This window comes from Kogia breviceps, chromosome 9 (genome assembly GCF_026419965.1).
Source record: "Kogia breviceps isolate mKogBre1 chromosome 9, mKogBre1 haplotype 1, whole genome shotgun sequence".
Taxonomy (NCBI): Eukaryota; Metazoa; Chordata; class Mammalia; order Artiodactyla; family Physeteridae; genus Kogia; species Kogia breviceps.
The window spans coordinates 91551480-91694392 of record NC_081318.1 but is presented as its reverse complement, the minus strand read 5'-3'; positions in this window follow the sequence as shown (position 1 = coordinate 91694392).

Here is a 142913-nt window from a genome sequence, read left to right as displayed (position 1 = left end):
AGACAGGACAGAAGGATATGGCTGAGATATGGGGTGAATCTGGAGCCCATGGGCATGCACTCTCCAAGCTCCAGGATAGGAATGAGGCCTCTGGGGTCCCAGGCCACCCCACACCCTCCCAAACAGGATCTTGGCAACATTCTTTGTCAGAGATGAGGCAACCTAACACTTGTCATGCCACGATATTGTGACCTATGTGGGCCCCATGCGCTGGGAACCACACCCACACTCTTCAGGTCCATGCTACAGGATGCTTCGTGCCTCAGGAGTAGAGACCACACAGCAAGCAGTTCCCTCCCCAACCAGCAGGAGGAGGGGAGGAGGGCAGTGGCACCAGGGGAATCTCACTCAGACAACAACACCCAGGGGTGCCAGCAGGGATAGTGATGATGCAGATGAGGCACAGACCAAGAGATGGGACCAGAGGACGCAAAAGGCAGCTGGTCAGGTCCTGGCCCAACTGCAACACAGATACCTTTGTCCCTCATACACCCCTTCCTCATATACCCCCTCCTTAAATGCAGATTCTTCAGATGCAAACAGGCAGAGCTTCAGACTGAAAGTCAGCTCTTCTAAAATGACCCACCAGCAAACACTGCAGGATTCTACTCCAGTGGGGACCCCTGGAGTTGACAACTCAGGGACTGAAGTGGACATCAGGGCCAGGGCCAGTGTGAGGGGATGGGGAGTGAGACTTTCATGGTTGTGGAATTTTGGTTTTGCAAGGTGAAAGTTCTAGGCATGGTGTTGATGGCTCCACGAGAAAGTGAATAGATCGGATGCCACAGAAACGTGCACTTAAAATGGTGACGATGGTAAAGGGTATGTGACATGTGTTTTATTTCACTGAAAATAAATTCATAAAATAATGTCTTTTTAAATGAGATTCCATTTCGACTGCCGTTCATCACAAATGTCGGAGGCCCAAACACAGTCCCCTACCTTAGGGACCATCACGGTACCCTCACATGACACATGGGAGACCATTCTCAGGGTGGCCTAGTCTGTGCTCACCTGACCTCTGTCCAGGGGGACCCAGGCAGTGGTGACCCCCATAGAATAGACATATGATATGCTATGATATTAAAATGACACCACCAAACGTTGTCACTCACCAGAACAGCAACCCACTCAAACATGCATGACCTCATATGAATGTGACAAGGTTAAGGGAAGAAAAGGAACCACCGGTTAATCAGGGCAACACCCTTAATGCAGAGGTTGGAAATCTCAAAGGGGTAAAGACACACTGCAGGTAAAGAACACATATGCGGTCTCCTCATACATGTGATCCTGACCCATGCAGATGTGGTGAGACCCACAGAGTCCGCACACCCTATACCTGGGGTTACACATCCACACTCACCACGGTGACCCCACCTCCCCAGACCCTGCACCTAAAGTAACGCACTCTCTCTCAACACATGACCCCACCTCCCCAGACCCTGCACCTAAAGTCACACGTTCTCTTGCAACAGGTGACCCCTCCTACTCAGACCTCTCCACCTGGGTCACATGTCCACAGTCCCAGGGTGAAATGCCCTCCCCAGACTCCCCCAACTGGGGTCACACGTGCACATACTCCAGGGTGACCTCACCTCCCCAGACCCTGCACCTGGGGTCACACATCCCCTTGGTCAGGGCACCGTGGCTCTGCTCTTTGCTCCCTAATGTGGAAACAAGCTGGATTCCTTGGACCTCCTGGGATGGGAAAAAGTGTAAGGTGCGTCTCCTCTCCCCACACTTGTCCCAGAGAAGTCCTCCTCTTTTCACTTTGGTTCTGTGTGATTTTACCTCTTTTTAAAGCTTTCATGCTAGAGTTGAACACATTACTTGGTTCTGGCAGGCGCAGTCCTTTCTTGTCTCCCTTACTTGTTGAGAAAACTCACAGGACAGCAGGGCTGAAAGCCGAGAGGCAGCTCTGGACGCTGCTGAGTAGGGATGGGAGACTGGAAGGAGAGTTCAGCAGCAGTCTCAGCTGTTGCCCATCGGCCTTTTGCCCGATCTGCGTGCCCTGCAATCAATTCACCAGCTAAACCTGCCTCCCTACGCACAATGCACGTGCTGGTAAATTGGAATAATCGACAGGTAGCCCTCCTGAGGATTCTCCACGGGCCCCAAGGAAGGTGAACCTTGCAGGAATAAATACTAAGGCCCCGACCATAGCACTGACCCTTGGGAGGACCAGGTCACCACACTCAGAAGAGAGGCTGTTACCTAGACAAGCCCACCTCAGCTCCAGACCCCAGACATCTAAGCACTGACTTTCATATGCAGGCACAGAGCTTCCCAGTACTGAGGCCAGGCTGGCTCTCTTCCCACCTCTCCATACTCCTAGCGTACACAGAACATGGTCTGTTCTAAATCTTCTTATTATAGACAACACATGGTCAGCTCTAAAGATAAACTGTAGATAGGACATGGAGAGGTCTAAATTTATCGTGTAGACAGAACTTGATCATGTTTAAACTAGCTCAGGGCTGATCTCATAGGAGGTACAGATCACACATATGAGTCTCTCATCTTTGGACACCCACATCAGGAAACTGAACAATATCATTGTCATTAAACATTTCAACAGGCAAAATGGAAATATTACCAGTGTCTCTGGCCACTTTATGGTCAGGATCCACGTGTGATCCAAGATCTTCTTAGAGTGCAGCCCAGTCTGCTGCCAGGCCAGACAAGAAGTGGCCTGATTCCAGCCTCCCAGGCTTCCAGAAGGAGGAGGCCACACTGGAAGCCCAGGCAGGACAGTAGTTCAGGGTCTGGGCTGGGAGATCCGGTCTGTCCATTCCACTGGCCGATTCCGGGCGGGGTGCTCAGGGCAGCTGAGAGCCTGCACTCATGTCCTGCTTCCCTGCAGCATGTGTGTGTGCATGTGTGTGTGTGTGTGTGTGTGTGTGTGTGTGTGTGTGTAGAGGAGACAGTGGCTGACCGCTCCCATGTCTCCCATCCCAGGCACCGCGCTATCTTCGAGGGGAGACATGGGGAGAGATAGGGGCACAGAAGCCATTGAAGAGGAGTACCCACTGCGGAGCTCCTTGCACACTGGCTCGCTCCACCCGGGGACCGGCCTACCCATCGTGGGTCGCATGCCACCCCCCACCCCCAAAGGCAGGGCACCTGCTCTTTCAACAGCACAGCGTCTCACATGAAGGAGACTCAGTGGGGACTGTCACCCACTCCTCCACTCCTGATGTTCATTTTGGGGAGAATGAACACCCTTGACTGGGCGATGGGAGCCTGTGAGGAAAGAGGTGGTGGCCCCATCCAAGTCGAGGTGAGCCTGAGAGATGGGAACACAGGAGCCAAGTGCAGGGCCTGGAGGCCAGGCCAACAGGATGAGCACCTCCAGCCTTGGTCTGGCTCTCCAACTGTGACATTGTAGCGTTAAGGGACCTGGGGCAGGTGACTGAATGTAATGGGGTCTAAACTGGACCCTGAATGGGGCTTAAAGAACGTGTGAAGGATGTTACTGAGACAGTGACAGTCATTGGAAGACAGACCCTGTGTCAGGACATCCTTCTCCATCCATCTAACTCCCTGAGATCTCTGCACTTTATGTGGCTATGCAGGATTGTTAGAGCAGGTGCGTGCAGACATATCTGGGGCACAATTCAGTCTGCAACCAACTTGCAAGTGGTTCCAGAAAACACACAGGTGTGCACACAGGTAGACACAGCACACACACAAACATATGCACGTGCACAGCACAAATATATTCACACACTAGCATATGAACACACATGCACGCATATGCCTATGCATACACTAACGTGTGCAAGTGCACATACCTATGCACATGCACAGCATATGTATGCAAACAGGCACATGCACACACGTAGAACACACACATGGAATAAAGTGAGTTCTTAAAGCATTAATTCCTGAAAGCAAGTGAAGCTGACATATATTTTTCCCTTTTTCTTAGCTTTGATGTTTTTCACAATAAAAACTTTAAGAAAAGAGTTAATGGCAAATGACTTTTTTTTTTTGGACAGGTGCTGCAGACTCCTCAGAGGCAATGACCCAGGACTGAGGCCCCCGAGCGTCCTTCTGAGTGTCGTGGCCCCGGTGCCCCTCTCACAGGAGTTGCTGTCAGACTTGATGGTTGAAGCAGCCATGGTATCGAGATTTCACTGGTAGAAACTATTCCTTTTTTTCCCTGGGAGAAACAGGGCTCCTTCTACTTTGTTGGGGAGACTCCCTTTTTACTAAACAAAAATGATAAGCTGAAAGTACATATTAAGGATTAGGTTATATACATGTAAAGAATAATCATAAAGATCAAGAAACAGAACATGATGAGTGGACACCCAGGAGTGCCTTTCCCTCGTCACAGCCTCCTCCCCACCATGAGGTAGCTGTTCTCCTGATTTTGTGCCAGTGACTTGTCCTCAGAGTTTTCACCCAGAGATGCATCTCTGCACAACGCAGCCCAGCTTTGCCTAGTTCCAAGTTGGTAAGTGCGTGTACCATGCATGCTGCTTTATTGCTCTTGATGGCTCAGCATTGTGTCCATGGGATCCTTTCATCTTGTGAATAGCGGTTTTTTTTGTTTGTTTTTTTTTTTTTTTTTTTTTTTTTTTGTGATACGCGGGCCTCTCACTGTTGTGGCCTCTCCTGTTGCGGAGCACAGGCTCCGGATGCGCAGGCTCAGCGGCCATGGCTCACGGACCCAGCCGCTCGGCGGCATGTGGGATCTTCCCGGACCGGGGCACGAACCCGTGTCCCCTGCATCGGCAGGCGGATTCTCAACCACTGCGCCACCAGGGAAGCCCAATAGCGTTTTTTTAAAAATATAATTTTTATAGTTTTACGAACTTCAAACAAAATGTACTCCATTGCTGTGGAATATTCCTTCATAGGAGCGTGCATGGTTCATTTCTGCATCTGCTTGTGATGGCCTTCAGGTTCCTTCAGGTTTGGCTCGTGTGGCTGCGGAGCCCATGTCCGTGTGTCCTGGTGCAGGGCCGTTGGGTTTGTGTTCAGCTGGGAGGAGCCCTGCGGGTCTGTGTGCAGGGACTTCACTCTCTGAGGCCCGATTGTTTCAGAAGTGGTTGCATCCCCCCGCTGCGTACCAGGCTTTCCATTGCCCCACAGCCTGCTGATATTTGATACTATGTCTTTCACGTCTGCCATTTTGGTAGGTGTCTGCACAGTATTTTTCTTTTGCTTTTAATCCCTCGGTGGTTAGTGAAGTTGTGCATCTAGTGGTATTCATGGACTATTTCCTGTTGGTTTTAAAAAGTTTTAAAACTTGTGGTCCAAAACACATAACATAAAATTTAGTATCTTAACCATTTTTAAGTGCACATTTCAGGGTGAAGAAGTAATTGGCACTGTTGTGCAAATCTGACCGTCATCGTCCTCCAGAACTTTCTCATCTTGCAACATTGAAACAGTCCCCATTAAACACTCACTCCCCATTCTCCCTCCCTCAGCCCCTGGCACTCAACATCCTACATTCTGTCTCTATGTTCCTGACTGCTCTAAGGGCCTTGTGTGAATGGATCCAGCCTGTGTGTTGTTTTGTGTCTAGCTTACATCACTGAGCATAATGCCCTCAAGGCTCATCCCTGCTGAAGGCTGTGTCAGAATTGCCTTCCTTTTTAGGCTGAATAACATTCTCTTGTATTGATGGACCGTGTTTTTCTTCTCCATTCATCCATTAGTGGACACATGTAATATCTACATTCATTTCTCATGTCATAATAATTGTGGAATAACGTCAGAAAGTCCTTTGAATCTAAAGTCATTTGCCATCAACTTTTTTCTTAAACTTTTTATTGTGAAAAACATCAAAGCTAAGAAAAAGGGAAAATACATGTCAGCTTCACTTGTGTTCAGGAATTAATTCTTTACGGATTCACTTTTTTCCCTCTGTTTGTGCTACGTGTGTGCATGTGCCTGTTTGCCTACATATGCTGTGCATGTCCATAGGTATGTACACTTGCACACGTTAGTGTCTGTATGGGTATATGCGTGCATGTGTGTTCATATGCTAGTGTGTGAATATATTTGTGCTGTGCACATGCATATGTTTATGTGGGAGCTGTGCCTGCCTCTGTGCACAACTGTGTGTTTTCTGAAACCATTTGCAAGTTGGTTGCAGACTGAATTGTGCTCCAAGATATGTCTGCACACATCTGCTCTAACGTTCCTGCTTTTCCACGTAAAGATCAGAGATCTCAGGGATTTAAATGGATGGAGCAGGATGTCCTGACACAGGATCTGTCTTCCAATGACTGTCACTGTCTCAGTAACATCCTTCACAGCTTCTTTAAACCCCATTCAGGGTCCATCTTAGGCCTCCATTACATTCAGTCACCTGCCCCGGGTCCCCTATAAGCTACAAAGTCACAGTTGGAGAGCCCGGCCAGGGCTGGGGGTGCCCCTCCTGTTGGCCTGGCCTCCAGGCCCTGCACGTGGCTCCTGTGTTCCCATGTGTCAGCCAGGCCCCGACTTGGATGGGGCGCCACATCTTTCATCACAGGGTCCCATCGCCCAGTTAAGGGGGTTCGTTCTCCTCAAACTCAGTATCAGGAGTAGGGGGGGGTGACAGTCCCCACTGAGGCTACTTCATGTGAGACCCTGTGCTGTTGAAAAGGCAGGCACCCTGCCCTCGGGGGTGGAGGCTGAGGGGTGACATTCGGCCCACGAAGGCTCTCGGGTCCCCGAGTGGGGTGTGCCAGTGTGCAATTGTTTCCGCAGTGGGTTCTCCTCTCCAATGGCTTCTGTGCCCCTACCTCTCCCTATGTCTCCCTTCGAAGACAGTGTGGTGCCCGGGATGGGAACCATGGGAGCCGTCAGCCACCGCCCCCTCTACACACACACACACACACGCACATGCTTCAGGGAGGCAGGATCTGAGTGCAGGGCTCTCAGCGGCCCTGAGCGCCCCGGCCGGAATCGGCCAGTGGAATGGACAGACCGGATCTCCCGGCCTGCACCATGCAGAACTGTCCTGCCTGGGTCTCCTGTGCGGCCGTCTCCTTCTGGAAGCCTGGGAGGCTGGAATCAGGCCACTTCTTGTCTGGCCTGGCAGCAGACTGGGCTGCACTCTGAGAAGTTCTTAGATCACACGTGGATCCTGACCATCAGGTGGCCAGAGACACTGGTAACATTTCTGTTTTGCCTGTTGAAATGTTTAATGACAACGATATTGTTCAGTTCCCTGATGTGGGTGTCCAAAGATGAGAGACCCATATGTGTGATCTGTACCTCCTATGAGATCAGCCCTGAGCTAGTTTAAACATGATCAAGTTCTGTCTACACGATAAATTAAGACCTCTCCATGTCCTATCTACAGTTTATCTTTAGAGCTGACCATGTGTTGTCTATAATAAGAAGATTTAGAACAGACCATGTTCTGTGTACGCTAGGAGTATGGAGAGGTGGGAAGAGAGCCAGCCTGGCCTCAGTACTGGGAAGCTCTGTGCCTGCATATGAAAGTCAGTGCTTAGATGTCTGGGGTCTGGAGCTGAGGTGGGCTTGTCTAGGTAACAGCCTCTCTTCTGAGTGTGGTGACCTGGTCCTCCCAAGGGTCAGTGCTATGGTTGGGGCCTTAGTATTTATTCCTGCAAGGTTCACCTTCCTTGGGGCCCGTGGAGAATCCTCAGGAGGGCTACCTGTCGATTATTCCAATTTACCAGCACGTGCATTGTGCGTAGGGAGGTAGGTTTAGCTGGTGAATTGATTGCAGGGCACGCAGATCGGGCAAAAGGCCGATGGGCAACAGCTGAGACTGCTGCTGAACTCTCCTTCCAGTCTCCCATCCCTACTCAGCAGCGTCCAGAGCTGCCTCTCGGCTTTCAGCCCTGCTGTCCTGTGAGTTTTCTCAACAAGTAAGGGAGACAAGAAAGGACTGCACCTGCCAGAACCAAGTAATGTGTTCAACTCTAGCATGAAAGCTTTAAAAAGAGGTAAAATCACACAGAACCAAAGTGAAAAGAGGAGGACTTCTCTGGGACAAGTGTGGGGAGAGGAGACGCACCTTACACTTTTTCCCATTCCAGGAGGTCCCAGGAACCCAGCTTGTTTCCACATTAGGGAAGCAAGCAGCAGAACTATGGTGTCCTGACCAAGGGGACGTGTGACCCCAGGTGCAGGGTCTGGGGAGGTGAGGTCACCCTGGAGAATGTGCACGTGTGACCCCAGTTGGGGGAGTCTGGGGAGGGCAGCTCACCCTGGGACTGTGGACATGTGACCCAGGTGCGGGGGTCTGGCGAGGAGGGGTCACCTGTTGCAAGAGAACGTGTGACTTTAGGTGCAGGGTCTGGGGAGGTGGGTTCACCGTGGTGAGTGTAGATGTGTGACCCAGGTATAGGGCGCGGGGACTGTGTGGGTCTCACCACACCTGCATGCGTCAGGATCACATGTATGGGGAGACCCCTATGTGCTCTTTGCCTGCAGTGTGTCTATTCCCTTTTGAGATTTCCAACCTCTGCATTAAGGGTGTTGCCCTGATCAACCGGTGGATCCTTTTCTTCCCTTAATCTTGTCACATTTATATGAGGTCATGTATGTTTGAGTGGGTTGCTGCTCTTTGTTCTGGTGAGTGACAACGTTTGGTGGTGTCATATTAATATCATAGCATATCATATGTCTAATCTATGGGGGTCACCACTGCCTGGACAGAGGTCAGGTGAGCACAGACTAGGCCACCCTGAGAATGGTCTCCCATGTGTCATGTGAGGGTACCGTGATGGTCCCTAAGGTAGGGGACTGTGTTTGGGCCTCCGACATTTGTGATGAACGGCAGTCGAAATGGAATCTCATTTAAAAAGACATTATTTTATGAATTTATTTTCAGTGAAATAAAACACATGTCACATACCCTTTACCATCGTCACCATTTTAAGTGCACGTTTCTGTGGCATCCGATCTATTCACTTTCTCTTGGAGCCATCAACACCATGCCTAGAACTTTCACCTTGCAAAACCAAAATTCCACAACCATGAAAGTCTCACTCCCCATCCCCTCACACTGGCCCTGGCCCCGATGTCCACTTCAGTCCCTGAGTTGTCAACTCCAGGGGTCCCCACTGGAGTAGAATCCTGCAGTGTTTGCTGATGGGTCATTTTAGAAGAGCTGACTTTCAGTCTGAAGCTCTGCCTGTTTGCATCTGAAGAATCTGCATTTAAGGAGGGGGTATATGAGGAAGGGGTGTATGAGGGACAAAGGTATCTGTGTTGCAGTTGGGCCAGGACCTGACCAGCTGCCTTTTGCGTCCTCTGGTCCCATCTCTTGGTCTGTGCCTCATCTGCATCATCACTATCCCTGCTGGCACCCCTGGGTGTTGTTGTCTGAGTGAGATTCCCCTGGTGCCACTGCCCTCCTCCCCTCCTCCTGCTGGTTGGGGAGGGAACTGCTTGCTGTGTGGTCTCTACTCCTGAGGCACGAAGGATCCTGTAGCATGGACCCGAAGAGTGTGGGTGTGGTTCCCAGAGCATGGGGCCCACATAGGACACAACATCGTGGCATGACAAGTGTTAGGTTGCCTCATCTCTGACAAAGAATGTTGCCAAGATCCTGTTTGGGAGGGTGTGGGGTGGCCTGGGACCCCAGAGGCCTCATTCCTATCCTGGAGCTTGGAGAGTGCATGCCCATGGGCTCCAGATTCACCCCATATCTCAGCCATATCCTTCTGTCCTGTCTTTGAACTCAGGAAAGTGACCTCTACTGATCATTGTCCACAACATAGGCCTGGTCCTGTTGGTATTAAGATTCTTTAATTTAGGCGTCCTGGGATAGCAGCCCTTTTTAGGCCTGAGAAGGAACAGCTCAAGAGTGTACAACAATTTCAGATGAAACTAATATTCAGTGAGTATCTCTAACTCCGCGGTTGTTGACTTCTATTAGTCATTATTCTCCTGGTTTTAGCTCTGATGTGGGGATTACAGAGGAGTCAACATTTAAATCTTCATAATCTGTGTATTTGTAGCTTCAGTATCATTACTGACCCATAGTTTTTATGGTTTGGGAAGAGTTATTGATTTCACGTATCATGTAAAGGATTCACAATGATGATAGGGCAATTCAGATTACAATAATGGCTGGTAAATTGTTCACATTTTCTCTACCTGTGCATCTATTGTATGTATATGAGTTAGTTTAGTTTTCAATATTAGTGAAATAATATAGAGGACTAGAGAACTTCTTTTAAAAGTCACTATTAATGTGTGATGATGAAAATGTAAATGTTCTTCCATAATCGGTGATGTTGTATCTTGAGGGCCTAGATGAAATTGATATGCCTTCGTGATATACAGTATTTTAGCCTATAATTTAACTTTGAAAAATTTACATCACTTATTACTTTTATCTCATTTATTGAGAAAGACATAATTGTTATGGTGTTGGCTTGAAAGTGGTTGAAAAGGACTTGAGACCTTCCTTATTTTACATTTACTTAGGTAGGATCTTGAAACATAGGATATGGTGGAGGACATTTGTGTAACCATTCTAGGTTAGGTAGGAGTAGCAGTTTCCAGGGCTAAGACTTCTTGTTTAGACGCAAATGCTTTTCAAAGTGTGAAGATTATTATTAGCATTACTGCTGCTACTGAGATGAATGAGCCTAAAGACAAAATTTTTCATGTGGTGTGTGCCTCAGGGTACTCAGACTAACATAGTGACGTCCCTGAGAGGCCAAGGAAGTGCTGTGGGAAGTCATATTTACTACTACAGATATACTTGTGAAGTGAATTTTTGCTCATATTGAGTTAACTGTGTAACGTGAGAATAGTGGGGATCAGTGTAGGAAGCCTCTTATAATAGTGAAGGCTGCTCCCATGGGCACTACGTCATGTAAGTGTGCTGCTACATAGTATGTATCCTGGAGGACAGTGTCCGGGAATGAGTTGGCTAAGATGATTACTGTCAAACCTCTTACTGTAAAAAGAAATACTAAAGCCTAAAACTCATAATATAGTGGGAGGTCATATAATATTACCTCTGTGAACAGTTGCTAACCAGGGACTTCCCTGATGGTGCAGTGGTTAAGAATTCGCCTGCCAATTCAGTGGACACAGGTTCGAGCCCTCGTCTGGGAAGATTCCACATGCCGTGGAGCAAAAGGCCCAAACTCCACAACTACTGAGCCTGCCCTCTAGAGCCTGCAAGGCACAACTACTGAAGCCCATGTGCCTAGAGGCCGTGCTCTGCAACAAGAGAAGCCATTGCAATGAAAAAGGCCCTGCACTACAATGAAGAGTAGCTGCCACTCACTGCAACCAGAGAAAGCCCACTCCTGTAGGGATAGCTTTTGCAAAATATGCTCCTGAGTGGACAGCTATCCCTATGGTAAATATGTGATGGGCCCACAAGAGAAATCCTAAAAAGTCAGTGGGCATGACTCATACTATTCCCAAATAGTTGAAAGGTACTTTTTGTCCTAAATAGTATGTAATGATATGTGAGTTTATAACAAGCCCTGGTAGGCCATGAATAGAGATTTCAGGGTGACCAAGAAATCAAAATAGGTGTTGATATAGGATTCAGTCTCCTCCTTCAATGTCACGAAAGCAGTGTTGAGATTTCTGTCTCTTAACAGTATGGCAGTTCTGGCTGCTCGGACTGAGAGTGGTAATTATAGTAATATGGCTATAGTTGGGGAAGATTAAACACATAATGGTGTTTGGTATTGGGATATGACTGCTCGTTTTGTATGAAAGACAATAGTTATAAAAATAATAGCACCAAGTAGTGAAGAGACGCCTACTAAATGTAATGAGGAAATGCTTATGTCGACAGAGGCTCCTGCGTGGGCCAGATTGCAGGCTAGAGCTGAATACACGGTCCACTGGTACCAGAACCAGCTTCTAATATTGGTGACATGAGTAGGGGTAAGAATGATGGGGGAAGTAGTCAAAAGTTTACATGATTTATTCGGGGAAATGGTACCTCAGGTGTCTGAGTTATTAGCGGCCCAAGTGAGTTTTCAAACCCTGCAATACAATGGGTACAACAATAAAGAAAATTATTACAAGTGCAGAGACTGTTATGACCACCTTATAGATGTGGGCATCTCCAAGTAGCACTCCAGGTTAGCATAGCTCGTCCTGGATTAATATACACAAGGTGCTGCCTGCTACTCCAGCTCAAGCACCAAATATAAAATCGATATCTTTGTGATTTGTTGAAAATAATCAGCAGTGTATGAACAGAGGTAAAGTGACTGAGCTAGCATTCGACTGAAACTCTAAAGACAGAGATTGAGCCCTCTTTCTCGCAACCCCTGTGGTGAATCAACAAATCGAATTGTAACTTCAGAGAAGCAGCTTCAATTCTGCCGGTGATTTTCCTGCCTTTTTTTCCCTTTATTTCTTTCTCAAATGAAGGAGAAGTAGACTGAAGTCAGTTGACTAGAGGATTTGCCTGTTAGCTAAAGTTTCCTGGGGTTAAAACTCATCAATCTCGTAAAGATTTGGCTTAATTACAATGCGTGCTTTACATTCCATTGATGTAGGATGAAGTCCTGCAATCCCTATTTTTAGGAATTAAGTAAATTTTATTTGTTTAGGGTTTTGAAAGCTCTTGGTCAGAACTAACCTAAATTCCTAGTCCAGCACTGGTAGAATGGGTGTTATGTGTAGTAATTGTCTGGGTTTTATGATTGGTAATGATAGGAAGGTTATTTCTTTGTATGTGCAAATTGCTTTGTGTTTGTGTTGTTTAAGGAAGGGAATACAGTTAGTGATGTGGAGTATGTTAGCTGCGAGAAGAAATATATGCTGAGGACTGCTATGATGGCTATTAATGTTGGTAGAATGATGTTGTCATTTTTGTTATCTCTTGGATAAGTATTCATTTGTGTAAAAACCCTGATAGTGATGGGCGATGTCCTAAGGATACTATATGGGTGAGGAGAAGAATTGTGATGAGAGGTGTTTTACCTGATCTGTGTGATAATGATACTCTTGTAGTACATGATCTTTGCATAAATAAGAAGAAGATAGTGTTGTTATGACATAAATTAGTATGTTTAGGATTGTTATAATCTGAGTATACATTATAATAGCTGTTATTCATCCTATATGGGCAATTGGTGAGGAGAGTGTAATTTTTTCAGGTGAGTATGGTTAAGTCTGCCTCAGCCTCCAGCTACGACTTATAATATCACTATGATTAATAGTATTTTTAGGTTGATGGATGGTGACATGTGATATAAAACTGATAAGGGTGCAATTTTATCATGTTGTTAGCATCAGGTCTGCTGTTCATGGGACACCTTGTGTGACGCCAGGCACTCAGAATTGAAATGGGGAAAGTCCTACTTTTGTGACAAAGGCGATTGTCATGAGGGTGGATGCTGCTGGATTAAAGATTATTGTTATTCATTGTGTTCCTTGACCAGAGTATATTAGATTAATGATAATAGCCGTTATAAGTAGTATTGATGTGGTGGATTGTTTTAGGAAATATTTGTTGGATGCTTCTGTAGCTTATGGGTTCGTGTTTTTTATTAGAATGGGGATACCATTAACCAGTGTGAGCTTCTTATACAATTATATTTCCTGAGATAATGGTCAGTAGAATGAGAGTAAAGACAATGAGTGTTTATTAGTACAGGAAGGATATATGACAACATTTTGGGGGTATGGGCCTGAAGCTTACTTAGAGAACCTTAGTATATAGCATGTGGTGTAATGTGGTAGCATGGAGAATGTAAAATTCTTAGGAAGAATTCAATTCCAGGAATAAGAGCATTGAAACCTCTATGATTTACTCTATCAAAGTAACTCTTTTGTCAGATATATTTCTTAAGTTTGTGGTGGGTTGCTTGGTACGATGACAGGTAGTGAAACTTCCATATACATTGGGCTAATGTTAGTAGTAAAAAAATTTATAAGAGATGTATACATTGATCATGTCAAAATTGTGGGTAGGATGTTTAAATTCATAGAAAGGAGATTGTTAGATGTGTTTTAATGATGACTTGGGCTGTATATAATTCTGGCACCTAGGGATAGTTGAATGCTCCTAAAAATGGATTGTTGTGGAAATGTTTATTATAAGGAAATTGACATATTCTCTAGGAAGGACGGGGTGAATGGGCCTGCTAGATTTTCGACATTGAAGACAATTACAGGTTTTGATTCTAATTCTGTTAAATCAAGTGAGGCTTCATTGGATTTTTGCTACAGCGGAGATAATCAAATTCTGGGTAGTGGTCAGGAGAAAATTAGTCATAGGTGTTCTTGTGTAATAATTATGGTTGAAAGTGTAAATGATCCATTTATCAGTAAGACTGAGAATAGAATAACTGCTACATTACTTCCTATGAGATTGTCTATACTACTGTCCCTAGAGCTCCAGTGTGTGAGTATTTTGAATGTGAAGCTCATCCAGAACTGAGGATGGAATAAATGGCTAGGTGTGATATGGCTAATATAAATAATATGCCTACATTTATATTAATTAGTGGATAAGATATGGGAAGAGGAATTCATGTTGTGAGAGCCAGGGTTAAGGCTAGCATTGGGGCAATAATATATAAATTGCTGATGTTGATGGACATAGTGGTTCTTTAATAAATAATTTGAATGCCTCAACAATGGGTTGTAATAATTCATGGGGGCTGATGATTGTTGACCCTTTCTGGATTTGTATATAGCTTAGGATTTTCCATTTAGTTAATATGAGGAATGCTATGGTGAATTAAATTGGGTAATTTGTGAAAAACTGTTGATTATAAACATATTCTTAGGAAGAGGACTTGAACCAGTACAGATAAAGGTTTCAGTTTTACATAATTACCGGGCTCTGCCACTGTAACAAACCCTTTTCTACAGTAGGGTATGTATAAATTAATTGAATGTAGATTATATCATCATTTAGTTTCAAGACATTTTGTACAGTAAGCTGTATTGCTCTTGTCCTTTCAAACTGGAAGAAATCTGCAATAGACAGAAACCAACCAGGATAACTCCAGTCTGAACTCAGATCACATGAGATATTAATTGTTGAACAAATAGACAATTAATAGCATTTATACCATTGAAATGTTATGATCCAGCATCAAGGTCGTAAACCATATTGCCTATATGAACTCCAGAATACCATTAGACTGTTATCCTTAGTAAAACTTGTTCCGTTTATCAGTGTTTGAGAAGAACAGGTGATAAAGAATTTTGTCTAGCTGGTCTAAATTGTAATCACTCAGAGGTGGTTTTATTCTCCAAAAATAAATGGCGCACGGGCTCAAGGCACACCAGCTTCAGTAGTTGTGGTGCACAGGCTCACTAGTTGTGGCTCACTGGCTTAATTGCTCCATGGCACGTGGGATCTTCCCGGGCCAGGGATCGAACCCGTGTTCCCTGAATTGGCAGGTGAATTCTTAACCACTGCATCACCAGGGAAGTCCCAGAATCGCAGCCTCCCTTTTAATATACCTTAAGCGCAAAGAATACATGGAAAACTGTTACAGAAAATAAGAGAATAAAATATTGGAAGGAGTATAACAGAAGCATGTAGTACACAGTTCATATAGACACATTCCAAGCAGTTACAAAGTATATTAAAAAGGAGGCTGCAATTTTCAAAGAATAAGATAAATTATACCCACAAACTCCCAATCTTTCCTGGAACGTTGCAATCTGAAACCCTATTGTAGGAAGCAGAACATTCCAGGAGACATTCTGCAAATGAAGGACTCTAAACCCTGTGGGTGGATAAGGAATTCTGGAAGGAAGGTATCCTCACCCAAGGAGAGCAGGTTCCTATACTTTTCTCATATCGCGTCCCTGTAAAATTCCTATTGATCTTGGTCCAGGCATTCCCAGTCCTCTTGAGAGAAATCTATGGGCACATCCTGGAATGTCAGCAGTCCCTGAAATTAAAAATACACATGGCATGTGGCCACGGGAAGAGTTCATAATGTGACTCAAGAAGAAAACAGCAAATTAAGAGAACTGGTATTAATTTAGAAGAGTGTCTTCAATTATCCACTAATATCTATCTATCTATCTATCTATCTATCTATCTATCTATCTATCTATCTATCTATATTTTTTTACAAAGTAACTTCCTCTAATTCTAAGTACAAAAAAGAGTATGACATGTGATCCACAAAAGCAGTATAGAGACTATACTTATCTGGAAAAGAAATGATAAAATGATGGTTTCAACACAGGCATATGAATTTTTGAGTGTTTTATTTATATCAAACTGGATAAAATGTGTGTATTTCTGACAGAAAAGACATGTCGAGGTAGAAATGAACCTTTCAACTATTCATGGGTCCACAAGTACACTGGAGAGATTGTAAAATAGCAGATTCTGATTCAGTAGGTCCGGTGGGCCTGAGTTCTATTTTTTTAGCAAGCTCATTTTTAACTAGTGGTGCCACAGTCTCTGATTCATTAACGACAATTGTGAATAGCAGAGACATAATAAGGAAAGGTAAAAATTCATAGTTAACTTTTAACTTCGTGTTTTATGGAGTTCACACGTTTAATACGATAGTAAGCACAGCAGCAACAATCATTTGTGAACATTTACTGTAGACCGTGGATCTTTCCGACATTTTGTGTAGGATTCCAGGAAAAAGGTCTGCGCTGCGGCCACAGTGGGCGGGGCTCCCAGGCCGGGCCGCCCCTCCAGGACCCCCGACGGGACCCTGAGCTCCTGGCAGCTCCTCCCCCGGCACCCCCTCCCTCCCGGAAGGCCTCGGGGCAGAGCGGCCCCACCCGCTGCGCCCAGAACGGAGCCTGCGTTTCCGCAGAGCTGGAACTCCCCGCTCGGGGTCTCTTCCCTCCGCCGTCACGGAGCTGCCACGGGGCCCGTGGGGAGGGCGGCCTCACTGAGGCTGCCGGCTGCGGAGGGGCCCCGGCGGCCGAAGCCGCGACAGACTTCGGGACGGCGGGCCGGGTACGTGAGTCCGGTGCCCGGGCGGCAGGGCAAGAGCAGCTTCTGAGGGGCAGGGGTTCGCTGTCACCCGCCGCTGCTGTGCAGAACGAGCGGCGCCGGGGTCTGGTCCCAGGGAACTTCGGCCCCTCCTCTCGGCCCTGCCCTCGGCCTGGCTCGCGGGGCCTAGGGCCGTGGAGAGGGGGCGGCCTGAGCGGTCTGAGGGGACACGGGCAAGGGAGGCGCAGGGTCCGGCCGCAGCGTCAGCACCCCTCCTCCCGACGGCGGGGAAAGCGCCCGAAAGTTCCTCCCGAGGCTCGCAGGCCTCTTATTCAGCCGAGCCCCTCTGCGCCCCTTCCTCCCTGAGCTAAAGTACCGGGGGGAGGGGACAGGGCGGGGGGGCTGGCGCAGGTGTTGGGGGACGTGAAAAGGTGATTGTCAGCTAAGGAAAACCAGCTCTCCCAAGGTGAGGAATGCAGGGCTTTCCTTTTCATAGGCAGATGCCAGAGTTGGGCTCACCGAATTCCTTCCTTTGATATGCACCTCAGCTCTCTGGGGCCTGCATTCTGGATTTGCATATCCTGAGTGCCTCAGGACCTGTTAGCTCACATTGCAGGCCTGCAGGTGCTGATGGCTGTGACATCTTTTGTTTACTGAGATGGCAAGAAATATTCCATTTCTCACAGGCTTTAGGGGCAGACAGTGAAAAAGAGTCGGAGAATCTCACTTGGCATGTACTTTGGTTTACGTATAGATAATATTTATACTTAACTGTGCTAATAGAGGCTCTCGAGTACAATCAACTTGTACTACTGCCCTCTATGTATTAATGTCATCAATATCATAAGATAAATGCCTATAGAATTGAGTTAATCCAGTTAAATAGGATAATGATTTTAAAAGGAAACATAATAGAAATATAACAACAAAACCTTTACCACTAAAGGCTGGGTCTGGAACAGCCTAAATAAATGTTCCATTGTTAAAATATTGAAAGAGTATTCAATAGAAATATCAACAAAAGTGACAAATAATAAGGGCAGCAGAATGTTGAAATGTTCTATCTTTATCATTAAAGTGGCAGAAAATCATTTATTAGTAGGCACTGGGGCAGAAGATGCCTGATTTTATATCTTTGTCATATTTGTGCAGTTGTTTGAACAAGTAACTGAAAGACAAAATGGAAAAACAAGGAGATTTGTGCCTGAGATCATGGTGATGTGAAACCAGGGATGGCCCCCTTGTGCCAGGTGAGTTAAGTTTACATCACAGGTAGCCCTCAGAGCTCCTGAGAAACAAGGACTGGAATTTTTCTGCTGGGTGCCCCTTAGGTTCTGTGACTTGATTGATTGTGAGTCATGTTTCATCACAGGAAGAGGGTGGGAATAGAGTGATTTGGGGAGCAGCTGACAACATTTATCACAGCTCATGGCCTGAATGAATTTTAAGGAAAGAGGAAAACAAATGATTCTTATGGAATCAGAGAATGTGAGGGCTGGACAATCCCAGGAAATGAGGAACACCCATCCCATTTTCCAGATGAGAAAGCAGAGCCCTAGCAAGGTTAAATCCCTAAGCCAAGTTGCACCCTTCTCTCCTCCCCACTACATGGTTCATGTAAGCAGGACTCTTCCTGTCTTGATCACTGCTGAACCCCAAAAAGGGCCATGCCTCTAGCAGCTGCTCCAAAAATTTTGATTGCCTGTATGAACAATGCTATTTCTTTCTTTCTCATTCTTATTCAGGATTGTGCCAAGTACTCCCCAGGTTGCAATGTAATTCGATAAATGTAAATATGAATTGAGTTTTGTTGTGATGAGGACTTAGGCTTTGAAGGTAACAGACTTGGTTCAGATCCTGGTTCTGCCACTCAATAGCTGTTTGGCTTTGGGAAAATTACTAAACCTCTCTGAGATTATTTCCTCCTTTGTAAAAGTGGAGATAAAACTATCTGAGCCAGCAGAGTACCTGCATGAGACATGTGCACTAAATATTGGTCTTTCTCACTCTCCCATACCATCTCTCTGTTCTTCCCAGAGAAGTTGTACAGAAGGATATAGTACTTTAAAAAAAAAAATATATATATATATATATATATTTATTTATTTATTGCTGCTTTGGGTCTTTGTTGTTATGCGTGGGCTTTCTCTAGTTGCAACAAGCGGGGGCTACTCTTTGTTGCAGTGCGTGGGCTTCTCATTGCAGTGGCTTCTCTTGCTGCGCTTGTTGTGGAGCATCGGCTCTAGGCGTGTGGGCCTCAGTAGTTGTGGCCTCCAGGCTCAGTAGTTGTGGCGCATGGGCTTAGCTGCTCCGCGGCCTGTGGGATCTTCCCTGACCAGGGCTCTAACCCATGTCCCCTGCCTTGGCAGGCAGATTCTTAACCACTGTGCCACCAGGGGAGTCCGATACAGTACTTTATAGAGAGGGGATTTAATTTAATTCAGATAGTGTCCATTTTTCTTGTAGAAAAGATTATTCCACTGTAGAAACTTTAATACACAATACCACTACAAATGCAGTATTCTATGGGTTAGATATTATCAGTAAATTTTATAAGGAATTGGGCAAATGCCAAAGCACTAGCCACTGTTGAGTAAGAGGATTCAAATCTGGGGTGCCCCCACCCCAATTTCAAGAGCAGCGTGTGTTTTTCAAATCCATGTTTCATCTGGTCTTTGTTTCTCATCCATCCCCTGGGTTTGCCTTTTTCAAGAAGGCTCAGATCCTCCTCTTTCACAGCCTCGCGGCTCGCTGTGCCCCAGCTCCCGTCCTGGAACCTCTGCATGCCTGGGTGTGCCTGCTCTCTCTGTGCATCACCAGCTTTGCCAGGGAGCTGCTGCGTCCTGCACTGCTTGCTGTACCTCAGGGTACCTAGACCCTTCTGGTACATGAAGTACACCCTCATACCATGTGTGTACGCCCATCCCCTTACCTTATATCCTGCCTCTAAGCCAGGCTTGGGGATTAGTACAGTGTGCATTCAGCTATGTTAGGTGCTGGGATCAAAGTGAAGTTCCCAACTTTTGAAGTTGCAGGCTTGAGGGGCACACAGTGATTTAAAGTCGCGTCACCTGACTTAAAGGCGGGGGGCTGCTTGATTTAAAGCCAGGGCAGCTGACATAAAGCCTGCGTCCCTCAGCTGCAGGATGAGACCAAATTTGGCGGTGCACGGGTTCGCTCCAAGCCAGCACTGCTGTTCAGGAAGAGCTTCCAGTAGCGCCTTAGTGCAGGGGGACTTGGTCCGTTGTCTTGCCCCTGCCCTCAGAGGGAGGCCACCTGCTCTTCTGGAGGAGAATCAGGGAGGGGGAAGTGCAGAGTCCCGGCTGAAGTTGCGGCACCCCTTGTCTGATGGCAGGGAAAGGGGGGAGGGGCTTTGTGGTGTCCTGGGGCTGGACTCACCAGGTCGACTCAGCCTCTCAACCTCCTAACCTCACCCTACACACCGCACAAGAGTTTCCAATAATATGTAATTGTGCTTTAGGTTCTCGGTCTTCAAACTCATACCCAGGCTCCCAGGTCCATTGATCAGCCAATTCCTCTGTGCTCTTCCTTCTATTAGATACAGTCCCAGAGGGAGCGGTCGGGGGATGGGACTGGAGGGACCCCGGCAGCACTGGCCTCAGCTGAGTGCATAGATCCGGGACCTGTGCTCTCACACATGTGCGAGGACCCTTAAGGCGGAATCGAGGGGGCCAGTTAGAGGCAGTCCTTTCTGCCTCAAGTGAGTATGTATCACCATCGGGTGGGGAGCCCGCTGAGCCCTGAGAAGTACTGTTAGGAGGATGTGTTCCTCCCCCGGCTTCAAGGACATGGGTGGGCTTCACGGCTCCAGTTCCCCTCCAGGCTTCCAGGTCCGACTGCACCCCAGCGGCCTTGCAGAGCTGCCTTCCTGTCCCAGAACATGCCAGGCTCCAGGAAGAATCCAGACTGCAGAGATGGTGCCTGAGCGCTCCAGCTTAAGAAGTGCTGTCCCTGGGGACCCAACAGTGGAGGCAGGAAGGGTGAAGGGAGTAGGGGGGTGGGGTAGGGAGGGGTGGCTGCCCTGGGAGACGTTGAGAGAGAAATATCGTCCCCCACACCCCCTGCCCCCTGCAACTGACCCACTGATGCCATAGGACCTCAGGGCCCTTTAGTCAGAGATGCCTCTGCTTCTTTACTCCTGTGTTCAAAACTATGCAAAACCAACTCTTCATCCTCTTGCTGCCTTGCCAGGACTTTTAAAGCACTGTTCTTTTGAAGCACTCGTTCCCTAAACTGCAGTTTGGAGCTGCCCCAGCTATTTAAAAGTGTTTTCCTTAAACCGAGACTAAATCCTACTCTTTTGGAAAAACGACCTTCACTTCAGAGGAGATCGTCTTTTCTGCCCATTCCTTCCTTCTACTGCCCTCTTAAAAACCCCTGTGCTTAAAGAGCTTGGTGATTTATTTTTTGCTTGATGTCAAAAAGAAACCTTCCCCATGCACCCCAAAAATCTTTCCTGGAACATAGGTGTTTCAAAACCATGACAGTGTTTTGCAGTTAGTATACACTCGGTAGACTGCCTAGCAATCCCTCCAAGAGGCAGAGGTGAGCAACACCTTTACTTATTTGATTGGATGCCCTTCAAATTGAGGAAGGTCCCATTCTTATGACCCAGCAGATAAGACAGAGCCCTGGATGGCTGTGGCTGTGATTAGATAACTTCTGGTGATTTTATTTCCCTTACTGAGCTGCTGCTTCTAGGTTAAATTCATTTTGTTACCTGTCCGTTTTTAAAGAAAGACTGACAAAGTCACTGTAATAGGTCAGGAGTTTGAGCTCAGGGTTGGTCAAAGGTACTCACAGGGAGGAAGGTGGATAAAAATAGGTGGGTAAAATAGGAGGGTTGGCAAGTACAGCCAGGACACCTGTGTTCACCTTGCATACTAATAAAGGCCAGAATCTCCTCATTTATCTCTGGTGGGAAGTTCTGATGGTTCACAGGATCAAACTCAAATCATATTTAAACTAGGGGATATTCCTGAGCATAAAAGGAAGTATCCATCCCTAGCAGGAGTTGCTGCAGAGGAATAAAGATGTAGGGAACAGACTTGAGGACACAGGGAGGGGGAAGGGTAAGCTGGGATGAAGTGAGAGAGTGGCATGGACATACATACACTAGCAAACGTGAAGTAGATAGCTAGTGGGAAGCAGCTGCATATAGAACAGGAAGATCAGCTCAGTGCTTTGTGACCACCTAGAGGGGTGGGATAGGGAGGGTGGGAGGGAGATGCAAGAGAGCACGGATATGGCAATATATGTATACGAATAGCTGACTCACTTTGTTATACAGAAGAAACTAACACAACATGGTAAAGCAATTGTACTCCAATAAGGATGTTAACAACAGCAACAAAAAAAACCCCCAAAACTAAGTCAATCAAGCCAACGGAGACATTGTACATTCTTACAGTTCAAGAAATCCACAAGAGAATCCTTTATTCTGTATTTAATGAATGGTCCATTCAAAAAGAAAAAACACTTTCTAAATGTTGTTTTTCCATTTATTGTTCAGAATGTCATTGTTCACCACTGCATTTCTTACTATTCAAAGCCAAGTCACCTGAGTTACAGGGAAGCAGCAGATTGATTTAAAGTTGGGTCATGTGATTTGAAAACCAGTGGCAGTTGATTGATTTAAATCCCAGTCATATGACATGAGGAGAGGGTGCTAAAAACTGCTTTTTCATCTCTGGCTCAGAATATCATATTTACCTTGGTTTTTCTTATGATTTAGAAAACATGAGCTGTCTCTCCTTGGAATCATCAGGAGAAAAATATAGTATTTCAGGTTCATTCTTGAAACCAACTTCTCACTGTTAAGGTGTATTGACTAAAAGATCTTCCTTCTTCAAGAGATTCCATACCTCTGTAAGACACTTCATTGTAATTGGTGAAAAAAGAAGAAGGAAAACAGGCCAGCAGCTGCAGGAGGCCAAGGCGGACCCCAGGACTAGGGAAGAAGGAGGGGGAAAGGCTGAGAGTTGCCATTAGAGCAGACAACCTTCAGAGTGCGCTGAAGCACCGGCAGAGCCCACCTGCCACTTCCAGTTCGGCACTCCAGGGTCAGATTTGGGCTTGGAGATGGGGTTGCTGTTACCTCAAGGAGGTGATCAGAGAGGAGGAGTTGATTACCAGTCTCCTCTGACTCTCTGGCCAAAATTGCCTGGCTTCACAGAGGGGACGGAGTTTTGCTTTCAGCAACTGATGGGGCACTTCCAGGCTGGTCGGGTTGCCAGTGGCCCGACAGCCTGACAGGCTGACTGCGGTGTGGCCGCCCTTTGTTTCTCCAGAATGTGTACATCAGGAGGTGCATGGTTGTGGGAGCCCATTCACCCCCCACTGCAAGGGGGATGGCACCTTCCCTGGCTGTACCCCATGATCACCAGGTACTTGAAGTGAATGCAAGTTTTTTGACTTCAAGGAAAAGCTCACATAACTGCTTCTGCCTCATCATGTGTGGGATTTACTATAATGGAAGGACATTATAATGAACAGGTAGAAAAAACTCACCTGTTGTTCTCCATGTAGGAGTTTATTTTGCATGAATCCCTCCTACATGAGTAGATAGCAGAGGTTTATTTTTGTTCCCGTGTGTGTAGTTGTGGCAGAGGATGTAGGTATGGTGATTTGAAGACCTCAAAGAAATATTCTCAGAACTCTCAAGACTTCTCTTGATTGGGACCGAAAGAGACCTGGAAAAGGAGGAAAAGAAAAGGAGGAGGGAGAACGAATGGCTGTTTCTCAGTAAATTCACCTTCCTGGTTGATTGTTCTGTCTTCTCCTTTCTTTTAACTTCTATGTATGTCTAATGGAATAATGCAGAAAGGCTGATTTTATGCTTTAAAAGATTTTACATCACAGAGAAACTAAAAGTGGCTAACAGAACTTATTCAAATCAATTTTACATGGAGACTTTGATATTAAATTTGTATACTAAAATGGGTTAATCCAAATTTTCTCTTTCTTTTAGAGTGAATATTTGTAACATATTTTTGTAGATAATAATTTACCCTAGGGCTTCCCTGGTGGCACAGTGGTTGAGAGTCTGCCTGCCGATGCAGGGGACACGGGTTCGTGCCCCGGTCCGGGAGGATCCCACATGCCGCGGAGCGGCTGGGCCCGTGAGCCATGGCCGCTGAGCCTGCGCGTCCGGAGCCTGTGCTCCGCAATGGGAGAGGCCACAACAGTGAGAGGCCCGCGTACCGCAAAAAAAAAAAAAAAAAAAAAAAAAAAAATTTACCCTAGATATACAAAATTGTGAGAATGGGTACCATTTTTCACCACTTAAATGATTTCTTTTAAATAAATAGATTGTGCACTTCAAATGCCAATGTTGTGTCTTACATGTTGTTTTTTAATTCCTTGATTTTCAAAACTTGTGTTTATTTAATTGATTTCTATCTAATAATCTGTGTCTCCCTTTTATTGTTTCTTACTTTATATTTTATTGATCTATAGTTAATATACATTATTATATTAGTTTCAGAGGTACAACATAGTGATTCATAAAAGTTTAGGTTCTTCTCCATTTATACTTATTATAAAAGAGTGGCTATATTCCCCATGGTATACAGTACATCACTGTAGATTATTGATTTTATACCTAGTGATTATACCTCAAAATCTCCTACCACCATTTTGCTCTTCCACCCTATCTCTCCCTGCTGGTAACCACTAGTCTGTTCTTTAATCTGTGAGTCTGTTTTTTCTTGTTGTTGTTGTTGTATTCAATTTTTTAGATGCCACGTGTAAGTGATAACCTACCATGCTTGTTTTCTCTGCGGCTTATTTTACTAAGCATAATACCCTCCAAGTCCATCCATGTTCCTGCAAATGGCAAAATTTCATTTTATGCTGAAGTCATCATAAAAAAATCTTTTTTATCCCCTAACCTGTTGATGAACACTTAGTTTGACTCTATATCTTGGCTATGGCAAATAACACTGTTACGAATATTGGTGTGCAGTTATTTTTTTGAAATAGTGTTTTTGTTTTCTTCTGATATACCCAAGAGTGAAATTGTTGGATATTATGGTAGTTCTTTTTTTAGTTTTTTGTGGAACCTCCATTCTGCTTTCCACAGTAGCTGCACTACTTCACCTTCACATCAAGAGTGTACACGTGTTTCCCTTTCTCCACATCCTCACTAACCTTTGTTATTTGTGATCTTTTTGATGACAGCCATTTTGACAAGACTGAGGTGATATATCTCATAGTTTTGATTTGCATTTTACTGCCGATTAGCTATGTTTAGCATCTTTGTGAGTTCTGTCTGTCTATCTGTATCTTTTCCTTGGAAAAATGTCTATTTAGGTCTTCTCATTTAAAAAAAAAGATGTTGGGTATTTTTTTGATATTGAGTTGTATGTGCTGTTTCTGTAGTTTAGATATGAACTCTTGCTTGGTCATCTTTTTGATGTTAATGTCTTATCATGTGCAAATATTGTCACTACTTCAGCAGGTTGTCTTTTCATTTTGTCTTTGGTTTCCTTTGCTATGCAAAATCTTTTAAGTTTAGTGCAGTCCCATTTGTTTATTTTTGCTTTTGTTTCATTTGTCTTAGTAGACTGAACCTAAAACTGTTGCTATCATTTATGTTCAAGAATGTTCTATATTTTCCTCTAGGGGTTTTATGGTCTCTGGTCCTACATTTAGGTCTTTATTCAGTTTTGCATTTATTTTATATATGGTGTTCTAAAATAATCTAATTTTATTCTTTTCCATGTAGCTGACCACTTTTCCCAGTACCACTTATTGAAGAGACAGTTTTTTCTCCATATTGCCTGCTTCATCATAAATCAACTAAATATAAGTGTGTGGGCTTATTTCTGGGATATCTATTCTATTCCAGTGATCTTTGTATCTGTTTTTGCTCCGGTACTGTCGCTTTGCAGTCTAATCTGAAGTCAAGGTGCGTGATGCCTCCAGCTCTGTTCTTTCTCAAGATTGTTTGGCTATTTGGAGTCTTTGTGTTTCTATACAAATTTTAAAATTACTTTTTCAAGTTCTGTGAAAATGCTTTGGTATTCTTATAGGGATTGCATTAAATCTGTAGGTTGTCTTTGGTAGTAAGTTCATTTTAACAGTATTAATTCTTCCATCCACGCACATGCTATATTTTCCCATCTTTTTCTGTTGCCTTCAACTTCTTTCACTAATGACTGATAGATTTCTGAGTACATGTCTTTTACTGCTTAGGTGTGTTTGTTCCTAGGTATCTTATTCTTTTTGGTGTGATTGCATATGGTATTGTTTTCTTAATTTTTTTCTTTCTGACAGCTTTGAGTTTTGTTTTGTTCTTCTTTTTCTAATTCCTTCAGGTGTAATGTTAGGTTGTTTATTTGATATTTTTCTTGTTTCCTAACAATAAGTTTGTATCACTATAACTTCTCCCTGTGAACTGCATTGGCTGTGTCCCATAGATTTTGGATCATTGTATGTTCATTTTCATTTGTCTTGGGTATTTTTAGAATCTCTCTTTAATTTCTTCAGTGTTCCTTTCTTCTCCTTTTATTCCCTTCATCTGTGATGTGAGGACTATCTTTAATATTATGTTTGGATTTCTTTCAGTTTTTTTTTTTTTTTTTTTTTTTTTGTGTGTGTGTGTGATTATTTAAGTTGCTGAGCTCTTAATTTCACATGGACACTAACAACCCTGCATTGTTACTCTGCTCCACCACAGTTACTGAATTGGACCTTATATTTTACATCTACTTGTTTTGTGTGTCTCTTACCTTCTTATTGTGAATATAGATGATTTTATTAGTATTTTCTTTCATCCTTCCTATTAGCTGTGTTCATGGTTGATTTACTACCTTTGTTGAATATATGCCTTATCCAGTGAGGTTTTTCCTTTAGTAAGTTTCCGTTCCTAATTTTTATGTTTCAATCGTGGCCTTTTCTTTTTCATTTAGAAAAGCCCCTTTAAGATTTCTCATCCAGCTGGTTTGACGCTGTGAGCTATTTTAGTTTTGCTTCTCTGTAAATCTTTAGATCTCACCACCAAATCTGAAGGAGAGCCTTGCTGGGTAGAGTATTTTTGGTTATAAGCTTTTCCCTTTCATGACTTTAAATATACCATGCCACTCCCTTCTGGCATGCAGAGGTTAATCTGAAAAGTCAGCTGATAACTTTATGCAAGTTCCCATGTTTGTAACTTGTTGCATTCCCTTTGCTCCTTTTAATAGTGTCTTTTAATCTTTATTTTTTGGCCATTTTATTTACAATGAGTCTTGGTGTGGTCCTCTTTGGGTTGATCCTGTTTTGGCCTTAATGTGTTTACTGGACTTGGATGTCTGTTTTCTTTTTTTCTTTCCCAGGTTATGGAACTTTTCAGCTCTTATGTCTTCAGGTATGTTCTACATTGCTTTCTCTTACCTTTTTGCTTCTGGGACCAGTATAATGCAAACATTAGTACACTTGATGTTGTTTCACACGTCTGTTCAACTTTCCTCATTTCATTTTAATCTGTTGTTTTACCATTCATCCTCAGTGATTGCCAGTACTCTGTCCTTCAGTTTTCTGATTCATTCCTCTGTATCATTTAGTCTACAGTAGTTTCCTTTTAGTGTATTTTTCATTTATTTTTCAGTTATTGTATTCCTAATCTCTGTTTTGTTGTTCTTTAATGGTCTAATTCTTTAAAAAAATTTTAACTTCTTGCTCTGGTTGTCCATTCTTCTCCTGAGTTCTTTGATCATCTTTACAGTCATTACCTTGAACTCTTTGTTGAGGAGATTGGCTATCTCCACTTCACTTAGACCTTCTTCTGAGTTCTTATCTTGTTCCTTCATTTGGATCATGTTTCTGTATCACCTCATTTTTCTTAACTTGCTGTTTTTATTGCTCTGTATGTAGTAGGTTTGTTACATTTCCTGACCTTGGAGAAGTGGCTTTTTGTAGGAGAGGTCCTATGTGTCCCAGCAACCCACTGTCCCCTGGTCACTAGAACTATATGTTCTAGGTGTACCCCCTATGTGGGCTGCTTGGGCTCTTCTGTTGTGGTGGGCTGACTAGTGTGGATGGTCTGGTAGGCTTGGCTGTCCCCAGAGTGCTTGTTTGCCAGACTCTGCCTTGTATGGAGGCTGTCTGTGCTGCTTGGTGAGGCTAAATCATAAGGCAGCTCGCTGAAAAGCTCTGGGAGAACCAAATCTAGTGCTGGTTCACTTGTGGGTAGAATTGCAGTCCAGGTGATACCAGGGCTAGTGCCCAGTCACTGGTCCTGGGGCTATGCTGGCTACTGGGAGGAAGACACAGGTCCTGAGTTCTGGCTGCAGGCCCCAGGAGTCACAGAGTTGGTGTTGGATCACTGTCCCTGACACAGCTCTCTGCAGGGTCTGGGGTATCCCTAATCTTGTGTTGGCATTCTGATGGGCAGGGTCAGGACCCAGCTGAGCCCATGGCTGCTTCTGGCCTGCAAGGGAGTGTTTTGGTCACACAGGCTTCTGGGCTGTGGTATTCCTGGAGCCGGTGTGTGCCTGTTGGTGTATGAGGCTGATCCCACTGCTAGTGCAGGTTTGCCGTTGTGTAGGTCCAAGCTCCATCCAGTCCCTGTGCAGTAATCACCTGGCAACGGTGAGGCTGATTCCAAGGCCAGAGGAGGCTCACTTTTCAGAGGGGTCAGGGACTCTGGGGCTGGTGCCTGTCCACTGAGGTGTGGAGGTGTGGAGGCTGGTCCTGGGGCGTTTGGTGGCTGGGCCCATGTCCAGGGGCAGCTGTGCACTGACGGTCTGAAGGCATCCTTTTTGCTGGTGGATGTGTCTATGCCCCTGCTCAGTTAGTTGCTTGGCCTGCAGCCCCCTAGTGCTTGTGTGTATAGTGTGGTGGAAATGGGTGGGGCTAGGTCTTGAGGCTAAAATGATAGAGGGAGGGTTCTGAAATTTTGCTTGCTGGTACCAGTGGCCACGAGGTAGAAGGAGCTCCCCCAGATGGCTGCTGCCAGTGTCCATGTCCCTGAGGCTGTGCTGTAATTACCTCTTGCGTCTCTGGGAGACTCTCCAAGATCAGGAGGTAGGTGTAACCCAGGATCCTTTCAAATGACTGCTTCTGTTCTGATTCTCGGATCATGTGAGATTTTGTGAACATCTTTTAAGAGTGGAATCTCTATTTCCCACAACCCTCTGGCTCTCTGGAAAATAAGCACTACTGGTGTTCAAAGCCCAACTTTCTAGGAACTCTTCTTCCCAGCACAGGATCCCTGGGCTTGGGAGCCTGGTGTTGGGTTCATACCCCTTGCTCCCTGGGAGCCCCTCAGAAACTGTAATAATTCTCCCAAGTGTGGGCCACCCCCCCTGGTGGTGTGGGTCATGACGCTATTGAGATGTTGCCCATCCTTCCTGCCTTGCCGAGGGGCCTCCTTATGTCTTTAGCTATAAAAGAGCTTTCATGGGGGGTCCCGCCTTTTTCATCAGTTGCTGTTCTGTAAACAGTTGTGACTTTGGTGTGCACATGAGAGGCATCGAGCTCTGGGTCTCTGAACACTGTCATCTTGGACAATCTCTCCACTTCATTCTTAAATCATATTGTTTATTTTTTCTTAGTATCTTGTTTGATTAGCACAGTTTGAAATTTATTATCACTCATGTTTACTTCACCTGTTTTAAAAAATTGAATAGTGCATTCATTCATTTTGAAATGAAGGTAGTGACCTGTGAATTTCCATACCTGAAAAATGAAGGATATGACAAAAGCCTTTTCTACCTGTGTTACCCTCAAACTCTGCACCCCAGCCCAGCCTGGGGATTAACCTCTTGCACCCATGCTCACCTTCTGTTTTTGGAACCTAAACCATCATTGCATCTGCATGTGTGTTGACAATGTGAACATTGGTCTTTCCAGTTTTTTGTGTTTTGTTTTTTGGTTTAAGGAACAGTCCTACTATGAATGTACATTTACTGGTCTGCTGAAGTTCATATATAAACCTGTCAAACACATTACCAGAATTGGAATTGCTTGTATATACACTTTGCTAAATTTTAGAGACAATGTTAGAACAGAAGTAAATTGTATTTCAAATCCCACAATATTCTCACACCATGAAAACCCTTCCCCTTTTAATATATTTGTGTGTAGTTTATCTTTATACCCATACTATATTTCACAGAGATGGGTAAGTGTTATGTTTCTTGCCAGCACATTTACCGTATTGTTCAAAGTGAGACGTTTAGTGGTTTTAGCATGATCATATTTCCATGGACTGGCAAATACAAGATCTTCTCTCACACTGTCTTTTACTCCCTGCTGTTTTATATTGCCCTCCTAATTCTCAGTCCTGGTCTTTATGTTCTTCATCAACCTGGATAGGTTATACTATTTTCTCCTTTATTCAAGACCAATAGAATAGAATAGAACACCTAGAAACAAACCCTGATATATGGCCAAATGATTTTTGACAAGTTGCCAAGACTTTTCAAAGTAGAAAGGATAGTATTTTCAACAAATGGTGCTGAGAAGTCTTGTTGTCAACGTGCAAAATAAGGAAGATGGACCCTTACCTAATATCATATGCAAAAATTAATGAAAACATATCAAGAAACTAAATATAAGACCTTATAAACTAAAAAGTCTTAGAAGAAGACACAAGACAAGGGCTTCATGACATTGGATTTGGCAGTGTGTTCCTCAGTATGAAATGAAGGAACAACAAAGGTACAGCTAACAAAAAAATAAACAATTTGTAGTACATAATTAAAAAATAATGTGTATGAAAGAAATGTAAACAGAATAAAATGACAACCCACAGATGGGAGAAAATATTTGAAAGCCATCTATCTGACAAGAGATTTCTCTTCAGAATATACCAAGAACTTCTACAACTCAACTAAAAGCAAACACCCTGATTCAAAAATGGATAAAAGACTTGAATAGATGGTTCTTCAAAAAGATGTACAAATGACTAAGCACTTGAATAGATGCTCCATATTACTAAATGCATGTTTATATATTTGTGTGCATGCATACACACACAAGCACACACACACATACACAAGCAGAAAACAAGTATTGGTGAGGAAGTGAGGGAGTAGGAAGCATTGTGCTATGTCAGTAGGAATGTAGAATGATACAGGTGTTTTGCAAAAGAGGGTGGCAGTTTTTCAGATATTGAAAAATAGAATTACTACATGATCCAGGAATCTTACTCTGAGGTATACCCAAAGGAATTGAAATCAGGGTCTTAAATATTTGTACTCCAGTGTTTAGAGCAGTAATAATCAGAGTAGCTAAAATATGAAAGCAAAGTAAGTGTTCATCCACTAGTTCCTGGATAAGCAAAGTGTGGTATACCCATATAATACAATATTATTCAGTGTTAAGATGGAAAAGATCAAGAATGTGCTACAACATGGATGAATTTTGAGGAAATTTAGTTTCCCAGAATGCCATTTTTATGACTTTTACTGAGTCATAACAATACAACTACTTATTTCAATTATACGGGATACTTAGTGCAGTCAAAACCATAGAATCTGGGAGGGTAATGATGCTTTTCATGTGTTTATGGAACAAAAAGGAAAGTTATGTTTAAAGGATATAGAGTTACAGTTTTCAAACGTAGAAAAGAATTAGAAAGATAAATGGCGATGTTGATCGCCCAATAATATGAAGGTATTTAATATTACTGAACGGTGCACTTTATAATAATTAACATGTTATATTTTATGTTATTTGATTTTACCAACATACAAAATTGGGAAAGAATGTAATATGAGGAAAGGGAGTGGACCTGGGATAGAGCAGAGAGTAAGCAGATGGGTGAGTCATTGCATATGTTGAAGAAGAAGAGCTGAGAGTCTTCATTACTCTGAGGGTGTATTAAATAGATATCTGTGGGTGTACTGCTGTCTCCCATGGGTTATCTTAAAGAGTCTTTAATAAAGTCCATAAGGCTCGCTGTGTTTTTTTTTTAAAACTGGACAACCTAGGAGACAATTAGAGGGTGGTACTTAAGTCTATGTCTAGGTTGACCGATTTTGCAGGGAACACGAACCTGAGAACAGTGGAGGCCCTGAGAGTGTAAGTACATGGAAATTAGAAAAAAATAATAATAAAGGGAATTAGGAAAACTTTGGACTTCGAAGGTCATGTATTAATGAGTCAGACCTGAGGTTTCTAAGGAGTGATATACACAGTTGCTATTTGGATTACTTGTTGATAAAGATCAGTGGAAAAACTAGAGTCGTTTCCAAGTGTAGGTAAGATATACTGAGAGGATGGAGGTGGAAAGTAGGGAGGCCCAGAGAAAAGTGGGAAGGTCATATTGGGCTAAGGTGGTGGTAATATCCAGCAGAACAGATGGTAGGGGAGAGTATGGATTCATCTTTCTTCTTTCGGTTCCCCACCTCATCCTTAATAATTCTTTGGGAATATTTCATTGCTCTGTGATGCAGGTACAGAATTCGAGTGAGGAGACGACACCCTCAGTGTCCAGCTGTCTGAGTCGTCAGTGTGCTTCAAATAATGGAGAACTATTTCTTCTTTATGAGAAGAGTTAGTACCTCGTAGCTAAGCTTAGGCTGGAGCTTATGCAATATTGATTCCATACTGCTGGCATAGAGGTTCCTCCTCCTCTTTTCTTGACCATTATGAAATGAATCTATATTTCTCAATATTTGGGTATATCAGATAAATACATTAAGTAAAGGAATGTTATATATTGCTCCCTGCATAGTTTGCTCTTTCTTGTTTCTCCTTTACCTTTACTAAATTATCACAGGGAGAGACCTTGAAATGTTCTAATCAGGAGATATTAGAACATCATATTTCTAGAGAGGTTTGTTGGACAGAGCAGGGGTCCCAGTGAAAATCAAAACTTCCATTTCTACGTGGAAGTCCTGTGTAGAGTAGAGAGCTCCAGGAAATATCCTGGAATATTCCAATGTCCCTGCAGGAGATCATTAAGAGAGGCAGGATGTGGTACCAGATCAGGGTACTATGACATGTTTGTCCGTCATCTGATGTGAGATTCTCAGAGCCAATCCCATATGGTAGGGCTGGCTGCAGAGTGATGTAGAACCTGTTAAAACCTTTGATTCCATGTTAAAGATGAAGCTCTGATTTTGGGGAGAATTTTCTTACCTGACTGAATGTCACCCTTCTGTGGGGATGAGATTCTGTGCTTTTCTTCTCTTGATGACCACTGACTGAAAATCATTAGAGGATCATGTCTAGAAAGCATTCTTTATTTAATTTCTTAAAGAAGAAAACATAGAAAACATTTTTATCCACTTTCAAATTGAGGATCAAGGGGAATGACATCAGTGAAAATGTCAGTAGGGAGCTCTGGTTTGTGTCCATCACCAGAAACACTGACATACGTGGTCAAACCTGTCAGAATGATCTTTTCAACACATGTAAGTTTTCTTTTCTTTTCGCCCTGTAGATTTATCTTTTATTGAAACTTAGTTTACTACAGGATGTGGAGAATAAACAGGGAAGGTGAAACTGTATTTCCTGATGAGAGAATCAGTAAGTCACATTAGCTGTTCTGAGCTATGTCTTACTCACCGTGACTGTAATTAAAACAAACAAACAAAACACTTTTTTTTTGGTAAGTAAGTTCTGACATTTCCTCGTTAAAGACAGGGTAACAGATACAGACTTAGATCTACCAGAAATGAGCAAACTTTTGATTGTACCTGTGCTGAATATATGAGCATGACCTGCTATAAATCTTCATTATACTTATTGCCACAACTGACAAATCCCCTTTTTCCACTCCTGATATGTTGCACGTAAGGAATGCCTAGGTCACTAACCCCAACTGGTCACAGGTAAACTCTGCCACATGGATTACTGCATGTTTTCCTGCCAGAAGACTACACATTCTCGAGTATCATGCCTGCAGAGTATTTGGACTCTTCTTTTTTCTGGATAATTTTATGAGAAATATATAAATTGTATTTGCATGTTCTTCATGTTTTTATGTATCCATTCTCGTTCAAGTCTTAAGTGCAGATTTTAAAATGATTTCCAAGAGGGTGGTAAAAAAGACAGCTAAGTATATGCTCCAAAATTAGCGATAAAGCATAATACAATTGTAAATGTATTAATGTGTGATTAATATGCATATATTTATGTAAATGGAATCTTAGTAATGCTTTGTGGAGAGCTTCAGAATCTAAGTATTACAAAAAAGAAGGAGTTCTTCAAGCTCTCAGGGAATTCTAGAGAAGTCTTTGTGTCTAGAAATATCAATCTGAAATAATGCATATTTTCAGAAATAAACTAGGCATAAAATTGTAGGAAAAAACTTCATGAAATGAAAGACCATGTGATGGCCATAAAAGAAAAATAATATTCTCAGAGAATAATGAACAGTGTGGAGTTCAGCAGAAGGTTAATACAGATTCAGAGAGTAAAGCTTTGGAGACCCTAATTATGAGTTCCTCATATTTCATCTTTGGAGAAAGAGTAGTCAGCCCTTTGAAATATGATGTTATAAGAAGACGATAAAATACTTAAATACTTTCACTTAGATATGATCACTTAGAACCAGAATAAGTGAAAGAGATCAAAAAATTATGCTTTTGTTGATTTTTAAAGACCTCAGGTGAGTGCTGTTAATTTAAAAATACATGATGTCTTTCACCGCAAAGTAAAGAAACTGTTACAGCGGAGGATTACAGCACTGAATGTCAATATTACGACATAGTATGAGTGTGTTTTGTAATTGCAATCATTGTTACTTTGGTTGTGGTCACCCATTTACAATGCTTGGGGTAAGTAGCACACATTTTGTCCATTTTTCTCTTCCCTGAGATAGGAAAGGTGTACCGAAGTCCAGGTTTTTGTAAAGAGAAAAGCCTTACCCATTGGGGTGCCTGAGTCTGGTTGATTTTTAGTTTTCCAAAGATATAGGCCCATGTGTGGAGGTGCCCTATGCTCCATGCTTCTGTTCTGTACGTGTTTTAGGAAAGAGCTGTTCACTGAGGAAGGATTAGGTGGTGTCTACTATATATTTGCTTCTCGGACCGGTATCTGTGCTCATTTCCAAGTGGTGTTTTATGCATCACGCCACCTCACCTTTCCGCTTAAGCAGGAATAAGTGTGTTTTCTAAAAGCGTGAGTCTGTTCTCTTTTATAATACAGTTCATGGGTAGCGATTTTTACATTCCCTCTCTAAGTGATATCCTAAGTTTCTTTTTCTGTGGGACAGATTTCACTTAGCATCATCGTACCTCAATCCACTCATTATGCTGGAACCTGCCTTATGACATGGATTCCATGGCTGAGGGATATTCCATCGTACCTAAGTAGCACAAATTCTTGGTCCATTTCTCCCTTCGGCGGCATAAAACCGGTGTCCCGAAGTGGAGGTTGTTGTAAAGAGAGAAGCCCTAAACGTTGGGGTGCCTGCCTCTGGTTGATTTTTAGTTTTCCCAAGATATAGTCCCATATGTGGAGGTGCCTTATGCTCTGTGGTTCTGTTCTGTACGTGTTTTAGGAAAGAGCATACGCTTCCCCAGAGTGGCTGTTGGCATTTTCCGTCCCTCCGGCAACTGAACAAGCCTCCCGTATCTCCGTGGCCGGTCCTGCCTTTCTGGGTTTTACACATTTTCCGGATGGCTCTTTTGCTGGGGGGGTGGGGAGTGAGATTTCTTTATAGTGCCGATTTGCTCTCCCCGGGTGCTTGGTTGGCCAAAAAGGGCGTATGCGTTTTTTCCTGAAAAAACGCATATGCCCTTTTTGGCCAACTGCATCATTGTCCAAGTTCTGCCGCTTTTCCTGTGCTGGGAAGGCCATTCCCATCTACCTCCTGAACTCCGTTTCATGCAATTCTGCCTTGCGTTCAAATCCCCTTCGTGGCCTTACCTCAGTATGTTTTTGGACGAGTGTTATCATTTAGAGCTCGGCAGGTTTGTGAAGTGCAGTGCCCCAGAGCTCCGTTTGGCAGCTCGCTTTGGTGTGAGCTGGCCGCAATAGCGCCAGATTGCTTCAGGCCCTGTTGTGATTGCGGCGAGGCAGGCCGAGCCTTTGGTGAATTCCTCTTCGTGATGGCAAATTAGAGTGACGTGGGCCTGTCCGAACACCGCCAGCTGGTCTCTGATTGGTTGCCCCTCTTCCAGGTCATCCTTCGGACCACTTGCAGAGACTACGAAAGAGGAGTGTCAAGACGCTGATCCTGCAAGTGGGGGAATTGTTAGTCAAGCGGCTGGAATGGCGGACGCTAGCACCCGGAGGTGAAAAATGAGGTGCGCTTTCGAAAGCTTTCCCGATCACACGGTGTACCATCCCCTGGGATACCCATGAGTGGTTTGGCTGTAGGAAAGTTGCCTTGAACCTGGAGAGGTGGGACCCATGCAATGGGTAGCATGCTGTATAACTCTAGAGGCTCTGCCTTTGCTCCTCCAACCTCAGCAATCCTCTCAGCCTGAGGAGTATCCAGCCTTATGTCTTCTGCCGCTGTGGGTGTAGATGTGGTCAATCCTGGTTGCATCACAGCCCCTGAACGCATTTTGGCCGAATTTCCCTCCCTCTCGCCGTGCTTCTTTCTTCTGTGTTTTGGAAATGTATTTTTAGAATGGGCTTTAGCTGATTTTCAGTGCTGTGTTGATGCCGCTTGACACACACTTGATTCACTTACAGAGAGATATCAATACTTAGGTTTTCAGATGCTTACGAGTCTGATATATTCTTCTGTGATGAATAGGAGCTGTTGAGTCCTGTTCACTGAGCAAGGAGTAGGTGGTGTCTATTATATATTTGCTTTTCCGACTGGTATCTGTGCTCATTTCCAAGTCGTGTTTTATGCATCACGCCAACTCACCTTTCCGCTTAAGCAGGCCTAAGTGTGTTTTCGAAAAGCGTGAGTCTGTTCTCTTTTGTCATTCGGGTCGTGGGTAGCGATTTGTACATTCCCTCTCTAAGTGATATCCCAAGTTTCTTTTTCTGTGGGACAGATTTCACTTAGCATCATCGTACCTCAATCCACTCATTATGCTGGAACCAGCCTTATGACATGGATTCCATGGCTGAGGGATATTCCATCGTACCTAAGTAGCACAAATTCTTGGTCCATTTCTCTCTTCCCCGGCATATGAAGGGTGTCCGGAAGTCGAGGTTGTTGTAAAGAGAGAAGCCCTAAACTTTGGGGTGCCTGCGTCTGGTTGATTTTAATTTTCCCAAGATATAGGCCCACGTGTGGAGGTGCCCTATGCTCTGTGGTTCTGTTCTGTACGTGTTTTAGGAATGAGCATACGCTTCTCCAGAGTGGCTGTTGGCATTTTGCGTCCCTCCCGGCAACTGAACAAGGCTCCCTTATCTCCTTGGGCTGTCCTGCCTTTCTGGTTTTTAGACATTTTCCGGAGGGCTCTTTTGCCCGGGGGGGGAGTGAGATTTCTTTGTAGTGCCGATTTGCTCTCCCCGGGTGCTTGGTTGGCCAAAAAGGGCGTATGCGTTTTTTCCTGAATATATTCAGGAAAAAACGCATACGCCATTTTTGGCCAACTGCATCATTGTCCACGTTCTGCCGCTTTTCCTGTGATGGGAAGGCCATTCATATCTACCCCCTGAACTCCGTTTCGTGCAATTCTGCCTTACGTTCAAATCCCCTTCGTGGCCTTACCTCAGTATGTTTTTGGACGAGTGTTATCATTTAGAGCTCGGCAGGTTTGTGAAGTGCAGAGCCCCAGAGCTCCGTTTGGCAGCTCGCTTTGGTGTGAGCTGGTCGCAATAGAGCCAGATTGCTTCAGGCCCTGTTGTGCTTGCGGCGAGGCAGGCCGAGCCTTTGGTGAATTCCTCTTCGTGATGGGAAATTAGAGTGACGTGGGCCTGTCCGAACACCGCCAGCTGGTCTCTGATTGGTTGCCCCTCTTCCAGGTCATCCTCCGGACCACTTGCAGAGACTACGAAAGAGGAGTGTCAAGACGCTGATCCTGCAAGTGGGCGAATTGTTAGTCAAGCGGCTGGAATGGCGGACGCTAGCACCCGGAGGTGAAAAATGAGGTGCTCTTTCGAAAGCTTTCCCGATCACACGGTGTACCATCCCCTGGGATTCCCATGAGTGGTTTGGCTGTAGGAAAGTTGCCTTGAACCTGGAGAGGTGGGACCCATGGAATGGGTAGCACGCAGTATAACTCTAGAGGCTCTGCCTTTGCTCCTCCAACCTCAGCAATCCTCTCAGCCTGAGGAGTATCCAGCCTTATGTCTTCTGCCGCTGTGGGTGTAGATGTGGTCAATCCTGGTTGCATCACAGCCCCTGAACGCACTTTGGCAGAATTTCCCTCCCTCTCGCCGTGCTTCTTTCTTCTGTGTTTTGGAAATGTATTTTTAGAATGGGCTTTAGCTGATTTTCAGTGCTGTGTTGATGCCGCTTGACACACACTTGATTCACTTACAGAGAGATATCAATACTTAGGTTTTCAGATGCTTACGAGTCTGATATATTCTTCTGTGATGAATAGGAGCTGTTGAGTCCTGTTCACTGAGCAAGGAGTAGGTGGTGTCTATTATATATTTGCTTTTCCGACCGGTATCTGTGCTCATTTCCAAGTCGTGTTTTATGCATCACGCCACCTCACGTTTCCGCTTAAGCAGGCCTAAGTGTGTTTTCGAACAGCGTGAGTCTGTTCTCTTTTGTCATTCGGGTCGTGGGTAGCGATTTGTACATTCCCTCTCTAAGTGATATCCCAAGTTTCTTTTTCTGTGGGACAGATTTCACTTAGCATCATCGTACCTCAATCCACTCATTATGCTGGAAGCAGCCTTATGACATGGATTCCATGGCTGAGGGATATTCCATCGTACCTAAGTAGCACAAATTCTTGGTCCATTTCTCTCTTCCCCGGCATATGAAGGGTGTCCGGAAGTCGAGGTTGTTGTAAAGAGAGAAGCCCTAAACTTTGGGGTGCCTGCGTCTGGTTGATTTTTAGTTTTCCCAAGATATAGGCCCACGTGTGGAGGTGCCCTATGCTCTGTGGTCCTGTTCTGTACGTGTTTTAGGAACGAGCATACGCTTCTCCAGAGTGGCTGTTGGCATTTTGCGTCCCTCCCGGCAACTGAACAAGGCTCCCTTATCTCCTTGGCCTGTCCTGCCTTTCTGGTTTTTAGACATTTTCCAGATGGCTCTTTTGCCCGGGGGGGGGAGTGAGATTTCTTTGTAGTGCCGATTTGCTCTCCCCGGGTGCTTGGTTGGCCAAAAAGGGCGTATGCGTTTTTTCCTGACTATAGTCAGGAAAAAACGCATACGCCCTTTTTGGCCAACTGCATCATTGTCCACGTTCTGCCGCTTTTCCTGTGCTGGGAAGGCCATTCCCATCTACCTCCTGAACTCCGTTTCGTGCAATTCTGCCTTGCGTTCAAATCCCCTTCGTGGCCTTACCTCAGTATGTTTTTGGACGAGTGCTATCATTTAGACCTCGGCAGGTTTGTGAAGTGCAGTGCCCCAGAGCTCCGTTTGGCAGCTCGCTTTGGTGTGAGCTGGCCGCAATAGCTCCAGATTGCTTCAGGCCCTGTTGTGCTTGCGGCGAGGCAGGCCGAGCCTTTGGTGAATTCCTCTTCGTGATGGGAAATTAGAGTGACGTGGGCCTGTCCGAACACCGCCAGCTGGTCTCTCATTGGTTGCCCCTCTTCCAGGTCATCCTTCGGACCACTTGCAGAGACTACGAATGAGGAGTGTCAAGACGCTGATCCTGCAAGTGGGGGAATTGTTAGTCAAGCGGCTGGAATGGCGGACGCTACCACCCGGAGGTGAAAAATGAGGTGCGCTTTCGAAAGCTTTCCCGATCACACGGTGTACCATCCCCTGGGATTCCCATGAGTGGTTTGGCTGTAGGAAAGTTGCCTTGAACCTGGAGAGGTGGGACCCATGGAATGGGTAGCACGCAGTATAACTCTAGAGGCTCTGCCTTTGCTCCTCCAACCTCAGCAATCCTCTCAGCCTGAGGAGTATCCAGCCTTATGTCTTCTGCCACTGTGGGTGTAGATGTGGTCAATCCTGGTTGCATCACAGCCCCTGAACGCATTTTGGCAGAATTTCCCTCCCTCTCGCCGTGCTTCTTTCTTCTGTGTTTTGGAAATGTATTTTTAGAATGGGCTTTAGCTGATTTTCAGTGCTGTGTTGATGCCGCTTGACACACACTTGATTCACTTACAGAGAGATATCAATACTTAGGTTTTCAGATGCTTACGAGTCTGATATGTTCTTCTGTGATGAATAGGAGCTGTTGAGTCCTGTTCACTGAGCAAGGAGTAGGTGGTGTCTATTATATATTTGCTTTTCCGAAGGTATCTGTGCTCATTTCCAAGTCGTGTTTTATGCATCACGCCACCTCACCTTTCCGCTTAAGCAGGCCTAAGTGTGTTTTCGAACAGCGTGAGTCTGTTCTCTTTTGTCATTCGGGTCGTGGGTAGCGATTTGTACATTCCCTCTCTAAGTGATATCCCAAGTTTCTTTTTCTGTGGGACAGATTTCACTTAGCATCATCGTACCTCAATCCAGTCATTATGCTGGAACCAGCCTTATGACATGGATTCCATGGCTGAGGGATATTCCATCGTACCTAAGTAGCACAAATTCTTGGTCCATTTCTCTCTTCCGCGGCAGATGAAGGGTGTCCCGAAGTCGAGGTTGTTGTAAAGAGAGAAGCCCTAAACTTTGGGGTGCCTGCGCCTGGTTGATTTTTAGTTTTCCCAAGATATAGGCCCACGTGTGGAGGTGCCCTACGCTCTGTGGTTCTGTTCTGTACGTGTTTTAGGAACGAGCATACGCTTCTCCAGAGTGGCTTTCGGCATTTTGCGTCCCTCCCGGCAACTGAACAAGGCTCCCTTATCTCCTTGGCCTGTCCTGCCTTTCTGGTTTTTAGACATTTTCCGGATGGCTCTTTTGCCCGGGGGGGGGGGAGTGAGATTTCTTTGTAGTGCCGATTTGCTCTCCCCGGGTGCTTGGTTGGCCAAAAAGGGCGTATGCGTTTTTTCCTGAATATATTCAGGAAAAAACGCATACGCCCTTTTTGGCCAACTGCATCATTGTCCACGTTCTGCCGCTTTTCCTGTGCTGGGAAGGCCATTCCCATCTACCTCCTGACCTCCGTTTCGTGCAATTCTGCCTTGCGTTCAAATCCCCTTCGTGGCCTTACCTCAGTATGTTTTTGGACGAGTGTTATCATTTAGAGCTCGGCAGGTTTGTGAAGTGCAGTGCCCCAGAGCTCCGTTTGGCAGCTCGCTTTGGTGTGAGCTGGCCGCAATAGCGCAAGATTGCTTCAGGCCCTGTTGTGCTTGCGGCGAGGCAGGCCGAGCCTTTGGTGAATTCCTCTTCGTGATGGGAAATTAGAGTGACGTGGGCCTGTCCGAACACCGCCAGCTGGTCTCTCATTGGTTGCCCCTCTTCCAGGTCATCCTTCGGACCACTTGCAGAGACTACGAAAGAGGAGTGTCAAGACGCTGATCCTGCAAGTGGGCGAATTGTTACTCAAGCGGCTGGAATGGCGGACGCTAGCACCCGGAGGTGAAAAATGAGGTGCGCTTTCGAAAGCATTCCCGATCACACGGTGTACCATCCCCTGGGATTCCCGTGAGTGGTTTGGCTGTAGGAAAGTTGCCTTGAACCTGGAGAGGTGGGACCCATGGAATGGGTAGCACGCAGTATAACTCTAGAGGCTCTGCCTTTGCTCCTCCAACCTCAGCAATCCTCTCAGCCTGAGGAGTATCCAGCCTTATGTCTTATGCCGCTGTGGGTGTAGATGTGGTCAATCCTGGTTGCATCACAGCCCCTGAACGCATTTTGGCAGAATTTCCCTCCCTCTCGCCGTGCTTCTTTCTTCTGTGTTTTGGAAATGTATTTTTAGAATGGGCTTTAGCTGATTTTCAGTGCTGTGTTGATGCCGCTTGACACACACTTGATTCACTTACAGAGAGATATCAATACTTAGGTTTTCAGATGCTTACGAGTCTGATATGTTCTTCTGTGATGAATAGGAGCTGTTGAGTCCTGTTCACTGAGCAAGGAGTAGGTGGTGTCTATTATATATTTGCTTTTCCGACCGGTATCTGTGCTCAATTCCAAGTCGTGTTTTATGCATCACGCCACCTCACCTTTCCGCTTAAGCAGGCCTAAGTGTGTTTTCGAAAAGCGTGAGTCTGTTCTCTTTTCTCATTCGGATCGTGGGTAGCGATTTGTACATTCCCTCTCTAAGTGATATCCCAAGTTTCTTTTTCTGGGGGACAGATTTCAGTTAGCATCATCGTACCTCAATCCACTCATTATGCTGGAAGCAGCCTTATGACATGGATTCCATGGCTGAGGGATATTCCATCGTACCTAAGTAGCACAAATTCTTGGTCCATTTCTCTCTTCCCCGGCAGATGAAGGGTGTCCCGAAGTCGAGGTTGTTGTAAAGAGAGAAGCCCTAAACGTTGGGGTGCCTGCCTCTGGTTGATTTTTAGTTTTCCCAAGATATAGTCCCATATGTGGAGGTGCCTTATGCTCTGTGGTTCTGTTCTGTACGTGTTTTAGGAAAGAGCATACGCTTCCCCAGAGTGGCTGTTGGCATTTTCCGTCCCTCCGGCAACTGAACAAGCCTCCCGTATCTCCGTGGCCGGTCCTGCCTTTCTGGGTTTTACACATTTTCCGGATGGCTCTTTTGCTGGGGGGGGGGGGGAGTGAGATTTCTTTATAGTGCCGATTTGCTCTCCCCGGGTGCTTGGTTGGCCAAAAAGGGCGTATGCGTTTTTTCCTGAAAAAACGCATATGCCCTTTTTGGCCAACTGCATCATTGTCCAAGTTCTGCCGCTTTTCCTGTGCTGGGAAGGCCATTCCCATCTACCTCCTGAACTCCGTTTCATGCAATTCTGCCTTGCGTTCAAATCCCCTTCGTGGCCTTACCTCAGTATGTTTTTGGACGAGTGTTATCATTTAGAGCTCGGCAGGTTTGTGAAGTGCAGTGCCCCAGAGCTCCGTTTGGCAGCTCGCTTTGGTGTGAGCTGGCCGCAATAGCGCCAGATTGCTTCAGGCCCTGTTGTGATTGCGGCGAGGCAGGCAAAGCCTTTGGTGAATTCCTCTTCGTGATGGCAAATTAGAGTGACGTGGGCCTGTCCGAACACCGCCAGCTGGTCTCTGATTGGTTGCCCCTCTTCCAGGTCATCCTTCGGACCACTTGCAGAGACTACGAAAGAGGAGTGTCAAGACGCTGATCCTGCAAGTGGGGGAATTGTTAGTCAAGCGGCTGGAATGGCGGACGCTAGCACCCGGAGGTGAAAAATGAGGTGCGCTTTCGAAAGCTTTCCCGATCACACGGTGTACCATCCCCTGGGATACCCATGAGTGGTTTGGCTGTAGGAAAGTTGCCTTGAACCTGGAGAGGTGGGACCCATGCAATGGGTAGCATGCTGTATAACTCTAGAGGCTCTGCCTTTGCTCCTCCAACCTCAGCAATCCTCTCAGCCTGAGGAGTATCCAGCCTTATGTCTTCTGCCGCTGTGGGTGTAGATGTGGTCAATCCTGGTTGCATCACAGCCCCTGAACGCATTTTGGCCGAATTTCCCTCCCTCTCGCCGTGCTTCTTTCTTCTGTGTTTTGGAAATGTATTTTTAGAATGGGCTTTAGCTGATTTTCAGTGCTGTGTTGATGCCGCTTGACACACACTTGATTCACTTACAGAGAGATATCAATACTTAGGTTTTCAGATGCTTACGAGTCTGATATATTCTTCTGTGATGAATAGGAGCTGTTGAGTCCTGTTCACTGAGCAAGGAGTAGGTGGTGTCTATTATATATTTGCTTTTCCGACTGGTATCTGTGCTCATTTCCAAGTCGTGTTTTATGCATCACGCCAACTCACCTTTCCGCTTAAGCAGGCCTAAGTGTGTTTTCGAAAAGCGTGAGTCTGTTCTCTTTTGTCATTCGGGTCGTGGGTAGCGATTTGTACATTCCCTCTCTAAGTGATATCCCAAGTTTCTTTTTCTGTGGGACAGATTTCACTTAGCATCATCGTACCTCAATCCACTCATTATGCTGGAACCAGCCTTATGACATGGATTCCATGGCTGAGGGATATTCCATCGTACCTAAGTAGCACAAATTCTTGGTCCATTTCTCTCTTCCCCGGCATATGAAGGGTGTCCGGAAGTCGAGGTTGTTGTAAAGAGAGAAGCCCTAAACTTTGGGGTGCCTGCGTCTGGTTGATTTTTAGTTTTCCGAAGATATAGGCCCACGTGTGGAGGTGCCCTATGCTCTGTGGTTCTGTTCTGTACGTGTTTTAGGAACGAGCATACGCTTCTCCAGAGTGGCTGTTGGCATTTTGCGTCCCTCCCGGCAACTGAACAAGGCTCCCTTATCTCCTTGGGCTGTCCTGCCTTTCTGGTTTTTAGACATTTTCCGGATGGCTCTTTTGCCCGGGGGGGGAGTGAGATTTCTTTGTAGTGCCGATTTGCTCTCCCCGGGTGCTTGGTTGGCCAAAAAGGGCGTATGCGTTTTTTCCTGAATATATTCAGGAAAAAACGCATACGCCCTTTTTGGCCAACTGCATCATTGTCCACGTTCTGCCGCTTTTCCTGTGCTGGGAAGGCCATTCATATCTACCTCCTGAACTCCGTTTCGTGCAATTCTGCCTTGCGTTCAAATCCCCTTCGTGGCCTTACCTCAGTATGTTTTTGGACGAGTGTTATCATTTAGAGCTCGGCAGGTTTGTGAAGTGCAGAGCCCCAGAGCTCCGTTTGGCAGCTCGCTTTGGTGTGAGCTGGTCGCAATAGAGCCAGATTGCTTCAGGCCCTGTTGTGCTTGCGGCGAGGCAGGCCGAGCCTTTGGTGAATTCCTCTTCGTGATGGGAAATTAGAGTGACGTGGGCCTGTCCGAACACCGCCAGCTGGTCTCTGATTGGTTGCCCCTCTTCCAGGTCATCCTTCGGACCACTTGCAGAGACTACGAGAGAGGAGTGTCAAGACGCTGATCCTGCAAGTGGGGGAATTGTTAGTCAAGCGGCTGGAATGGCGGACGCTAGCACCCGGAGGTGAAAAATGAGGTGCTCTTTCGAAAGCTTTCCCGATCACACGGTGTACCATCCCCTGGGATTCCCATGAGTGGTTTGGCTGTAGGAAAGTTGCCTTGAACCTGGAGAGGTGGGACCCATGTAATGGGTAGCACGCAGTATAACTCTAGAGGCTCTGCCTTTGCTCCTCCAACCTCAGCAATCCTCTCAGCCTGAGGAGTATCCAGCCTTATGTCTTCTGCCGCTGTGGGTGTAGATGTGGTCAATCCTGGTTGCATCACAGCCCCTGAACGCATTTTGGCAGAATTTCCCTCCCTCTCGCCGTGCTTCTTTCTTCTGTGTTTTGGAAATGTATTTTTAGAATGGGCTTTAGCTGATTTTCAGTGCTGTGTTGATGCCGCTTGACACACACTTGATTCACTTACAGAGAGATATCAATACTTAGGTTTTCAGATGCTTACGAGTCTGATATATTCTTCTGTGATGAATAGGAGCTGTTGAGTCCTGTTCACTGAGCAAGGAGTAGGTGGTGTCTATTATATATTTGCTTTTCCGACCGGTATCTGTGCTCATTTCCAAGTCGTGTTTTATGCATCACGCCACCTCACCTTTCCGCTTAAGCAGGCCTAAGTGTGTTTTCGAACAGCGTGAGTCTGTTCTCTTTTGTCATTCGGGTCGTGGGTAGCGATTTGTACATTCCCTCTCTAAGTGATATCCCAAATTTCTTTTTCTGTGGGACAGATTTCACTTAGCATCATCGTACCTCAATCCACTCATTATGCTGGAACCAGCCTTATGACATGGATTCCATGGCTGAGGGATATTCCATCGTACCTAAGTAGCACAAATTCTTGGTCCATTTCTCTCTTCCCCGGCAGATGAAGGGTGCCCCGAAGTCGAGGTTGTTGTAAAGGGAGAAGCCCTAAATTTTGGGGTGCCTGCGTCTGGTTGATTTTTAGTTTTCCCAAGATATAGGCCCACGTGTGGAGGTGCCCTATGCTCTGTGGTTCTGTTCTGTACGTGTTTTAGGAACGAGCATACGCTTCTCCAGAGTGGCTGTTGGCATTTTGCGTCCCTCCCGGCAACTGAACAAGGCTCCCTTATCTCCTTGGCCTGTCCTGCCTTTCTGGTTTTTAGACATTTTCCGGATGGCTCTTTTGCCCGGGGGGGGAGTGAGATTTCTTTGTAGTGCCGCTTTGCTCTCCCCGGGTGGTTGGTTGGCCAAAAAGGGCGTATGCGTTTTTTCCTGACTATATTCAGGAAAAAACGCATACGCCCTTTTTGGCCAACTGCATCATTGTCCACGTTCTGCTGCTTTTCCTGTGCTGGGAAGGCCATTCCCATCTACCTCCTGAACTCCGTTTCGTGCAATTCTGCCTTGCGTTCAAATCCCCTTCGTGGCCTTACCTCAGTATGTTTTTGGACGAGTGCTATCATTTAGACCTCGGCAGGTTTGTGAAGTGCAGTGCCCCAGAGCTCCGTTTGGCAGCTCGCTTTGGTGTGAGCTGGCCGCAATAGCTCCAGATTGCTTCAGGCCCTGTTGTGCTTGCGGCGAGGCAGGCCGAGCCTTTGGTGAATTCCTCTTCGTGATGGGAAATTAGAGTGACGTGGGCCTGTCCGAACACCGCCAGCTGGTCTCTCATTGGTTCCCCCTCTTCCAGGTCATCCTTCGGACCACTTGCAGAGACTACGAGAGAGGAGTGTCAAGACGCTGATCCTGCAAGTGGGGGAATTGTTAGTCAAGCGGCTGGAATGGCGGACGCTAGCACCCGGAGGTGAAAAATGAGGTGCTCTTTCGAAAGCTTTCCCGATCACACGGTGTACCATCCCCTGGGATTCCCATGAGTGGTTTGGCTGTAGGAAAGTTGCCTTGAACCTGGAGAGGTGGGACCCATGGAATGGGTAGCACGCAGTATAACTCTAGAGGCTCTGCCTTTGCTCCTCCAACCTCAGCAATCCTCTCAGCCTGAGGAGTATCCAGCCTTATGTCTTCTGCCACTGTGGGTGTAGATGTGGTCAATCCTGGTTGCATCACAGCCCCTGAACGCATTTTGGCAGAATTTCCCTCCCTCTCGCCGTGCTTCTTTCTTCTGTGTTTTGGAAATGTATTTTTAGAATGGGCTTTAGCTGATTTTCAGTGCTGTGTTGATGCCGCTTGACACACACTTGATTCACTTACAGAGAGATATCAATACTTAGGTTTTCAGATGCTTACGAGTCTGATATGTTCTTCTGTGATGAATAGGAGCTGTTGAGTCCTGTTCACTGAGCAAGGAGTAGGTGGTGTCTATTATATATTTGCTTTTCCGAAGGTATCTGTGCTCATTTCCAAGTCGTGTTTTATGCATCACGCCACCTCACCTTTCCGCTTAAGCAGGCCTAAGTGTGTTTTCGAACAGCGTGAGTCTGTTCTCTTTTGTCATTCGGGTCGTGGGTAGCGATTTGTACATTCCCTCTCTAAGTGATATCCCAAGTTACTTTTTCTGTGGGACAGATTTCACTTAGCATCATCGTACCTCAATCCACTCATTATGCTGGAACCAGCCTTATGACATGGATTCCATGGCTGAGGGATATTCCATCGTACCTAAGTAGCACAAATTCTTGGTCCATTTCTCTCTTCCGCGGCAGATGAAGGGTGTCCCGAAGTCGAGGTTGTTGTAAAGAGAGAAGCCCTAAACTTTGGGGTGCCTGCGCCTGGTTGATTTTTAGTTTTCCCAAGATATAGGCCCACGTGTGGAGGTGCCCTACGCTCTGTGGTTCTGTTCTGTACGTGTTTTAGGAACGAGCATACGCTTCTCCAGAGTGGCTTTTGGCATTTTGCGTCCCTCCCGGCAACTGAACAAGGCTCCCTTATCTCCTTGGCCTGTCCTGCCTTTCTGGTTTTTAGACATTTTCCGGATGGCTCTTTTGCCCGGGGGGGGGGGGAGTGAGATTTCTTTGTAGTGCCGATTTGCTCTCCCCGGGTGCTTGGTTGGCCAAAAAGGGCGTATGCGTTTTTTCCTGAATATATTCAGGAAAAAACGCATACGCCCTTTTTGGCCAACTGCATCATTGTCCACGTTCTGCCGCTTTTCCTGTGCTGGGAAGGCCATTCCCATCTACCTCCTGACCTCCGTTTCGTGCAATTCTGCCTTGCGTTCAAATCCCCTTCGTGGCCTTACCTCAGTATGTTTTTGGACGAGTGTTATCATTTAGAGCTCGGCAGGTTTGTGAAGTGCAGTGCCCCAGAGCTCCGTTTGGCAGCTCGCTTTGGTGTGAGCTGGCCGCAATAGCGCAAGATTGCTTCAGGCCCTGTTGTGCTTGCGGCGAGGCAGGCCGAGCCTTTGGTGAATTCCTCTTCGTTATGGGAAATTAGAGTGACGTGGGCCTGTCCGAACACCGCCAGCTGGTCTCTCATTGGTTGCCCCTCTTCCAGGTCATCCTTCGGACCACTTGCAGAGACTACGAAAGAGGAGTGTCAAGACGCTGATCCTGCAAGTGGGCGAATTGTTACTCAAGCGGCTGGAATGGCGGACGCTAGCACCCGGAGGTGAAAAATGAGGTGCGCTTTCGAAAGGTTTCCCGATCACACGGTGTACCATCCCCTGGGATTCCCGTGAGTGGTTTGGCTGTAGGAAAGTTGCCTTGAACCTGGAGAGGTGGGACCCATGGAATGGGTAGCACGCAGTATAACTCTAGAGGCTCTGCCTTTGCTCCTCCAACCTCAGCAATCCTCTCAGCCTGAGGAGTATCCAGCCTTATGTCTTATGCCGCTGTGGGTGTAGATGTGGTCAATCCTGGTTGCATCACAGCCCCTGAACGCATTTTGGCAGAATTTCCCTCCCTCTCGCCGTGCTTCTTTCTTCTGTGTTTTGGAAATGTATTTTTAGAATGGGCTTTAGCTGATTTTCAGTGCTGTGTTGATGCCGCTTGACACACACTTGATTCACTTACAGAGAGATATCAATACTTAGGTTTTCAGATGCTTACGAGTCTGATATGTTCTTCTGTGATGAACAGGAGCTGTTGAGTCCTGTTCACTGAGCAAGGAGTAGGTGGTGTCTATTATATATTTGCTTTTCCGACCGGTATCTGTGCTCAATTCCAAGTCGTGTTTTATGCATCACGCCACCTCACCTTTCCGCTTAAGCAGGCCTAAGTGTGTTTTCGAAAAGCGTGAGTCTGTTCTCTTTTCTCATTCGGATCGTGGGTAGCGATTTGTACATTCCCTCTCTAAGTGATATCCCAAGTTTCTTTTTCTGGGGGACAGATTTCAGTTAGCATCATCGTACCTCAATCCACTCATTATGCTGGAAGCAGCCTTATGACATGGATTCCATGGCTGAGGGATATTCCATCGTACCTAAGTAGCACAAATTCTTGGTCCATTTCTCTCTTCCCCGGCAGATGAAGGGTGTCCTGAAGTCGAGGTTGTTGTAAAGAGAGAAGCCCTAAACTTTGGGGTGCCTGCGTCTGGTTGATTTTTAGTTTTCCCAAGATATAGGCCCACGTGTGGAGGTGCCCTACGCTCTGTGGTTCTGTTCTGTACGTGTTTTAGGAACGAGCATACGCTTCTCCAGAGTGGCTTTTGGCATTTTGCGTCCCTCCCGGCAACTGAACAAGGCTCCCTTATCTCCTTGGCCTGTCCTGCCTTTCTGGTTTTTAGACATTTTCCGGATGGCTCTTTTGCCCGGGGGGGGGGGGGAGTGAGATTTCTTTGTAGTGCCGATTTGCTCTCCCCGGGTGCTTGGTTGGCCAAAAAGGGCGTATGCGTTTTCTCCTGAATATATTCAGGAAAAAACGCATACGCCCTTTTTGGCCAACTGCATCATTGTCCACGTTCTGCCGCTTTTCCTGTGCTGGGAAGGCCATTCCCATCTACCTCCTGAACTCCGTTTCGTGCAATTCTGCCTTGCGTTCAAATCCCCTTCGTGGCCTTACCTCAGTATGTTTTTGGACGAGTGTTATCATTTAGAGCTCGGCAGGTTTGTGAAGTGCAGTGCCCCAGAGCTCTGTTTGGCAGCTCGCTTTGGTGTGAGCTGGCCGCAATAGCGCAAGATTGCTTCAGGCCCTGTTGTGCTTGCGGCGAGGCAGGCCGAGCCTTTGGTGAATTCCTCTTCGTGATGGGAAATTAGAGTGACGTGGGCCTGTCCGATCACTGCCAGCTGGTCTCTCATTGGTTGCCCCTGTTCCAGGTCATCCTTCGGACCACTTGCAGAGACTACGAAAGAGGAGTGTCAAGACGCTGATCCTGCAAGTGGGCGAATTGTTACTCAAGCGGCTGGAATGGCGGACGCTAGCACCCGGAGGTGAAAAATGAGGTGCGCTTTCGAAAGCATTCCCGATCACACGGTGTATCATCCCCTGGGATTCCCGTGAGTGGTTTGGCTGTAGGAAAGTTGCCTTGAACCTGGAGAGGTGGGACCCATGGAATGGGTAGCACGAAGTATAACTCTAGAGGCTCTGCCTTTGCTCCTCCAACCTCAGCAATCCTCTCAGCCTGAGGAGTATCCAGCCTTATGTCTTATGCCGCTGTGGGTGTAGATGTGGTCAATCCTGGTTGCATCACAGCCCCTGAACGCATTTTGGCAGAATTTCCCTCCCCCTCGCCGTGCTTCTTTCTTCTGTGTTTTGGAAATGTATTTTTAGAATGGGCTTTAGCTGATTTTCAGTGCTGTGTTGATGCCGCTTGACACACACTTGATTCACTTACAGAGAGATATCAATACTTAGGTTTTCAGATGCTTACGAGTCTGATATATTCTTCTGTGATGAATAGGAGCTGTTGAGTCCTGTTCACTGAGCAAGGAGTAGGTGGTGTCTATTATATATTTGCTTTTCCGACCGGTATCTGTGCTCGTTTCCAAGTCGTGTTTTATGCATCACGCCACCTCACCTTTCCGCTTAAGCAGGCCTAAGTGTGTTTTCGAAAAGCGTGAGTCTGTTCTCTTTTGTCATTCGGGTCGTGGGTAGCGATTTGTACATTCCCTGTCTAAGTGATATCCCAAGTTTCTTTTTCTGTGGGACAGATTTCACTTAGCATCATCGTACCTCAATCCAGTCATTATGCTGGAACCAGCCTTATGACATGGATTCCATGGCTGAGGGATATTCCCTCGTACCTAAGTAGCACAAATTCTTGGTCCATTTCTCTCTTCCCCGGCAGATGAAGGGTGTCCCGAAGTCGAGGTTGTTGTAAAGAGAGAAGCCCTAAACTTTGGGGTGCCTGCGTCTGGTTGATTTTTAGTTTTCCCAAGATATAGGCCCACGTGTGGAGGTGCCCTACGCTCTGTGGTTCTGTTCTGTACGTGTTTTAGGAACGAGCATACGCTTCTCCAGAGTGGCTGTTGTCATTTTGCGTCCCTCCCGGCAACTGAACAAGGCTCCCTTATCTCCTTGGCCTGTCCTGCCTTTCTGGTTTTTAGACATTTTCCGGATGGCTCTTTTGCCCGGGGGGGGGGAGTGAGATTTCTTTGTAGTGCCGATTTGCTCTCCCCGGGTGCTTGGTTGGCCAAAAAGGGCGTATGCGTTTTTTCCTGAATATATTCAGGAAAAAACGCATACGCCCTTTTTGGCCAACTGCATCATTGTCCACGTTCTGCCGCTTTTCCTGTGCTGGGAAGGCCATTCCCATCTACCTCCTGAACTCCGTTTCGTGCAATTCTGCCTTGCGTTCAAATCCCCTTCGTGGCCTTACCTCAGTATGTTTTTGGACGAGTGTTATCATTTAGAGCTCGGCTGGTTTGTGAAGTGCAGTGCCCCAGAGCTCCGTTTGGCAGCTCGCTTTGGTGTGAGCTGGCCGCAATAGCGCAAGATTGCTTCAGGCCCTGTTGTGCTTGCGGCGAGGCAGGCCGAGCCTTTGGTGAATTCCTCTTCGTTATGGGAAATTAGAGTGACGTGGGCCTGTCCGAACACCGCCAGCTGGTCTCTCATTGGTTGCCCCTCTTCCAGGTCATCCTTCGGACCACTTGCAGAGACTACGAAAGAGGAGTGTCAAGACGCTGATCCTGCAAGTGGGCGAATTGTTACTCAAGCGGCTGGAATGGCGGACGCTAGCACCCGGAGGTGAAAAATGAGGTGCGCTTTCGAAAGGTTTCCCGATCACACGGTGTACCATCCCCTGGGATTCCCGTGAGTGGTTTGGCTGTAGGAAAGTTGCCTTGAACCTGGAGAGGTGGGACCCATGGAATGGGCAGCACGCAGTATAACTCTAGAGGCTCTGCCTTTGCTCCTCCAACCTCAGCAATCCTCTCAGCCTGAGGAGTATCCAGCCTTATGTCTTATGCCGCTGTGGGTGTAGATGTGGTCAATCCTGGTTGCATCACAGCCCCTGAACGCATTTTGTCAGAATTTCCCTCCCCCTCGCCGTGCTTCTTTCTTCTGTGTTTTGGAAATGTATTTTTAGAATGGGCTTTAGCTGATTTTCAGTGCTGTGTTGATGCCGCTTGACACACACTTGATTCACTTACAGAGAGATATCAATACTTAGGTTTTCAGATGCTTACGAGTCTGATATATTCTTCTGTGATGAATAGGAGCTGTTGAGTCCTGTTCACTGAGCAAGGAGTAGGTGGTGTCTATTATATATTTGCTTTTCCGACCGGTATCTGTGCTCATTTCCAAGTCGTGTTTTATGCATCACGCCACCTCACCTTTCCGCTTAAGCAGGCCTAAGTGTGTTTTCGAAAAGCGTGAGTCTGTTCTCTTTTGTCATTCGGGTCGTGGGTAGCGATTTGTACATTCCCTCTCTAAGTGATATCCCAAGTTTCTTTTTCTGTGGGACAGATTTCACTTAGCATCATCGTACCTCAATCCAGTCATTATGCTGGAACCAGCCTTATGACATGGATTCCATGGCTGAGGGATATTCCCTCGTACCTAAGTAGCACAAATTCTTGGTCCATTTCTCTCTTCCCCGGCAGATGAAGGGTGTCCCGAAGTCGAGGTTGTTGTAAAGAGAGAAGCCCTAAACTTTGGGGTGCCTGCGTCTGGTTGATTTTTAGTTTTCCCAAGATATAGGCCCACGTGTGGAGGTGCCCTACGCTCTGTGGTTCTGTTCTGTACGTGTTTTAGGAACGAGCATACGCTTCTCCAGAGTGGCTGTTGGCATTTTGCGTCCCTCCCGGCAACTGAACAAGGCTCCCTTATCTCCTTGGCCTGTCCTGCCTTTCTGGTTTTTAGACATTTTCCGGATGGCTCTTTTGCCCGGGGGGGGGGAGTGAGATTTCTTTGTAGTGCCGATTTGCTCTCCCCGGGTGCTTGGTTGGCCAAAAAGGGCGTATGCGTTTTTTCCTGAATATATTCAGGAAAAAACGCATACGCCCTTTTTGGCCAACTGCATCATTGTCCACGTTCTGCCGCTTTTCCTGTGCTGGGAAGGCCATTCCCATCTACCTCCTGAACTCCGTTTCGTGCAATTCTGCCTTGCGTTCAAATCCCCTTCGTGGCCTTACCTCAGTATGTTTTTGGACGAGTGTTATCATTTAGAGCTCGGCTGGTTTGTGAAGTGCAGTGCCCCAGAGCTCCGTTTGGCAGCTCGCTTTGGTGTGAGCTGGCCGCAATAGCGCAAGATTGCTTCAGGCCCTGTTGTGCTTGCGGCGAGGCAGGCCGAGCCTTTGGTGAATTCCTCTTCGTTATGGGAAATTAGAGTGACGTGGGCCTGTCCGAACACCGCCAGCTGGTCTCTCATTGGTTCCCCCTCTTCCAGGTCATCCTTCGGACCACTTGCAGAGACTACCAAAGAGGAGTGTCAAGACGCTGATCCTGCAAGTGGGCGAATTGTTACTCAAGCGGCTGGAATGGCGGACGCTAGCACCCGGAGGTGAAAAATGAGGTGCGCTTTCGAAAGGTTTCCCGATCACACGGTGTACCATCCCCTGGGATTCCCGTGAGTGGTTTGGCTGTAGGAAAGTTGCCTTGAACCTGGAGAGGTGGGACCCATGGAATGGGCAGCACGCAGTATAACTCTAGAGGCTCTGCCTTTGCTCCTCCAACCTCAGCAATCCTCTCAGCCTGAGGAGTATCCAGCCTTATGTCTTATGCCGCTGTGGGTGTAGATGTGGTCAATCCTGGTTGCATCACAGCCCCTGAACGCATTTTGTCAGAATTTCCCTCCCCCTCGCCGTGCTTCTTTCTTCTGTGTTTTGGAAATGTATTTTTAGAATTTGCTTTAGCTGATTTTCAGTGCTGTGTTGATGCCGCTTGACACACACTTGATTCACTTACAGAGAGATATCAATACTTAGGTTTTCAGATGCTTACGAGTCTGATATATTCTTCTGTGATGAATAGGAGCTGTTGAGTCCTGTTCACTGAGCAAGGAGTAGGTGGTGTCTATTATATATTGGCTTTTCCGACCGGTATCTGTGCTCATTTCCAAGTCGTGTTTTATGCATCACGCCACCTCACCTTTCCGCTTAAGCAGGCCTAAGTGTGTTTTCGAAAAGCGTGAGTCTGTTCTCTTTTGTCATTCGGGTCGTGGGTAGCGATTTGTACATTCGCTCTCTAAGTGATATCCCAAGTTTCTTTTTCTGTGGGACAGATTTCACTTAGCATCATCGTACCTCAATCCACTCATTATGCTGGAACCAGCCTTATGACATGGATTCCATGGCTGAGGGATATTCCCTCGTACCTAAGTAGCACAAATTCTTGGTCCATTTCTCTCTTCCCCGGCAGATGAAGGGTGTCCCGAAGTCGAGGTTGTTGTAAAGAGAGAAGCCCTAAACTTTGGGGTGCCTGCGTCTGGTTGATTTTTAGTTTTCCCAAGATATAGTCCCACGTGTGGAGGTGCCCTACGCTCTGTGGTTCTGTTCTGTACGTGTTTTAGGAACGAGCATATGCTTCTCCAGAGTGGCTGTTGGCATTTTGCGTCCCTCCCGGCAACTGAACAAGGCTCCCTTATCTCCTTGGCCTGTCCTGCCTTTCTGGTTTTTAGACATTTTCCGGATGGCTCTTTTGCCCGGGGGGGGAGTGAGATTTCTTTGTAGTGCCGATTTGCTCTCCCCGGGTGCTTGGTTGGCCAAAAAGGGCGTATGCGTTTTTTCCTGAATATATTCAGGAAAAAACGCATACGCCCTTTTTGGCCAACTGCATCATTGTCCACGTTCTGCCGCTTTTCCTGTGCTGGGAAGGCCATTCCCATCTACCTCCTGAACTCCGTTTCGTGCAATTCTGCCTTGCGTTCAAATCCCCTTCGTGGCCTTACCTCAGTATGTTTTTGGACGAGTGTTATCATTTAGAGCTCGGCAGGTTTGTGAAGTGCAGTGCCCCAGAGCTCCGTTTGGCAGCTCGCTTTGGTGTGAGCTGGCCGCAATAGCGCAAGATTGCTTCAGGCCCTGTTGTGCTTGCGGCGAGGCAGGCCGAGCCTTTGGTGAATTCCTCTTCGTGATGGGAAATTAGAGTGACGTGGGCCTGTCCGAACACCGCCAGCTGGTCTCTCATTGGTTGCCCCTCTTCCAGGTCATCCTTCGGACCACTTGCAGAGACTACGAAAGAGGAGTGTCAAGACCCTGATCCTGCAAGTGGGCGAATTGTTACTCAAGCGGCTGGAATGGCGGACGCTAGCACCCGGAGGTGAAAAATGAGGTGCGCTTTCGAAAGGTTTCCCGATCACACGGTGTACCATCCCCTGGGATTCCCGTGAGTGGTTTGGCTGTAGGGAACTTGCCTTGAACCTGGAGAGGTGGGACCCATGGAATGGGCAGCACGCAGTATAACTCTAGAGGCTCTGCCTTTGCTCCTCCAACCTCAGCAATCCTCTCAGCCTGAGGAGTATCCAGCCTAATGTCTTATGCCGCTGTGGGTGTAGATGTGGTCAATCCTGGTTGCATCACAGCCCCTGAACGCACTTTGGCACAATTTCCCTCCCTCTCGCCGTGCTTCTTTCTTCTGTGTTTTGGAAATGTATTTTTAGAATGGGCTTTAGCTGATTTTCAGTGCTGTGTTGATGCCGCTTGACACACACTTGATTCACTTACAGAGAGATATCAATACTTAGGTTTTCAGATGCTTACGAGTCTGATATATTCTTCTGTGATGAATAGGAGCTGTTGAGTCCTGTTCACTGAGCAAGGAGTAGGTGGTGTCTATTATATATTTGCTTTTCCGACCGGTATCTGTGCTCATTTCCAAGTCGTGTTTTATGCATCACGCCACCTCACGTTTCCGCTTAAGCAGGCCTAAGTGTGTTTTCGAACAGCGTGAGTCTGTTCTCTTTTGTCATTCGGGTCGTGGGTAGCGATTTGTACATTCCCTCTCTAAGTGATATCCCAAGTTTCTTTTTCTGTGGGACAGATTTCACTTAGCATCATCGTACCTCAATCCACTCATTATGCTGGAACCAGCCTTATGACATGGATTCCATGGCTGAGGGATATTCCATCGTACCTAAGTAGCACAAATTCTTGGTCCATTTCTCTCTTCCCCGGCAGATGAAGGGTGTCCCGAAGTCGAGGTTGTTGTAAAGAGAGAAGCCCTAAACTTTGGGGTGCCTGCGTCTGGTTGATTTTTAGTTTTCCGAAGATATAGGCCCACGTGTGGAGGTGCCCTATGCTCTGTGGTTCTGTTCTGTACGTGTTTTAGGAACGAGCATACGCTTCTCCAGAGTGGCTGTTGGCATTTTGCGTCCCTCCCGGCAACTGAACAAGGCTCCCTTATCTCCTTGGGCTGTCCTGCCTTTCTGGTTTTTAGACATTTTCCGGATGGCTCTTTTGCCCGGGGGGGGAGTGAGATTTCTTTGTAGTGCCGATTTGCTCTCCCCGGGTGCTTGGTTGGCCAAAAAGGGCGTATGCGTTTTTTCCTGAATATATTCAGGAAAAAACGCATACGCCCTTTTTGGCCAACTGCATCATTGTCCACGTTCTGCCGCTTTTCCTGTGCTGGGAAGGCCATTCATATCTACCTCCTGAACTCCGTTTCGTGCAATTCTGCCTTACGTTCAAATCCCCTTCGTGGCCTTACCTCAGTATGTTTTTGGACGAGTGTTATCATTTAGAGCTCGGCAGGTTTGTGAAGTGCAGAGCCCCAGAGCTCCGTTTGGCAGCTCGCTTTGGTGTGAGCTGGTCGCAATAGAGCCAGATTGCTTCAGGCCCTGTTGTGCTTGCGGCGAGGCAGGCCGAGCCTTTGGTGAATTCCTCTTCGTGATGGGAAATTAGAGTGACGTGGGCCTGTCCGAACACCGCCAGCTGGTCTCTGATTGGTTGCCCCTCTTCCAGGTCATCCTTCGGACCACTTGCAGAGACTACGAGAGAGGAGTGTCAAGACGCTGATCCTGCAAGTGGGGGAATTGTTAGTCAAGCGGCTGGAATGGCGGACGCTAGCACCCGGAGGTGAAAAATGAGGTGCGCTTTCGAAAGCTTTCCCGATCACACGGTGTACCATCCCCTGGGATTCCCATGAGTGGTTTGGCTGTAGGAAAGTTGCCTTGAACCTGGAGAGGTGGGACCCATGGAATGGGTAGCACGCAGGATAACTCTAGAGGCTCTGCCTTTGCTCCTCCAACCTCAGCAATCCTCTCAGCCTGAGGAGTATCCAGCCTTATGTCTTCTGCCGCTGTGGGTGTAGATGTGGTCAATCCTGGTTGCATCACAGCCCCTGAACGCATTTTGGCAGAATTTCCCTCCCTCTCGCCGTGCTTCTTTCTTCTGTGTTTTGGAAATGTATTTTTAGAATGGGCTTTAGCTGATTTTCAGTGCTGTGTTGATGCCGCTTGACACACACTTGATTCACTTACAGAGAGATATCAATACTTAGGTTTTCAGATGCTTACGAGTCTGATATATTCTTCTGTGATGAATAGGAGCTGTTGAGTCCTGTTCACTGAGCAAGGAGTAGGTGGTGTCTATTATATATTTGCTTTTCCGACCGGTATCTGTGCTCATTTCCAAGTCGTGTTTTATGCATCACGCCACCTCACGTTTCCGCTTAAGCAGGCCTAAGTGTGTTTTCGAACAGCGTGAGTCTGTTCTCTTTTGTCATTCGGGTCGTGGGTAGCGATTTGTACATTCCCTCTCTAAGTGATATCCCAAATTTCTTTTTCTGTGGGACAGATTTCACTTAGCATCATCGTACCTCAATCCACTCATTATGCTGGAACCAGCCTTATGACATGGATTCCATGGCTGAGGGATATTCCATCGTACCTAAGTAGCACAAATTCTTGGTCCATTTCTCTCTTCCCCGGCAGATGAAGGGTGCCCCGAAGTCGAGGTTGTTGTAAAGGGAGAAGCCCTAAACTTTGGGGTGCCTGCGTCTGGTTGATTTTTAGTTTTCCCAAGATATAGGCCCACGTGTGGAGGTGCCCTATGCTCTGTGGTTCTGTTCTGTACGTGTTTTAGGAACGAGCATACGCTTCTCCAGAGTGGCTGTTGGCATTTTGCGTCCCTCCCGGCAACTGAACAAGGCTCCCTTATCTCCTTGGCCTGTCCTGCCTTTCTGGTTTTTAGACATTTTCCGGATGGCTCTTTTGCCCGGGGGGGGAGTGAGATTTCTTTGTAGTGCCGATTTGCTCTCCCCGGGTGCTTGGTTGGCCAAAAAGTGCGTATGCGTTTTTTCCTGACTATATTCAGGAAAAAACGCATACGCCCTTTTTGGCCAACTGCATCATTCTCCACGTTCTGCCGCTTTTCCTGTGCTGGGAAGGCCATTCCCATCTACCTCCTGAACTCCGTTTCGTGCAATTCTGCCTTGCGTTCAAATCCCCTTCGTGGCCTTACCTCAGTATGTTTTTGGACGAGTGCTATCATTTAGACCTCGGCAGGTTTGTGAAGTGCAGTGCCCCAGAGCTCCGTTTGGCAGCTCGCTTTGGTGTGAGCTGGCCGCAATAGCGCAAGATTGCTTCAGGCCCTGTTGTGCTTGCGGCGAGGCAGGCCGAGCCTTTGGTGAATTCCTCTTCGTGATGGGAAATTAGAGTGACGTGGGCCTGTCCGAACACCGCCAGCTGGTCTCTCATTGGTTGCCCCTCTTCCAGGTCATCCTTCGGACCACTTGCAGAGACTACGAAAGAGGAGTGTCAAGACGCTGATCCTGCAAGTGGGCGAATTGTTACTCAAGCGGCTGGAATGGCGGACGCTAGCACCCGGAGGTGAAAAATGAGGTGCGCTTTCGAAAGCATTCCCGATCACACGGTGTACCATCCCCTGGGATTCCCGTGAGTGGTTTGGCTGTAGGAAAGTTGCCTTGAACCTGGAGAGGTGGGACCCATGGAATGGGTAGCACGCAGTATAACTCTAGAGGCTCTGCCTTTGCTCCTCCAACCTCAGCAATCCTCTCAGCCTGAGGAGTATCCAGCCTTATGTCTTATGCCGCTGTGGGTGTAGATGTGGTCAATCCTGGTTGCATCACAGCCCCTGAACGCATTTTGGCAGAATTTCCCTCCCTCTCGCCGTGCTTCTTTCTTCTGTGTTTTGGAAATGTATTTTTAGAATGGGCTTTAGCTGATTTTCAGTGCTGTGTTGATGCCGCTTGACACACACTTGATTCACTTACAGAGAGATATCAATACTTAGGTTTTCAGATGCTGACGAGTCTGATATATTCTTCTGTGATGAATAGGAGCTGTTGAGTCCTGTTCACTGAGCAAGGAGTAGGTGGTGTCTATTATATATTTGCTTTTCCGACCGGTATCTGTGCTCGTTTCCAAGTCGTGTTTTATGCATCACGCCACCTCACCTTTCCGCTTAAGCAGGGCTAAGTGTGTTTTCGAAAAGCGTGAGTCTGTTCTCTTTTGTCATTCGGGTCGTGGGTAGCGATTTGTACATTCCCTCTCTAAGTGATATCCCAAGTTTCTTTTTCTGTGGGACAGATTTCACTTAGCATCATCGTACCTCAATCCACTCATTATGCTGGAAGCAGCCTTATGACATGGATTCCATGGCTGAGGGATATTCCATCGTACCTAAGTAGCACAAATTCTTGGTCCATTTCTCTCTTCCGCGGCATATGAAGGGTGTCCCGAAGTCGAGGTTGTTGTAAAGAGAGAAGCCCTAAACTTTGGGGTGCCTGCGTCTGGTTGATTTTTAGTTTTCCCAAGATATAGGCCCACGTGTGGAGGTGCCCTACGCTCTGTGGTTCTGTTCTGTACGTGTTTTAGGAACGAGCATACGCTTCTCCAGAGTGGCTTTTGGCATTTTGCGTCCCTCCCGGCAACTGAACATGGCTCCCTTATCTCCTTGGCCTGTCCTGCCTTTCTGGTTTTTAGACATTTTCCGGATGGCTCTTTTGCCCGGGGGGGGGGAGTGAGATTTCTTTGTAGTGCCGATTTGCTCTCCCCGGGTGCTTGGTTGGCCAAAAAGGGCGTATGCGTTTTCTCCTGAATATATTCAGGAAAAAACGCATACGCCCTTTTTGGCCAACTGCATCATTGTCCACGTTCTGCCGCTTTTCCTGTGCTGGGAAGGCCATTCCCATCTACCTCCTGAACTCCGTTTCGTGCAATTCTGCCTTGCGTTCAAATCCCCTTCGTGGCCTTACCTCAGTATGTTTTTGGACGAGTGTTATCATTTAGAGCTCGGCAGGTTTGTGAAGTGCAGTGCCCCAGAGCTCCGTTTGGCAGCTCGCTTTGGTGTGAGCTGGCCGCAATAGCGCCAGATTGCTTCAGGCCCTGTTGTGCTTGCGGCGAGGCAGGCCGAGCCTTTGGTGAATTCCTCTTCGTGATGGGAAATTAGAGTGACGTGGGCCTGTCCGAACACCGCCAGCTGGTCTCTCATTGGTTGCCCCTCTTCCAGGTCATCCTTCGGACCACTTGCAGAGACTACGAAAGAGGAGTGTCAAGATGCTGATCCTGCAAGTGGGCGAATTGTTACTCAAGCGGCTGGAATGGCGGACGCTAGCACCCGGAGGTGAAAAATGAGGTGCGCTTTCGAAAGCATTCCCGATCACACGGTGTACCATCCCCTGGGATTCCCGTGAGTGGTTTGGCTGTAGGAAAGTTGCCTTGAACCTGGAGAGGTGGGACCCTTGGAATGGGTAGCACGCAGTATAACTCTAGAGGCTCTGCCTTTGCTCCTCCAACCTCAGCAATCGTCTCAGCCTGAGGAGTATCCAGCCTTATGTCTTATGCCGCTGTGGGTGTAGATGTGGTCAATCCTGGTTGCATCACAGCCCCTGAACGCATTTTGGCAGAATTTCCCTCCCTCTCGCCGTGCTTCTTTCTTCTGTGTTTTGGAAATGTATTTTTAGAATGGGCTTTAGCTGATTTTCAGTGCTGTGTTGATGCCGCTTGACACACACTTGATTCACTTACAGAGAGATATCAATACTTAGGTTTTCAGATGCTGACGAGTCTGATATATTCTTCTGTGATGAATAGGAGCTGTTGAGTCCTGTTCACTGAGCAAGGAGTAGGTGGTGTCTATTATATATTTGCTTTTCCGACCGGTATCTGTGCTCATTTCCAAGTCGTGTTTTATGCATCACGCCACCTCACCTTTCCGCTTAAGCAGGGCTAAGTGTGTTTTCGAAAAGCGTGAGTCTGTTCTCTTTTGTCATTCGGGTCGTGGGTAGCGATTTGTACATTCCCTCTCTAAGTGATATCCCAAGTTTCTTTTTCTGTGGGACAGATTTCACTTAGCATCATCGTACCTCAATCCACTCATTATGCTGGAAGCAGCCTTATGACATGGATTCCATGGCTGAGGGATATTCCATCGTACCTAAGTAGCACAAATTCTTGGTCCATTTCTCTCTTCCGCGGCATATGAAGGGTGTCCCGAAGTCGAGGTTGTTGTAAAGAGAGAAGCCCTAAACTTTGGGGTGCCTGCGTCTGGTTGATTTTTAGTTTTCCCAAGATATAGGCCCACGTGTGGAGGTGCCCTACGCTCTGTGGTTCTGTTCTGTACGTGTTTTAGGAACGAGCATACGCTTCTCCAGAGTGGCTGTTGGCATTTTGCGTCCCTCCCGGCAACTGAACATGGCTCCCTTATCTCCTTGGCCTGTCCTGCCTTTCTGGTTTTTAGACATTTTCCGGATGGCTCTTTTGCCCGGGGGGGGGGAGTGAGATTTCTTTGTAGTGCCGATTTGCTCTCCCCGGGTGCTTGGTTGGCCAAAAAGGGCGTATGCGTTTTCTCCTGAATATATTCAGGAAAAAACGCATACGCCCTTTTTGGCCAACTGCATCATTGTCCACGTTCTGCCGCTTTTCCTGTGCTGGGAAGGCCATTCCCATCTACCTCCTGAACTCCGTTTCGTGCAATTCTGCCTTGCGTTCAAATCCCCTTCGTGGCCTTACCTCAGTATGTTTTTGGACGAGTGTTATCATTTAGAGCTCGGCAGGTTTGTGAAGTGCAGTGCCCCAGAGCTCCGTTTGGCAGCTCGCTTTGGTGTGAGCTGGCCGCAATAGCGCCAGATTGCTTCAGGCCCTGTTGTGCTTGCGGCGAGGCAGGCCGAGCCTTTGGTGAATTCCTCTTCGTGATGGGAAATTAGAGTGACGTGGGCCTGTCCGAACACCGCCAGCTGGTCTCTCATTGGTTGCCCCTCTTCCAGGTCATCCTTCGGACCACTTGCAGAGACTACGAAAGAGGAGTGTCAAGATGCTGATCCTGCAAGTGGGCGAATTGTTACTCAAGCGGCTGGAATGGCGGACGCTAGCACCCGGAGGTGAAAAATGAGGTGCGCTTTCGAAAGCATTCCCGATCACACGGTGTACCATCCCCTGGGATTCCCGTGAGTGGTTTGGCTGTAGGAAAGTTGCCTTGAACCTGGAGAGGTGGGACCCTTGGAATGGGTAGCACGCAGTATAACTCTAGAGGCTCTGCCTTTGCTCCTCCAACCTCCCCAATCGTCTCAGCCTGAGGAGTATCCACCCTTATGTCTTATGCCGCTGTGGGTGTAGATGTGGTCAATCCTGGTTGCATCACAGCCCCTGAACGCATTTTGGCAGAATTTCCCTCCCTCTCGCCGTGCTTCTTTCTTCTGTGTTTTGGAAATGTATTTTTAGAATGGGCTTTAGCTGATTTTCAGTGCTGTGTTGATGCCGCTTGACACACACTTGATTCACTTACAGAGAGATATCAATACTTAGGTTTTCAGATGCTGACGAGTCTGATATATTCTTCTGTGATGAATAGGAGCTGTTGAGTCCTGTTCACTGAGCAAGGAGTAGGTGGTGTCTATTATATATTTGCTTTTCCGACCGGTATCTGTGCTCATTTCCAAGTCGTGTTTTATGCATCACGCCACCTCACCTTTCCGCTTAAGCAGGGCTAAGTGTGTTTTCGAAAAGCGTGAGTCTGTTCTCTTTTGTCATTCGGGTCGTGGGTAGCGATTTGTACATTCCCTCTCTAAGTGATATCCCAAGTTTCTTTTTCTGTGGGACAGATTTCACTTAGCATCATCGTACCTCAATCCACTCATTATGCTGGAAGCAGCCTTATGACATGGATTCCATGGCTGAGGGATATTCCATCGTACCTAAGTAGCACAAATTCTTGGTCCATTTCTCTCTTCCGCGGCATATGAAGGGTGTCCCGAAGTCGAGGTTGTTGTAAAGAGAGAAGCCCTAAACTTTGGGGTGCCTGCGTCTGGTTGATTTTTAGTTTTCCCAAGATATAGGCCCACGTGTGGAGGTGCCCTACGCTCTGTGGTTCTGTTCTGTACGTGTTTTAGGAACGAGCATACGCTTCTCCAGAGTGGCTGTTGGCATTTTGCGTCCCTCCCGGCAACTGAACATGGCTCCCTTATCTCCTTGGCCTGTCCTGCCTTTCTGGTTTTTAGACATTTTCCGGATGGCTCTTTTGCCCGGGGGGGGGGAGTGAGATTTCTTTGTAGTGCCGATTTGCTCTCCCCGGGTCCTTGGTTGGCCAAAAAGGGCGTATGCGTTTTTTCCTGAATATATTCAGGAAAAAACGCATACGCCCTTTTTGGCCAACTGCATCATTGTCCACGTTCTGCCGCTTTTCCTGTGCTGGGAAGGCCATTCCCATCTACCTCCTGAACTCCGTTTCGTGCAATTCTGCCTTGCGTTCAAATCCCCTTCGTGGCCTTACCTCAGTATGTTTTTGGACGAGTGTTATCATTTAGAGCTCGGCAGGTTTGTGAAGTGCAGTGCCCCAGAGCTCCGTTTGGCAGCTCGCTTTGGTGTGAGCTGGCCGCAATAGCGCCAGATTGCTTCAGGCCCTGTTGTGCTTGCGGCGAGGCAGGCCGAGCCTTTGGTGAATTCCTCTTCGTGATGGGAAATTAGAGTGACGTGGGCCTGTCCGAACACCGCCAGCTGGTCTCTCATTGGTTCCCCCTCTTCCAGGTCATCCTTCGGACCACTTGCAGAGACTACGAAAGAGGAGTGTCAAGACGCTGATCCTGCAAGTGGGGGAATTGTTAGTCAAGCGGCTGGAATGGCGGACGCTAGCACCCGGAGGTGAAAAATGAGGTGCGCTTTCGAAAGCTTTCCCGATCACACGGTGTACCATCCCCTGGGATTCCCATGAGTGGTTTGGCTGTAGGAAAGTTGCCTTGAACCTGGAGAGGTGGGACCCATGGAATGGGAAGCACGCAGTATAACTCTAGAGGCTCTGCCTTTGCTCCTCCAACCTCAGCAATCGTCTCAGCCTGCGGAGTATCCAGCCTTATGTCTTATGCCGCTGTGGGTGTAGATGTGGTCAATCCTGGTTGCATCACAGCCCCTGAACGCATTTTGGCAGAATTTCCCTCCCCCTCGCCGTGCTTCTTTCTTCTGTGTTTTGGAAATGTATTTTTAGAATGGGCTTTAGCTGATTTTCAGTGCTGTGTTGATGCCGCTTGACACACACTTGATTCACTTACAGAGAGATATCAATACTTAGGTTTTCAGATGCTGACGAGTCTGATATATTCTTCTGTGATGAATAGGAGCTGTTGAGTCCTGTTCACTGAGCAAGGAATAGGTGGTGTCTATTATATATTTGCTTTTCCGACCGGTATCTCTGCTCGTTTCCAAGTCGTGTTTTATGCATCACGCCACCTCACCTTTCCGCTTAAGCAGGCCTAAGTGTGTTTTCGAAAAGCGTGTGTCTGTTCTCTTTTGTCATTCGGGTCGTGGGTATCGATTTGTACATTCCCTCTCTAAGTGATATCCCAAGTTTCTTTTTCTGTGGGACAGATTTCACTTAGCATCATCGTACCTCAATCCACTCATTATGCTGGAAGCAGCCTTATGACATGGATTCCATGGCTGAGGGATATTCCATCGTACCAAGTAGCACAAATTCTTGGTCCATTTCTCTCTTCCCCGGCAGATGAAGGGTGTCCCGAAGTCGAGGTTGTTGTAAAGAGAGAAGCCCTAAACTTTGGGGTGCCTGCGTCTGGTTGACTTTTAGTTTTCCCAAGATATAGGCCCACGTGTGGAGGTGCCCTATGCTCTGTGGTTCTGTTCTGTACGTGTTTTAGGAACGAGCATACGCTTCTCCAGAGTGGCTGTTGGCATTTTGCGTCCCTCCCGGCAACTGAACTAGGCTCCCTTATCTCCTTGGCCTGTCCTGCCTTTCTGGTTTTTAGACATTTTCCGGATGGCTCTTTTGCCCGGGGGGGGGAGTGAGATTTCTTTGTAGTGCCGATTTGCTCTCCCCGGGTGCTTGGTTGGCCAAAAAGGGCGTATGCGTTTTTTCCTGAATATATTCAGGAAAAAACGCATACGCCCTTTTTGGCCAACTGCATCATTGTCCACGTTCTGCCGCTTTTCCTGTGCTGGGAAGGCCATTCCCATCTACCTCCTGAACTCCGTTTCGTGCAATTCTGCCTTGCGTTCAAATCCCCTTCGTGGCCTTACCTCAGTATGTTTTTGGACGAGTGTTATCATTTAGAGCTCGGCAGGTTTGTGAAGTGCAGTGCCCCAGAGCTCCGTTTGGCAGCTCGCTTTGGTGTGAGCTGGCCGCAATAGCGCAAGATTGCTTCAGGCCCTGTTGTGCTTGCGGCGAGGCAGGCCGAGCCTTTGGTGAATTCCTCTTCGTGATGGGAAATTAGAGTGACGTGGGCCTGTCCGAACACCGCCAGCTGGTCTCTCATTGGTTGCCCCTCTTCCAGGTCATCCTTCGGACCACTTGCAGAGACTACGAAAGAGGAGTGTCAAGACGCTGATCCTGCAAGTGGGTGAATTGTTACTCAAGCGGCTGGAATGGCGGACGCTAGCACCCGGAGGTGAAAAATGAGGTGCGCTTTCGAAAGCATTCCCGATCACACGGTGTACCATCCCCTGGGATTCCCGTGAGTGGTTTGGCTGTAGGAAAGTTGCCTTGAACCTGGAGAGGTGGGACCCATGGAATGGGTAGCACGCAGTATAACTCTAGAGGCTCTGCCTTTGCTCCTCCAACCTCAGCAATCGTCTCAGCCTGAGGAGTATCCAGCCTCATGTCTTCTGCCGCTGTGGGTGTCGATGTGGTCAATCCTGGTTGCATCACAGCCCCTGCACGCTTTTTGGCAGAATTTCCCTCCCTCTCGCCGTGCTTCTTTCTTCTGTGTTTTGGAAATGTATTTTTAGAATGGGCTTTAGCTGATTTTCAGTGCTGTGTTGATGCCGCTTGACACACACTTGATTCACTTACAGAGAGATATCAATACTTAGGTTTTCAGATGCTGACGAGTCTGATATATTCTTCTGTGATGAATAGGAGCTGTTGAGTCCTGTTCACTGAGCAAGGAGTAGGTGGTGACTATTATATATTTGCTTTTCCGACCGGTATCTGTGCTCGTTTCCAAGTCGTGTTTTATGCATCTCGCCACCTCACCTTTCCGCTTAAGCAGGCCTAAGTGTGTTTTCGAAAAGCGTGAGTCTGTTCTCTTTTGTCATTCGGGTCGTGGGTAGCGATTTGTACATTCCCTCTCTAAGTGATATCCCAAGTTTCTTTTTCTGTGGGACAGATTTCACTTAGCATCATCGTACCTCAATCCACTCATTATGCTGGAAGCAGCCTTATGACATGGATTCCATGGCTGAGGGATATTCCATCGTACTTAAGTAGCACAAATTCTTGGTCCATTTCTCTCTTCCCCGGCAGATGAAGGGTGTCCCGAAGTCGAGGTTGTTGTAAAGAGAGAAGCCCTAAACTTTGGGGTGCCTGCGTCTGGTTGATTTTTAGTTTTCCCAAGATATAGGCCCACGTGTGGAGGTGCCCTACGCTCTGTGGTTCTGTTCTGTACGTGTTTTAGGAACGAGCATACGCTTCTCCAGAGTGGCTGTTGGCATTTTGCGTCCCTCCCGGCAACTGAACAAGGCTCCCTTATCTCCTTGGCCTGTCCTGCCTTTCTGGTTTTTAGACATTTTCCGGATGGCTCTTTTGCCCGGGGGGGGAGTGAGATTTCTTTGTAGTGCCGATTTGCTCTCCCCGGGTGCTTGGTTGGCCAAAAAGGGCGTATGCGTTTTTTCCTGAATATATTCAGGAAAAAACGCATACGCCCTTTTTGGCCAACTGCATCGTTGTCCACGTTCTGCCGCTTTTCCTGTGCTGGGAAGGCCATTCCCATCTACCTCCTGAACTCCGTTTCGTGCAATTCTGCCTTGCGTTCAAATCCCCTTCGTGGCCTTACCTCAGTATGTGTTTGGACGAGTGTTATCATTTAGAGCTCGGCAGGTTTGTGAAGTGCAGTGCCCCAGAGCTCCGTTTGGCAGCTCGCTTTGGTGTGAGCTGGCCGCAATAGCGCCAGATTGCTTCAGGCCCTGTTGTGCTTGCGGCGAGGCAGGCCGAGCCTTTGTTGAATTCCTCTTCGTGATGGGAAATTAGAGTGACGTGGGCCTGTCCGAACACCGCCAGCTGGTCTCTCATTGGTTCCCCCTCTTCCAGGTCATCCTTCGGACCACTTGCAGAGACTACGAAAGAGGAGTGTGAAGACGCTGATCCTGCAAGTGGGGGAATTGTTAGTCAAGCGGCTGGAATGGCGGACGCTAGCACCCGGAGGTGAACAATGAGGTGCGCTTTCGAAAGCTTTCCCGATCACACGGTGTACCATCCCCTGGGATTCCCATGAGTGGTTTGGCTGTAGGAAAGTTGCCTTGAACCTGGATAGGTGGGACCCATGGAATGGGCAGCACGCAGTATAACTCTAGAGGCTCTGCCTTTGCTCCTCCAACCTCAGCAATCCTCTCAGCCTGAGGAGTATCCAGCCTTATGTCTTATGCCGCTGTGGGTGTAGATGTGGTCAATCCTGGTTGCATCACAGCCCCTGAACGCATTTTGGCAGAATTTCCCTCCCCCTCGCCGTGCTTCTTTCTTCTGTGTTTTGGAAATGTATTTTTAGAATGGGCTTTAGCTGATTTTCAGTGCTGTGTTGATGCCGCTTGACACACACTTGATTCACTTACAGAGAGATATCAATACTTAGGTTTTCAGATGCTTACGAGTCTGATATATTCTTCTGTGATGAATAGGAGCTGTTGAGTCCTGTTCACTGATCAAGGAGTAGGTGGTGTCTATTATATATTTGCTTTTCCGACCGGTATCTGTGCTCGTTTCCAAGTCGTGTTTTATGCATCACGCCACCTCACCTTTTCGCTTAAGCAGGCCTAAGTGTGTTTTCGAAAAGCGTGAGTCTGTTCTCTTTTGTCATTCGGGTCGTGGGTAGCGATTTGTACATTCCCTCTCTAAGTGATATCCCAAGTTTCTTTTTCTGTGGGACAGATTTCACTTAGCATCATCGTACCTCAATCCACTCATTATGCTGGAAGCAGCCTTATGACATGGATTCCATGGCTGAGGGATATTCCATCGTACCAAGTAGCACAAATTCTTGGTCCATTTCTCTCTTCCCCGGCAGATGAAGGGTGTCCCGAAGTCGAGGTTGTTGTAAAGAGAGAAGCCCTAAACTTTGGGGTGCCTGCGTCTGGTTGACTTTTAGTTTTCCCAAGATATAGGCCCACGTGTGGAGGTGCCCTATGCTCTGTGGTTCTGTTCTGTACGTGTTTTAGGAACGAGCATACGCTTCTCCAGAGTGGCTGTTGGCATTTTGCGTCCCTCCCGGCAACTGAACAAGGCTCCCTTATCTCCTTGGCCTGTCCTGCCTTTCTGGGTTTTAGACATTTTCCGGATGGCTCTTTTGCCCGGGGGGGGGGAGTGAGATTTCTTTGTAGTGCCGATTTGCTCTCCCCGGGTGCTTGGTTGGCCAAAAAGGGCGTATGCGTTTTTTCCTGAATATATTCAGGAAAAAACGCATACGCCCTTTTTGGCCAACTGCATCATTGTCCACGTTCTGCCGCTTTTCCTGTGCTGGGAAGGCCATTCCCATCTACCTCCTGAACTCCGTTTCGTGCAATTCTGCCTTGCGTTCAAATCCCCTTCGTGGCCTTACCTCAGTATGTTTTTGGACGAGTGTTATCATTTAGAGCTCGGCAGGTTTGTGAAGTGCAGTGCCCCAGAGCTCCGTTTGGCAGCTCGCTTTGGTGTGAGCTGGCCGCAATAGCGCCAGATTGCTTCAGGCCCTGTTGTGCTTGCGGCGAGGCAGGCCGAGCCTTTGGTGAATTCCTCTTCGTGATGGGAAATTAGAGTGACGTGGGCCTGTCCGAACACCGCCAGCTGGTCTCTGATTGGTTCCCCGTCTTCCAGGTCATCCTTCGGACCACTTGCAGAGCCTACGAAAGAGGAGTGTCAAGACGCTGATCCTGCAAGTGGGGGAATTGTTAGTCAAGCGGCTGGAATGGCGGACGCTAGCACCCGGAGGTGAAAAATGAGGTGCGCTTTCGAAAGGTTTCCCGATCACACGGTGTACCATCCCCTGGGATTCCCGTGAGTGGTTTGGCTGTAGGAAAGTTGCCTTGAACCTGGAGAGGTGGGACCCATGGAATGGGTAGCACGCAGTATAACTCTAGAGGCTCTGCCTTTGCTCCTCCAACCTCAGCAATCCTCTCAGCCTGAGGAGTATCCAGCCTTATGTCTTATGCCGCTGTGGGTGTAGATGTGGTCAATCCTGGTTGCATCACAGCCCCTGAACGCATTTTGGCAGAATTTCCCTCCCCCTCGCCGTGCTTCTTTCTTCTGTGTTTTGGAAATGTATTTTTAGAATGGGCTATTTTCAGTGCTGTGTTGATGCCGCTTGACACACACTTGATTCACTTACAGAGAGATATCAATACTTAGGTTTTCAGATGCTTACGAGTCTGATATATTCTTCTGTGATGAATAGGAGCTGTTGAGTCCTGTTCACTGAGCAAGGAGTAGGTGGTGTCTATTATATATTTGCTTTTCCGACCGGTATCTGTGCTCGTTTCCAAGTCGTGTTTTATGCATCACACCACCTCACCTTTCCGCTTAAGCAGGCCTAAGTGTGTTTTCGAAAAGCGTGAGTCTGTTCTCTTTTGTCATTCGGGTCGTGGGTAGCGATTTGTACATTCCCTCTCTAAGTGATATCCCAAGTTTCTTTTTCTGTGGGACAGATTTCACTTAGCATCATCGTACCTCAATCCACTCATTATGCTGGAAGCAGCCTTATGACATGGATTCCATGGCTGAGGGATATTCCATCGTACCAAGTAGCACAAATTCTTGGTCCATTTCTCTCTTCCCCGGCAGATGAAGGGTGTCCCGAAGTCGAGGTTGTTGTAAAGAGAGAAGCCCTAAACTTTGGGGTGCCTGCGTCTGGTTGACTTTTAGTTTTCCCAAGATATAGGCCCACGTGTGGAGGTGCCCTATGCTCTGTGGTTCTGTTCTGTACGTGTTTTAGGAACGAGCATACGCTTCTCCACAGTGGCTGTTGGCATTTTGCGTCCCTCCCGGCAACTGAACAAGGCTCCCTTATCTCCTTGGCCTGTCCTGCCTTTCTGGTTTTTAGACATTTTCCGGATGGCTCTTTTGCCCGGGGGGGGGGAGTGAGATTTCTTTGTAGTGCCGATTTGCTCTCCCCGGGTGCTTGGTTGGCCAAAAAGGGCGTATGCGTTTTTTCCTGAATATATTCAGGAAAAAACGCATACGCCCTTTTTGGCCAACTGCATCATTGTCCACGTTCTGCCGCTTTTCCTGTGCTGGGAAGGCCATTCCCATCTACCTCCTGAACTCCGTTTCGTGCAATTCTGCCTTGCGTTCAAATCCCCTTCGTGGCCTTACCTCAGTATGTTTTTGGACGAGTGTTATCATTTAGAGCTCGGCAGGTTTGTGAAGTGCAGTGCCCCAGAGCTCCGTTTGGCAGCTCGCTTTGGTGTGAGCTGGCCGCAATAGCGCCAGATTGCTTCAGGCCCTGTTGTGCTTGCGGCGAGGCAGGCCGAGCCTTTGGTGAATTCCTCTTCGTGATGGGAAATTAGAGTGACGTGGGCCTGTCCGAACACCGCCAGCTGGTCTCTCATTGGTTCCCCCTCTTCCAGGTCATCCTTCGGACCACTTGCAGAGACTACGAAAGAGGAGTGTCAAGACGCTGATCCTGCAAGTGGGGGAATTGTTAGTCAAGCGGCTGGAATGGCGGACGCTAGCACCCGGAGGTGAAAAATGAGGTGCGCTTTCGAAAGGTTTCCCGATCACACGGTGTACCATCCCCTGGGATTCCCGTGAGTGGTTTGGCTGTAGGAAAGTTGCCTTGAACCTGGAGAGGTGGGACCCATGGAATGGGCAGCACGCAGTATAACTCTAGAGGCTCTGCCTTTGCTCCTCCAACCTCAGCAATCCTCTCAGCCTGAGGAGTATCCAGCCTTATGTCTTATGCCGCTGTGGGTGTAGATGTGGTCAATCCTGGTTGCATCACAGCCCCTGAACGCATTTTGGCAGAATTTCCCTCCCCCTCGCCGTGCTTCTTTCTTCTGTGTTTTGGAAATGTATTTTTAGAATGGGCTTTAGCTGATTTTCAGTGCTGTGTTGATGCCGCTTGACACACACTTGATTCACTTACAGAGAGATATCAATACTTAGGTTTTCAGATGCTTACGAGTCTGATATATTCTTCTGTGATGAATAGGAGCTGTTGAGTCCTGTTCACTGAGCAAGGAGTAGGTGGTGTCTATTATATATTTGCTTTTCCGACCGGTATCTGTGCTCGTTTCCAAGTCGTGTTTTATGCATCACGCCACCTCACCTTTCCGCTTAAGCAGGCCTAAGTGTGTTTTCGAAAAGCGTGAGTCTGTTCTCTTTTGTCATTCGGGTCGTGGGTAGCGATTTGTACATTCCCTCTCTAAGTGATATCCCAAGTTTCTTTTTCTGTGGGACAGATTTCACTTAGCATCATCGTACCTCAATCCACTCATTATGCTGGAACCAGCCTTATGACATGGATTCCATGGCCGAGGGATATTCCCTCGTACCTAAGTAGCACAAATTCTTGGTCCATTTCTCTCTTCCCCGGCAGATGAAGGGTGTCCCGAAGTCGAGGTTGTTGTAAAGAGAGAAGCCCTAAACTTTGGGGTGCCTGCGTCTGGTTGACTTTTAGTTTTCCCAAGATATAGGCCCACGTGTGGAGGTGCCCTACGCTCTGTGGTTCTATTCTGTACGTGTTTTAGGAACGAGCATACGCTTCTCCAGAGTGGCTGTTGGCATTTTGCGTACCTCCCGGCAACTGAACAAGGCTCCCTTATCTCCTTGGCCTGTCCTGCCTTTCTGGTTTTTAGACATTTTCCGGATGGCTCTTTTGCCCGGGGGGGGGGGAGTGAGATTTCTTTGTAGTGCCGATTTGCTCTCCCCGGGTGCTTGGTTGGCCAAAAAGGGCGTATGCGTTTTTTCCTGAATATATTCAGGAAAAAACGCATACGCCCTTTTTGGCCAACTGCATCATTGTCCACGTTCTGCCGCTTTTCCTGTGCTGGGAAGGCCATTCCCATCTACCTCCTGAACTCCGTTTCGTGCAATTCTGCCTTGGGTTCAAATCCCCTTCGTGGCCTTACCTCAGTATGTTTTTGGACGAGTGTTATCATTTAGAGCTCGGCAGGTTTGTGAAGTGCAGTGCCCCAGAGCTCCGTTTGGCAGCTCGCTTTGGTGTGAGCTGGCCGCAATAGCGCCAGATTGCTTCAGGCCCTGTTGTGCTTGCGGCGAGGCAGGCCGAGCCTTTGGTGAATTCCTCTTCGTGATGGGAAATTAGAGTGACGTGGGCCTGTCCGAACACCGCCAGCTGGTCTCTCATTGGTTCCCCCTCTTCCAGGTCATCCTTCGGACCACTTGCAGAGACTACGAAAGAGGAGTGTCAAGACGCTGATCCTGCAAGTGGGGGAATTGTTAGTCAAGCGGCTGGAATGGCGGACGCTAGCACCCGGAGGTGAAAAATGAGGTGCGCTTTCGAAAGGTTTCCCGATCACACGGTGTACCATCCCCTGGGATTCCCGTGAGTGGTTTGGCTGTAGGAAAGTTGCCTTGAACCTGGAGAGGTGGGACCCATGGAATGGGCAGCACGCAGTATAACTCTAGAGGCTCTGCCTTTGCTCCTCCAACCTCAGCAATCCTCTCAGCCTGAGGAGTATCCAGCCTTATGTCTTATGCCGCTGTGGGTGTAGATGTGGTCAATCCTGGTTGCATCACAGCCCCTGAACGCATTTTGGCAGAATTTCCCTCCCCCTCGCCGTGCTTCTTTCTTCTGTGTTTTGGAAATGTATTTTTAGAATGGGCTTTAGCTGATTTTCAGTGCTGTGTTGATGCCGCTTGACACACACTTGATTCACTTACAGAGAGATATCAATACTTAGGTTTTCAGATGCTTACGAGTCTGATATATTCTTCTGTGATGAATAGGAGCTGTTGAGTCCTGTTCACTGAGCAAGGAGTAGGTGGTGTCTATTATATATTTGCTTTTCCGACCGGTATCTGTGCTCGTTTCCAAGTCGTGTTTTATGCATCACGCCACCTCACCTTTCCGCTTAAGCAGGCCTAAGTGTGTTTTCGAAAAGCGTGAGTCTGTTCTCTTTTGTCATTCGGGTCGTGGGTAGCGATTTGTACATTCCCTCTCTAAGTGATATCCCAAGTTTCTTTTTCTGTGGGACAGATTTCACTTAGCATCATCGTACCTCAATCCACTCATTATGCTGGAAGCAGCCTTATGACATGGATTCCATGGCCGAGGGATATTCCCTCGTACCAAGTAGCACAAATTCTTGGTCCATTTCTCTCTTCCCCGGCAGATGAAGGGTGTCCCGAAGTCGAGGTTGTTGTAAAGAGAGAAGCCCTAAACTTTGGGGTGCCTGCGTCTGGTTGACTTTTAGTTTTCCCAAGATATAGGCCCACGTGTGGAGGTGCCCTATGCTCTGTGGTTCTGTTCTGTACGTGTTTTAGGAACGAGCATACGCTTCTCCAGAGTGGCTGTTGGCATTTTGCGTCCCTCCCGGCAACTGAACAAGGCTCCCTTATCTCCTTGGCCTGTCCTGCCTTTCTGGTTTTTAGACATTTTCCGGATGGCTCTTTTGCCCGGGGGGGGGGAGTGAGATTTCTTTGTAGTGCCGATTTGCTCTCCCCGGGTGCTTGGTTGGCCAAAAAGGGCGTATGCGTTTTTTCCTGAATATATTCAGGAAAAAACGCATACGCCCTTTTTGGCCAACTGCATCATTGTCCACGTTCTGCCGCTTTTCCTGTGCTGGGAAGGCCATTCCCATCTACCTCCTGAACTCCGTTTCGTGCAATTCTGCCTTGCGTTCAAATCCCCTTCGTGGCCTTACCTCAGTATGTTTTTGGACGAGTGTTATCATTTAGAGCTCGGCAGGTTTGTGAAGTGCAGTGCCCCAGAGCTCCGTTTGGCAGCTCGCTTTGGTGTGAGCTGGCCGCAATAGCGCCAGATTGCTTCAGGCCCTGTTGTGCTTGCGGCGAGGCAGGCCGAGCCTTTGGTGAATTCCTCTTCGTGATGGGAAATTAGAGTGACGTGGGCCTGTCCGAACACCGCCAGCTGGTCTCTCATTGGTTCCCCCTCTTCCAGGTCATCCTTCGGACCACTTGCAGAGACTACGAAAGAGGAGTGTGAAGACGCTGATCCTGCAAGTGGGGGAATTGTTAGTCAAGCGGCTGGAATGGCGGACGCTAGCACCCGGAGGTGAAAAATGAGGTGCGCTTTCGAAAGGTTTCCCGATCACACGGTGTACCATCCCCTGGGATTCCCGTGAGTGGTTTGGCTGTAGGAAAGTTGCCTTGAACCTGGAGAGGTGGGACCCATGGAATGGGCAGCACGCAGTATAACTCTAGAGGCTCTGCCTTTGCTCCTCCAACCTCAGCAATCCTCTCAGCCTGAGGAGTATCCAGCCTTATGTCTTATGCCGCTGTGGGTGTAGATGTGGTCAATCCTGGTTGCATCACAGCCCCTGAACGCATTTTGGCAGAATTTCCCTCCCCCTCGCCGTGCTTCTTTCTTCTGTGTTTTGGAAATGTATTTTTAGAATGGGCTTTAGCTGATTTTCAGTGCTGTGTTGATGCCGCTTGACACACACTTGATTCACTTACAGAGAGATATCAATACTTAGGTTTTCAGATGCTTACGAGTCTGATATATTCTTCTGTGATGAATAGGAGCTGTTGAGTCCTGTTCACTGAGCAAGGAGTAGGTGGTGTCTATTATATATTTGCTTTTCCGACCGGTATCTGTGCTCGTTTCCAAGTCGTGTTTTATGCATCACGCCACCTCACCTTTCCGCTTAAGCAGGCCTAAGTGTGTTTTCGAAAAGCGTGAGTCTGTTCTCTTTTGTCATTCGGGTCGTGGGTAGCGATTTGTACATTCCCTCTCTAAGTGATATCCCAAGTTTCTTTTTCTGTGGGACAGATTTCACTTAGCATCATCGTACCTCAATCCACTCATTATGCTGGAACCAGCCTTATGACATGGATTCCATGGCCGAGGGATATTCCCTCGTACCTAAGTAGCACAAATTCTTGGTCCATTTCTCTCTTCCCCGGCAGATGAAGGGTGTCCCGAAGTCGAGGTTGTTGTAAAGAGAGAAGCCCTAAACTTTGGGGTGCCTGCGTCTGGTTGACTTTTAGTTTTCCCAAGATATAGGCCCACGTGTGGAGGTGCCCTACGCTCTGTGGTTCTATTCTGTACGTGTTTTAGGAACGAGCATACGCTTCTCCAGAGTGGCTGTTGGCATTTTGCGTACCTCCCGGCAACTGAACAAGGCTCCCTTATCTCCTTGGCCTGTCCTGCCTTTCTGGTTTTTAGACATTTTCCGGATGGCTCTTTTGCCCGGGGGGGGGGGAGTGAGATTTCTTTGTAGTGCCGATTTGCTCTCCCCGGGTGCTTGGTTGGCCAAAAAGGGCGTATGCGTTTTTTCCTGAATATATTCAGGAAAAAACGCATACGCCCTTTTTGGCCAACTGCATCATTGTCCACGTTCTGCCGCTTTTCCTGTGCTGGGAAGGCCATTCCCATCTACCTCCTGAACTCCGTTTCGTGCAATTCTGCCTTGGGTTCAAATCCCCTTCGTGGCCTTACCTCAGTATGTTTTTGGACGAGTGTTATCATTTAGAGCTCGGCAGGTTTGTGAAGTGCAGTGCCCCAGAGCTCCGTTTGGCAGCTCGCTTTGGTGTGAGCTGGCCGCAATAGCGCCAGATTGCTTCAGGCCCTGTTGTGCTTGCGGCGAGGCAGGCCGAGCCTTTGGTGAATTCCTCTTCGTGATGGGAAATTAGAGTGACGTGGGCCTGTCCGAACACCGCCAGCTGGTCTCTCATTGGTTCCCCCTCTTCCAGGTCATCCTTCGGACCACTTGCAGAGACTACGAAAGAGGAGTGTCAAGACGCTGATCCTGCAAGTGGGGGAATTGTTAGTCAAGCGGCTGGAATGGCGGACGCTAGCACCCGGAGGTGAAAAATGAGGTGCGCTTTCGAAAGGTTTCCCGATCACACGGTGTACCATCCCCTGGGATTCCCGTGAGTGGTTTGGCTGTAGGAAAGTTGCCTTGAACCTGGAGAGGTGGGACCCATGGAATGGGCAGCACGCAGTATAACTCTAGAGGCTCTGCCTTTGCTCCTCCAACCTCAGCAATCCTCTCAGCCTGAGGAGTATCCAGCCTTATGTCTTATGCCGCTGTGGGTGTAGATGTGGTCAATCCTGGTTGCATCACAGCCCCTGAACGCATTTTGGCAGAATTTCCCTCCCCCTCGCCGTGCTTCTTTCTTCTGTGTTTTGGAAATGTATTTTTAGAATGGGCTTTAGCTGATTTTCAGTGCTGTGTTGATGCCGCTTGACACACACTTGATTCACTTACAGAGAGATATCAATACTTAGGTTTTCAGATGCTTACGAGTCTGATATATTCTTCTGTGATGAATAGGAGCTGTTGAGTCCTGTTCACTGAGCAAGGAGTAGGTGGTGTCTATTATATATTTGCTTTTCCGACCGGTATCTGTGCTCGTTTCCAAGTCGTGTTTTATGCATCACGCCACCTCACCTTTCCGCTTAAGCAGGCCTAAGTGTGTTTTCGAAAAGCGTGAGTCTGTTCTCTTTTGTCATTCGGGTCGTGGGTAGCGATTTGTACATTCCCTCTCTAAGTGATATCCCAAGTTTCTTTTTCTGTGGGACAGATTTCACTTAGCATCATCGTACCTCAATCCACTCATTATGCTGGAAGCAGCCTTATGACATGGATTCCATGGCTGAGGGATATTCCCTCGTACCAAGTAGCACAAATTCTTGGTCCATTTCTCTCTTCCCCGGCAGATGAAGGGTGTCCCGAAGTCGAGGTTGTTGTAAAGAGAGAAGCCCTAAACTTTGGGGTGCCTGCGTCTGGTTGACTTTTAGTTTTCCCAAGATATAGGCCCACGTGTGGAGGTGCCCTATGCTCTGTGGTTCTGTTCTGTACGTGTTTTAGGAACGAGCATACGCTTCTCCAGAGTGGCTGTTGGCATTTTGCGTCCCTCCCGGCAACTGAACAAGGCTCCCTTATCTCCTTGGCCTGTCCTGCCTTTCTGGTTTTTAGACATTTTCCGGATGGCTCTTTTGCCCGGGGGGGGGGAGTGAGATTTCTTTGTAGTGCCGATTTGCTCTCCCCGGGTGCTTGGTTGGCCAAAAAGGGCGTATGCGTTTTTTCCTGAATATATTCAGGAAAAAACGCATACGCCCTTTTTGGCCAACTGCATCATTGTCCACGTTCTGCCGCTTTTCCTGTGCTGGGAAGGCCATTCCCATCTACCTCCTGAACTCCGTTTCGTGCAATTCTGCCTTGCGTTCAAATCCCCTTCGTGGCCTTACCTCAGTATGTTTTTGGACGAGTGTTATCATTTAGAGCTCGGCAGGTTTGTGAAGTGCAGTGCCCCAGAGCTCCGTTTGGCAGCTCGCTTTGGTGTGAGCTGGCCGCAATAGCGCCAGATTGCTTCAGGCCCTGTTGTGCTTGCGGCGAGGCAGGCCGAGCCTTTGGTGAATTCCTCTTCGTGATGGGAAATTAGAGTGACGTGGGCCTGTCCGAACACCGCCAGCTGGTCTCTCATTGGTTCCCCCTCTTCCAGGTCATCCTTCGGACCACTTGCAGAGACTACGAAAGAGGAGTGTCAAGACGCTGATCCTGCAAGTGGGGGAATTGTTAGTCAAGCGGCTGGAATGGCGGACGCTAGCACCCGGAGGTGAAAAATGAGGTGCGCTTTCGAAAGGTTTCCCGATCACACGGTGTACCATCCCCTGGGATTCCCGTGAGTGGTTTGGCTGTAGGAAAGTTGCCTTGAACCTGGAGAGGTGGGACCCATGGAATGGGCAGCACGCAGTATAACTCTAGAGGCTCTGCCTTTGCTCCTCCAACCTCAGCAATCCTCTCAGCCTGAGGAGTATCCAGCCTTATGTCTTATGCCGCTGTGGGTGTAGATGTGGTCAATCCTGGTTGCATCACAGCCCCTGAACGCATTTTGGCAGAATTTCCCTCCCTCTCGCCGTGCTTCTTTCTTCTGTGTTTTGGAAATGTATTTTTAGAATGGGCTTTAGCTGATTTTCAGTGCTGTGTTGATGCCGCTTGACACACACTTGATTCACTTACAGAGAGATATCAATACTTAGGTTTTCAGATGCTGACGAGTCTGATATATTCTTCTGTGATGAATAGGAGCTGTTGAGTCCTGTTCACTGAGCAAGGAGTAGGTGGTGACTATTATATATTTGCTTTTCGGACCGGTATCTGTGCTCGTTTCCAAGTCGTGTTTTATGCATCACGCCACCTCACCTTTCCGCTTAAGCAGGCCTAAGTGTGTTTTCGAAAAGCGTGAGTCTGTTCTCTTTTGTCATTCGGGTCGTGGGTAGCGATTTGTACATTCCCTCTCTAAGTGATATCCCAAGTTTCTTTTTCTGTGGGACAGATTTCACTTAGCATCATCGTACCTCAATCCACTCATTATGCTGGAAGCAGCCTTATGACATGGATTCCATGGCTGAGGGATATTCCATCGTACCTAAGTAGCACAAATTCTTGGTCCATTTCTCTCTTCCCCGGCAGATGAAGGGTGTCCCGAAGTCGAGGTTGTTGTAAAGAGAGAAGCCCTAAACTTTGGGGTGCCTGCGTCTGGTTGATTTTTAGTTTTCCCAAGATATAGGCCCACGTGTGGAGGTGCCCTACGCTCTGTGGTTCTGTTCTGTACGTGTTTTAGGAACGAGCATACGCTTCTCCAGGGTGGCTGTTGGCATTTTGCGTCCCTCCCGGCAACTGAACAAGGCTCCCTTATCTCCTTGGCCTGTCCTGCCTTTCTGGTTTTTAGACATTTTCCGGATGGCTCTTTTGCCCGGGGGGGGGGGAGTGAGATTTCTTTGTAGTGCCGATTTGCACTCCCCGGGTGCTTGGTTAGCCAAAAAGGGCGTATGCGTTTTTTCCTGAATATATTCAGGAAAAAACGCATACGCCCTTTTTGGCCAACTGCATCATTGTCCACGTTCTGCCGCTTTTCCTGTGCTGGGAAGGCCATTCCCATCTACCTCCTGAACTCCGTTTCGTGCAATTCTGCCTTGCGTTCAAATCCCCTTCGTGGCCTTACCTCAGTATGTGTTTGGACGAGTGTTATCATTTAGAGCTCGGCAGGTTTGTGAAGTGCAGTGCCCCAGAGCTCCGTTTGGCAGCTCGCTTTGGTGTGAGCTGGCCGCAATAGCGCCAGATTGCTTCAGGCCCTGTTGTGCTTGCGGCGAGGCAGGCCGAGCCTTTGGTGAATTCCTCTTCGTGATGGGAAATTAGAGTGACGTGGGCCTGTCCGAACACCGCCAGCTGGTCTCTCATTGGTTCCCCCTCTTCCAGGTCATCCTTCGGACCACTTGCAGAGACTACGAAAGAGGAGTGTCAAGACGCTGATCCTGCAAGTGGGGGAATTGTTAGTCAAGCGGCTGGAATGGCGGACGCTAGCACCCGGAGGTGAAAAATGAGGTGCGCTTTCGAAAGGTTTCCCGATCACACGGTGTACCATCCCCTGGGATTCCCGTGAGTGGTTTGGCTGTAGGAAAGTTGCCTTGAACCTGGAGAGGTGGGACCCATGGAATGGGCAGCACGCAGTATAACTCTAGAGGCTCTGCCTTTGCTCCTCCAACCTCAGCAATCCTCTCAGCCTGAGGAGTATCCAGCCTTATGTCTTATGCCGCTGTGGGTGTAGATGTGGTCAATCCTGGTTGCATCACAGCCCCTGAACGCATTTTGGCAGAATTTCCCTCCCCCTCGCCGTGCTTCTTTCTTCTGTGTTTTGGAAATGTATTTTTAGAATGGGCTTTAGCTGATTTTCAGTGCTGTGTTGATGCCGCTTGACACACACTTGATTCACTTACAGAGAGATATCAATACTTAGGTTTTCAGATGCTTACGAGTCTGATATATTCTTCTGTGATGAATAGGAGCTGTTGAGTCCTGTTCACTGAGCAAGGAGTAGGTGGTGTCTATTATATATTTGCTTTTCCGACCGGTATCTGTGCTCGTTTCCAAGTCGTGTTTTATGCATCACGCCACCTCACCTTTCCGCTTAAGCAGGCCTAAGTGTGTTTTCGAAAAGCGTGAGTCTGTTCTCTTTTGTCATTCGGGTCGTGGGTAGCGATTTGTACATTCCCTCTCTAAGTGATATCCCAAGTTTCTTTTTCTGTGGGACAGATTTCACTTAGCATCATCGTACCTCAATCCACTCATTATGCTGGAACCAGCCTTATGACATGGATTCCATGGCCGAGGGATATTCCCTCGTACCTAAGTAGCACAAATTCTTGGTCCATTTCTCTCTTCCCCGGCAGATGAAGGGTGTCCCGAAGTCGAGGTTGTTGTAAAGAGAGAAGCCCTAAACTTTGGGGTGCCTGCGTCTGGTTGACTTTTAGTTTTCCCAAGATATAGGCCCACGTGTGGAGGTGCCCTACGCTCTGTGGTTCTGTTCTGTACGTGTTTTAGGAACGAGCATACGCTTCTCCAGAGTGGCTGTTGGCATTTTGCGTCCCTCCCGGCAACTGAACAAGGCTCCCTTATCTCCTTGGCCTGTCCTGCCTTTCTGGTTTTTAGACATTTTCCGGATGGCTCTTTTGCCCGGGGGGGGGAGTGAGATTTCTTTGTAGTGCCGATTTGCTCTCCCCGGGTGCTTGGTTGGCCAAAAAGGGCGTATGCGTTTTTTCCTGAATATATTCAGGAAAAAACGCATACGCCCTTTTTGGCCAACTGCATCATTGTCCACGTTCTGCCGCTTTTCCTGTGCTGGGAAGGCCATTCCCATCTACCTCCTGAACTCCGTTTCGTGCAATTCTGCCTTGCGTTCAAATCCCCTTCGTGGCCTTACCTCAGTATGTGTTTGGACGAGTGTTATCATTTAGAGCTCGGCAGGTTTGTGAAGTGCAGTGCCCCAGAGCTCCGTTTGGCAGCTCGCTTTGGTGTGAGCTGGCCGCAATAGCGCCAGATTGCTTCAGGCCCTGTTGTGCTTGCGGCGAGGCAGGCCGAGCCTTTGGTGAATTCCTCTTCGTGATGGGAAATTAGAGTGACGTGGGCCTGTCCGAACACCGCCAGCTGGTCTCTCATTGGTTCCCCCTCTTCCAGGTCATCCTTCGGACCACTTGCAGAGACTACGAAAGAGGAGTGTGAAGACGCTGATCCTGCAAGTGGGGGAATTGTTAGTCAAGCGGCTGGAATGGCGGACGCTAGCACCCGGAGGTGAAAAATGAGGTGCGCTTTCGAAAGCTTTCCCGATCACACGGTGTACCATCCCCTGGGATTCCCATGAGTGGTTTGGCTGTAGGAAAGTTGCCTTGAACCTGGAGAGGTGGGACCCATGGAATGGGCAGCACGCAGTATAACTCTAGAGGCTCTGCCTTTGCTCCTCCAACCTCAGCAATCCTCTCAGCCTGAGGAGTATCCAGCCTTATGTCTTATGCCGCTGTGGGTGTAGATGTGGTCAATCCTGGTTGCATCACAGCCCCTGAACGCATTTTGGCAGAATTTCCCTCCCCCTCGCCGTGCTTCTTTCTTCTGTGTTTTGGAAATGTATTTTTAGAATGGGCTTTAGCTGATTTTCAGTGCTGTGTTGATGCCGCTTGACACACACTTGATTCACTTACAGAGAGATATCAATACTTAGGTTTTCAGATGCTTACGAGTCTGATATATTCTTCTGTGATGAATAGGAGCTGTTGAGTCCTGTTCACTGAGCAAGGAGTAGGTGGTGTCTATTATATATTTGCTTTTCCGACCGGTATCTGTGCTCGTTTCCAAGTCGTGTTTTATGCATCACGCCACCTCACCTTTCCGCTTAAGCAGGCCTAAGTGTGTTTTCGAAAAGCGTGAGTCTGTTCTCTTTTGTCATTCGGGTCGTGGGTAGCGATTTGTACATTCCCTCTCTAAGTGATATCCCAAGTTTCTTTTTTAGTGGGACAGATTTCACTTAGCATCATCGTACCTCAATCCACTCATTATGCTGGAAGCAGCCTTATGACATGGATTCCATGGCTGAGGGATATTCCATCGTACCAAGTAGCACAAATTCTTGGTCCATTTCTCTCTTCCCCGGCAGATGAAGGGTGTCCCGAAGTCGAGGTTGTTGTAAAGAGAGAAGCCCTAAACTTTGGGGTGCCTGCGTCTGGTTGACTTTTAGTTTTCCCAAGATATAGGCCCACGTGTGGAGGTGCCCTATGCTCTGTGGTTCTGTTCTGTACGTGTTTTAGGAACGAGCATACGCTTCTCCAGAGTGGCTGTTGGCATTTTGCGTCCCTCCCGGCAACTGAACAAGGCTCCCTTATCTCCTTGGCCTGTCCTGCCTTTCTGGTTTTTAGACATTTTCCGGATGGCTCTTTTGCCCGGGGGGGGGGAGTGAGATTTCTTTGTAGTGCCGATTTGCTCTCCCCGGGTGCTTGGTTGGCCAAAAAGGGCGTATGCGTTTTTTCCTGAATATATTCAGGAAAAAACGCATACGCCCTTTTTGGCCAACTGCATCATTGTCCACGTTCTGCCGCTTTTCCTGTGCTGGGAAGGCCATTCCCATCTACCTCCTGAACTCCGTTTCGTGCAATTCTGCCTTGCGTTCAAATCCCCTTCGTGGCCTTACCTCAGTATGTTTTTGGACGAGTGTTATCATTTAGAGCTCGGCAGGTTTGTGAAGTGCAGTGCCCCAGAGCTCCGTTTGGCAGCTCGCTTTGGTGTGAGCTGGCCGCAATAGCGCCAGATTGCTTCAGGCCCTGTTGTGCTTGCGGCGAGGCAGGCCGAGCCTTTGGTGAATTCCTCTTCGTGATGGGAAATTAGAGTGACGTGGGCCTGTCCGAACACCGCCAGCTGGTCTCTCATTGGTTCCCCCTCTTCAAGGTCATCCTTCGGACCACTTGCAGAGACTACGAAAGAGGAGTGTGAAGACGCTGATCCTGCAAGTGGGGGAATTGTTAGTCAAGCGGCTGGAATGGCGGACGCTAGCACCCGGAGGTGAAAAATGAGGTGCGCTTTCGAAAGGTTTCCCGATCACACGGTGTACCATCCCCTGGGATTCCCGTGAGTGGTTTGGCTGTAGGAAAGTTGCCTTGAACCTGGAGAGGTGGGACCCATGGAATGGGCAGCACGCAGTATAACTCTAGAGGCTCTGCCTTTGCTCCTCCAACCTCAGCAATCCTCTCAGCCTGAGGAGTATCCAGCCTTATGTCTTATGCCGCTGTGGGTGTAGATGTGGTCAATCCTGGTTGCATCACAGCCCCTGAACGCATTTTGGCAGAATTTCCCTCCCCCTCACCGTGCTTCTTTCTTCTGTGTTTTGGAAATGTATTTTTAGAATGGGCTTTAGCTGATTTTCAGTGCTGTGTTGATGCCGCTTGACACACACTTGATTCACTTACAGAGAGATATCAATACTTAGGTTTTCAGATGCTTACGAGTCTGATATATTCTTCTGTGATGAATAGGAGCTGTTGAGTCCTGTTCACTGAGCAAGGAGTAGGTGGTGTCTATTATATATTTGCTTTTCCGACCGGTATCTGTGCTCGTTTCCAAGTCGTGTTTTATGCATCACGCCACCTCACCTTTCCGCTTAAGCAGGCCTAAGTGTGTTTTTGAAAAGCGTGAGTCTGTTCTCTTTTGTCATTCGGGTCGTGGGTAGCGATTTGTACATTCCCTCTCTAAGTGATATCCCAAGATTCTTTTTCTGTGGGACAGATTTCACTTAGCATCATCGTACCTCAATCCACTCATTATGCTGGAACCAGCCTTATGACATGGATTCCATGGCCGAGGGATATTCCCTCGTACCTAAGTAGCACAAATTCTTGGTCCATTTCTCTCTTCCCCGGCAGATGAAGGGTGTCCCGAAGTCGAGGTTGTTGTAAAGAGAGAAGCCCTAAACTTTGGGGTGCCTGCGTCTGGTTGACTTTTAGTTTTCCCAAGATATAGGCCCACGTGTGGAGGTGCCCTACGCTCTGTGGTTCTGTTCTGTACGTGTTTTAGGAACGAGCATACGTTTCTCCAGAGTGGCTGTTGGCATTTTGCGTCCCTCCCGGCAACTGTACAAGGCTCCCTTATCTCCTTGGCCTGTCCTGCCTTTCTGGTTTTTAGACATTTTCCGGATGGCTCTTTTGCCCGGGGGGGGGGAGTGAGATTTCTTTGTAGTGCCGATTTGCTCTCCCTGGGTGCTTGGTTGGCCAAAAAGGGCGTATGCGTTTTTTCCTGAATATATTCAGGAAAAAACGCATACGCCCTTTTTGGCCAACTGCATCATTGTCCACGTTCTGCCGCTTTTCCTGTGCTGGGAAGGACATTCCCATCTACCTCCTGAACTCCGTTTCGTGCAATTCTGCCTTGCGTTCAAATCCCCTTCGTGGCCTTACCTCAGTATGTTTTTGGACGAGTGTTATCATTTAGAGCTCGGCAGGTTTGTGAAGTGCAGTGCCCCAGAGCTCCGTTTGGCAGCTCGCTTTGGTGTGAGCTGGCCGCAATAGCGCCAGATTGCTTCAGGCCCTGTTGTGCTTGCGGCGAGGCAGGCCGAGCCTTTGGTGAATTCCTCTTCGTGATGGGAAATTAGAGTGACGTGGGCCTGTCCGAACACTGCCAGCTGGTCTCTCATTGGTTCCCCCTCTTCCAGGTCATCCTTCGGACCACTTGCAGAGACTACGAAAGAGGAGTGTGAAGACGCTGATCCTGCAAGTGGGGGAATTGTTAGTCAAGCGGCTGGAATGGCGGACGCTAGCACCCGGAGGTGAAAAATGAGGTGCGCTTTCGAAAGGTTTCCCGATCACACGGTGTACCATCCCCTGGGATTCCCGTGAGTGGTTTGGCTGTAGGAAAGTTGCCTTGAACCTGGAGAGGTGGGACCCATGGAATGGGCAGCACGCAGTATAACTCTAGAGGCTCTGCCTTTGCTCCTCCAACCTCAGCAATCCTCTCAGCCTGAGGAGTATCCAGCCTTATGTCTTCTGCCGCTGTGGGTGTAGATGTGGTCAATCCTGGTTGCATCACAGCCCCTGAACGCATTTTGGCAGAATTTCCCTCCCTCTCGCCGTGCTTCTTTCTTCTGTGTTTTGGAAATGTATTTTTAGAATGGGCTTTAGCTGATTTTCAGTGCTGTGTTGATGCCGCTTGACACACACTTGATTCACTTACAGAGAGATATCAATACTTAGGTTTTCAGATGCTTACGAGTCTGATATATTCTTCTGTGATGAATAGGAGCTGTTGAGTCCTGTTCACTGAGCAAGGAGTAGGTGGTGTCTATTATATATTTGCTTTTCCGACCGGTATCTGTGCTCATTTCCAAGTCGTGTTTTATGCATCACGCCACCTCACCTTTCCGCTTAAGCAGGCCTAAGTGTGTTTTCGAACAGCGTGAGTCTGTTCTCTTTTGTCATTCGGGTCGTGGGTAGCGATTTGTACATTCCCTCTCTAAGTGATATCCCAAATTTCTTTTTCTGTGGGACAGATTTCACTTAGCATCATCGTACCTCAATCCACTCATTATGCTGGAACCAGCCTTATGACATGGATTCCATGGCTGAGGGATATTCCATCGTACCTAAGTAGCACAAATTCTTGGTCCATTTCTCTCTTCCCCGGCAGATGAAGGGTGCCCCGAAGTCGAGGTTGTTGTAAAGGGAGAAGCCCTAAACTTTGGGGTGCCTGCGTCTGGTTGATTTTTAGTTTTCCCAAGATATAGGCCCACGTGTGGAGGTGCCCTATGCTCTGTGGTTCTGTTCTGTACGTGTTTTAGGAACGAGCATACGCTTCTCCAGAGTGGCTGTTGTCATTTTGCGTCCCTCCCGGCAACTGAACAAGGCTCCCTTATCTCCTTGGCCTGTCCTGCCTTTCTGGTTTTTAGACATTTTCCGGATGGCTCTTTTGCCCGGGGGGGGAGTGAGATTTCTTTGTAGTGCCGATTTGCTCTCCCCGGGTGCTTGGTTGGCCAAAAAGGGCGTATGCGTTTTTTCCTGACTATATTCAGGAAAAAACGCATACGCCCTTTTTGGCCAACTGCATCATTGTCCACGTTCTGCCGCTTTTCCTGTGCTGGGAAGGCCATTCCCATCTACCTCCTGAACTCCGTTTCGTGCAATTCTGCCTTGCGTTCAAATCCCCTTCGTGGCCTTACCTCAGTATGTTTTTGGACGAGTGCTATCATTTAGACCTCGGCAGGTTTGTGAAGTGCAGTGCCCCAGAGCTCCGTTTGGCAGCTCGCTTTGGTGTGAGCTGGCCGCAATAGCTCCAGATTGCTTCAGGCCCTGTTGTGCTTGCGGCGAGGCAGGCCGAGCCTTTGGTGAATTCCTCTTCGTGATGGGAAATTAGAGTGACGTGGGCCTGTCCGAACACCGCCAGCTGGTCTCTCATTGGTTGCCCCTCTTCCAGGTCATCCTTCGGACCACTTGCAGAGACTACGAATGAGGAGTGTCAAGACGCTGATCCTGCAAGTGGGGGAATTGTTAGTCAAGCGGCTGGAATGGCGGACGCTACCACCCGGAGGTGAAAAATGAGGTGCGCTTTCGAAAGCTTTCCCGATCACACGGTGTACCATCCCCTGGGATTCCCATGAGTGGTTTGGCTGTAGGAAAGTTGCCTTGAACCTGGAGAGGTGGGACCCATGGAATGGGTAGCACGCAGTATAACTCTAGAGGCTCTGCCTTTGCTCCTCCAACCTCAGCAATCCTCTCAGCCTGAGGAGTATCCAGCCTTATGTCTTCTGCCACTGTGGGTGTAGATGTGGTCAATCCTGGTTGCATCACAGCCCCTGAACGCATTTTGGCAGAATTTCCCTCCCTCTCGCCGTGCTTCTTTCTTCTGTGTTTTGGAAATGTATTTTTAGAATGGGCTTTAGCTGATTTTCAGTGCTGTGTTGATGCCGCTTGACACACACTTGATTCACTTACAGAGAGATATCAATACTTAGGTTTTCAGATGCTTACGAGTCTGATATGTTCTTCTGTGATGAATAGGAGCTGTTGAGTTCTGTTCACTGAGCAAGGAGTAGGTGGTGTCTATTATATATTTGCTTTTCCGAAGGTATCTGTGCTCATTTGCAAGTCGTGTTTTATGCATCACGCCACCTCACCTTTCCGCTTAAGCAGGCCTAAGTGTGTTTTCGAACAGCGTGAGTCTGTTCTCTTTTGTCATTCGGGTCGTGGGTAGCGATTTGTACATTCCCTCTCTAAGTGATATCCCAAGTTTCTTTTTCTGTGGGACAGATTTCACTTAGCATCATCGTACCTCAATCCACTCATTATGCTGGAACCAGCCTTATGACATGGATTCCATGGCTGAGGGATATTCCATCGTACCTAAGTAGCACAAATTCTTGGTCCATTTCTCTCTTCCGCGGCAGATGAAGGGTGTCCCGAAGTCGAGGTTGTTGTAAAGAGAGAAGCCCTAAACTTTGGGGTGCCTGCGCCTGGTTGATTTTTAGTTTTCCCAAGATATAGGCCCACGTGTGGAGGTGCCCTACGCTCTGTGGTTCTGTTCTGTACGTGTTTTAGGAACGAGCATACGCTTCTCCAGAGTGGCTTTTGGCATTTTGCGTCCCTCCCGGCAACTGAACTAGGCTCCCTTATCTCCTTGGCCTGTCCTGCCTTTCTGGTTTTTAGACATTTTCCGGATGGCTCTTTTGCCCGGGGGGGGGGAGTGAGATTTCTTTGTAGTGCCGATTTGCTCTCCCCGGGTGCTTGGTTGGCCAAAAAGGGCGTATGCGTTTTTTCCTGAATATATTCAGGAAAAAACGCATACGCCCTTTTTGGCCAACTGCATCATTGTCCACGTTCTGCCGCTTTTCCTGTGCTGGGAAGGCCATTCCCATCTACCTCCTGAACTCCGTTTCGTGCAATTCTGCCTTGCGTTCAAATCCCCTTCGTGGCCTTACCTCAGTATGTTTTTGGACGAGTGTTATCATTTAGAGCTCGGCAGGTTTGTGAAGTGCAGTGCCCCAGAGCTCCGTTTGGCAGCTCGCTTTGGTGTGAGCTGGCCGCAATAGCGCAAGATTGCTTCAGGCCCTGTTGTGCTTGCGGCGAGGCAGGCCGAGCCTTTGGTGAATTCCTCTTCGTGATGGGAAATTAGAGTGACGTGGGCCTGTCCGAACACCGCCAGCTGGTCTCTCATTGGTTGCCCCTCTTCCAGGTCATCCTTCGGACCACTTGCAGAGACTACGAAAGAGGAGTGTCAAGACGCTGATCCTGCAAGTGGGCGAATTGTTACTCAAGCGGCTGGAATGGCGGACGCTAGCACCCGGAGGTGAAAAATGAGGTGCGCTTTCGAAAGCATTCCCGATCACACGGTGTACCATCCCCTGGGATTCCCGTGAGTGGTTTGGCTGTAGGAAAGTTGCCTTGAACCTGGAGAGGTGGGACCCATGGAATGGGTAGCACGCAGTATAACTCTAGAGGCTCTGCCTTTGCTCCTCCAACCTCAGCAATCCTCTCAGCCTGAGGAGTATCCAGCCTTATGTCTTCTGCCGCTGTGGGTGTAGATGTGGTCAATCCTGGTTGCATCACAGCCCCTGCACGCTTTTTGGCAGAATTTCCCTCCCTCTCGCCGTGCTTCTTTCTTCTGTGTTTTGGAAATGTATTTTTAGAATGGGCTTTAGCTGATTTTCAGTGCTGTGTTGATGCCGCTTGACACACACTTGATTCACTTACAGAGAGATATCAATACTTAGGTTTTCAGATGCTGACGAGTCTGATATATTCTTCTGTGATGAATAGGAGCTGTTGAGTCCTGTTCACTGAGCAAGGAGTAGGTGGTGACTATTATATATTTGCTTTTCCGACCGGTATCTGTGCTCGTTTCCAAGTCGTGTTTTATGCATCTCGCCACCTCACCTTTCCGCTTAAGCAGGCCTAAGTGTGTTTTCGAAAAGCGTGAGTCTGTTCTCTTTTGTCATTCGGGTCGTGGGTAGCGATTTGTACATTCCCTCTCTAAGTGATATCCCAAGTTTCTTTTTCTGTGGGACAGATTTCACTTAGCATCATCGTACCTCAATCCACTCATTATGCTGGAAGCAGCCTTATGACATGGATTCCATGGCTGAGGGATATTCCATCGTACTTAAGTAGCACAAATTCTTGGTCCATTTCTCTCTTCCCCGGCAGATGAAGGGTGTCCCGAAGTCGAGGTTGTTGTAAAGAGAGAAGCCCTAAACTTTGGGGTGCCTGCGTCTGGTTGACTTTTAGTTTTCCCAAGATATAGGCCCACGTGTGGAGGTGCCCTACGCTCTGTGGTTCTGTTCTGTACGTGTTTTAGGAACGAGCATACGCTTCTCCAGAGTGGCTGTTGGCATTTTGCGTCCCTCCCGGCAACTGAACAAGGCTCCCTTATCTCCTTGGCCTGTCCTGCCTTTCTGGTTTTTAGACATTTTCCGGATGGCTCTTTTGCCCGGGGGGGGAGTGAGATTTCTTTGTAGTGCCGATTTGCTCTCCCCGGGTGCTTGGTTGGCCAAAAAGGGCGTATCCGTTTTTTCCTGAATATATTCAGGAAAAAACGGATACGCCCTTTTTGGCCAACTGCATCGTTGTCCACGTTCTGCCGCTTTTCCTGTGCTGGGAAGGCCATTCCCATCTACCTCCTGAACTCCGTTTCGTGCAATTCTGCCTTGCGTTCAAATCCCCTTCGTGGCCTTACCTCAGTATGTGTTTGGACGAGTGTTATCATTTAGAGCTCGGCAGGTTTGTGAAGTGCAGTGCCCCAGAGCTCCGTTTGGCAGCTCGCTTTGGTGTGAGCTGGCCGCAATAGCGCCAGATTGCTTCAGGCCCTGTTGTGCTTGCGGCGAGGCAGGCCGAGCCTTTGTTGAATTCCTCTTCGTGATGGGAAATTAGAGTGACGTGGGCCTGTCCGAACACCGCCAGCTGGTCTCTCATTGGTTCCCCCTCTTCCAGGTCATCCTTCGGACCACTTGCAGAGACTACGAAAGAGGAGTGTGAAGACGCTGATCCTGCAAGTGGGGGAATTGTTAGTCAAGCGGCTGGAATGGCGGACGCTAGCACCCGGAGGTGAACAATGAGGTGCGCTTTCGAAAGCTTTCCCGATCACACGGTGTACCATCCCCTGGGATTCCCATGAGTGGTTTGGCTGTAGGAAAGTTGCCTTGAACCTGGATAGGTGGGACCCATGGAATGGGCAGCACGCAGTATAACTCTAGAGGCTCTGCCTTTGCTCCTCCAACCTCAGCAATCCTCTCAGCCTGAGGAGTATCCAGCCTTATGTCTTATGCCGCTGTGGGTGTAGATGTGGTCAATCCTGGTTGCATCACAGCCCCTGAACGCATTTTGGCAGAATTTCCCTCCCCCTCGCCGTGCTTCTTTCTTCTGTGTTTTGGAAATGTATTTTTAGAATGGGCTTTAGCTGATTTTCAGTGCTGTGTTGATGCCGCTTGACACACACTTGATTCACTTACAGAGAGATATCAATACTTAGGTTTTCAGATGCTTACGAGTCTGATATATTCTTCTGTGATGAATAGGAGCTGTTGAGTCCTGTTCACTGAGCAAGGAGTAGGTGGTGTCTATTATATATTTGCTTTTCCGACCGGTATCTGTGCTCGTTTCCAAGTCGTGTTTTATGCATCACGCCACCTCACCTTTCCGCTTAAGCAGGCCTAAGTGTGTTTTCGAAAAGCGTGAGTCTGTTCTCTTTTGTCATTCGGGTCGTGGGTAGCGATTTGTACATTCCCTCTCTAAGTGATATCCCAAGTTTCTTTTTCTGTGGGACAGATTTCACTTAGCATCATCGTACCTCAATCCACTCATTATGCTGGAAGCAGCCTTATGACATGGATTCCATGGCTGAGGGATATTCCATCGTACCAAGTAGCACAAATTCTTGGTCCATTTCTCTCTTCCCCGGCAGATGAAGGGTGTCCCGAAGTCGAGGTTGTTGTAAAGAGAGAAGCCCTAAACTTTGGGGTGCCTGCGTCTGGTTGACTTTTAGTTTTCCCAAGATATAGGCCCACGTGTGGAGGTGCCCTATGCTCTGTGGTTCTGTTCTGTACGTGTTTTAGGAACGAGCATACGCTTCTCCAGAGTGGCTGTTGGCATTTTGCGTCCCTCCCGGCAACTGAACAAGGCTCCCTTATCTCCTTGGCCTGTCCTGCCTTTCTGGGTTTTAGACATTTTCCGGATGGCTCTTTTGCCCGGGGGGGGGGAGTGAGATTTCTTTGTAGTGCCGATTTGCTCTCCCCGGGTGCTTGGTTGGCCAAAAAGGGCGTATGCGTTTTTTCCTGAATATATTCAGGAAAAAACGCATACGCCCTTTTTGGCCAACTGCATCATTGTCCACGTTCTGCCGCTTTTCCTGTGCTGGGAAGGCCATTCCCATCTACCTCCTGAACTCCGTTTCGTGCAATTCTGCCTTGCGTTCAAATCCCCTTCGTGGCCTTACCTCAGTATGTTTTTGGACGAGTGTTATCATTTAGAGCTCGGCAGGTTTGTGAAGTGCAGTGCCCCAGAGCTCCGTTTGGCAGCTCGCTTTGGTGTGAGCTGGCCGCAATAGCGCCAGATTGCTTCAGGCCCTGTTGTGCTTGCGGCGAGGCAGGCCGAGCCTTTGGTGAATTCCTCTTCGTGATGGGAAATTAGAGTGACGTGGGCCTGTCCGAACACCGCCAGCTGGTCTCTGATTGGTTCCCCGTCTTCCAGGTCATCCTTCGGACCACTTGCAGAGCCTACGAAAGAGGAGTGTCAAGACGCTGATCCTGCAAGTGGGGGAATTGTTAGTCAAGCGGCTGGAATGGCGGACGCTAGCACCCGGAGGTGAAAAATGAGGTGCGCTTTCGAAAGGTTTCCCGATCACACGGTGTACCATCCCCTGGGATTCCCGTGAGTGGTTTGGCTGTAGGAAAGTTGCCTTGAACCTGGAGAGGTGGGACCCATGGAATGGGCAGCACGCAGTATAACTCTAGAGGCTCTGCCTTTGCTCCTCCAACCTCAGCAATCCTCTCAGCCTGAGGAGTATCCAGCCTTATGTCTTCTGCCGCTGTGGGTGTAGATGTGGTCAATCCTGGTTGCATCACAGCCCCTGAACGCATTTTGGCAGAATTTCCCTCCCCCTCGCCGTGCTTCTTTCTTCTGTGTTTTGGAAATGTATTTTTAGAATGGGCTATTTTCAGTGCTGTGTTGATGCCGCTTGACACACACTTGATTCACTTACAGAGAGATATCAATACTTAGGTTTTCAGATGCTTACGAGTCTGATATATTCTTCTGTGATGAATAGGAGCTGTTGAGTCCTGTTCACTGAGCAAGGAGTAGGTGGTGTCTATTATATATTTGCTTTTCCGACCGGTATCTGTGCTCGTTTCCAAGTCGTGTTTTATGCATCACGCCACCTCACCTTTCCGCTTAAGCAGGCCTAAGTGTGTTTTCGAAAAGCGTGAGTCTGTTCTCTTTTGTCATTCGGGTCGTGGGTAGCGATTTGTACATTCCCTCTCTAAGTGATATCCCAAGTTTCTTTTTCTGTGGGACAGATTTCACTTAGCATCATCGTACCTCAATCCACTCATTATGCTGGAAGCAGCCTTATGACATGGATTCCATGGCTGAGGGATATTCCATCGTACCAAGTAGCACAAATTCTTGGTCCATTTCTCTCTTCCCCGGCAGATGAAGGGTGTCCCGAAGTCGAGGTTGTTGTAAAGAGAGAAGCCCTAAACTTTGGGGTGCCTGCGTCTGGTTGACTTTTAGTTTTCCCAAGATATAGGCCCACGTGTGGAGGTGCCCTATGCTCTGTGGTTCTGTTCTGTACGTGTTTTAGGAACGAGCATACGCTTCTCCAGAGTGGCTGTTGGCATTTTGCGTCCCTCCCGGCAACTGAACAAGGCTCCCTTATCTCCTTGGCCTGTCCTGCCTTTCTGGTTTTTAGACATTTTCCGGATGGCTCTTTTGCCCGGGGGGGGGAGTGAGATTTCTTTGTAGTGCCGATTTGCTCTCCCCGGGTGCTTGGTTGGCCAAAAAGGGCGTATGCGTTTTTTCCTGAATATATTCAGGAAAAAACGCATACGCCCTTTTTGGCCAACTGCATCATTGTCCACGTTCTGCCGCTTTTCCTGTGCTGGGAAGGCCATTCCCATCTACCTCCTGAACTCCGTTTCGTGCAATTCTGCCTTGCGTTCAAATCCCCTTCGTGGCCTTACCTCAGTATGTTTTTGGACGAGTGTTATCATTTAGAGCTCGGCAGGTTTGTGAAGTGCAGTGCCCCAGAGCTCCGTTTGGCAGCTCGCTTTGGTGTGAGCTGGCCGCAATAGCGCCAGATTGCTTCAGGCCCTGTTGTGCTTGCGGCGAGGCAGGCCGAGCCTTTGGTGAATTCCTCTTCGTGATGGGAAATTAGAGTGACGTGGGCCTGTCCGAACACCGCCAGCTGGTCTCTCATTGGTTCCCCCTCTTCCAGGTCATCCTTCGGACCACTTGCAGAGACTACGAAAGAGGAGTGTGAAGACGCTGATCCTGCAAGTGGGGGAATTGTTAGTCAAGCGGCTGGAATGGCGGACGCTAGCACCCGGAGGTGAAAAATGAGGTGCGCTTTCGAAAGGTTTCCCGATCACACGGTGTACCATCCCCTGGGATTCCCGTGAGTGGTTTGGCTGTAGGAAAGTTGCCTTGAACCTGGAGAGGTGGGACCCATGGAATGGGCAGCACGCAGTATAACTCTAGAGGCTCTGCCTTTGCTCCTCCAACCTCAGCAATCCTCTCAGCCTGAGGAGTATCCAGCCTTATGTCTTATGCCGCTGTGGGTGTAGATGTGGTCAATCCTGGTTGCATCACAGCCCCTGAACGCATTTTGGCAGAATTTCCCTCCCCCTCGCCGTGCTTCTTTCTTCTGTGTTTTGGAAATGTATTTTTAGAATGGGCTTTAGCTGATTTTCAGTGCTGTGTTGATGCCGCTTGACACACACTTGATTCACTTACAGAGAGATATCAATACTTAGGTTTTCAGATGCTTACGAGTCTGATATATTCTTCTGTGATGAATAGGAGCTGTTGAGTCCTGTTCACTGAGCAAGGAGTAGGTGGTGTCTATTATATATTTGCTTTTCCGACCGGTATCTGTGCTCGTTTCCAAGTCGTGTTTTATGCATCACGCCACCTCACCTTTCCGCTTAAGCAGGCCTAAGTGTGTTTTCGAAAAGCGTGAGTCTGTTCTCTTTTGTCATTCGGGTCGTGGGTAGCGATTTGTACATTCCCTCTCTAAGTGATATCCCAAGTTTCTTTTTCTGTGGGACAGATTTCACTTAGCATCATCGTACCTCAATCCACTCATTATGCTGGAACCAGCCTTATGACATGGATTCCATGGCCGAGGGATATTCCCTCGTACCTAAGTAGCACAAATTCTTGGTCCATTTCTCTCTTCCCCGGCAGATGAAGGGTGTCCCGAAGTCGAGGTTGTTGTAAAGAGAGAAGCCCTAAACTTTGGGGTGCCTGCGTCTGGTTGACTTTTAGTTTTCCCAAGATATAGGCCCACGTGTGGAGGTGCCCTATGCTCTGTGGTTCTGTTCTGTACGTGTTTTAGGAACGAGCATACGCTTCTCCAGAGTGGCTGTTGGCATTTTGCGTCCCTCCCGGCAACTGAACAAGGCTCCCTTATCTCCTTGGCCTGTCCTGCCTTTCTGGTTTTTAGACATTTTCCGGATGGCTCTTTTGCCCGGGGGGGGGGGAGTGAGATTTCTTTGTAGTGCCGATTTGCTCTCCCCGGGTGCTTGGTTGGCCAAAAAGGGCGTATGCGTTTTTTCCTGAATATATTCAGGAAAAAACGCATACGCCCTTTTTGGCCAACTGCATCATTGTCCACGTTCTGCCGCTTTTCCTGTGCTGGGAAGGCCATTCCCATCTACCTCCTGAACTCCGTTTCGTGCAATTCTGCCTTGGGTTCAAATCCCCTTCGTGGCCTTACCTCAGTATGTTTTTGGACGAGTGTTATCATTTAGAGCTCGGCAGGTTTGTGAAGTGCAGTGCCCCAGAGCTCCGTTTGGCAGCTCGCTTTGGTGTGAGCTGGCCGCAATAGCGCAAGATTGCTTCAGGCCCTGTTGTGCTTGCGGCGAGGCAGGCCGAGCCTTTGGTGAATTCCTCTTCGTGATGGGAAATTAGAGTGACGTGGGCCTGTCCGAACACCGCCAGCTGGTCTCTCATTGGTTCCCCCTCTTCCAGGTCATCCTTCGGACCACTTGCAGAGACTACGAAAGAGGAGTGTCAAGACGCTGATCCTGCAAGTGGGGGAATTGTTAGTCAAGCGGCTGGAATGGCGGACGCTAGCACCCGGAGGTGAAAAATGAGGTGCGCTTTCGAAAGGTTTCCCGATCACACGGTGTACCATCCCCTGGGATTCCCGTGAGTGGTTTGGCTGTAGGAAAGTTGCCTTGAACCTGGAGAGGTGGGACCCATGGAATGGGCAGCACGCAGTATAACTCTAGAGGCTCTGCCTTTGCTCCTCCAACCTCAGCAATCCTCTCAGCCTGAGGAGTATCCAGCCTTATGTCTTATGCCGCTGTGGGTGTAGATGTGGTCAATCCTGGTTGCATCACAGCCCCTGAACGCATTTTGGCAGAATTTCCCTCCCCCTCGCCGTGCTTCTTTCTTCTGTGTTTTGGAAATGTATTTTTAGAATGGGCTTTAGCTGATTTTCAGTGCTGTGTTGATGCCGCTTGACACACACTTGATTCACTTACAGAGAGATATCAATACTTAGGTTTTCAGATGCTTACGAGTCTGATATATTCTTCTGTGATGAATAGGAGCTGTTGAGTCCTGTTCACTGAGCAAGGAGTAGGTGGTGTCTATTATATATTTGCTTTTCCGACCGGTATCTGTGCTCGTTTCCAAGTCGTGTTTTATGCATCACGCCACCTCACCTTTCCGCTTAAGCAGGCCTAAGTGTGTTTTCGAAAAGCGTGAGTCTGTTCTCTTTTGTCATTCGGGTCGTGGGTAGCGATTTGTACATTCCCTCTCTAAGTGATATCCCAAGTTTCTTTTTCTGTGGGACAGATTTCACTTAGCATCATCGTACCTCAATCCACTCATTATGCTGGAAGCAGCCTTATGACATGGATTCCATGGCTGAGGTATATTCCCTCGTACCAAGTAGCACAAATTCTTGGTCCATTTCTCTCTTCCCCGGCAGATGAAGGGTGTCCCGAAGTCGAGGTTGTTGTAAAGAGAGAAGCCCTAAACTTTGGGGTGCCTGCGTCTGGTTGACTTTTAGTTTTCCCAAGATATAGGCCCACGTGTGGAGGTGCCCTATGCTCTGTGGTTCTGTTCTGTACGTGTTTTAGGAACGAGCATACGCTTCTCCAGAGTGGCTGTTGGCATTTTGCGTCCCTCCCGGCAACTGAACAAGGCTCCCTTATCTCCTTGGCCTGTCCTGCCTTTCTGGTTTTTAGACATTTTCCGGATGGCTCTTTTGCCCGGGGGGGGGGAGTGAGATTTCTTTGTAGTGCCGATTTGCTCTCCCCGGGTGCTTGGTTGGCCAAAAAGGGCGTATGCGTTTTTTCCTGAATATATTCAGGAAAAAACGCATACGCCCTTTTTGGCCAACTGCATCATTGTCCACGTTCTGCCGCTTTTCCTGTGCTGGGAAGGCCATTCCCATCTACCTCCTGAACTCCGTTTCGTGCAATTCTGCCTTGCGTTCAAATCCCCTTCGTGGCCTTACCTCAGTATGTTTTTGGACGAGTGTTATCATTTAGAGCTCGGCAGGTTTGTGAAGTGCAGTGCCCCAGAGCTCCGTTTGGCAGCTCGCTTTGGTGTGAGCTGGCCGCAATAGCGCCAGATTGCTTCAGGCCCTGTTGTGCTTGCGGCGAGGCAGGCCGAGCCTTTGGTGAATTCCTCTTCGTGATGGGAAATTAGAGTGACGTGGGCCTGTCCGAACACCGCCAGCTGGTCTCTCATTGGTTCCCCCTCTTCCAGGTCATCCTTCGGACCACTTGCAGAGACTACGAAAGAGGAGTGTCAAGTCGCTGATCCTGCAAGTGGGGGAATTGTTAGTCAAGCGGCTGGAATGGCGGACGCTAGCACCCGGAGGTGAAAAATGAGGTGCGCTTTCGAAAGGTTTCCCGATCACACGGTGTACCATCCCCTGGGATTCCCGTGAGTGGTTTGGCTGTAGGAAAGTTGCCTTGAACCTGGAGAGGTGGGACCCATGGAATGGGCAGCACGCAGTATAACTCTAGAGGCTCTGCCTTTGCTCCTCCAACCTCAGCAATCCTCTCAGCCTGAGGAGTATCCAGCCTTATGTCTTATGCCGCTGCGGGTGTAGATGTGGTCAATCCTGGTTGCATCACAGCCCCTGAACGCATTTTGGCAGAATTTCCCTCCCTCTCGCCGTGCTTCTTTCTTCTGTGTTTTGGAAATGTATTTTTAGAATGGGCTTTAGCTGATTTTCAGTGCTGTGTTGATGCCGCTTGACACACACTTGATTCACTTACAGAGAGATATCAATACTTAGGTTTTCAGATGCTGACGAGTCTGATATATTCTTCTGTGATGAATAGGAGCTGTTGAGTCCTGTTCACTGAGCAAGGAGTAGGTGGTGACTATTATATATTTGCTTTTCGGACCGGTATCTGTGCTCGTTTCCAAGTCGTGTTTTATGCATCACGCCACCTCACCTTTCCGCTTAAGCAGGCCTAAGTGTGTTTTCGAAAAGCGTGAGTCTGTTCTCTTTTGTCATTCGGGTCGTGGGTAGCGATTTGTACATTCCCTCTCTAAGTGATATCCCAAGTTTCTTTTTCTGTGGGACAGATTTCACTTAGCATCATCGTACCTCAATCCACTCATTATGCTGGAAGCAGCCTTATGACATGGATTCCATGGCTGAGGGATATTCCATCGTACCTAAGTAGCACAAATTCTTGGTCCATTTCTCTCTTCCCCGGCAGATGAAGGGTGTCCCGAAGTCGAGGTTGTTGTAAAGAGAGAAGCCCTAAACTTTGGGGTGCCTGCGTCTGGTTGATTTTTAGTTTTCCCAAGATATAGGCCCACGTGTGGAGGTGCCCTACGCTCTGTGGTTCTGTTCTGTACGTGTTTTAGGAACGAGCATACGCTTCTCCAGGGTGGCTGTTGGCATTTTGCGTCCCTCCCGGCAACTGAACAAGGCTCCCTTATCTCCTTGGCTTGTCCTGCCTTTCTGGTTTTTAGACATTTTCCGGATGGCTCTTTTGCCCGGGGGTGGGGGAGTGAGATTTCTTTGTAGTGCCGATTTGCTCTCCCCGGGTGCTTGGTTGGCCAAAAAGGGCGTATGCGTTTTTTCCTGAATATATTCAGGAAAAAACGCATACGCCCTTTTTGGCCAACTGCATCATTGTCCACGTTCTGCCGCTTTTCCTGTGCTGGGAAGGCCATTCCCATCTACCTCCTGAACTCCGTTTCGTGCAATTCTGCCTTGCGTTCAAATCCCCTTCGTGGCCTTACCTCAGTATGTGTTTGGACGAGTGTTATCATTTAGAGCTCGGCAGGTTTGTGAAGTGCAGTGCCCCAGAGCTCCGTTTGGCAGCTCGCTTTGGTGTGAGCTGGCCGCAATAGCGCCAGATTGCTTCAGGCCCTGTTGTGCTTGCGGCGAGGCAGGCCGAGCCTTTGGTGAATTCCTCTTCGTGATGGGAAATTAGAGTGACGTGGGCCTGTCCGAACACCGCCAGCTGGTCTCTCATTGGTTCCCCCTCTTCCAGGTCATCCTTCGGACCACTTGCAGAGACTACGAAAGAGGAGTGTGAAGACGCTGATCCTGCAAGTGGGGGAATTGTTAGTCAAGCGGCTGGAATGGCGGACGCTAGCACCCGGAGGTGAAAAATGAGGTGCGCTTTCGAAAGGTTTCCCGATCACACGGTGTACCATCCCCTGGTATTCCCGTGAGTGGTTTGGCTGTAGGAAAGTTGCCTTGAACCTGGAGAGGTGGGACCCATGGAATGGGAAGCACGCAGTATAACTCTAGAGGCTCTGCCTTTGCTCCTCCAACCTCAGCAATCGTCTCAGCCTGAGGAGTATCCAGCCTTATGTCTTATGCCGCTGTGGGTGTAGATGTGGTCAATCCTGGTTGCATCACAGCCCCTGAACGCATTTTGGCAGAATTTCCCTCCCCCTCGCCGTGCTTCTTTCTTCTGTGTTTTGGAAATGTATTTTTAGAATGGGCTTTAGATGATTTTCAGTGCTGTGTTGATGCCGCTTGACACACACTTGATTCACTTACAGAGAGATATCAATACTTACGTGTTCAGATGCTGACGAGTCTGATATATTCTTCTGTGATGAATAGGAGCTGTTGAGTCCTGTTCACTGAGCAAGGAGTAGGTGGTGTCTATTATATATTTGCTTTTCCGACCGGTATCTGTGCTCGTTTCCAAGTCGTGTTTTATGCATCACGCCACCTCACCTTTCCGCTTAAGCAGGCCTAAGTGTGTTTTCGAAAAGCGTGTGTCTGTTCTCTTTTGTCATTCGGGTCGTGGGTAGCGATTTGTACATTCCCTCTCTAAGTGATATCCCAAGTTTCTTTTTCTGTGGGACAGATTTCACTTAGCATCATCGTACCTCAATCCACTCATTATGCTGGAAGCAGCCTTATGACATGGATTCCATGGCTGAGGGATATTCCATCGTACCAAGTAGCACAAATTCTTGGTCCATTTCTCTCTTCCCCGGCAGATGAAGGGTGTCCCGAAGTCGAGGTTGTTGTAAAGAGAGAAGCCCTAAACTTTGGGGTGCCTGCGTCTGGTTGACTTTTAGTTTTCCCAAGATATAGGCCCACGTGTGGAGGTGCCCTATGCTCTGTGGTTCTGTTCTGTACGTGTTTTAGGAACGAGCATACGCTTCTCCAGAGTGGCTGTTGGCATTTTGCGTCCCTCCCGGCAACTGAACTAGGCTCCCTTATCTCCTTGGCCTGTCCTGCCTTTCTGGTTTTTAGACATTTTCCGGATGGCTCTTTTGCCCGGGGGGGGGAGTGAGATTTCTTTGTAGTGCCGATTTGCTCTCCCCGGGTGCTTGGTTGGCCAAAAAGGGCGTATGCGTTTTTTCCTCAATATATTCAGGAAAAAACGCATACGCCCTTTTTGGCCAACTGCATCATTGTCCACGTTCTGCCGCTTTTCCTGTGCTGGGAAGGCCATTCCCATCTACCTCCTGAACTCCGTTTCGTGCAATTCTGCCTTGCGTTCAAATCCCCTTCGTGGCCTTACCTCAGTATGTTTTTGGACGAGTGTTATCATTTACAGCTCGGCAGGTTTGTGAAGTGCAGTGCCCCAGAGCTCCGTTTGGCAGCTCGCTTTGGTGTGAGCTGGCCGCAATAGCGCCAGATTGCTTCAGGCCCTGTTGTGCTTGCGGCGAGGCAGGCCGAGCCTTTGGTGAATTCCTCTTCGTGATGGGAAATTAGAGTGACGTGGGCCTGTCCGAACACCACCAGCTGGTCTCTCATTGGTTGCCCCTCTTCCAGGTCATCCTTCGGACCACTTGCAGAGACTACGAAAGAGGAGTGTCAAGACGCTGATCCTGCAAGTGGGTGAATTGTTACTCAAGCGGCTGGAATGGCGGACGCTAGCACCCGGAGGTGAAAAATGAGGTGCGCTTTCGAAAGCATTCCCGATCACACGGTGTACCATCCCCTGGGATTCCCGTGAGTGGTTTGGCTGTAGGAAAGTTGCCTTGAACCTGGAGAGGTGGGACCCATGGAATGGGTAGCACGCAGTATAACTCTAGAGGCTCTGCCTTTGCTCCTCCAACCTCAGCAATCCTCTCAGCCTGAGGAGTATCCAGCCTTATGTCTTATGCCGCTGTGGGTGTAGATGTGGTCAATCCTGGTTGCATCACAGCCCCTGAACGCATTTTGGCAGAATTTCCCTCCCTCTCGCCGTGCTTCTTTCTTCTGTGTTTTGGAAATGTATTTTTAGAATGGGCTTTAGCTGATTTTCAGTGCTGTGTTGATGCCGCTTGACACACACTTGATTCACTTACAGAGAGATATCAATACTTAGGTTTTCAGATGCTGACGAGTCTGATATATTCTTCTGTGATGAATAGGAGCTGTTGAGTCCTGTTCACTGAGCAAGGAGTAGGTGGTGACTATTATATATTTGCTTTTCCGACCGGTATCTGTGCTCGTTTCCAAGTCGTGTTTTATGCATCACGCCACCTCACCTTTCCGCTTAAGCAGGCCTAAGTGTGTTTTCGAAAAGCGTGAGTCTGTTCTCTTTTGTCATTCGGGTCGTGGGTAGCGATTTGTACATTCCCTCTCTAAGTGATATCCCAAGTTTCTTTTTCTGTGGGACAGATTTCACTTAGCATCATCGTACCTCAATCCACTCATTATGCTGGAAGCAGCCTTATGACATGGATTCCATGGCTGAGGGATATTCCATCGTACCTAAGTAGCACAAATTCTTGGTCCATTTCTCTCTTCCGCGGCATATGAAGGGTGTCCCGAAGTCGAGGTTGTTGTAAAGAGAGAAGCCCTAAACTTTGGGGTGCCTGCGTCTGGTTGATTTTTAGTTTTCCCAAGATATAGGCCCACGTGTGGAGGTGCCCTACGCTCTGTGGTTCTGTTTTGTACGTGTTTTAGGAACGAGCATACGCTTCTCCAGAGTGGCTGTTGGCATTTTGCGTCCCTCCCGGCAACTGAACATGGCTCCCTTATCTCCTTGGCCTGTCCTGCCTTTCTGGTTTTTAGACATTTTCCGGATGGCTCTTTTGCCCGGGGGGGGGGGGAGTGAGATTTCTTTGTAGTGCCGATTTGCTCTCCCCGGGTCCTTGGTTGGGCAAAAAGGGCGTATGCGTTTTTTCCTGAATATATTTAGGAAAAAACGCATACGCCCTTTTTTGCCAACTGCATCATTGTCCACGTTCTGCCGCTTTTCCTGTGCTGGGAAGGCCATTCCCATCTACCTCCTGAACTCCGTTTCGTGCAATTCTGCCTTGCGTTCAAATCCCCTTCGTGGCCTTACCTCAGTATGTTTTTGGACGAGTGTTATCATTTACAGCTCGGCAGGTTTGTGAAGTGCAGTGCCCCAGAGCTCCGTTTGGCAGCTCGCTTTGGTGTGAGCTGGCCGCAATAGCGCCAGATTGCTTCAGGCCCTGTTGTGCTTGCGGCGAGGCAGGCCGAGCCTTTGGTGAATTCCTCTTCGTGATGGGAAATTAGAGTGACGTGGGCCTGTCCGAACACCGCCAGCTGGTCTCTCATTGGTTCCCCCTCTTCCAGGTCATCCTTCGGACCACTTGCAGAGACTACGAAAGAGGAGTGTCAAGACGCTGATCCTGCAAGTGGGGGAATTGTTAGTCAAGCGGCTGGAATGGCGGACGCTAGCACCCGGAGGTGAAAAATGAGGTGCGCTTTCGAAAGCTTTCCCGATCACACGGTGTACCATCCCCTGGGATTCCCATGAGTGGTTTGGCTGTAGGAAAGTTGCCTTGAACCTGGAGAGGTGGGACCCATGGAATGGGAAGCACGCAGTATAACTCTAGAGGCTCTGCCTTTGCTCCTCCAACCTCAGCAATCGTCTCAGCCTGAGGAGTATCCAGCCTTATGTCTTATGCCGCTGTGGGTGTAGATGTGGTCAATCCTGGTTGCATCACAGCCCCTGAACGCATTTTGGCAGAATTTCCCTCCCCCTCGCCGTGCTTCTTTCTTCTGTGTTTTGGAAATGTATTTTTAGAATGGGCTTTAGCTGATTTTCAGTGCTGTGTTGATGCCGCTTGACACACACTTGATTCACTTACAGAGAGATATCAATACTTAGGTGTTCAGATGCTGACGAGTCTGATATATTCTTCTGTGATGAATAGGAGCTGTTGAGTCCTGTTCACTGAGCAAGGAGTAGGTGGTGTCTATTATATATTTGCTTTTCCGACCGGTATCTGTGCTCGTTTCCAAGTCGTGTTTTATGCATCATGCCACCTCACCTTTCCGCTTAAGCAGGCCTAAGTGTGTTTTCGAAAAGCGTGTGTCTGTTCTCTTTTGTCATTCGGGTCGTGGGTAGCGATTTGTACATTCCCTCTCTAAGTGATATCCCAAGTTTCTTTTTCTGTGGGACAGATTTCACTTAGCATAATCGTACCTCAATCCACTCATTATGCTGGAAGCAGCCTTATGACATGGATTCCATGGCTGAGGGATATTCCATCGTACCAAGTAGCACAAATTCTTGGTCCATTTCTCTCTTCCCCGGCATATGAAGGGTGTCCCGAAGTCGAGGTTGTTGTAAAGAGAGAAGCCCTAAACTTTGGGGTGCCTGGGTCTGGTTGACTTTTAGTTTTCCCAAGATATAGGCCCACGTGTGGAGGTGCCCTATGCTCTGTGGTTCTGTTCTGTACGTGTTTTAGGAACGAGCATACGCTTCTCCAGAGTGGCTGTTGGCATTTTGCGTCCCTCCCGGCAACTGAACTAGGCTCCCTTATCTCCTTGGCCTGTCCTGCCTTTCTGGTTTTTAGACATTTTCCGGATGGCTCTTTTGCCCGGGGGGGGGGAGTGAGATTTCTTTGTAGTGCCGATTTGCTCTCCCCGGGTGCTTGGTTGGCCAAAAAGGGCGTATGCGTTTTTTCCTGAATATATTCAGGAAAAAACGCATACGCCCTTTTTGGCCAACTGCATCATTGTCCACGTTCTGCCGCTTTTCCTGTGCTGGGAAGGCCATTCCCATCTACCTCCTGAACTCCGTTTCGTGCAATTCTGCCTTGCGTTCAAATCCCCTTCGTGGCCTTACCTCAGTATGTTTTTGGACGAGTGTTATCATTTAGAGCTCGACAGGTTTGTGAAGTGCAGTGCCCCAGAGCTCCGTTTGGCAGCTCGCTTTGGTGTGAGCTGGCCGCAATAGCGCCAGATTGCTTCAGGCCCTGTTGTGCTTGCGGCGAGGCAGGCCGAGCCTTTGGTGAATTCCTCTTCGTGATGGGAAATTAGAGTGACGTGGGCCTGTCCGAACACCACCAGCTGGTCTCTCATTGGTTGCCCCTCTTCCAGGTCATCCTTCGGACCACTTGCAGAGACTACGAAAGAGGAGTGTCAAGACGCTGATCCTGCAAGTGGGTGAATTGTTACTCAAGCGGCTGGAATGGCGGACGCTAGCACCCGGAGGTGAAAAATGAGGTGCGCTTTCGAAAGCATTCCCGATCACACGGTGTACCATCCCCTGGGATTCCCGTGAGTGGTTTGGCTGTAGGAAAGTTGCCTTGAACCTGGAGAGGTGGGACCCATGGAATGGGTAGCACGCAGTATAACTCTAGAGGCTCTGCCTTTGCTCCTCCAACCTCAGCAATCCTCTCAGCCTGAGGAGTATCCAGCCTTATGTCTTATGCCGCTGTGGGTGTAGATGTGGTCAATCCTGGTTGCATCACAGCCCCTGAACGCATTTTGGCAGAATTTCCCTCCCTCTCGCCGTGCTTCTTTCTTCTGTGTTTTGGAAATGTATTTTTAGAATGGGCTTTAGCTGATTTTCAGTGCTGTGTTGATGCCGCTTGACACACACTTGATTCACTTACAGAGAGATATCAATACTTAGGTTTTCAGATGCTGACGAGTCTGATATATTCTTCTGTGATGAATAGGAGCTGTTGAGTCCTGTTCACTGAGCAAGGAGTAGGTGGTGACTATTATATATTTGCTTTTCCGACCGGTATCTGTGCTCGTTTCCAAGTCGTGTTTTATGCATCACGCCACCTCACCTTTCCGCTTAAGCAGGCCTAAGTGTGTTTTCGAAAAGCGTGAGTCTGTTCTCTTTTGTCATTCGGGTCGTGGGTAGAGATTTGTACATTCCCTCTCTAAGTGATATCCCAAGTTTCTTTTTCTGTGGGACAGATTTCACTTAGCATCATCGTACCTCAATCCACTCATTATGCTGGAACCAGCCTTATGACATGGATTCCATGGCTGAGGGATATTCCATCGTACCAAGTAGCACAAATTCTTGGTCCATTTCTCTCTTCCGCGGCATATGAAGGGTGTCCCGAAGTCGAGGTTGTTGTAAAGAGAGAAGCCCTAAACTTTGGGGTGCCTGCGTCTGGTTGACTTTTAGTTTTCCCAAGATATAGGCCCACGTGTGGAGGTGCCCTATGCTCTGTGGTTCTGTTCTGTACGTGTTTTAGGAACGAGCATACGCTTCTCCAGAGTGGCTGTTGGCATTTTGCGTCCCTCCCGGCAACTGAACATGGCTCCCTTATCTCCTTGGCCTGTCCTGGCTTTCTGGTTTTTAGACATTTTCCGGATGGCTCTTTTGCCCGGGGGGGGGGAGTGAGATTTCTTTGTAGTGCCGATTTGCTCTCCCCGGGTGCTTGGTTGGCCAAAAAGGGCGTATGTGTTTTTTCCTGAATATATTCAGGAAAAAACGCATACGCCCTTTTTGGCCAACTGCATCATTGTCCACGTTCTGCCGCTTTTCCTGTGCTGGGAAGGCCATTCCCATCTACCTCCTGAACTCCGTTTCGTGCAATTCTGCCTTGCGTTCAAATCCCCTTCGTGGCCTTACCTCAGTATGTTTTTGGACGAGTGTTATCATTTAGAGCTCGGCAGGTTTGTGAAGTGCAGTGCCCCAGAGCTCCGTTTGGCAGCTCGCTTTGGTGTGAGCTGGCCGCAATAGCGCCAGATTGCTTCAGGCCCTGTTGTGCTTGCGGCGAGGCAGGCCGAGCCTTTGGTGAATTCCTCTTCGTGATGGGAAATTAGAGTGACGTGGGCCTGTCCGAACACCGCCAGCTGGTCTCTCATTGGTTCCCCCTCTTCCAGGTCATCCTTCGGACCACTTGCAGAGACTACGAAAGAGGAGTGTGAAGACGCTGATCCTGCAAGTGGGGGAATTGTTAGTCAAGCGGCTGGAATGGCGGACGCTAGCACCCGGAGGTGAACAATGAGGTGCGCTTTCGAAAGGTTTCCCGATCACACGGTGTACCATCCCCTGGGATTCCCGTGAGTGGTTTGGCTGTAGGAAAGTTGCCTTGAACCTGGAGAGGTGGGACCCATGGAATGGGCAGCACGCAGTATAACTCTAGAGGCTCTGCCTTTGCTCCTCCAACCTCAGCAATCGTCTCAGCCTGAGGAGTATCCAGCCTTATGTCTTATGCCGCTGTGGGTGTAGATGTGGTCAATCCTGGTTGCATCACAGCCCCTGAACGCATTTTGGCAGAATTTCCCTCCCCCTCGCCGTGCTTCTTTCTTCTGTGTTTTGGAAATGTATTTTTAGAATGGGCTTTAGCTGATTTTCAGTGCTGTGTTGATGCCGCTTGACACACACTTGATTCACTTACAGAGAGATATCAATACTTAGGTTTTCAGATGCTTACGAGTCTGATATATTCTTCTGTGATGAATAGGAGCTGTTGAGTCCTGTTCACTGAGCAAGGAGTAGGTGGTGTCTATTATATATTTGCTTTTCCGACCGGTATCTGTGCTCGTTTCCAAGTCGTGTTTTATGCATCACGCCACCTCACCTTTCCGCTTAAGCAGGCCTAAGTGTGTTTTCGAAAAGCGTGAGTCTGTTCTCTTTTGTCATTCGGGTCGTGGGTAGCGATTTGTACATTCCCTCTCTAAGTGATATCCCAAGTTTCTTTTTCTGTGGGACAGATTTCACTTAGCATCATCGTACCTCAATCCACTCATTATGCTGGAACCAGCCTTATGACATGGATTCCATGGCTGAGGGATATTCCATCGTACCAAGTAGCACAAATTCTTGGTCCATTTCTCTCTTCCCCGGCAGATGAAGGGTGTCCCGAAGTCGAGGTTGTTGTAAAGAGAGAAGCCCTAAACTTTGGGGTGCCTGCGTCTGGTTGACTTTTAGTTTTCCCAAGATATAGGCCCACGTGTGGAGGTGCCCTACGCTCTGTGGTTCTGTTCTGTACGTGTTTTAGGAACGAGCATACGCTTCTCCAGAGTGGCTGTTGGCATTTTGCGTCCCTCCCGGCAACTGAACAAGGCTCCCTTATCTCCTTGGCCTGTCCTGCCTTTCTGGTTTTTAGACATTTTCCGGATGGCTCTTTTGCCCGGGGGGGGGGGGGGAGTGAGATTTCTTTGTAGTGCCGATTTGCTCTCCCCGGGTGCTTGGTTGGCCAAAAAGGGCGTATGCGTTTTTTCCTGAATATATTCAGGAAAAAACGCATACGCCCTTTTTGGCCAACTGCATCATTGTCCACGTTCTGCCGCTTTTCCTGTGCTGGGAAGGCCATTCCCATCTACCTCCTGAACTCCGTTTCGTGCAATTCTGCCTTGCGTTCAAATCCCCTTCGTGGCCTTACCTCAGTATGTTTTTGGACGAGTGTTATCATTTAGAGCTCGGCAGGTTTGTGAAGTGCAGTGCCCCAGAGCTCCGTTTGGCAGCTCGCTTTGGTGTGAGCTGGCCGCAATAGCGCCAGATTGCTTCAGGCCCTGTTGTGCTTGCGGCGAGGCAGGCCGAGCCTTTGGTGAATTCCTCTTCGTGATGGGAAATTAGAGTGACGTGGGCCTGTCCGAACACCGCCAGCTGGTCTCTCATTGGTTCCCCCTCTTCCAGGTCATCCTTCGGACCACTTGCAGAGACTACGAAAGAGGAGTGTGAAGACGCTGATCCTGCAAGTGGGGGAATTGTTAGTCAAGCGGCTGGAATGGCGGACGCTAGCACCCGGAGGTGAAAAATGAGGTGCGCTTTCGAAAGGTTTCCCGATCACACGGTGTACCATCCCCTGGGATTCCCGTGAGTGGTTTGGCTGTAGGAAAGTTGCCTTGAACCTGGAGAGGTGGGACCCATGGAATGGGCAGCACGCAGTATAACTCTAGAGGCTCTGCGTTTGCTCCTCCAACCTCAGCAATCCTCTCAGCCTGAGGAGTATCCAGCCTTATGTCTTATGCCGCTGTGGGTGTAGATGTGGTCAATCCTGGTTGCATCACAGCCCCTGAACGCATTTTGGCAGAATTTCCCTCCCCCTCGCCGTGCTTCTTTCTTCTGTGTTTTGGAAATGTATTTTTAGAATGGGCTTTAGCTGATTTTCAGTGCTGTGTTGATGCCGCTTGACACACACTTGATTCACTTACAGAGAGATATCAATACTTAGGTTTTCAGATGCTGACGAGTCTGATATATTCTTCTGTGATGAATAGGAGCTGTTGAGTCCTGTTCACTGAGCAAGGAGTAGGTGGTGACTATTATATATTTGCTTTTCCGACCGGTATCTGTGCTCGTTTCCAAGTCGTGTTTTATGCATCACGCCACCTCACCTTTCCGCTTAAGCAGGCCTAAGTGTGTTTTCGAAAAGCGTGAGTCTGTTCTCTTTTGTCATTCGGGTCGTGGGTAGCGATTTGTACATTCCCTCTCTAAGTGATATCCCAAGTTTCTTTTTCTGTGGGACAGATTTCACTTAGCATCATCGTACCTCAATCCACTCATTATGCTGGAAGCAGCCTTATGACATGGATTCCATGGCTGAGGGATATTCCATCGTACCTAAGTAGCACAAATTCTTGGTCCATTTCTCTCTTCCGCGGCATATGAAGGGTGTCCCGAAGTCGAGGTTGTTGTAAAGAGAGAAGCCCTAAACTTTGGGGTGCCTGCGTCTGGTTGATTTTTAGTTTTCCCAAGATATAGGCCCACGTGTGGAGGTGCCCTACGCTCTGTGGTTCTGTTCTGTACGTGTTTTAGGAACGAGCATACGCTTCTCCAGAGTGGCTGTTGGCATTTTGCGTCCCTCCCGGCAACTGAACATGGCTCCCTTATCTCCTTGGCCTGTCCTGCCTTTCTGGTTTTTAGACATTTTCCGGATGGCTCTTTTGCCCGGGGGGGGGGGAGTGAGATTTCTTTGTAGTGCCGATTTGCTCTCCCCGGGTCCTTGGTTGGGCAAAAAGGGCGTATGCGTTTTTTCCTGAATATATTTAGGAAAAAACGCATACGCCCTTTTTTGCCAACTGCATCATTGTCCACGTTCTGCCGCTTTTCCTGTGCTGGGAAGGCCATTCCCATCTACCTCCTGAACTCCGTTTCGTGCAATTCTGCCTTGCGTTCAAATCCCCTTCGTGGCCTTACCTCAGTATGTTTTTGGACGAGTGTTATCATTTAGAGCTCGGCAGGTTTGTGAAGTGCAGTGCCCCAGAGCTCCGTTTGGCAGCTCGCTTTGGTGTGAGCTGGCCGCAATAGCGCCAGATTGCTTCAGGCCCTGTTGTGCTTGCGGCGAGGCAGGCCGAGCCTTTGGTGAATTCCTCTTCGTGATGGGAAATTAGAGTGACGTGGGCCTGTCCGAACACCGCCAGCTGGTCTCTCATTGGTTCCCCCTCTTCCAGGTCATCCTTCGGACCACTTGCAGAGACTACGAAAGAGGAGTGTCAAGACGCTGATCCTGCAAGTGGGGGAATTGTTAGTCAAGCGGCTGGAATGGCGGACGCTAGCACCCGGAGGTGAAAAATGAGGTGCGCTTTCGAAAGCTTTCCCGATCACACGGTGTACCATCCCCTGGGATTCCCATGAGTGGTTTGGCTGTAGGAAAGTTGCCTTGAACCTGGAGAGGTGGGACCCATGGAATGGGAAGCACGCAGTATAACTCTAGAGGCTCTGCCTTTGCTCCTCCAACCTCAGCAATCGTCTCAGCCTGAGGAGTATCCAGCCTTATGTCTTATGCCGCTGTGGGTGTAGATGTGGTCAATCCTGGTTGCATCACAGCCCCTGAACGCATTTTGGCAGAATTTCCCTCCCCCTCGCCGTGCTTCTTTCTTCTGTGTTTTGGAAATGTATTTTTAGAATGGGCTTTAGCTGATTTTCAGTGCTGTGTTGATGCCGCTTGACACACACTTGATTCACTTACAGAGAGATATCAATACTTAGGTGTTCAGATGCTGACGAGTCTGATATATTCTTCTGTGATGAATAGGAGCTGTTGAGTCCTGTTCACTGAGCAAGGAGTAGGTGGTGTCTATTATATATTTGCTTTTCCGACCGGTATCTGTGCTCGTTTCCAAGTCGTGTTTTATGCATCATGCCACCTCACCTTTCCGCTTAAGCAGGCCTAAGTGTGTTTTCGAAAAGCGTGTGTCTGTTCTCTTTTGTCATTCGGGTCGTGGGTAGCGATTTGTACATTCCCTCTCTAAGTGATATCCCAAGTTTCTTTTTCTGTGGGACAGATTTCACTTAGCATAATCGTACCTCAATCCACTCATTATGCTGGAAGCAGCCTTATGACATGGATTCCATGGCTGAGGGATATTCCATCGTACCAAGTAGCACAAATTCTTGGTCCATTTCTCTCTTCCCCGGCAGATGAAGGGTGTCCCGAAGTCGAGGTTGTTGTAAAGAGAGAAGCCCTAAACTTTGGGGTGCCTGGGTCTGGTTGACTTTTAGTTTTCCCAAGATATAGGCCCACGTGTGGAGGTGCCCTATGCTCTGTGGTTCTGTTCTGTACGTGTTTTAGGAACGAGCATACGCTTCTCCAGAGTGGCTGTTGGCATTTTGCGTCCCTCCCGGCAACTGAACTAGGCTCCCTTATCTCCTTGGCCTGTCCTGCCTTTCTGGTTTTTAGACATTTTCCGGATGGCTCTTTTGCCCGGGGGGGGGGAGTGAGATTTCTTTGTAGTGCCGATTTGCTCTCCCCGGGTGCTTGGTTGGCCAAAAAGGGCGTATGCGTTTTTTCCTGAATATATTCAGGAAAAAACGCATACGCCCTTTTTGGCCAACTGCATCATTGTCCACGTTCTGCCGCTTTTCCTGTGCTGGGAAGGCCATTCCCATCTACCTCCTGAACTCCGTTTCGTGCAATTCTGCCTTGCGTTCAAATCCCCTTCGTGGCCTTACCTCAGTATGTTTTTGGACGAGTGTTATCATTTAGAGCTCGGCAGGTTTGTGAAGTGCAGTGCCCCAGAGCTCCGTTTGGCAGCTCGCTTTGGTGTGAGCTGGCCGCAATAGCGCCAGATTGCTTCAGGCCCTGTTGTGCTTGCGGCGAGGCAGGCCGAGCCTTTGGTGAATTCCTCTTCGTGATGGGAAATTAGAGTGACGTGGGCCTGTCCGAACACCACCAGCTGGTCTCTCATTGGTTGCCCCTCTTCCAGGTCATCCTTCGGACCACTTGCAGAGACTACGAAAGAGGAGTGTCAAGACGCTGATCCTGCAAGTGGGTGAATTGTTACTCAAGCGGCTGGAATGGCGGACGCTAGCACCCGGAGGTGAAAAATGAGGTGCGCTTTCGAAAGCATTCCCGATCACACGGTGTACCATCCCCTGGGATTCCCGTGAGTGGTTTGGCTGTAGGAAAGTTGCCTTGAACCTGGAGAGGTGGGACCCATGGAATGGGTAGCACGCAGTATAACTCTAGAGGCTCTGCCTTTGCTCCTCCAACCTCAGCAATCCTCTCAGCCTGAGGAGTATCCAGCCTTATGTCTTATGCCGCTGTGGGTGTAGATGTGGTCAATCCTGGTTGCATCACAGCCCCTGAACGCATTTTGGCAGAATTTCCCTCCCTCTCGCCGTGCTTCTTTCTTCTGTGTTTTGGAAATGTATTTTTAGAATGGGCTTTAGCTGATTTTCAGTGCTGTGTTGATGCCGCTTGACACACACTTGATTCACTTACAGAGAGATATCAATACTTAGGTTTTCAGATGCTGACGAGTCTGATATATTCTTCTGTGATGAATAGGAGCTGTTGAGTCCTGTTCACTGAGCAAGGAGTAGGTGGTGACTATTATATATTTGCTTTTCCGACCGGTATCTGTGCTCGTTTCCAAGTCGTGTTTTATGCATCACGCCACCTCACCTTTCCGCTTAAGCAGGCCTAAGTGTGTTTTCGAAAAGCGTGAGTCTGTTCTCTTTTGTCATTCGGGTCGTGGGTAGAGATTTGTACATTCCCTCTCTAAGTGATATCCCAAGTTTCTTTTTCTGTGGGACAGATTTCACTTAGCATCATCGTACCTCAATCCACTCATTATGCTGGAACCAGCCTTATGACATGGATTCCATGGCTGAGGGATATTCCATCGTACCAAGTAGCACAAATTCTTGGTCCATTTCTCTCTTCCGCGGCATATGAAGGGTGTCCCGAAGTCGAGGTTGTTGTAAAGAGAGAAGCCCTAAACTTTGGGGTGCCTGCGTCTGGTTGACTTTTAGTTTTCCCAAGATATAGGCCCACGTGTGGAGGTGCCCTATGCTCTGTGGTTCTGTTCTGTACGTGTTTTAGGAACGAGCATACGCTTCTCCAGAGTGGCTGTTGGCATTTTGCGTCCCTCCCGGCAACTGAACATGGCTCCCTTATCTCCTTGGCCTGTCCTGCCTTTCTGGTTTTTAGACATTTTCCGGATGGCTCTTTTGCCCGGGGGGGGGGAGTGAGATTTCTTTGTAGTGCCGATTTGCTCTCCCCGGGTGCTTGGTTGGCCAAAAAGGGCGTATGCGTTTTTTCCTGAATATATTCAGGAAAAAACGCATACGCCCTTTTTGGCCAACTGCATCATTGTCCACGTTCTGCCGCTTTTCCTGTGCTGGGAAGGCCATTCCCATCTACCTCCTGAACTCCGTTTCGTGCAATTCTGCCTTGCGTTCAAATACCCTTCGTGGCCTTACCTCAGTATGTTTTTGGACGAGTGTTATCATTTAGAGCTCGGCAGGTTTGTGAAGTGCAGTGCCCCAGAGCTCCGTTTGGCAGCTCGCTTTGGTGTGAGCTGGCCGCAATAGCGCCAGATTGCTTCAGGCCCTGTTGTGCTTGCGGCGAGGCAGGCCGAGCCTTTGGTGAATTCCTCTTCGTGATGGGAAATTAGAGTGACGTGGGCCTGTCCGAACACCGCCAGCTGGTCTCTCATTGGTTCCCCCTCTTCCAGGTCATCCTTCGGACCACTTGCAGAGACTACGAAAGAGGAGTGTCAAGACGCTGATCCTGCAAGTGGGGGAATTGTTAGTCAAGCGGCTGGAATGGCGGACGCTAGCACCCGGAGGTGAACAATGAGGTGCGCTTTCGAAAGGTTTCCCGATCACACGGTGTACCATCCCCTGGGATTCCCGTGAGTGGTTTGGCTGTAGGAAAGTTGCCTTGAACCTGGAGAGGTGGGACCCATGGAATGGGCAGCACGCAGTATAACTCTAGAGGCTCTGCCTTTGCTCCTCCAACCTCAGCAATCCTCTCAGCCTGAGGAGTATCCAGCCTTATGTCTTATGCCGCTGTGGGTGTAGATGTGGTCAATCCTGGTTGCATCACAGCCCCTGAACGCATTTTGGCAGAATTTCCCTCCCCCTCGCCGTGCTTCTTTCTTCTGTGTTTTGGAAATGTATTTTTAGAATGGGCTTTAGCTGATTTTCAGTGCTGTGTTGATGCCGCTTGACACACACTTGATTCACTTACAGAGAGATATCAATACTTAGGTTTTCAGATGCTTACGAGTCTGATATATTCTTCTGTGATGAATAGGAGCTGTTGAGTCCTGTTCACTGAGCAAGGAGTAGGTGGTGTCTATTATATATTTGCTTTTCCGACCGGTATCTGTGCTCGTTTCCAAGTCGTGTTTTATGCATCACGCCACCTCACCTTTCCGCTTAAGCAGGCCTAAGTGTGTTTTCGAAAAGCGTGAGTCTGTTCTCTTTTGTCATTCGGGTCGTGGGTAGCGATTTGTACATTCCCTCTCTAAGTGATATCCCAAGTTTCTTTTTCTGTGGGACAGATTTCACTTAGCATCATCGTACCTCAATCCACTCATTATGCTGGAACCAGCCTTATGACATGGATTCCATGGCTGAGGGATATTCCATCGTACCAAGTAGCACAAATTCTTGGTCCATTTCTCTCTTGCCCGGCAGATGAAGGGTGTCCCGAAGTCGAGGTTGTTGTAAAGAGAGAAGCCCTAAACTTTGGGGTGCCTGCGTCTGGTTGACTTTTAGTTTTCCCAAGATATAGGCCCACGTGTGGAGGTGCCCTACGCTCTGTGGTTCTGTTCTGTACGTGTTTTAGGAACGAGCATACGCTTCTCCAGAGTGGCTGTTGGCATTTTGCGTCCCTCCCGGCAACTGAACAAGGCTCCCTTATCTCCTTGGCCTGTCCTGCCTTTCTGGTTTTTAGACATTTTCCGGATGGCTCTTTTGCCCGGGGGGGGGGGGAGAGTGAGATTTCTTTGTAGTGCCGATTTGCTCTCCCCGGGTGCTTGGTTGGCCAAAAAGGGCGTATGCGTTTTTTCCTGAATATATTCAGGAAAAAACGCATACGCCCTTTTTGGCCAACTGCATCATTGTCCACGTTCTGCCGCTTTTCCTGTGCTGGGAAGGCCATTCCCATCTACCTCCTGAACTCCGTTTCGTGCAATTCTGCCTTGCGTTCAAATCCCCTTCGTGGCCTTACCTCAGTATGTTTTTGGACGAGTGTTATCATTTAGAGCTCGGCAGGTTTGTGAAGTGCAGTGCCCCAGAGCTCCGTTTGGCAGCTCGCTTTGGTGTGAGCTGGCCGCAATAGCGCCAGATTGCTTCAGGCCCTGTTGTGCTTGCGGCGAGGCAGGCCGAGCCTTTGGTGAATTCCTCTTCGTGATGGGAAATTAGAGTGACGTGGGCCTGTCCGAACACCGCCAGCTGGTCTCTCATTGGTTCCCCCTCTTCCAGGTCATCCTTCGGACCACTTGCAGAGACTACGAAAGAGGAGTGTGAAGACGCTGATCCTGCAAGTGGGGGAATTGTTAGTCAAGCGGCTGGAATGGCGGACGCTAGCACCCGGAGGTGAAAAATGAGGTGCGCTTTCGAAAGGTTTCCCGATCACACGGTGTACCATCCCCTGGGATTCCCGTGAGTGGTTTGGCTGTAGGAAAGTTGCCTTGAACCTGGAGAGGTGGGACCCATGGAATGGGCAGCACGCAGTATAACTCTAGAGGCTCTGCGTTTGCTCCTCCAACCTCAGCAATCCTCTCAGCCTGAGGAGTATCCAGCCTTATGTCTTATGCCGCTGTGGGTGTAGATGTGGTCAATCCTGGTTGCATCACAGCCCCTGAACGCATTTTGGCAGAATTTCCCTCCCCCTCGCCGTGCTTCTTTCTTCTGTGTTTTGGAAATGTATTTTTAGAATGGGCTTTAGCTGATTTTCAGTGCTGTGTTGATGCCGCTTGACACACACTTGATTCACTTACAGAGAGATATCAATACTTAGGTTTTCAGATGCTTACGAGTCTGATATATTCTTCTGTGATGAATAGGAGCTGTTGAGTCCTGTTCACTGAGCAAGGAGTAGGTGGTGTCTATTATATATTTGCTTTTCCGACCGGTATCTGTGCTCGTTTCCAAGTCGTGTTTTATGCATCACGCCACCTCACCTTTCCGCTTAAGCAGGCCTAAGTGTGTTTTCGAAAAGCGTGAGTCTGTTCTCTTTTGTCATTCGGGTCGTGGGTAGCGATTTGTACATTCCCTCTCTAAGTGATATCCCAAGTTTCTTTTTCTGTGGGACAGATTTCACTTAGCATCATCGTACCTCAATCCACTCATTATGCTGGAACCAGCCTTATGACATGGATTCCATGGCTGAGGGATATTCCCTCGTACCTAAGTAGCACAAATTCTTGGTCCATTTCTCTCTTCCCCGGCAGATGAAGGGTGTCCCGAAGTCGAGGTTGTTGTAAAGAGAGAAGCCCTAAACTTTGGGGTGCCTGCGTCTGGTTGACTTTTAGTTTTCCCAAGATATAGGCCCACGTGTGGAGGTGCCCTACGCTCTGTGGTTCTGTTCTGTACGTGTTTTAGGAACGAGCATACGCTTCTCCAGAGTGGCTGTTGGCATTTTGCGTCCCTCCCGGCAACTGAACAAGGCTCCCTTATCTCCTTGGCCTGTCCTGCCTTTCTGGTTTTTAGACATTTTCCGGATGGCTCTTTTGCCCGGGGGGGGGGGGAGTGAGATTTCTTTGTAGTGCCGATTTGCTCTCCCCGGGTGCTTGGTTGGCCAAAAAGGGCGTATGCGTTTTTTCCTGAATATATTCAGGAAAAAACGCATACGCCCTTTTTGGCCAACTGCATCATTGTCCACGTTCTGCCGCTTTTCCTGTGCTGGGAAGGCCATTCCCATCTACCTCCTGAACTCCGTTTCGTGCAATTCTGCCTTGCGTTCAAATCCCCTTCGTGGCCTTACCTCAGTATGTTTTTGGACGAGTGTTATCATTTAGAGCTCGGCAGGTTTGTGAAGTGCAGTGCCCCAGAGCTCCGTTTGGCAGCTCGCTTTGGTGTGAGCTGGCCGCAATAGCGCCAGATTGCTTCAGGCCCTGTTGTGCTTGCGGCGAGCCAGGCCGAGCCTTTGGTGAATTCCTCTTCGTGATGGGAAATTAGAGTGACGTGGGCCTGTCCGAACACCGCCAGCTGGTCTCTCATTGGTTCCCCCTCTTCCAGGTCATCCTTCGGACCACTTGCAGAGACTACGAAAGAGGAGTGTGAAGACGCTGATCCTGCAAGTGGGGGAATTGTTAGTCAAGCGGCTGGAATGGCGGACGCTAGCACCCGTAGGTGAAAAATGAGGTGCGCTTTCGAAAGCTTTCCCGATCACACGGTGTACCATCCCCTGGGATTCCCATGAGTGGTTTGGCTGTAGGAAAGTTGCCTTGAACCTGGAGAGGTGGGACCCATGGAATGGGCAGCACGCAGTATAACTCTAGAGGCTCTGCGTTTGCTCCTCCAACCTCAGCAATCCTCTCAGCCTGAGGAGTATCCAGCCTTATGTCTTATGCCGCTGTGGGTGTAGATGTGGTCAATCCTGGTTGCATCACAGCCCCTGAACGCATTTTGGCAGAATTTCCCTCCCCCTCGCCGTGCTTCTTTCTTCTGTGTTTTGGAAATGTATTTTTAGAATGGGCTTTAGCTGATTTTCAGTGCTGTGTTGATGCCGCTTGACACACACTTGATTCACTTACAGAGAGATATCAATACTTAGGTTTTCAGATGCTTACGAGTCTGATATATTCTTCTGTGATGAATAGGAGCTGTTGAGTCCTGTTCACTGAGCAAGGAGTAGGTGGTGTCTATTATATATTTGCTTTTCCGACCGGTATCTGTGCTCGTTTCCAAGTCGTGTTTTATGCATCACGCCACCTCACCTTTCCGCTTAAGCAGGCCTAAGTGTGTTTTCGAAAAGCGTGAGTCTGTTCTCTTTTGTCATTCGGGTCGTGGGTAGCGATTTGTACATTCCCTCTCTAAGTGATATCCCAAGTTTCTTTTTCTGTGGGACAGATTTCACTTAGCATCATCGTACCTCAATCCACTCATTATGCTGGAACCAGCCTTATGACATGGATTCCATGGCCGAGGGATATTCCCTCGTACCTAAGTAGCACAAATTCTTGGTCCATTTCTCTCTTCCCCGGCAGATGAAGGGTGTCCCGAAGTCGAGGTTGTTGTAAAGAGAGAAGCCCTAAACTTTGGGGTGCCTGCGTCTGGTTGACTTTTAGTTTTCCCAAGATATAGGCCCACGTGTGGAGGTGCCCTACGCTCTGTGGTTCTGTTCTGTACGTGTTTTAGGAACGAGCATACGCTTCTCCAGAGTGGCTGTTGGCATTTTGCGTCCCTCCCGGCAACTGAACAAGGCTCCCTTATCTCCTTGGCCTGTCCTGCCTTTCTGGTTTTTAGACATTTTCCGGATGGCTCTTTTGCCTGGGGGGGGGGAGTGAGATTTCTTTGTAGTGCCGATTTGCTCTCCCCGGGTGCTTGGTTGGCCAAAAAGGGCGTATGCGTTTTTTCCTGAATATATTCAGGAAAAAACGCATACGCCCTTTTTGGCCAACTGCATCATTGTCCACGTTCTGCCGCTTTTCCTGTGCTGGGAAGGCCATTCCCATCTACCTCCTGAACTCCGTTTCGTGCAATTCTGCCTTGCGTTCAAATCCCCTTCGTGGCCTTACCTCAGTATGTTTTTGGACGAGTGTTATCATTTAGAGCTCGGCAGGTTTGTGAAGTGCAGTGCCCCAGAGCTCCGTTTGGCAGCTCGCTTTGGTGTGAGCTGGCCGCAATAGCGCCAGATTGCTTCAGGCCCTGTTGTGCTTGCGGCGAGGCAGGCCGAGCCTTTGGTGAATTCCTCTTCGTGATGGGAAATTAGAGTGACGTGGGCCTGTCCGAACACCGCCAGCTGGTCTCTCATTGGTTCCCCCTCTTCCAGGTCATCCTTCGGAAAACTTGCAGAGACTACGAAAGAGGAGTGTGAAGACGCTGATCCTGCAAGTGGGGGAATTGTTAGTCAAGCGGCTGGAATGGCGGACGCTAGCACCCGGAGGTGAAAAATGAGGTGCGCTTTCGAAAGGTTTCCCGATCACACGGTGTACCATCCCCTGGGATTCCCGTGAGTGGTTTGGCTGTAGGAAAGTTGCCTTGAACCTGGAGAGGTGGGACCCATGGAATGGGCAGCACGCAGTATAACTCTAGAGGCTCTGCCTTTGCTCTTCCAACCTCAGCAATCCTCTCAGCCTGAGGAGTATCCAGCCTTATGTCTTATGCCACTGTGGGTGTAGATGTGGTCAATCCTGGTTGCATCACAGCCCCTGAACGCATTTTGGCAGAATTTCCCTCCCCCTCGCCGTGCTTCTTTCTTCTGTGTTTTGGAAATGTATTTTTAGAATGGGCTTTAGCTGATTTTCAGTGCTGTGTTGATGCCGCTTGACACACACTTGATTCACTTACAGAGAGATATCAATACTTAGGTTTTCAGATGCTTACGAGTCTGATATATTCTTCTGTGATGAATAGGAGCTGTTGAGTCCTGTTCACTGAGCAAGGAGTAGGTGGTGTCTATTATATATTTGCTTTTCCGACCGGTATCTGTGCTCGTTTCCAAGTCGTGTTTTATGCATCACGCCACCTCACCTTTCCGCTTAAGCAGGCCTAAGTGTGTTTTCGAAAAGCGTGAGTCTGTTCTCTTTTGTCATTCGGGTCGTGGGTAGCGATTTGTACATTCCCTCTCTAAGTGATATCCCAAGTTTCTTTTTCTGTGGGACAGATTTCACTTAGCATCATCGTACCTCAATCCACTCATTATGCTGGAACCAGCCTTATGACATGGATTCCATGGCTGAGGGATATTCCCTCGTACCAAGTAGCACAAATTCTTGGTCCATTTCTCTCTTCCCCGGCAGATGAAGGGTGTCCCGAAGTCGAGGTTGTTGTAAAGCGAGAAGCCCTAAACTTTGGGGTGCCTGCGTCTGGTTGACTTTTAATTTTCCCAAGATATAGGCCCACGTGTGGAGGTGCCCTACGCTCTGTGGTTCTGTTCTGTACGTGTTTTAGGAACGAGCATACGCTTCTCCAGAGTGGCTGTTGGTATTTTGCGTCCCTCCCGGCAACTGAACAAGGCTCCCTTATCTCCTTGGCCTGTCCTGCCTTTCTGGTTTTTAGACATTTTCCGGATGGCTCTTTTGCCCGGGGGGGGGGGGAGTGAGATTTCTTTGTAGTGCCGATTTGCTCTCCCCGGGTGCTTGGTTGGCCAAAAAGGGCGTATGCGTTTTTTCCTGAATATATTCAGGAAAAAACGCATACGCCGTTTTTGGCCAACTGCATCATTGTCCACGTTCTGCCGCTTTTCCTGTGCTGGGAAGGCCATTCCCATCTACCTCCTGAACTCCGTTTCGTGCAATTCTGCCTTGCGTTCAAATCCCCTTCGTGGCCTTACCTCAGTATGTTTTTGGACGAGTGTTATCATTTAGAGCTCGGCAGGTTTGTGAAGTGCAGTGCCCCAGAGCTCCGTTTGGCAGCTCGCTTTGGTGTGAGCTGGCCGCAATAGCGCCAGATTGCTTCAGGCCCTGTTGTGCTTGCGGCGAGGCAGGCCGAGCCTTTGGTGAATTCCTCTTCGTGATGGGAAATTAGAGTGACGTGGGCCTGTCCGAACACCGCCAGCTGGTCTCTCATTGGTTCCCCCTCTTCCAGGTCATCCTTCGGACCACTTGCAGAGACTACGAAAGAGGAGTGTGAAGACGCTGATCCTGCAAGTGGGGGAATTGTTAGTCAAGCGGCTGGAATGGCGGACGCTAGCACCCGGAGGTGAAAAATGAGGTGCGCTTTCAAAAGGTTTCCCGATCACACGGTGTACCATCCCCTGGGATTCCCGTGAGTGGTTTGGCTGTAGGAAAGTTGCCTTGAACCTGGAGAGGTGGGACCCATGGAATGGGCAGCACGCAGTATAACTCTAGAGGCTCTGCCTTTGCTCCTCCAACCTCAGCAATCCTCTCAGCCTGAGGAGTATCCAGCCTTATGTCTTATGCCGCTGTGGGTGTAGATGTGGTCAATCCTGGTTGCATCACAGCCCCTGAACGCATTTTGGCAGAATTTCCCTCCCCCTCGCCGTGCTTCTTTCTTCTGTGTTTTGGAAATGTATTTTTAGAATGGGCTTTAGCTGATTTTCAGTGCTGTGTTGATGCCGCTTGACACACACTTGATTCACTTACAGAGAGATATCAATACTTAGGTTTTCAGATGCTTACGAGTCTGATATATTCTTCTGTGATGAATAGGAGCTGTTGAGTCCTGTTCACTGAGCAAGGAGTAGGTGGTGTCTATTATATATTTGCTTTTCCGACCGGTATCTGTGCTCGTTTCCAAGTCGTGTTTTATGCATCACGCCACCTCACCTTTCCGCTTAAGCAGGCCTAAGTGTGTTTTCGAAAAGCGTGAGTCTGTTCTCTTTTGTCATTCGGGTCGTGGGTAGCGATTTGTACATTCCCTCTCTAAGTGATATCCCAAGTTTCTTTTTCTGTGGGACAGATTTCACTTAGCATCATCGTACCTCAATCCACTCATTATGCTGGAACCAGCCTTATGACATGGATTCCATGGCCGAGGGATATTCCCTCGTACCTAAGTAGCCCAAATTCTTGGTCCATTTCTCTCTTCCCCGGCAGATGAAGGGTGTCCCGAAGTCGAGGTTGTTGTAAAGAGAGAAGCCCTAAACTTTGGGGTGCCTGCGTCTGGTTGACTTTTAGTTTTCCCAAGATATAGGCCCACGTGTGGAGGTGCCCTATGCTCTGTGGTTCTGTTCTGTACGTGTTTTAGGAACGAGCATACGCTTCTCCAGAGTGGCTGTTGGCATTTTGCGTCCCTCCCGGCAACTGAACAAGGCTCCCTTATCTCCTTGGCCTGTCCTGCCTTTCTGGTTTTTAGACATTTTCCGGATGGCTCTTTTGCCCGGGGGGGGAGTGAGATTTCTTTGTAGTGCCGATTTGCTCTCCCCGGGTGCTTGGTTGGCCAAAAAGGGCGTATGCGTTTTTTCCTGAATATATTCAGGAAAAAACGCATACGCCCTTTCTGGCCAACTGCATCATTGTCCACGTTCTGCCGCTTTTCCTGTGCTGGGAAGGCCATTCCCATCTACCTCCTGAACTCCGTTTCGTGCAATTCTGCCTTGCGTTCAAATCCCCTTCGTGGCCTTACCTCAGTATGTGTTTGGACGAGTGTTATCATTTAGAGCTCGGCAGGTTTGTGAAGTGCAGTGCCCCAGAGCTCCGTTTGGCAGCTCGCTTTGGTGTGAGCTGGCCGCAATAGCGCCAGATTGCTTCAGGCCCTGTTGTGCTTGCGGCGAGGCAGGCCGAGCCTTTGGTGAATTCCTCTTCGTGATGGGAAATTAGAGTGACGTGGGCCTGTCCGAACACCGCCAGCTGGTCTCTCATTGGTTCCCCCTCTTCCAGGTCATCCTTCGGACCACTTGCAGAGACTACGAAAGAGGAGTGTGAAGACGCTGATCCTGCAAGTGGGGGAATTGTTAGTCAAGCGGCTGGAATGGCGGACGCTAGCACCCGGAGGTGAAAAATGAGGTGCGCTTTCGAAAGCTTTCCCGATCACACGGTGTACCATCCCCTGGGATTCCCATGAGTGGTTTGGCTGTAGGAAAGTTGCCTTGAACCTGGAGAGGTGGGACCCATGGAATGGGCAGCACGCAGTATAACTCTAGAGGCTCTGCGTTTGCTCCTCCAACCTCAGCAATCCTCTCAGCCTGAGGAGTATCCAGCCTTATGTCTTATGCCGCTGTGGGTGTAGATGTGGTCAATCCTGGTTGCATCACAGCCCCTGAACGCATTTTGGCAGAATTTCCCTCCCCCTCGCCGTGCTTCTTTCTTCTGTGTTTTGGAAATGTATTTTTAGAATGGGCTTTAGCTGATTTTCAGTGCTGTGTTGATGCCGCTTGACACACACTTGATTCACTTACAGAGAGATATCAATACTTAGGTTTTCAGATGCTTACGAGTCTGATATATTCTTCTGTGATGAATAGGAGCTGTTGAGTCCTGTTCACTGAGCAAGGAGTAGGTGGTGTCTATTATATATTTGCTTTTCCGACCGGTATCTGTGCTCGTTTCCAAGTCGTGTTTTATGCATCACGCCACCTCACCTTTCCGCTTAAGCAGGCCTAAGTGTGTTTTCGAAAAGCGTGAGTCTGTTCTCTTTTGTCATTCGGGTCGTGGGTAGCGATTTGTACATTCCCTCTCTAAGTGATATCCCAAGTTTCTTTTTCTGTGGGACAGATTTCACTTAGCATCATCGTACCTCAATCCACTCATTATGCTGGAACCAGCCTTATGACATGGATTCCATGGCTGAGGGATATTCCCTCGTACCAAGTAGCACAAATTCTTGGTCCATTTCTCTCTTCCCCGGCAGATGAAGGGGGTCCCGAAGTCGAGGTTGTTGTAAAGAGAGAAGCCCTAAACTTTGGGGTGCCTGCGTCTGGTTGACTTTTAATTTTCCCAAGATATAGGCCCACGTGTGGAGGTGCCCTACGCTCTGTGGTTCTGTTCTGTACGTGTTTTAGGAACGAGCATACGCTTCTCCAGAGTGGCTGTTGGCATTTTGCGTCCCTCCCGGCAACTGAACAAGGCTCCCTTATCTCCTTGGCCTGTCCTGCCTTTCTGGTTTTTAGACATTTTCCGGATGGCTCTTTTGCCCGGGGGGGGGGAGTGAGATTTCTTTGTAGTGCCGATTTGCTCTCCCCGGGTGCTTGGTTGGCCAAAAAGGGCGTATGCGTTTTTTCCTGAATATATTCAGGAAAAAACGCATACGCCGTTTTTGGCCAACTGCATCATTGTCCACGTTCTGCCGCTTTTCCTGTGCTGGGAAGGCCATTCCCATCTACCTCCTGAACTCCGTTTCGTGCAATTCTGCCTTGCGTTCAAATCCCCTTCGTGGCCTTACCTCAGTATGTTTTTGGACGAGTGTTATCATTTAGAGCTCGGCAGGTTTGTGAAGTGCAGTGCCCCAGAGCTCCGTTTGGCAGCTCGCTTTGGTGTGAGCTGGCCGCAATAGCGCCAGATTGCTTCAGGCCCTGTTGTGCTTGCGGCGAGGCAGGCCGAGCCTTTGGTGAATTCCTCTTCGTGATGGGAAATTAGAGTGACGTGGGCCTGTCCGAACACCGCCAGCTGGTCTCTCATTGGTTCCCCCTCTTCCAGGTCATCCTTCGGTCCACTTGCAGAGACTACGAAAGAGGAGTGTGAAGACGCTGATCCTGCAAGTGGGGGAATTGTTAGTCAAGCGGCTGGAATGGCGGACGCTAGCACCCGGAGGTGAAAAATGAGGTGCGCTTTCAAAAGGTTTCCCGATCACACGGTGTACCATCCCCTGGGATTCCCGTGAGTGGTTTGGCTGTAGGAAAGTTGCCTTGAACCTGGAGAGGTGGGACCCATGGAATGGGCAGCACGCAGTATAACTCTAGAGGCTCTGCCTTTGCTCCTCCAACCTCAGCAATCCTCTCAGCCTGAGGAGTATCCAGCCTTATGTCTTATGCCGCTGTGGGTGTAGATGTGGTCAATCCTGGTTGCATCACAGCCCCTGAACGCATTTTGGCAGAATTTCCCTCCCCCTCGCCGTGCTTCTTTCTTCTGTGTTTTGGAAATGTATTTTTAGAATGGGCTTTAGCTGATTTTCAGTGCTGTGTTGATGCCGCTTGACACACACTTGATTCACTTACAGAGAGATATCAATACTTAGGTTTTCAGATGCTTACGAGTCTGATATATTCTTCTGTGATGAATAGGAGCTGTTGAGTCCTGTTCACTGAGCAAGGAGTAGGTGGTGTCTATTATATATTTGCTTTTCCGACCGGTATCTGTGCTCGTTTCCAAGTCGTGTTTTATGCATCACGCCACCTCACCTTTCCGCTTAAGCAGGCCTAAGTGTGTTTTCGAAAAGCGTGAGTCTGTTCTCTTTTGTCATTCGGGTCGTGGGTAGCGATTTGTACATTCCCTCTCTAAGTGATATCCCAAGTTTCTTTTTCTGTGGGACAGATTTCACTTAGCATCATCGTACCTCAATCCACTCATTATGCTGGAACCAGCCTTATGACATGGATTCCATGGCCGAGGGATATTCCCTCGTACCTAAGTAGCACAAATTCTTGGTCCATTTCTCTCTTCCCCGGCAGATGAAGGGTGTCCCGAAGTCGAGGTTGTTGTAAAGAGAGAAGCCCTAAACTTTGGGGTGCCTGCGTCTGGTTGACTTTTAGTTTTCCCAAGATATAGGCCCACGTGTGGAGGTGCCCTACGCTCTGTGGTTCTGTTCTGTACGTGTTTTAGGAACGAGCATACGCTTCTCCAGAGTGGCTGTTGGCATTTTGCGTCCCTCCCGGCAACTGAACAAGGCTCCCTTATCTCCTTGGCCTGTCCTGCCTTTCTGGTTTTTAGACATTTTCCGGATGGCTCTTTTGCCCGGGGGGGGAGTGAGATTTCTTTGTAGTGCCGATTTGCTCTCCCCGGGTGCTTGGTTGGCCAAAAAGGGCGTATGCGTTTTTTCCTGAATATATTCAGGAAAAAACGCATACGCCCTTTTTGGCCAACTGCATCATTGTCCACGTTCTGCCGCTTTTCCTGTGCTGGGAAGGCCATTCCCATCTACCTCCTGAACTCCGTTTCATGCAATTCTGCCTTGCGTTCAAATCCCCTTCGTGGCCTTACCTCAGTATGTTTTTGGACGAGTGTTATCATTTAGAGCTCGGTTTGTGAAGTGCAGTGCCCCAGAGCTCCGTTTGGCAGCTCGCTTTGGTGTGAGCTGGCCGCAATAGCGCCAGATTGCTTCAGGCCCTGTTGTGCTTGCGGCGAGGCAGGCCGAGCCTTTGGTGAATTCCTCTTCGTGATGGGAAATTAGAGTGACGTGGGCCTGTCCGAACACCGCCAGCTGGTCTCTCATTGGTTGCCCCTCTTCCAGGTCATCCTTCGGACCACTTGCAGAGACTACGAAAGAGGAGTGTCAAGACGCTGATCCTGCAAGTGGGGGAATTGTTAGTCAAGCGGCTGGAATGGCGGACGCTAGCACCCGGAGGTGAAAAATGAGGTGCGCTTTCGAAAGCATTCCCGATCACACGGTGTACCATCCCCTGGGATTCCCGTGAGTGGTTTGGCTGTAGGAAAGTTGCCTTGAACCTGGAGAGGTGGGACCCATGGAATGGGTAGCACGCAGTATAACTGTAGAGGCTCTGCCTTTGCTCCTCCAACCTCAGCAATCCTCTCAGCCTGAGGAGTATCCAGCCTTATGTCTTATGCCGCTGTGGGTGTAGATGTGGTCAATCCTGGTTGCATCACAGCCCCTGAACGCATTTTGGCCGAATTTCCCTCCCTCTCGCCGTGCTTCTTTCTTCTGTGTTTTGGAAATGTATTTTTAGAATGGGCTTTAGCTGATTTTCAGTGCTGTGTTGATGCCGCTTGACACACACTTGATTCACTTACAGAGAGATATCAATACTTAGGTTTTCAGATGCTGACGAGTCTGATATATTCTTCTGTGATGAATAGGAGCTGTTGAGTCCTGTTCACTGAGCAAGGAGTAGGTGGTGTCTATTATATATTTGCTTTTCCGACCGGTATCTGTGCTCATTTCCAAGTCGTGTTTTATGCATCACGCCACCTCACCTTTCCGCTTAAGGAGGGCTAAGTGTGTTTTCGAAAAGCGTGAGTCTGTTCTCTTTTGTCATTCGGGTCGTGGGTAGAGATTTGTACATTCCCTCTCTAAGTGATATCCCAAGTTTCTTTTTCTGTGGGACAGATTTCACTTAGCATCATCGTACCTCAATCCACTCATTATGCTGGAACCAGCCTTATGACATGGATTCCATGGCTGAGGGATATTCCCTCGTACCTAAGTAGCACAAATTCTTGGTCCATTTCTCTCTTCCCCGGCAGATGAAGGGTGTCCCGAAGTCGAGGTTGTTGTAAAGAGAGAAGCCCTAAACTTTGGGGTGCCTGCGTCTGGTTGACTTTTAGTTTTCCCAAGATATAGGCCCACGTGTGGAGTTGCCCTATGCTCTGTGGTTCTGTTCTGTACGTGTTTTAGGAACGAGCATACGCTTCTCCAGAGTGGCTGTTGGCATTTTGCGTCCCTCCCGGCAACTGAACAAGGCTCCCTTATCTCCTTGGCCTGTCCTGCCTTTCTGGTTTTTAGACATTTTCCGGATTGCTCTTTTGCCCGGGGGGGGAGTGAGATTTCTTTGTAGTGCCGATTTGCTCTCCCCGGGTGCTTGGTTGGCCAAAAAGGGCGTATGCGTTTTTTCCTGAATATATTCAGGAAAAAACGCATACGCCCTTTCTGGCCAACTGCATCATTGTCCACGTTCTGCCGCTTTTCCTGTGCTGGGAAGGCCATTCCCATCTACCTCCTGAACTCCGTTTCGTGCAATTCTGCCTTGCGTTCAAATCCCCTTCGTGGCCTTACCTCAGTATGTGTTTGGACGAGTGTTATCATTTAGAGCTCGGCAGGTTTGTGAAGTGCAGTGCCCCAGAGCTCCGTTTGGCAGCTCGCTTTGGTGTGAGCTGGCCGCAATAGCGCCAGATTGCTTCAGGCCCTGTTGTGCTTGCGGCGAGCCAGGCCGAGCCTTTGGTGAATTCCTCTTCGTGATGGGAAATTAGAGTGACGTGGGCCTGTCCGAACACCGCCAGCTGGTCTCTCATTGGTTCCCCCTCTTCCAGGTCATCCTTCGGACCACTTGCAGAGACTACGAAAGAGGAGTGTGAAGACGCTGATCCTGCAAGTGGGGGAATTGTTAGTCAAGCGGCTGGAATGGCGGACGCTAGCACCCGTAGGTGAAAAATGAGGTGCGCTTTCGAAAGCTTTCCCGATCACACGGTGTACCATCCCCTGGGATTCCCATGAGTGGTTTGGCTGTAGGAAAGTTGCCTTGAACCTGGAGAGGTGGGACCCATGGAATGGGCAGCACGCAGTATAACTCTAGAGGCTCTGCGTTTGCTCCTCCAACCTCAGCAATCCTCTCAGCCTGAGGAGTATCCAGCCTTATGTCTTATGCCGCTGTGGGTGTAGATGTGGTCAATCCTGGTTGCATCACAGCCCCTGAACGCATTTTGGCAGAATTTCCCTCCCCCTCGCCGTGCTTCTTTCTTCTGTGTTTTGGAAATGTATTTTTAGAATGGGCTTTAGCTGATTTTCAGTGCTGTGTTGATGCCGCTTGACACACACTTGATTCACTTACAGAGAGATATCAATACTTAGGTTTTCAGATGCTTACGAGTCTGATATATTCTTCTGTGATGAATAGGAGCTGTTGAGTCCTGTTCACTGAGCAAGGAGTAGGTGGTGTCTATTATATATTTGCTTTTCCGACCGGTATCTGTGCTCGTTTCCAAGTCGTGTTTTATGCATCACGCCACCTCACCTTTCCGCTTAAGCAGGCCTAAGTGTGTTTTCGAAAAGCGTGAGTCTGTTCTCTTTTGTCATTCGGGTCGTGGGTAGCGATTTGTACATTCCCTCTCTAAGTGATATCCCAAGTTTCTTTTTCTGTGGGACAGATTTCACTTAGCATCATCGTACCTCAATCCACTCATTATGCTGGAACCAGCCTTATGACATGGATTCCATGGCTGAGGGATATTCCATCGTACCTAAGTAGCACAAATTCTTGGTCCATTTCTCTCTTCCACGGCATATGAAGGGTGTCCAGAAGTCGAGGTTGTTGTAAAGAGAGAAGCCCTAAACTTTGGGGTGCCTGCGTCTGGTTGATTTTTAGTTTTCCCAAGATATAGGCCCACGTGTGGAGGTGCCCTACCCTCTGAGGTTCTGTTCTGTACGTGTTTTAGGAACGAGCATACGCTTCTCCAGAGTGGCTGTTGGCATTTTGCGTCCCTCCCGGCAACTGAACAAGGCTCCCTTATCTCCTTGGGCTGTCCTGCCTTTCTGGTTTTTAGACATTTTCCGGATGGCTCTTTTGCCCGGGGGGGGAGTGAGATTTCTTTGTAGTGCCGATTTGCTCTCCCCGGGTGCTTGGTTGGCCAAAAAGGGCGTATGCGTTTTTTCCTGAATATATTCAGGAAAAAACGCATACGCCCTTTTTGGCCAACTGCATCATTGTCCACGTTCTGCCGCTTTTCCTGTGCTGGGAAGGCCATTCCCATCTACCTCCTGAACTCCGTTTCGTGCAATTCTGCCTTGCGTTCAAATCCCCTTCGTGGCCTTACCTCAGTATGTTTTTGGACGAGTGTTATCATTTAGAGCTCGGCAGGTTTGTGAAGTGCAGTGCCCCAGAGCTCCGTTTGGCAGCTCGCTTTGGTGTGAGCTGGCCGCAATAGCGCCAGATTGCTTCAGGCCCCGTTGTGCTTGCGGCGAGGCAGGCCGAGCATTTGGTGAATTCCTCTTCGTGATGGGAAATTAGAGTGACGTGGGCCTGTCCGAACACCGCCAGCTGGTCTCTCATTGGTTCCCCGTCTTCCAGGTCATCCTTCGGACCACTTGCAGAGACTACGAAAGAGGAGTGTCAAGACGCTGATCCTGCAAGTGGGGGAATTGTTAGTCAAGCGGCTGGAATGGCGGACGCTAGCACCCGGAGTTGAAAAATGAGGTGCGCTTTCGAAAGCTTTCCCGATCACACGGTGTACCATCCCCTGGGATTCCCATGAGTGGTTTGGCTGTAGGAAAGTTGCCTTGAACCTGGAGAGGTGGGACCCATGGAATGGGTAGCACGCAGGATAACTCTAGAGGCTCTGCCTTTGCTCCTCCAACCTCAGCAATCCTCTCAGCCTGAGGAGTATCCAGCCTTATGTCTTCTGCCGCTGTGGGTGTAGATGTGGTCAATCCTGGTTGCATCACAGCCCCTGCACGCTTTTTGGCAGAATTTGCCTCCCTCTCGCCGTGCTTCTTTCTTCTGTGTTTTGGAAATGTATTTTTAGAATGGGCTTTAGGTGATTTTCAGTGCTGTGTTGATGCCGCTTGACACACACTTGATTCACTTACAGAGAGATATCAATACTTAGGTTTTCAGATGCTGACGAGTCTGATATATTCTTCTGTGATGAATAGGCGCTGTTGAGTCCTGTTCACTGAGCAAGGAGTAGGTGGTGTCTATTATATATTTGCTTTTCCGACCGGTATCTGTGCTCATTTCCAAGTCGTGTTTTATGCATCACGCCACCTCACCTTTCCGCTTAAGCAGGCCTAAGTGTGTTTTCGAAAAGCGTGAGTCTGTTCTCTTTTGTCATTCGGGTCGTGGGTAGCGATTTGTACATTCCCTCTCTAAGTGATATCCCAAGTTTCTTTTTCTGTGGGACAGATTTCACTTAGCATCATCGTACCTCAATCCACTCATTATGCTGGAACCAGCCTTATGACATGGATTCCATGGCTGAGGGATATTCCCTCATACCTAAGTAGCACAAATTCTTGGTCCATTTCTCTCTTCCCCGGCAGATGAAGGGTGTCCAGAAGTTGAGGTTGTTGTAAAGAGAGAAGCCCTAAACTTTGGGGTGCCTGCGTCTGGTTGATTTTTAGTTTTCCCAAGATATAGGCCCACGTGTGGAGGTGCCCTATGCTCTGTGGTTCTGTTCTGTACGTGTTTTAGGAACGAGCATACGCTTCTCCAGAGTGGCTGTTGGCATTTTGCATCCCTCCCGGCAACTGAACAAGGCTCCCTTATCTCCTTGGCCTGTCCTGCCTTTCTGGTTTTTAGACATTTTCCGGATGGCTCTTTTGCCCGGGGGGGGAGTGAGATTTCTTTGTAGTGCCGATTTGCTCTCCCCGGGTGCTTGGTTGGCCAAAAAGGGCGTATGCGTTTTTTCCTGAATATATTCAGGAAAAAACGCATACGCCCTTTTTGGCCAACTGCATCATTGTCCACGTTCTGCCGCTTTTCCTGTGCTGGGAAGGCCATTCCCATCTACCTCCTGAACTCCGTTTCGTGCAATTCTGCCTTGCGTTCAAATCCCCTTCGTGGCCTTACCTCAGTATGTTTTTGGACGAGTGTTATCATTTAGAGCTCGGCAGGTTTGTGAAGTGCAGTGCCCCAGAGCTCCGTTTGGCAGCTCGCTTTGGTGTGAGCTGGCCGCAATAGCGCCAGATTGCTTCAGGCCCCGTTGTGCTTGCGGCGAGGCAGGCCGAGCCTTTGGTGAATTCCTCTTCGTGATGAGAAATTAGAGTGATGTGGGCCTGTCCGAACACCGCCAGCTGGTCTCTCATTGGTTCCCCGTCTTCCAGGTCATCCTTCTGACCACTTGCAGAGCCTACGAAAGAGGAGTGTCAAGACGCTGATCCTGCAAGTGGGGGAATTGTTAGTCAAGCGGCTGGAATGGCGGACGCTAGCACCCGGAGGTGAAAAATGAGGTGCGCTTTCGAAAGCTTTCCCGATCACACGGTGTACCATCCCCTGGGATTCCCATGAGTGGTTTGGCTGTAGGAAAGTTGCCTTGAACCTGGAGAGGTGGGACCCATGGAATGGGTAGCACGCAGGATAACTCTAGAGGCTCTGCCTTTGCTCCTCCAACCTCAGCAATCCTCTCAGCCTGAGGAGTATCCAGCCTTATGTCTTCTGCCGCTGTGGGTGTAGATGTGGTCAATCCTGGTTGCATCACAGCCCCTGCACGCTTTTTGGCAGAATTTCCCTCCCTCTCGCCGTGCTTCTTTCTTCTGTGTTTTGGAAATGTATTTTTAGAATGGGCTTTAGGTGATTTTCAGTGCTGTGTTGATGCCGCTTGACACACACTTGATTCACTTACAGAGAGATATCAATACTTAGGTTTTCAGATGCTTACGAGTCTGATATATTCTTCTGTGATGAATAGGAGCTGTTGAGTCCTGTTCACTGAGCAAGGAGTAGGTGGTGTCTATTATATATTTGCTTTTCCGACCGGTATCTGTGCTCATTTCCAAGTCGTGTTTTATGCATCACGCCACCTCACCTTTCCGCTTAAGCAGGCCTACGTGTGTTTTCGAAAAGCGTGAGTCTGTTCTCTTTTGTCATTCGGGTCGTGGGTAGCGATTTGTACATTCCCTCTCTAAGTGATATCCCAAGTTTCTTTTTCTGTGGGACAGATTTCACTTAGCATCATCGTACCTCAATCCACTCATTATGCTGGAACCAGCCTTATGACATGGATTCCATGGCTGAGGGATATTCCCTCGTACCTAAGTAGCACAAATTCTTGGTCCATTTCTCTCTTCCCCGGCAGATGAAGGGTGTCCCGAAGTCGAGGTTGTTGTAAAGAGAGAAGCCCTAAACTTTGGGGTGCCTGCGTCTGGTTGATTTTTAGTTTTCCCAAGATATAGGCCCACGTGTGGAGGTGCCCTATGCTCTGTGGTTCTGTTCTGTACGTGTTTTAGGAACGAGCATACGCTTCTCCAGAGTGGCTGTTGGCATTTTGCGTCCCTCCCGGCAACTGAACAAGGCTCCCTTATCTCCTTGGCCTGTCCTGCCTTTCTGGTTTTTAGACATTTTCCGGATGGCTCTTTTGCCCGGGGGGGGAGTGAGATTTCTTTGTAGTGCCGATTTGCTCTCCCCGGGTGCTTGGTTGGCCAAAAAGGGCGTATGCGTTTTTTCCTGAATATATTCAGGAAAAAACGCATACGCCCTTTTTGGCCAACTGCATCATTGTCCACGTTCTGCCGCTTTTCCTGTGCTGGGAAGGCCATTCCCATCTACCTCCTGAACTCCGTTTCGTGCAATTCTGCCTTGCGTTCAAATCCCCTTCGTGGCCTTACCTCAGTATGTTTTTGGACGAGTGTTATCATTTAGAGCTCGGCAGGTTTGTGAAGTGCAGTGCCCCAGAGCTCCGTTTGGCAGCTCGCTTTGGTGTGAGCTGGCCGCAATAGCGCCAGATTGCTTCAGGCCCTGTTGTGCTTGCGGCGAGGCAGGCCGAGCCTTTGGTGAATTCCTCTTCGTGATGGGAAATTAGAGTGACGTGGGCCTGTCCGAACACCGCCAGCTGGTCTCTCATTGGTTCCCCCTCTGCCAGGTCATCCTTCGGACCACTTGCAGAGACTACGAAAGAGGAGTGGCAAGACGCTGATCCTGCAAGTGGGGGAATTGTTAGTCAAGTGGCTGGAATGGCGGACGCTAGCACCCGGAGGTGAAAAATGAGGTGCGCTTTCGAAAGCTTTCCCGATCACACGGTGTACCATCCCCTGGGATTCCCATGAGTGGTTTGGCTGTAGGAAAGTTGCCTTGAACCTGGAGAGGTGGGACCCATGGAATGGGTAGCACGCAGGATAACTCTAGAGGCTCTACCTTTGCTCCTCCAACCTCAGCAATCCTCTCAGCCTGAGGAGTATCCAGCCTTATGTCTTCTGCCGCTGTGGGTGTCGATGTGGTCAATCCTGGTTGCATCACAGCCCCTGAACGCATTTTGGCAGAATTTCCCTCCCTCTCGCCGTGCTTCTTTCTTCTGTGTTTTGGAAATGTATTTTTAGAATGGGCTTTAGGTGATTTTCAGTGCTGTGTTGATGCCGCTTGACACACACTTGATTCACTTACAGAGAGATATCAATACTTAGGTTTTCAGATGCTTACGAGTCTGATATATTCTTCTGTGATGAATAGGAGCTGTTGAGTCCTGTTCACTGAGCAAGGAGTAGGTGGTGTCTATTATATATTTGCTTTTCCGACCGGTATCTGTGCTCATTTCCAAGTCGTGTTTTATGCATCACGCCACCTCACCTTTCCGCTTAAGCAGGCCTACGTGTGTTTTCGAAAAGCGTGAGTCTGTTCTCTTTTGTCATTCGGGTCGTGGGTAGCGATTTGTACATTCCCTCTCTAAGTGATATCCCAAGTTTCTTTTTCTGTGGGACAGATTTCACTTAGCATCATCGTACCTCAATCCACTCATTATGCTGGAACCAGCCTTATGACATGGATTCCATGGCTGAGGGATATTCCCTCGTACCTAAGTAGCACAAATTCTTGGTCCATTTCTCTCTTCCCCGGCAGATGAAGGGTGTCCCGAAGTCGAGGTTGTTGTAAAGAGAGAAGCCCTAAACTTTGGTGTACCTGCGTCTGGTTGATTTTTAGTTTTCCCAAGATATAGGCCCACGTGTGGAGGTGCCCTATGCTCTGTGGTTCTGTTCTGTACGTGTTTTAGGAACGAGCATACGCTTCTCCAGAGTGGCTGTTGGCATTTTGCGTCCCTCCCGGCAACTGAACAAGGCTCCCTTATCTCCTTGGCCTGTCCTGCCTTTCTGGTTTTTAGACATTTTCCGGATGGCTCTTTTGCCCGGGGGGGGAGTGAGATTTCTTTGTAGTGCCGATTTGCTCTCCCCGGGTGCTTGGTTGGCCAAAAAGGGCGTATGCGTTTTTTCCTGAATATATTCAGGAAAAAACGCATACGCCCTTTTTGGCCAACTGCATCATTGTCCACGTTCTGCCGCTTTTCCTGTGCTGGGAAGGCCATTCCCATCTACCTCCTGAACTCCGTTTCGTGCAATTCTGCCTTGCGTTCAAATCCCCTTCGTGGCCTTACCTCAGTATGTTTTTGGACGAGTGTTATCATTTAGAGCTCGGCAGGTTTGTGAAGTGCAGTGCCCCAGAGCTCCGTTTGGCAGCTCGCTTTGGTGTGAGCTGGCCGCAATAGCGCCAGATTGCTTCAGGCCCTGTTGTGCTTGCGGCGAGGCAGGCCGAGCCTTTGGTGAATTCCTCTTCGTGATGGGAAATTAGAGTGACGTGGGCCTGTCCGAACACCGCCAGCTGGTCTCTCATTGGTTCCCCCTCTTCCAGGTCATCCTTCGGACCACTTGCAGAGACTACGAAAGAGGAGTGTCAAGACGCTGATTCTGCAAGTGGGCGAATTGTTAGTCAAGCGGCTGGAATGGCGGACGCTAGCACCCGGAGGTGAAAAATGAGGTGCGCTTTCGAAAGCTTTCCCGATCACACGGTGTACCATCCCCTGGGATTCCCATGAGTGGTTTGGCTGTAGGAAAGTTGCCTTGAACCTGGAGAGGTGGGACCCATGGAATGGGTAGCACGCAGTATAACTCTAGAGGCTCTGCCTTTGCTCCTCCAACCTCAGCAATCCTCTCAGCCTGAGGAGTATCCAGCCTTATGTCTTCTGCCGCTGTGGGTGTAGATGTGGTCAATCCTGGTTGCATCACAGCCCCTGAACGCATTTTGGCAGAATTTCCCTCCCTCTCGCCGTGCTTCTTTCTTCTGTGTTTTGGAAATGTATTTTTAGAATGGGCTTTAGCTGATTTTCAGTGCTGTGTTGATGCCGCTTGACACACACTTGATTCACTTACAGAGAGATATCAATACTTAGGTTTTCAGATGCTTACGAGTCTGATATATTCTTCTGTGATGAATAGGAGCTGTTGAGTCCTGTTCACTGAGCAAGGAGTAGGTGGTGTCTATGATATATTTGCTTTTCCGACCGGTATCTGTGCTCATTTCCAAGTCGTGTTTTATGCATCACGCCACCTCACCTTTCCGCTTAAGCAGGCCTAAGTGTGTTTTCGAAAAGCGAGAGTCTGTTCTCTTTTGTCATTCGGGTCGTGGGTAGCGATTTGTACATTCCCTCTCTAAGTGATATCCCAAGTTTCTTTTTCTGTGGGACAGATTTCACTTAGCATCATCGTACCTCAATCCACTCATTATGCTGGAACCAGCCTTATGACATGGATTCCATGGCTGAGGGATATTCCCTCGTACCTAAGTAGCACAAATTCTTGGTCCATTTCTCTCTTCCCCGGCAGATGAAGGGTGTCCCGAAGTCGAGGTTGTTGTAAAGAGAGAAGCCCTAAACTTTGGGGTGCCTGCGTCTGGTTGATTTTTAGTTTTCCCAAGATATAGGCCCACGTGTGGAGGTGCCCTATGCTCTGTGGTTCTGTTCTGTACGTGTTTTAGGAACGAGCATACGCTTCTCCAGAGTGGCTGTTGGCATTTTGCGTCCCTCCCGGCAACTGAACAAGGCTCCCTTATCTCCTTGGCCTGTCCTGCCTTTCTGGTTTTTAGACATTTTCCGGATGGCTCTTTTGCCCGGGTGGGGGGGGGGAGTGAGATTTCTTTGTAGTGCCGATTTGCTCTCCCCGGGTGCTTGGTTGGCCAAAAAGGGCGTATGCGTTTTTTCCTGAATATATTCAGGAAAAAACGCATACGCCCTTTTTGGCCAACTGCATCATTGTCCACGTTCTGCCGCTTTTCCTGTGCTGGGAAGGCCATTCCCATCTACCTCCTGAACTCCGTTTCGTGCAATTCTGCCTTGCGTTCAAATCCCCTTCGTGGCCTTACCTCAGTATGTTTTTGGACGAGGGTTATCATTTAGAGCTCGGCAGGTTTGTGAAGTGCAGTGCCCCAGAGCTCCGTTTGGCAGCTCGCTTTGGTGTGAGCTGGCCGCAATAGCGCCAGATTGCTTCAGGCCCCGTTGGGCTTGCGGCGAGGCAGGCCGAGCCTTTGGTGAATTCCTCTTCGTGATGGGAAATTAGAGTGACGTGGGCCTGTCCGAACACCGCCAGCTGGTCTCTCATTGGTTCCCCGTCTTCCAGGTCATCCTTCGGACCACTTGCAGAGACTACGAAAGAGGAGTGTCAAGACGCTGATCCTACAAGTGGGGGAATTGTTAGACAAGCGGCTGGAATGGCGGACGCTAGCAACCGGAGGTGAAAAATGAGGTGCGCTTTCGAAAGCTTTCCCGATCACACGGTGTACATCCCCTGGGATTCCCATGAGTGGTTTGGCTGTAGGAAAGTTTCCTTGAACCTGGAGAGGTGGGACCCATGGAATGGGTAGCACGCAGTATAACTCTAGAGGCTCTACCTTTGCTCCTCCAACCTCAGCAATCCTCTCAGCCTGAGGAGTATCCAGCCTTATGTCTTCTGCCGCTGTGGGTGTAGATGTGGTCAATCCTGGTTGCATCACAGCCCCTGAACGCATTTTGGCCGAATTTGCCTCCCTCTCGCCGTGCTTCTTTCTTCTGTGTTTTGGAAATGTATTTTTAGAATGGGCTTTAGGTGATTTTCAGTGCTGTGTTGATGCCGCTTGACACACACTTGATTCACTTACAGAGAGATATCAATACTTAGGGTTTCAGATGCTTACGAGTCTGATATATTCTTCTGTGATGAATAGGAGCTGTTGAGTCCTGTTCACTGAGCAAGGAGTAGGTGGTGTCTATTATATATTTGCTTTTCCAACCGGTATCTGTGCTCATTTCCAAGTCGTGTTTTGTGCATCACGCCACCTCACCTTTCCGCTTAAGCAGGCCTAAGAGTGTTTTCGAAAAGCGTGAGTCTGTTCTCTTTTGTCATTCGGGTCGTGGGTAGCGATTTGTACATTCCCTCTCTAAGTGATATCCCAAGTTTCTTTTTCTGTGGGACAGATTTCACTTAGCATCATCGTACCTCAATCCAGTCATTATGCTGGAACCAGCCTTATGACATGGATTCCATGGCTGAGGGATATTCCCTCGTACCTAAGTAGCACAAATTCTTGGTCCATTTCTCTCTTCCCCGGAATATGAAGGGTGCCCCGAAGTCGAGGTTGTTGTAAAGAGAGAAGCCCTAAACTTTGGGGTGCCTGCGTCTGGTTGATTTTTAGTTTTCCCAAGATATAGGCCCACGTGTGGAGGTGCCCTATGCTCTGTGTTTCTGTTCTGTACGTGTTTTAGGAACGAGCATACGCTTCTCCAGAGTGGCTGTTGGCATTTTGTGTCCCTCCCGGCAACTGAACAAGGCTCCCTTATCTCCTTGGCCTGTCCTGCCTTTCTGGCTTTTAGACATTTTCCGGATGGCTCTTTTGCCCGGGGGGGGGGGAGTGAGATTTCTTTGTAGTGCCGATTTGCTCTCCCCGGGTGCTTGGTTGGCCAAAAAGGGCGTATGCGTTTTTTCCTGAATACATTCAGGAAAAAACGCATACGCCCTTTTTGGCCAACTGCATCATTGTCCACGTTCTGCCGCTTTTCCTGTGCTGGGAAGGCCATTCCCATCTACCTCCTGAACTCCGTTTCGTGCAATTCTGCCTTGCGTTCAAATCCCCTTCGTGGCCTTACCTCAGTATGTTTTTGGATGAGTGTTATCATTTAGAGCTCGGCAGGTTTGTGAAGTGCAGTGCCCCAGAGCTCCGTTTGGCAGCTCGCTTTGGTGTGAGCTGGCCGCAATAGCGCCAGATTGCTTCAGGCCCTGTTGTGCTTGCGGCGAGGCAGGCCGAGCCTTTGGTGAATTCCTCTTCGTGATGGGAAATTAGAGTGACGTGGGCCTGTCCGAACACCGCCAGCTGGTCTCTCATTGGTTCCCCCTCTTCCAGGTCATCCTTCGGACCACTTGCAGAGACTACGAAAGAGGAGTGTCAAGACGCTGATTCTGCAAGTGGGCGAATTGTTAGTCAAGCGGCTGGAATGGCGGACGCTAGCACCCGGAGGTGAAAAATGAGGTGCGCTTTCGAAAGCTTTCCCGATCACACGGTGTACCATCCCCTGGGATTCCCATGAGTGGTTTGGCTGTAGGAAAGTTGCCTTGAACCTGGAGAGGTGGGACCCATGGAATGGGTAGCACGCAGTATAACTCTAGAGGCTCTGCCTTTGCTCCTCCAACCTCAGCAATCCTCTCAGCCTGAGGAGTATCCAGCCTTATGTCTTCTGCCGCTGTGGGTGTAGATGTGGTCAATCCTGGTTGCATCACAGCCCCTGAACGCATTTTGGCAGAATTTCCCTCCCTCTCGCCGTGCTTCTTTCTTCTGTGTTTTGGAAATGTATTTTTAGAATGGGCTTTAGCTGATTTTCAGTGCTGTGTTGATGCCGCTTGACACACACTTGATTCACTTACAGAGAGATATCAATACTTAGGTTTTCAGATGCTTACGAGTCTGATATATTCTTCTGTGATGAATAGGAGCTGTTGAGTCCTGTTCACTGAGCAAGGAGTAGGTGGTGTCTATGATATATTTGCTTTTCCGACCGGTATCTGTGCTCATTTCCAAGTCGTGTTTTATGCATCACGCCACCTCACCTTTCCGCTTAAGCAGGCCTAAGTGTGTTTTCGAAAAGCGTGAGTCTGTTCTCTTTTGTCATTCGGGTCGTGGGTAGCGATTTGTACATTCCCTCTCTAAGTGATATCCCAAGTTTCTTTTTCTGTGGGACAGATTTCACTTAGCATCATCGTACCTCAATCCACTCATTATGCTGGAACCAGCCTTATGACATGGATTCCATGGCTGAGGGATATTCCCTCGTACCTAAGTAGCACAAATTCTTGGTCCATTTCTCTCTTCCCCGGCAGATGAAGGGTGTCCCGAAGTCGAGGTTGTTGTAAAGAGAGAAGCCCTAAACTTTGGGGTGCCTGCGTCTGGTTGATTTTTAGTTTTCCCAAGATATAGGCCCACGTGTGGAGGTGCCCTATGCTCTGTGGTTCTGTTCTGTACGTGTTTTAGGAAGGAGCATACGCTTCTCCAGAGTGGCTGTTGGCATTTTGCGTCCCTCCCGGCAACTGAACAAGGCTCCCTTATCTCCTTGGCCTGTCCTGCCTTTCTGGTTTTTAGACATTTTCCGGATGGCTCTTTTGCCCGGGGGGGGGGAGTGAGATTTCTTTGTAGTGCCGATTTGCTCTCCCCGGGTGCTTGGTTGGCCAAAAAGGGCGTATGCGTTTTTTCCTGAATATATTCAGGAAAAAACGCATACGCCCTTTTTGGCCAACTGCATCATTGTCCACGTTCTGCCGCTTTTCCTGTGCTGGGAAGGCCATTCCCATCTACCTCCTGAACTCCGTTTCGTGCAATTCTGCCTTGCGTTCAAATCCCCTTCGTGGCCTTACCTCAGTATGTTTTTGGACGAGGGTTATCATTTAGAGCTCGGCAGGTTTGTGAAGTGCAGTGCCCCAGAGCTCCGTTTGGCAGCTCGCTTTGGTGTGAGCTGGCCGCAATAGCGCCAGATTGCTTCAGGTCCCGTTGGGCTTGCGGCGAGGCAGGCCGAGCCTTTGGTGAATTCCTCTTCGTGATGGGAAATTAGAGTGACGTGGGCCTGTCCGAACACCGCCAGCTGGTCTCTCATTGGTTCCCCGTCTTCCAGGTCATCCTTCGGACCACTTGCAGAGACTACGAAAGAGGAGTGTCAAGACGCTGATCCTACAAGTGGGGGAATTGTTAGACAAGCGGCTGGAATGGCGGACGCTAGCAACCGGAGGTGAAAAATGAGGTGCGCTTTCGAAAGCTTTCCCGATCACACGGTGTACATCCCCTGGGATTCCCATGAGTGGTTTGGCTGTAGGAAAGTTTCCTTGAACCTGGAGAGGTGGGACCCATGGAATGGGTAGCACGCAGTATAACTCTAGAGGCTCTACCTTTGCTCCTCCAACCTCAGCAATCCTCTCAGCCTGAGGAGTATCCAGCCTTATGTCTTCTGCCGCTGTGGGTGTAGATGTGGTCAATCCTGGTTGCATCACAGCCCCTGAACGCATTTTGGCCGAATTTCCCTCCCTCTCGCCGTGCTTCTTTCTTCTGTGTTTTGGAAATGTATTTTTAGAATGGGCTTTAGCTGATTTTCAGTGCTGTGTTGATGCCGCTTGACACACACTTGATTCACTTACAGAGAGATATCAATACTTAGGGTTTCAGATGCTTACGAGTCTGATATATTCTTCTGTGATGAATAGGAGCTGTTGAGTCCTGTTCACTGAGCAAGGAGTAGGTGGTGTCTATTATATATTTGCTTTTCCAACCGGTATCTGTGCTCATTTCCAAGTCGTGTTTTGTGCATCACGCCACCTCACCTTTCCGCTTAAGCAGGCCTAAGTGTGTTTTCGAACAGCGTGAGTCTGTTCTCTTTTGTCATTCGGGTCGTGGGTAGCGATTTGTACATTCCCTCTCTAAGTGATATCCCAAGTTTCTTTTTCTGTGGGACAGATTTCACTTAGCATCATCGTACCTCAATCCAGTCATTATGCTGGAACCAGCCTTATGACATGGATTCCATGGCTGAGGGATATTCCCTCGTACCTAAGTAGCACAAATTCTTGGTCCATTTCTCTCTTCCCCGGAAGATGAAGGGTGCCCCGAAGTCGAGGTTGTTGTAAAGAGAGAAGCCCTAAACTTTGGGGTGCCTGCGTCTGGTTGATTTTTAGTTTTCCCAAGATATAGGCCCACGTGTGGAGGTGCCCTATGCTCTGTGTTTCTGTTCTGTACGTGTTTTAGGAACGAGCATACGCTTCTCCAGAGTGGCTGTTGGCATTTTGTGTCCCTCCCGGCAACTGAACAAGGCTCCCTTATCTCCTTGGCCTGTCCTGCCTTTCTGGCTTTTAGACATTTTCCGGATGGCTCTTTTGCCCGGGGGGGGGGAGTGAGATTTCTTTGTAGTGCCGATTTGCTCTCCCCGGGTGCTTGGTTGGCCAAAAAGGGCGTATGCGTTTTTTCCTGAATACATTCAGGAAAAAACGCATACGCCCTTTTTGGCCAACTGCATCATTGTCCACGTTCTGCCGCTTTTCCTGTGCTGGGAAGGCCATTCCCATCTACCTCCTGAACTCCGTTTCGTGCAATTCTGCCTTGCGTTCAAATCCCCTTCGTGGCCTTACCTCAGTATGTTTTTGGACGAGTGTTATCATTTAGAGCTCGGCAGGTTTGTGAAGTGCAGTGCCCCAGAGCTCCGTTTGGCAGCTCGCTTTGGTGTGAGCTGGCCGCAATAGCGCCAGATTGCTTCAGGCCCTGTTGTGCTTGCGGCGAGGCAGGCCGAGCCTTTGGTGAATTCCTCTTCGTGATGGGAAATTAGAGTGACGTGGGCCTGTCCGAACACCGCCAGCTGGTCTCTCATTGGTTCCCCCTCTTCCAGGTCATCCTTCGGACCACTTGCAGAGACTACGAAAGAGGAGTGTCAAGACGCTGATTCTGCAAGTGGGCGAATTGTTAGTCAAGCGGCTGGAATGGCGGACGCTAGCACCCGGAGGTGAAAAATGAGGTGCGCTTTCGAAAGCTTTCCCGATCACACGGTGTACCATCCCCTGGGATTCCCATGAGTGGTTTGGCTGTAGGAAAGTTGCCTTGAACCTGGAGAGGTGGGACCCATGGAATGGGTAGCACGCAGTATAACTCTAGAGGCTCTACCTTTGCTCCTCCAACCTCAGCAATCCTCTCAGCCTGAGGAGTATCCAGCCTTATGTCTTCTGCCGCTGTGGGTGTAGATGTGGTCAATCCTGGTTGCATCACAGCCCCTGAACGCATTTTGGCCGAATTTCCCTCCCTCTCGCCGTGCTTCTTTCTTCTGTGTTTTGGAAATGTATTTTTAGAATGGGCTTTAGCTGATTTTCAGTGCTGTGTTGATGCCGCTTGACACACACTTGATTCACTTACAGAGAGATATCAATACTTAGGTTTTCAGATGCTTACGAGTCTGATATATTCTTCTGTGATGAATAGGAGCTGTTGAGTCCTGTTCACTGAGCAAGGAGTAGGTGGTGTCTATTATATATTTGCTTTTCCGACCGGTATCTGTGCTCATTTCCAAGTCGTGTTTTATGCATCACGCCACCTCACCTTTCCGCTTAAGCAGGCCTAAGTGTGTTTTCGAAAAGCGTGAGTCTGTTCTCTTTTGTCATTCGGGTCGTGGGTAGCGATTTGTACATTCCCTCTCTAAGTGATATCCCAAGTTTCTTTTTCTGTGGGACAGATTTCACTTAGCATCATCGTACCTCAATCCAGTCATTATGCTGGAACCAGCCTTATGACATGGATTCCATGGCTGAGGGATATTCCCTCGTACCTAAGTAGCACAAATTCTTGGTCCATTTCTCTCTTCCCCGGCAGATGAAGGGTGTCCCGAAGTCGAGGTTGTTGTAAAGAGAGAAGCCCTAAACTTTGGGGTGCCTGCGTCTGGTTGATTTTTAGTTTTCCCAAGATATAGGCCCACGTGTGGAGGTGCCCTATGCTCTGTGGTTCTGTTCTGTACGTGTTTTAGGAACGAGCATACGCTTCTCCAGAGTGGCTGTTGGCATTTTGCGTCCCTCCCGGCAACTGAACAAGGCTCCCTTATCTCCTTGGCCTGTCCTGCCTTTCTGGTTTTTAGACATTTTCCGGATGGCTCTTTTGCCCGGGGAGGGGGGGGGGAGTGAGATTTCTTTGTAGTGCCGATTTGCTCTCCCCGGGTGCTTGGTTGGCCAAAAAGGGCGTATGCGTTTTTTCCTGAATATATTCAGGAAAAAACGCATACGCCCTTTTTGGCCAACTGCATCATTGTCCACGTTCTGCCGCTTTTCCTGTGCTGGGAAGGCCATTCCCATCTACCTCCTGAACTCCGTTTCGTGCAATTTTGCCTTGCGTTCAAATCCCCTTCGTGGCCTTACCTCAGTATGTTTTTGGACGAGGGTTATCATTTAGAGCTCGGCAGGTTTGTGAAGTGCAGTGCCCCAGAGCTCCGTTTGGCAGCTCGCTTTGGTGTGAGCTGGCCGCAATAGCGCAAGATTGCTTCAGGCCCTGTTGTGCTTGCGGCGAGGCAGGCCGAGCCTTTG